Genomic DNA, 144,179 nt, shown 5'->3' with positions numbered 1-144,179 from the left:
ACATTCTTTTACACTAAACCCATGATGATATTCTGTCCTGTTCATACAGCTTATCACAGTTTACAGTTCCATATCAAAAAAGTGTAGCATCATTTGCAGAAGATTTCAACTGAAGTTTGTGTTCACTCCTCTTGTCATAAGCAGTATGGATGACAAACTTCCACTCTAGGTCAACCCTCCTATTCCATCTTTCAAAATGCAACACAGAAAGTCAGGGGAGATTATTGTGTGGTATCCCATTTGAAGTACCTTCCATGAGTTGAACTGGTCCTGTCAATAAAAGGCATCACAGAAGATGAAATCACATATGTGAACACTGTTAAACAGAAAGATCTGAAAGCCTCAATACAACAAGGAAGTACAAGAGGAGGGTGCACAGGGTTGGACAGCAAGAGGGGATGGCTGAAGAGACAATAGAGGAAAAACAGGAAAGGTGAGAAAGACTGAAGTGTTGATAATGAAATAGTGGAGGAGGCGACTTAAGCTGCTGTAGGTTTCATTTCTAGTACAGTATATTCTTCCTCAATTCTTTCATGGCAGGGGTGCATTATTATGCTAGATCTAAAATGCCTCACTACTTCCTAAACCTCTGAAGACACTTTTCCACCATTCGCTCCCCTCCAACCAGAAAATGATTAGACGATCACATCCAGTTAGGGTTGCCAGGGCAGAACTATTTTGACAATTTGGGGGCCAAAACCTGAGACGTAGGGATGTCACAGAGGTAGGGACCTGGTAATGTTACAAGGGTGATCTTATTGGAAATAACTGCACCCAGTCTCTGAGCATGCATCCCTTTGGAAATAAATGGCAATCATAACCTTATTAAAAAGGAAAAAATGATGTTAAATCTGTTTGGCAATGTGAATCTCCATGAACATGTGGAGATCACCTTTTGAAAACCACTAGTCAAGAAAAACATGACCTTGTTAGGAGTCAACCCTTTGAACAAGTGATATTCATAAGCATTCATGTCATGGCACATAGGTAACTCAGCTGTTAAACTGAAGAACCATGTCTTTGAACTGCCAAGGAAAAGTCTTGCCACTACAAAAATATATTTGGTTAGCAGAGGATGGTTGTTTCTTTGGAGTTTAAATTGCAGTTGTAATTGTAATTTCCCAAAAGATATACACTCCCTTGAAACCCATTAGTTTAAAATATGCACTTAGAGATTTTAAAAAAATGAAGTCCTCTTTGAAAAATAATGTATCTTGTTTACTCACAAACATCTTGTATTAATTCACCATACAGGCACATTTCTTATTATTCAGTCATAGATGGGATGTAGTTCTCGGTGTGTTGAGTACACAGGTTATCATTCTTAATCAATAGTCCATAGTCTTTAGGTATAGTTGTACTCACTGAAATCCATAAGTCATACTTTTCTGCTGAAGTCCAAAGAGCAACATGCAGGCCTGTAGCCGGGGTGTGTGTGTGTGTGTGTTAGGGATTCAACCCCCCCCCCCCCCCGAAATTTTTCAGATTAAAAAAAAAATGGTTTACTCATGAATTTTAACTAGTTAACCAAATCCCCATGCTAAGTCTATGAGACGCAAAAAATTAAGAGTCCCTCCAGGCACTATCTCAAGCAGATATTGACAGGCCTGTAGCCGGGGTGGACGGGTGCAGGGGTTCAAACCCCCCCTCCCCCAAAATTTTCAAAACACCTCCCGAAATTTTTCAGATTAAAAAAAAAATGGTTTACTCATGAATTTTAACTAGTTAACCAAATCCCCATGCTAAGTCTATGAGACACAAAAAATTAAGAGTCCCTCCAGGCACTATCTTAAGCAGATATTGACAGGCCTGTAGTTGGGGTGGGCGGGTGCAGGGGTTTAACCCCCCCCCCCCCGAAATTTTCAAAACCCCTCCCAAAAAATTTTTCTGGCTATGGCCCTGGCAACATGCATCCACCTCCACTGATGTGTGATGCAAAACAGGTATCCAACTCAACTGAGGTGTAAAGCACTCATGAATACAAAATGGAGTCCTGAGTCTGAACATGCTCAGTAAATCACATGTCTATAACCCCTCCCACACCAAAGAGGTACAGTCAAACTGGCAAATCAACATACAGGTTAGCAAATATATACATCAACAAAGAAATAGTGAGAGGCTTGGGAGGATGCTATTTCCAACAGATGTGGCACTTTTCAAGGTAGCTTAGTCACCTTGAAGACTAGATATCTGAAGATTTGGAAATCCACATCTAGTTTTCTAAAATACTCTTTAAAAGGTACTCCATGGGAATAGAATTTAAATGGAACAGCCTCTGCAGCCATGATTTCCCATTTTTATTCCGCTGCATTTTTTCAAAACATAAGGAAGTCCAGAAAGACCCTGGGGTTGAACAAAAGGCATTGGTTATGTATGCAGCTCCCATACTTCAAAACTATTATGCCTGTGATGTAAGTGTGGGTCTTTTTAATTTTTGCAAGGTCAAAGGGTTTTTTGTTTTTCTTAGGAAGTGAAGCACAGATATTTCTCAGCACAATCCTGACTGAAACGATTGTGAATCATAAACCAAAACAAAATGCAGATGCAGAGAAGAAGAGTAGAAGGAAGTTCCATAGCAAGGAAAATGCTGACTAACCAGACCCAGACCATAAATAGAATACAACTTTGAGAAGAATCATGTTCATAGGGTTGTGTTCCCAAAACAAAGCAGGCTGAACTGAATTCTGAATACCAGACGGAGGAGTGTTATATTGCAGTGGGGGTGGTATGCAGTACAAGGTGTGACCACCAAAGATGTTGTTGCTTCGTGAATGCTTTTCTTACTCTGACTTTGGGCAAAGTGTGGTTTGTGGGCTGTACAGAGCCTCCTAAGAATAAAATCTTTTTTGCAAAAAAAGTTTCCCCAAGATTTTTGGTCCAGAATCTCACTCTCCGATGCACTAAAATAGAAGGATTGGTTGACATTTGCACCATATTTAGAGTCTTCCTAGGCCCTTTTATCCATGAGGTAAAAATTATTTTTGCAATTTCTTTGGGGGGGGGGGAAATGCCTTGAAATGCTCCAAAATGTCCACCTGATGGAATAGGGTGCATTTTAACCTCATTTTTGTCCAAATTTAGGCTCAGGAGATGACTTTTTTGAAACCCAAAACATGATGAACATGTCCCATGGTGTCTGAAGGTGTTTGGGGCAAAATGTTTTTTTTTTTGTTTTTTTTTTTTTGGAGGAGCAGTTATGGCCCTCTTAGCCTCCCACAATTTCCTATCTTACACATTAGGAAGCTCCTTTTGGTGAAGTTAATTGTTAGATATCCAAGCGTAACTCTCCTGACCAGATTGATCCCAACTCCCATTCCAGACGACAAAAGATTCCAAATTAAGGCTTTGAAGTCATAGATTATGAACTATACAGCTACTCATCCCATCTTCCACATGACATCACTTCAGATATTTTAAAATGATAGTCATATCATTTCTTGATCTTTTCTCCCAGACAAACATACCAAACTCCCTATCCCGCATTAGGCTTGGTTTCCAGAACTTTGATAATTTTTGATATTTTTCTCTGGATGTGTTCCAGCTTGTCAATGTCATTCTTGAGAACTGTGGGATTCCAGGTGAGATCTAAGCAAAACAGAATACAGCTATACCATGACTTCCCTCAGTCTGAACACTATTCTTCTATTGTTGCAGCTGAGAGTTGCATTGGCTATGTTGACCCCCATATCACACTGCTATGCAGAATGACATGGGAGAAGAAAAAGCATAATAGCTGAAGAAGAAATATTAAGTGGAGAAGAGAAGAAATAACATACAAAACCCCCAAGGGGAGAGACAAGAGTATAATTGGGAGTACCACCCCATCACACTTTGCTGACTAAAGCAGAACAGCAAATGGACCCTCTCCCCAGCCACTGAAGTCAACATGTTGTTTTGGTACATGGCTGAAAGAATTCCATAAATACCTCTCTCGCCACATAGGACTTTACAAATAATGTTAGTAATCAATTAAATACATAACAAGTTTCTACTTTTTCATTTCACCCAACACTGACTGGCTAAGGAGGCTACCACTCTCTGCCTTATGGGAGGGCCAGCACTGATCAGTGGGTATGCCACTGTTCTACCAATTGGCAACATAACTGTCCTGGTTCCAGGCACAGAATTGCCAGCTCACTAACTCCTGCTGTGGCCACGTGAATGAAAAATGTTAATCACCAATGTGACAGGTATTAATTCTGACATACAAAAGATATGTGGTTTTCCCAGGATCACAAAGCAGGCTCATCAGAAATAGATTTTCAATGTAATTAAACACAGATTTACTAGTACAGTTTCCCTCCTGTTACACTGGTCGCTTCCAGATGGTAGGCATTTAGTTTCCCTGACTTTTCACTTTGGCCTGCAATGGATATGGGTCTGTCTTCTAAGAAAGGAAGCCTAAAGTGAAAAAAATTCTAAGACAGAAAGGCTGGAGTGAAGAAAACAATTCCAAAGTGTTAAGCTGGGAAGAAATCTTGGAAAAGGAAGGGCATAGAGCAAAAATAGAACAGAATGTCTAAGATAATGTCCCGAACAGCCCTCTAATTCATCACTGGCATGTTCACAATTCAATTTAAAAAAACAGTCACAAAGTCTAAGTGGTACAGCCCAAATTACTGCTGATGAATTGAAGGAAATTTGCTCCAAAGAAAATTCATGGCTTGCAGTGAAAGCCCATAATACTCCACCCGCCAAGAATAACAGCATGGAACAGGAATTCCTTTAATTTTAACAATACCGTAATCTAGAGTTCATTGGAGGCCAAACAGTAGCTCTATCAATGGCAGCATTAACACCTAATTCAAGAGCACTCTGTAAAACAAAACAAAAAAGTTCATTTTTTCAAGAAGTTGTTTATGGTGCAACACTACATTTGCTAAACTTTAGTCTACCTGGTAATTAGTTGATCTGGCCTCCTTTCACTCATCTATCACAGAGGTGTGATATCTGCCACCCCCAGTGCAGCCTCAAATCTTTAAGACCTTTGTGCAAACTTTCCTCTCTGAAAAAAATGCCCCTTTCTCAAACGTCCAGCATCTAGGGGTACAATTGGTTATTTCCAGATGTGCATAAAGGATTGATGTATATTGACATCACAAAGTGTGAAAATGGGGTAGACATGCCCCTGAATCCTTGGCAGAAAGATTGTGTCAGTCTTTGTATAACATAAACATTATGTTCCATAGTTTTCCCTTCCCTTCCCGAACATTCCTGTGACATTCTGGCAGTCCAAAAAAGTAACTTTTCCAAGCTCTGGATGACATTTTTATCAATTGTCAAACCTAAACAAAACAGTATTTGGTGTCTGTAGGCAAGTGCTAAAACTCATGTCTATTGAGTTTTGCATTGCACAAGTGTAGGGGGAAAATATTTGTACTATGTGAAGAAGTTGTCAAATTTCCAGTTTGGTAACACTGGAAAAATTTTGAAAATCATGAAAGAGCTGAGTTTGTCATCACAAAATGAAGAGACAAGGAAACGTGACACAGACTCACTGACTGGGTTGAGAAATGGTTCTTGAATCTGACAATAGAGAAACTGGAGCTCTACTAGGAGGAAACCTTTGTGCAGAAACTTTAATGACTCAATAGATTCTGCTAAATCCTATGGTTAGTTCCAACTAACTAGAACCATTGAATCAAATCAAATTTGTTTTAAAAATTCAAAAAATAAACTTTGATTTTGGCATTTTATATCATGGACAGCATTTGACTAAATATATAATAGGACTTGAGCATCCACAGACTTTGATATCCATGGGGAGGGGGTAGGTACTGGAACCAAACTCTAGTGAATGCCAGATTTATTTTGGAGTCGTCCACATTGTGGGACATAACGTCTGGGTCAACATGCCTAAGATGGTACTTTCAAATAGGAATTTGGTGACCAGAGCTTGAAAAAATTGCCTTCTTTGGATGATAGCTCCTAGAATCCGTTTTTTGTTTTCGTTTTGGTGCATCATATGTTGTTAAGGACTCTTAAGCCAATATATATGAGTGTCATCAGGTCAAGGAAATTTTGATCTAAAATTAGGGTGGTGTTTGAGGTTTTTCTATCTGTTTATGCAAGTCTTATGTTTGTTTAACATGAGAATGCAATACCTTATTTTCCTGTTCTGCTTTTTGAAAATTCACCAGTGTCCCAATGAGCAGGAGAGAGGTTCAAAGGGGCTTTTTAATGTTGTGCAAAATCAACGATAATTATCACCAAGCAAGATAAAAAAAGAGGAAGAACTTATATTTCCTTTGCTTTGTTGCTTGGTAACAGTCATTTTTATACACAGACACGTTTGCTTTTTTAGCTTTTGAGTTTTGCTTAAAGGGAACATGAGGATCATTTGATCCACTTTCTCCTTATAGGCTTTTCACTCAGTCACTTGTGCTCCATAGGTTTCTTTCAATAACAAATCAAATGTCTATGTTCAGGAACCTCCCTGTGTTGTCACCAAATTATGTAATAAGATAACTGGTCTTACGTCCACACAAGTTTAATCAGTCTTCCCACAGACACTATATAAAACGGAAATCCTATGTAAAGCAAGTCATGTTTCAGAGCAGCTCTGTGACAACACAACAAGGCTTGAGTCAATCTAACTCCAGAAACAGATGCATCCTCTTTTTCCTAACATAAATTATAGCTTTACACCACCCCACCCCACACTCCTGAAGTCTACAAGAAGCCCAGAGGAAAAGAATAATTGGTATAGTATTAGTGTTATTATTTCCTGACATGAACTGCCTGCTACTTGTTCACCCTCCTGCTCAGCCCCAGATTGACACTGCCAAGCAATTTGCTAAGAATACCTTGCCTCCGTGCTGGTTTCAACATGCACTGAAATGTCTCAGGGTAGGGTCAAATCTTCCTTCCTACTAGGCTATTCTCTAGGTTATTCATAGAGTTTGGAAGAAAAGAGCTGCAAAAAATAATTTGACTAGTTATTGGGGGAAGGTCATGAGAGTGCAATATTGTAATTTCTGCAAAGTAATACATCATTAAGGAATAACCACTTGAGTAACTGCTTACTCATTACATGTAAAAAGTTGTGATTTGTTGGTGTGAGGATCACTTTGGGAATGTGGGGTTGATTTTTGGCTATTTTTCTAATTTAAAGTATTTGCTGCTATTATGTGCCTATAAGTCAACTCCAATTTACAGCAAATGTCTTCTAGAGTTTTCTTGACAACATTTCTTCACAGGAAGTTTGCCACTGTCCTCTTATGAAGCTGAAAGAGTTTACTTGCCCACAATCATCCAGTAGGTTTTCATGGCCAGGAGGGGATTGAAATATTGATATCCTAGTTTCCTAGTCAACTCACAAATCACTAAAGCATACTAGCTCTCATTTCAAAGTCTATGTTTGTATAAACAATATTTTAAGATATCTCCAAGATAAACATTATTATGAGAGTTATAGCATGACCAACACATATGGTTTACTTGAAAACAGCAATGAGCTAAACCAGTGGTTCTCAACCTGGGTCCCCAGATGTTTTTGTCCTTCAACTTCCAGAAATCCTAACAGCTGATAAACTGGCTGAGATTTCTGGGAGTTGTAGGCCAAAAACATCTGGGAACCCCAGGTTGAGAACCACTGATCTAAACTGTGGTTATCACAGTCATTCTGATTTTGACAAAAATGATATAAATCTATCCAGATTGTGACATTAAATAAGACCCACTTTTCAGCCTCTTCCACTTTGCACTCATCCTCACATTGCAGAACACTTTACAGTGACTGAAGTATTGTGTCAAATGTCCAATAATACAGTCCCTGAGTTACAAACATCCAACTTACAAATGGCTCATAGTTAAGAATGGGAGTGCGACAACAGGAAGTGGGAGAAATCTACCCCCAGGAAGGGAAACTCATTCTTGGAAGATTTATCACGGGGAAAAGGGGTCTCCACTGAAGCTTTCTCACCAATCCCTGTTTCCACAACAAGCCACATTTTTCAAAATCCAAATATCATAGGGACAGAAAGTAAGGTGAAATTTTCTAAACAGGGCACAGGCAGCAAAATAAACACCGCAGGGGCGTGTGTTTGTGTAAATGTACCTATGCTGACTTCCATACAAATTCAGTTTAAAAATAAATCTACAGAACCTATCTTGCTTGTAACCTGAGGACTAGAGAGTACTTTTGTCCCTCCAGATGTTGTTAGACTCCATCTCCTGTAATCCAACAACCTGGAGGACCAGGGACTCTCCACCAGCCCTCTGCAGCAGACCCTCCCTTACAATCCCTTGTAGAGCAGTTTTCCATATAAGGTGCTTACATTACCTGGTCATAGAAGCAGATCTCATTGAAAGTGTCAGGGATTAGCATCCCATTCATCAGTTCACAGCAATGCTTTTAGGGCAGGAATGGCAGGATTAAATCATGTTCTCTGATCTTTTTCAAGTTACTCCCCATTATAGTCTCTGTCTTTTGCAGTGAAGTAATTTACATTAAACAAGAGAAACTTTATCATTGATATCATACCTTCTGCAAAAGCGCCCTTCATCTAAAACAATCCAGATGGTCTTTATACTTGCATAAATATTTGGTACAGTGTTCAATTCCTCTTCTAAAAAAAGACAGAAAAACAAAACAAAGACATCCACTCCCTGATAATTCCAGTTGCACAGTTCTCTCAAGATGAACAAAACTCAAAACAAAGAGAAGTAAAACAGTGCCCTTTTAGACAATTGCAGTGTGATGTTTGTGTTGGGGCCCCCAATGGTGCAGCAGGTTAAACAGCTGAGCTGCTGAACTTGCTGACTGAAAGATCGGCAGTTCAAATCCGGGGAGCAGGATGAGCCCCCGCTTCTGCCAACCTAGCAGTTCAAAAACATGCAAATGTGAGTAGGTCAATAGGTACCGCTCCAGTGGAAAGGTAACGGTGCAGTCATGCCAGCCACATGACCTTGAAGGTGTCTTCAGCTTAGAAATGGAGATGAGCACCAACCCCCAGACTTAATGTCAGGGGAAAATCTTTACCTTTACCTTATTTATGTTGGATCCTGATGATGTTAGCCAAAGTCTTTTGTTACTGCTAGATTTTACACATGAATATTTTATGCCATAGAGGATCAGGAACTGAATCCATTTGTCTTCTTATGATTGAATATTAATGAAAAGAGTACTAGGTCCCTCCATCCAGTATAGTTCCTCCCCACCCACACCCCCTTTTTAAAAAATTCATGGCATACAGATTGCCAAACAGAAATCACAAAATGGTCACCAAGAACTATCTATTGAGCAGAAAACATCCAAATGTATTGATTTTTAATCCCAGACTTATAAATTGCTTTTCCAGCAGCTCAAGACCATCTTCAATAAAATAAAATCAGAAAGATTAGAAAATGTAGCAATACAGCACAAAACATTATTTTAATTTAAAATGAATTACTCTAATTAAAATAATCAGTGTACTGCATTATCATGTACTCTTTCAAAAAGGATTCACAGTTGTACAGGATTTCAAATCCTTCATAAAGTGCTTGAGGAAATCAGTCCTGAGCAAAATCCTTTTTTAATGTAACAGTAGCAAGTTCTGATCCTCTGGCTTTATTTCTGCACTGTATGCGGCCACTGATGCACTGTATTATTTTAATGAATACACCTCTCAGAAGAGATGGGCTTTCTGTACAAAGTATTTGAAGAAATGAAGGCCTGACCCCAGAAAGCTCACTATAAAGGCTGAAATGAAATGTTCCGGCTTAAAGGGATTGTGGGGGAAGGAAAAGATGCCTAGCTGTATTTGTGATGCTTTATACCAGTCAGTCCATTTCCTTTCAGTGGGCGTAAGGTTTAACATTCATTAAAGGCCAAATCTTTCTTTGTTTCCTGCCGCCTCCCCTGTTCTAATCTCCACAGATCCCTTTGCAGTTCAGATCCATCTCTCTGTACCTCTGATAGCCTTTTATGCATGTCTCACAAGAGAAATGCTGAGTACAGTCCCGTCAAACAGAGATTCATTGACTTACTTTTGGCTCGCATGTAGAAGCAGTTAAAAATAGTTTGCAGCTAGAAGCATTCATGGGTTCATCGACAATATCAACCAGTAATTACAGACTCTTAAAGCAGATTGAAACTAAATTGCATGTGGCCATTTTGGTTCCCCCCTCCATGCTTTGTGCCACAAATGCCTTCACTTCCTCTTATAGCCCCATCAAAGCTCCTTGAAGATCAATAAGAAAGGGTATCTTTAACTAAAGCCTATGATTAAAAAACCAGGAACCTCTGGCAGAATGCTATTCCTTTCTATAGAGTGCCCTCCAGAATACAATGCAATGAATTCTTTGGGCAAAAGCACTTGTAGCGATGAGAGGCAAGAACAAGCATTTGGAAGAACAAAAGGATGCCAATTTCCCTTTTTCCAAAGAGAAAGCCATTCTAACCAGTTGCTGCAAAAACAGCTAAGAGATATATGGCACATTAATAACACATTTAGAAGGAACATTTTAAATATATTCAGCTACAAATGCATTAGAACCTCTGTTCACACCTTCACAACATCAAGCAAGGAAAGATAAAAAAAAAATGAATGGGTTGGACCAGGGCCAAAGACAAAATACCCAGCCCTACTCCCTTCCTTGCCATAATTTTTTTAAACTCAAGAAGGCTCAACACCCAACTCGGTTTATACTGGGATCAGATATATGTGTGTGTGTGTGGGGGGGGGGTTGGGGTTTTTTAATTACTCTTGATCATTTTTTTGTGTTAGGAGCAACTTGAGAAACTGCAAGTCACTTTTGGTGTGGGAGAATGGGCCATCTGCAAGGATGTTGCCCGGGGATGCCCAGATGTTTTGATGTTTTACCATCCTTGTGGGTACGATCTCTCATGTCCCCACTATGGGGAGCTGGAGCTAACAGAGGGAACTCATCCATGCTCTCCTCAGATTCGAACCGGCAACCTTCAGGTCAGCAACCCAACCTTTAAGTCAGCAGTCCTGCCAGGACAAGGGTTTAACGCATTGCACCACCGGGGACTCCACTCTTGCTAATAACAGGTGTATAACCATTTTTGACATTAAAAGGATCTACAGTACCATGTGATCAATATATTATGACAACCAGACATTTCTGTTGACAAAATTTTTCTATTGCTGAGCTATATGTTTACATGGAAAAAGATGGCCCAACTAATTTGAATGCTAATGGAGTAGAAAGAGAAATGCGATGGGAGGGAGAAGAACTGCTGAGGTTAAAGGTGAAGAATCCTATTTGGTCCTTTCAGTTCTGCTAGGTTATACTGCCTGTTTAGGGTGATTTTCATGTATATTATGTCATCAAATAAAATCAAATAGTTCTTAAAATCCAAACATTAATAGATTAGTAAAATTAAATAAGTAGCATAATTTTCTGCTTTTGAATACTATTGAATTCTTGAGGACTCTGCATAAAATAAGCCTCAAAATATTAGCTGTTTGATATAAGGATTTTTTTTCTCACTGCTGGAAAGTTACAGCTGCTGTTGTAGACAAAATATAGAACACTGAGACTCCCTTTTAAAAATTTAGACACTCAATATGACTCTTTGTTTGGGATGCTGATGTTAAAAGAAAAAACCTTTTGTTTGTGTGCTACTTTGACCTACTAGCTTTCTCCGTTGTTAATAATAAAAAAGTTCTTTCAGCTTTTTGCACAACCAAAATCCTAGGCAACTTTCAGAAATGAGTGAAAGAAAGATTTTTGTTCTAAAAAAGTCTAATGGTGTGGTAGATGGGGAGGGGAGCAGTTTGGGAAATGTTTTAACTTTATAGGTATATCAAGTTCATGATAGGCAGGGCAACCCCGTTATGTTTGGCAGGGCAAAGTACACAGAATGGAAAGAGAAATGGGAAAGTCCATTGTCAGTGTAGCTTGCTTGGCTTTGATAATTCACAATCTCTTCTAAACTATCGCTGAGTGACAAGAAAGAGATTTTTTTATTTGTAAAAAAACTGGACTATTTTATAGCAGATTAAATAAAGCTGGAAACAAGATTGCCCAATGAGGATGGGAAGGAGAACTGAGGATTGAGGAGGCTAAAAAGTTTAGAGAGATTTTTAAAAACTAATTTTAGAATATGAGCACATGCTGTGAGTCATACTTTCTTGTCAGTGTTTCTTTATTTTGAATTTCAACTGCAGTATATTGAAGATATACCAAGTCAAGGCCCACACAATTTGGTGGAAGCCCCATTTTAATTTGCTACAGTTCCCTCCTTTCCCAAGTTCTGAATCTTGTGCAGGAATAAAATAAGTTACATTAATAACTTATGTTAAGTTACATTAATAAATAAGTCATTGTAATTCACAATGTTAGCAGAAGAAGAAGCACAACATTCTAGGAAGAAAATCACAAAACAAACAATATTAGTTCCTATTAAGGGGAAAGTGGTAGTGAAGTAGAATTAATAGAGTGATTGTCAGGAAAAAAATGACCAAAACTTTTGCCAACTGGAGTCATTTTCCATCACTTGACTAAAAAAAAATTAAAACTGGTGCCAGTCATACCTGTTGGTGAAGTTATTCCATAACTTCAATTTCAGATTAATTTTGGCTTGTTTTGCAAATAATGACTTCCTTCTGAAATTCCTGGACAACTTCCAATCACTTTTTAAATTAATGTCTGAAAGTTTTAAAAGGTAGAGAATGTTGAATACAATTAGTCAAATCCACCAGTGCCACAATGGTGGATGGTGACAGGGACCATTTAAAATATTATGTCTACCCATTATCTTGGCATTGACTTCATATTCAATGATTCTTCCTTCCAAGTCAGTGTAGATAGGAATGTTTAATTATTTATTTATTGCATTTATATACCGTTTTTCTCACCCCTGGGGGGACTCAAAGAAGGTTTACAGCCTAATCAATTCAATGCCTCACATATATAGACATCAAATATCAAATCAACAACATAATAGAATAAAACCATTAAAACTATAAAACTATGACAACAATCACAGACACAACATAAAACATTCAGGCCTTGCAACAACCCTGTGTGTCTTTCCATGTTTCTGTCATTCGCTGAATGCCTTCTTGAATAACCTGGTCTTGAGTTGTTTCCTAAATGCTAGGAGGGAGGTGGCCAATTTGATCTCACTGGGGAGGGAGTTCCACAGCCAAGGGGCCACCACTGAGAAGGCCCTGTCTCTCATCCCCACCAATCGCTCCTGCAAGGGCGGCAGGACCGAAAGCAGGATCTACCAGCTGATCTTAATGTTCTAACTGGCTCATAAAGGGAGATGTGTTTGGATAGGTAAGCTGGACTGGAACCGTTTAGGGCAGTGGTTCTCAAACTGGGGTCCCCAGATGCTTTTGGCCTTCAGCTCCCAGAAATCTTAACAGCTAGTAAATGGGCTGGTATTTCTGGGAATTGTAGGCCAAAAACATCTGAGGACCCCAGGTTGAGAACCACTGGTTTAGGGATTTATAGGCCAAAGCCAGCACTATGAATTGTGCTCGTAATTGAAAATCAGTTTGTAAAAATTGCTATCAGTCACCACTTCTTGGCTCCTTTCATATCATCTATGCTGTTATCATTGGCCACAATTTTAGAGATGCCTATAAGATCATTGAAATCAATATGATTTAAGAGCGTACTTCTGAGTTCATCCTAGGGCTCTGCATCTAAATGTATATTGACATTACATGCATCCTTGGGGGCAAGTAGCCTTTGCAAATCACTGTAGACAGTTACACTCCTCAAGGAGTTTGCAACTTCATTTTAAACACGCAACCTATCACTCTGGTGGTGCTAACTAACTAAACATAAGATAACATATTTCCTTGACGTTTATATAGGGGAAGGAGAACCAACTTGCTAGGCTGGTATCATTCAACAGTGGCAATTTTTCATGTCTACCTACCAACATTCACCAGAAAAACTGCTGGGAACCATCTTTCTTGTCATGAGAGCATGGGAGACATATTCTGATCAGAAAGAAAAAATAGAAACAAAATGAACAGAGAAGAGAGAGAAGGGAAACATGGCAACAAATAAAATTCCAGTCCATAAAGAACAGGATGTAAATTCAATGTATACAATGAATTACAGAACAAATACTCCCATTTGAGAGCCTGCTTGGTGGCGTCGTTGGAGCACTGGTCTATAATGCTGGTGGAGACCAGTGTTCAAATCCTTGAAAAACCATTGGGTAACCTTAAGTAAGTCACATTCTCTCATGTTCAGAGGGTGGCAAAAGCATTCCCCTCTCGCTTGAACAAATCCTGCCTAGCAAAGCCAGTGATACCTTCACCTTTGAATACAGCACACCCATTTGAGAGTCAGTGTGGTGCAGTGATTTGAGTGTTGGACTATGACACTGGAGACCAGGATTCAAATCACCCCATTGACCATGGAAACCCACTGGCTGACCAAATGACACACTCTCAACTTCAAAGGAAAGCAATGGCAAAGCCTTCTGAACAAATTTTTCCAATGAACTCCAATGATAGGTTTGCCATGTTGTAAACAACTTGAAGGCACACAACAATACTCTAATTTATTTTGGCAACCAGATTCTGCCACCAGCTTTAAAGATTTATCTTGGTATGCCCCAGTTCATCCTGTCTTTTGGATCTTTAGCCGCCCTGAGTCTCCCTTCCGGGGTGAGAAGGGCGGGATAGAAATACTGTAATGAATGAATGAATGAATGAATGATCTTTTAGATCAGGGTTTCAAAGCTAGGATTACCTGGAAAACCCAGAGTTCTGTAGTTCAACAAGAGATTGCAACTGAAAAATATTAAACATTTTTGAGCAATAGTTATAATTTGTATACAGGGCTTCCCCAAGACATGAAAATTATTTCAAGGGTTCCTCCCTGCAGGGTAAAAAGGTTGAGGCCACATCTATTAATATGAGCTATGACTACATGACCAAAATGGTGAGCTCTCTGTTCAGCTACTATGGTGAGTACACGATACATGGGCTGGAATTTCAACACTCACTGCATCTAGCCATTACTTTGCAACAGTGGACCATAGGATTTACGGTAATCTGGAATTTTTCTGAAAAATCTGAATGTCAGAGGTGTTGGGCCTACTGACCAGAAATGTGATATCACCAGGAAGCCTCTGAGAGATAGCTGCTTGGGACGCAGCAGGGGAGGCAGTCCCAAAACAACCTCTTGGTCACATGAATGGTTAAAAGCTCCAGGAATGTTCCTGGGACTTCATGAGAGCAGCCATGGAGCCATTAAAATCTGATTTTTTTTTTAGTAAGTGTAAATCTGACCCCTAACTAAAAGCTTGTGGGCAACAACTAAATAGAGGTATACCTCAGTTAATTAAGTAGAGGTTCCTAGGCATTCCTTCTTTTACAGACACTTTGGTATCAGAGGCAGAAACAACATGTTCACCAAACAGAAGATTAGTTTAACATGCTTCAGCAAACTTTTAATTAAAAACTCAACAATGCACACATATGAAACAAAAAGACTGAGTCTTTCAAAGAACCACCAGGACCAGACTTCTAGATTCTTGCTGAATTTTTGGTGGGCGGGCAGATGACACAGGTTTATCTGCTTCTTCTTTTCTCTCTATTTTGCTATTCACTCAGAGATTCTCAAAGCATCTATTGCTTTACCTCATTTATCGGATGCGGGCAAACACAACTACAGATTGGTTAGAGTAAAATCCCATTATTTCTGAGCTCAGGCTTTGTTTACTGGAGATATTGTGCTGCAACTCTGTGTTTCCACAGCCTTCCTTCACCATCTTCATTCAACCCCAAGGAAACTAAAATCATACAGCAAGCTTGGGGTGTGGTGAGGGGTGTCAAAAGATTTTATAAAAAGGAGCTGGTTTTTGTTTATTTGTTTTGTCAATGACTCTATTAACTAAGGTGCGCCTGCACTGGATTTTTTATATGCTTTTCTGGTTGCCTTCGTATTGAAGGGTATTTAAATGCATGCAATGTGTTTAAATGCATAAATAAATAATAAACATTTAACACAGAGACAGTGAACACCTTTGTTTACTCAGAAATAAAACTGAATCCAGGTCAGAGGGTTCACAAATATATTTGCATAAGGGTGTAACCAAAATCACTGACTGAATAACAATCACAGCAGACATAACTGGTCTAGTGAGTTCAAACATATTTGTGTAAACAAACTGCCCGGTGCCTTGAGTTTATTTGAACACAGGAAAAAGGAAGCACTTTTACCTTTAAAGAGATAACAGGCAGCTTATATGTCACATTGAAGAAGACATGGGGAAGAAGATGGTTTTGGTGACATTCCTCTAAGTCTAGTATCAGACTAAAATATTTTGCCACCTGAGGCCAATTGGTAAATGTCTTCCCACGTGCCTCAAACAAACCTTTGGCAACTGAGGCCATATAAACCGCTTTCATCTGGCATGAAAATAAAATTAAAATTAAAAGAATAACTAAAAATGATGCCAAACACCTCAACTCCCCATGTTTTCACCATTTTTCTGTAGGCTAAACCCTATGGCTCAGAACCAAAGAGAAATGAACAGAAGGATATTCATGGTGAAAAAGTTTCCAATGACATTCTACAGTGCCTATATTCCCATCCACTCACCCCCTCCAATCCCTCTGTGGTACGGGGGCTGCTGACTACGTGTAATATACAAGAAAGGCACAGGAGATAGAACAAAGTTGAAGCAGTGTTGCAGAGTCAGTCACTATATAAGTTTAAAATTACATTTTTACAGCTGGCCAAAGTTTGTAGGCCTCATTATTCCTATAACTCAGTGGTTCTCAACCTGTGGGTTCCCAGATGCTTTGGCCTTCAACTCCCAGAAATCCTAACAGGTGGTAAACTAGCTGGGATTTCTGGGTGTTGTAGGCCAAAACACATGGGAACCCACAGGTTGAGAACCACTGTTATAAACAAAGGTCAGCATAAACTGAATGAGGAAGGTATCCAAAATCAGGAAGCATCTCAACAATGTAACCCCAATTTTAGGAGAATCCCACCTCCTTCATCAGCTCCTTGTGGTTCCTCACACATTGTTCAAGATACTCTTCCAAATGTATTTAATTAATTTGCATCTTGCTTTATTGGGGGAACTTTTTTGAGGTCACAATAAGAAAGAAGATATAAAATGTCCTTTTCATTCAGTTCACTCTATTCTCCAATCTATGCATTTAGTGTACTAAACACTGCTAATTGTGAGCAGTTCTGTTTGAAGCTTAGGAGATCAGTCTCAGTAATTATAAATGAGCAAATACAGTCAATCCTTTTAGTAACAAACATCTTTTTATTTGAAACATCATCACTGTTTTTTCTTCTTTGAAAATATTAGCCACTACATTCATCCGACAGTGATAAAGCTCAAAGAACAAGTCATGCATCCTAGGAATTAACGGCTTGTGGCCTTATGACACATCATTGGTTGTATGTGGATACTTCCTCTGGAAATATTCTCAGCATTAGTTTTTTAGGCTTGTGAATATTGTTCTTGTTTGTATTACAGGCTTTTAAACATCAGATATGTGTGATGAGCATATCAGAAAGCCTGAAAACTATGACTGGTTTCATGAATATTGTACAAACATTTTTTAAATGTTTGAAATCTGTCCAAACAAGACAACCTATTCCTATTTCCACTGAAAATTAGTGATACATAATCCCCAAAAGAGGATTTATGTGTACAATTTGAATGCCATCGAATCTAACGCGCACCTTACCTTTGGCTATATAATTTTGCTAAAAACTGTGAGCAGTCAATGTGAGTATATATGGTAATTATCTTTTAGAGTAACTTCTCAAGCTCTTAATCCACAAGAATTTATGACTACAAATTTAATGGTTTGGAGGCGACAAAGCTGTCCCTTTGGCTTCTGAAATCCTCGACAAAGGTTGCCCATAAGTTTCTTTGAAACTTGAAATGAATGTAGTGTATTTCTGAGGGAAAGTGTATAGGATTTCACTGTTAGTCTTAGAAGTAATGACTTCTCGTGATTGTGATGGATATACTGCATAATGGAAACATGTTGACTGGAACCGCAGTTACCCCATGCATGAAGAAAGGACAGATTCCTACCTGTCTGCTCACTTTTCTCATTAGGTGTAGCCACAGGCAGCAAGGGATACCTTTTAACTTTGAACATGTATTGAATATGTTTGAATAGTTTTTATTTATTTATTTACTTCATTTATATCCCTCCTTTTTCACCCCGCAGGGGACTCAAAGTGGCTTACAAACTCTAGCAAAAATTCAATGCCGCATCATAAATCAACAATAAAACAATCCATATCACAGTTAAAACATATAAAAAATTAATTAACATATATAAAAGTAATACAACAAATTAAAAACATATCAGATTAAAACATAACAAAGTGCTATGTCTTGGCTTTCATACTTACTGATTTTCCCATGGTCATTATTTAGGCTGTTGAGGTTAATTCCATATTATCCTGTTCTCTGAAGGCCTGTGTACAGAGCCAAGTCTTTAGCCTTTTTCTGAAGATCAGAAGGGATGGGGCCAGCCTGATGTCACTGAGGAGAGTGTTTCACAACCGAGGGGCCATCACTAAGGAGGCCCTGTCTCTCGTCTCCACTGGTCACACTTGCGAGAGGGGTGGGACCAAAAGCAGGGACTCCCCAGAAGGTCTTAAAGCTCTAGTTGGCTCATAAAAGGAGATATGTTTGGACAGATGGACCAAAACTGTTTAGGGCTTTATAGGCCAAAGTCAGCACAGACTGGCAGCCAGTGGAGCTGACGTAACAGAAGGGTTGTATGCTCCCTGTACATTGCTCCAGTAAGAAATCTGACTGCCATCTGTTGGACTACTTGGACAGGCAGCCCCACATTTTAATTCACCTTTTAACTGTGAATTTTTAAATAATGTTTATATTTAATTCTGTTTTAATGTTTGTATATTTGTATATTTTAAATTGTGTGCTTATGCTTTTATGTTAAGCTGCTTTGAGTCCCCTTCAGGGAGATAAAGCGAGGTATAAGCAATAATAAGAATAGCAACAACAACAACAACAACAACAACAATAACAACAACAACAATACAGCAAAAGAGGTAAGGCAGGGGAGGAGCAGTTTTGCTCCCCTTGCTCTTTGATCTCCTTTTGCTATTAGAAATCAATTTTTCATCCTTACTTTTCATCACCCAATGAGCAGGCATTCAGTCATGAAAACTCTAGCATGCTCCTGACTCAGGAGCAAAGCACACTGAAATGATGCAGTGTTTCCCTGAGAATAAGACAGTGTCTTATATTAATTGTTGCTCTCAAAGATGCGCTAAGTCTTATTTTCAGGGCATGTCTTATTTTTCCATGAAGAAGAATTCACATCTATTGTTGAACAAAAAATGAACATTTATTATATATTGTACAGTAGTTGTCATCACAAACCAGCATAACCAGGCAAACTGTGAATCCTATCAAGAATTTCTTGTTACTTTCCACTGCTGGTGGACATGTAAAAAGGCGAGGTCATACTGGAAAGAAGTTCACCAAATAATTCAAAAGATACTGCAGATTAGAATTGATCTAGACCCGAAACACTTCCTCCTGGGGATGTTAAACATAGAAAAAGATAGAAACAAAGAGATCCTTTTTAACTATCTCACCACTGCAGCGAGAATGAACTTTGCCAAAATGTGGAAAGATAAAGAAACACCTGATGTAAACTGTTGGTTAACAAAGATCTGGGATGTGATGAATATGGATAAATTAACTTACCTGCTGCATAATAACCAAGGGAGACCGAAAAAACAGACAAATTGGGAGTTGGTAATAAACTATTTGAAAGAAACAAAGTATAAGGTAATTATCTAAAAAGGAAGAGAGTCTCATAATGGGAAAACATGTACATAGATGGAAGTACACATAATAAGGCCACCAGAAGGAAAAGGTCGAGGGGAAAATTTGTGTGACTTATGATTGTTTAAGACACTGTGCGAAGATGGAAGTCAATTTTAATCGAAACCTGTATAACTGTCTTTGTATATCTTCATGGTCTTTGTTTTTTCTCCCCTTTCTTTTTTTTTTTTTTTTTTTTTCTCTTATATATACACAGATTTCTCTTTCTTTTTTTTTCTTTTCTTTACTCTCCCTCACTACGCCCGACACCCCCCTGTACCCTCCCCCCCCCGTGCTATCCTTTTAGTTGTGTGGTTTTACTTATATGTTGAAAGCATCAATAAAAATCATTGAAACAAGAATTTCTTGTTACTACCATTATTTCCATGTACAACAATCTATGGCACATACATTTACCAATCCTGCATGCTCTGGTGTTCTGTTTGGTGGGCATGCTTCCAAACAAAAACTTGGCTAGGTCTTACTTTGGGGGAGGCCTTATATTTAGCAATTTAGCAAAATTCCACTAGGTCTTATTTTCAGGAGATGTCTTATTTTTGGGGACACAGGGTAGCTAAATAAGGTCAAGTTTGGTTAGTACTTGCAATGGGAATTGTGACCGAATTCCAAGTGTAAAAGGCTGTATTTCAGACGAAGGAACTGGTAAACCCACCTCTGAGTATTCCTTGCCTTTAAAACCCCTGTAAAATGCATGGGGTTGCCTTAAATTCTTCGGGAACTTGAAGTCACATACAATCATGTGTTTGTGCATAAGTGTGGTCAGTCAAAAAGCAGTGACTCTTTTCCCCCTCAAAGCAACAGTCTTATTCATTCTTATTCAAATTAAAATTGCCTTCAGTAGTATACTTATTGACATATAAGAATGGGTTTCTTGTTCTGGATATCATCCAAAATCTATGAGAGGTGGTCTACTTAAAGGCACCCAACAGCAACAATAATGGAGTCTTATGAGCCAGTTTCACACTGCCGAAACCAGGAAATTGCAATTAACATTGAAATGCCATTCCATGCTAAATGTTTATGGTATGTCGAGCTATGCAAAGATGGCTGTTTTTCCAAAGCAAACACAATAAAAATAATATAAGGAAACTGCTCTCCAGAATTATAGTTATTTCTTTCTGTTTGTGCTTATGTACCATCTGTCTAAATAGCACACGTAACATTTCAGTGATCATAAAACATCACCACAACACCAGCACTTCAAACTTACTTCTGTTTACTTCTTCTTTATTTCTCATTATTCCCAGTCCTTCTAGTTTCGCTCCCACTTCTATAAGAAATATTGGTTATAAACATTACTGAAAACAACAGTGAGGAACACTGCCCTTTAAGTGTGAATGATGGATTTAAATTCAGCATCTAAATAAATTGTTCATGAGACTGCATTAACTGTATTAACTTTTCCCTGCCCCCAATACATTAGTTTAACTTCCTGATTTATTCTCATACAGAATATGCAAAACTTAATACAAAGAATAACCAGAACTAAGTTATAAGGTTAGGGACATTTCTTTCTTTCTTCAACAGTGGTTGAAAAGAACATCAATTTAAAATTACCAGTTTAGCACGAATGGAGGGAAAGTAGTTTTGCATTGTTTTACATAATTTTAAACTAGGAAGTTATAGTGTTGCTGAAAGTTATGAAAATATATAGATATTTGCTACATACATATAAGTATATTAGAAACTAGATTATATTAATTGAAAGCTAACTATTCATTAGATATGAAAAAATTCATTTGAATCATCAAGTTGGTATTAGAAAAAAAAGCCTCCACACATACGTGACTATACACACACACACACACACACACACACAGATACTTAAGTGTAATTAAACTGCATTCAATTTATATGATATTCATTACATGATGTAAAAAAGGACTACATTGACTATTGACTATCCCACTAACTGTAGCACATTTGATTCCATTTTCCATTAACGGTAGCACATTCGGCCACCAAATTTCAGCAGCACTACTACAGTATGCATTGACAATGTGTAAAAAGGACTAGGGGGGCATTTTGCTCACCCCATCTTTTAAGCAAGATTATACAAGTTTATCACTTCTTCAGAAATCCGAATTCTGAAATACAGTACTGACCTACCCATGCCTGGCCCTTGTATATCCTGATCACGCCCATTGTACTACGGCAACTGGTTTCGCCGAGTATTGTTTAAGCGGCTGTTTATATTCTTATGTTTTATTGAATTTGTGTTTTTAACTATTTTTATATTTTTAATTATGTTTTTATTTTAACCTATGTTTTTGCTTTGATGGATTGCTTGCATTTATGTCTATGGGCATTTTGTCCCATATGTAAGCTGCCCAAAGTCCCATTTGGGAGATGGTGGTTGGGTATAAAAATAAAATTATTATTATTATTATTATTACTCAAAAATTGTATACATGGGTAATTGAGACTCTGACCCCTTTGTTTTCTGATGGTTCAGTGCACACAACCTTTTTTTCCCATGCACAAAAGTATTTTAAAATAATGTGCATAAAACTACCTTCAGGTAATTTTAATAATAATGATAATAATTATTTATATATTACTTACCTCTCCTCATGGCTTGAGGCACATATCTATGTATATAAGGTGTATATGAAACATAAATTATGTTCATGTTTAGATCTTGTTCCATCTCGAAGATATCATTATATTTACGCAAATATTCCAAAATATGTATTAAATTTATACCCCACCTTTCTCCCTGTGGAGACTCAAGGTGACTAACAACCACGCAATTTAATCAAAACAAAGTAAATACAATAAAAAAATAAATAGTACCATGTGGATATAAAGTTAAAATACAGTTAAGATGTAATAAATACAATCAATATGACATTTTAAACTCAAAATCCCCTCGAAATGCTACCCATAATCTATCTCCTTAGTAGCATGCCCCTCATTCTCTCCTAAATGCCTGCTGGCACAGAAAGCTCTTTACCTGATTGCAAATAAATACAAGTAAATAAAATCTAAAATCCAAAACAATTCTGGTCTAAAACCTTTTGGAAAAAGGATACACAAAGTAGAGGAATTGTTTCTAAATTTGTTTACTCAAAGCAAGAACTATTGAGCTACATGGGAAATTTGTACAGAATTGCAACCTAAACAATTTATCCTCACAGCCTACTGAAAAGAAAGTCCCAGAGAGTTCAATTTGCCTTCCTCTAAAATTGGCTGAAGACATAGGTTTGCAGCGTATATCACTTACAATTAGGTACATGATGTTGAAATAAGTGGGACCTACTTTACAAACACGGTGGTGATGCAAGACATCTTACTGTCTGCGACATACTAACCAATAGCATTCTTCATCCCTCCATCCCCTCTCAAGTTATTTTTAGAGAAGATGCAGAAAATTTAACATGCAACCACTACTTCCTCTCTCCAGTAGTAAAAAAGATGGGGGAGTGGTAAGAGAGAGCCTCCCCCTGCAGATCTTGAAGGTCCATCTAGCTTATTTCATATTTGCTGCAATCTGCTTCCCATTATATTACCTGAATTTCTTTTCCTGTTGTCAGTATTGTAACATTAGGGTCTGAAACTAATTTGGGAAGTACCAGCTAGATTCATCAAAGAGGGGAAAGCAGATGGAACCATCTTCATTCGTTCCTTACCATATTTCCCTGTCTTCTGGGATGACCAACCATCCCATGTCCTTTCCTCAGCTTTCCCTGCTTCCTTCACATTTTATTGTGCTACCCAACTCCTGAAAATGGAGTCTCCTCTCCGTTTTAACATGCAACACAGATTTTCATGGGCAGACACTGGAAGTAGCCATGTGCTGTAGGATGGTCTCCGTGGGACCTTGTTTTGTTAGCATGTTAAGAGAAGACAGACAGAAGACTATGTGGGAGGAAGTCAAAGATATATTGACTCAGTGAAATTTGCACAAATGTTGCTTTACAAACTTACACTTGATTCAGTGGGTGCCATATTAAAACAGAGCACAAGGTCTATATTATGTTTCACAAACTAAGTACTGGAAATGGAAATGATAAAAGTGGCTCACAACAATAAAATGTGATATAAAATGTAGAAGTATGCAGTCAACCATCCACATTCGCTAGGCTTAAGGACACAAGCTCCCTGTGGATGTGGAAAACTGTGAATATCAAAATTGCTATGCATTGGTTTTTATCTGAGAGAACACTTCTCTAGGTCTTCCAGTATGATTTTATGGCCAACTACCACTGGAACCCAATCAGGCAAAGCAGAACAATAGCAATAGCTGGGTGGAAAGTGCTTTAGGATTTCTCTCTTAACATAAGTCATTGACTCTCTCTGTCCTGTTGAATTCCTCCTTCAACTCCACAGCTGGGATAGATGGAGGTGCTGACAGAATCTCTTAAGTCAGAGCTGGTGGTAGGCATGAGTGTAAAAAGAGGTAGGAATGCTGGATTGTCACTCCTCAATTCAACATGTAGAGTCCAGCCAGTCAAAGCAGGAGAACAGTAGTAGTTTTATCATTGGGCTTCCACTCCTGGTAAAAGGTGACAAATCTACTTGTTAAGGGAAGGGAAGTACCTGCCTTTATGCAGACTCAGAACCAATGGTTGCCATTTCAGTTGATATATATAGTGAGAAAAAGAGTTATTTTGGGGCTTGGCTGGGTGGATGCGATCCACAGGGGCATAAAAGTGGTCACACCCTGTATAATACTCCCCTCCCATCAAAAAGGAAAAAAATAATCTCTGCTTGTTGAGAGGTCTGTCAGCCACATTAGCTACATTCATGAATGCATGCAAATTAGATCGGTTGGGCTCCTTTGTGGCAATGTGGTATCAGAACAGAGTAAATTCTCTTTACAAAGGGGATAAGGAATGGAGCAATTTGCTACAAAGTGTTGTTATGTAAATAGATACTTTAAAATCCTGCTGGTCAAACATTACATCAACAATGCAATCCTGTTTTTGTTGTTTTACTCAAAAATAAATCCCATTGAGTTCAATTAAATGTATTCCTGGGTAAGTGTTCCGTGATATGGTTACTGCAACTCAAAATTACCATACTTAAAGGTACACCACGACAGTGTGCTTAAGCTTACTGTCTAAAACTATGTTTTGTGTTAACAGGGCCAACTCTAAGCCAACTCTAAGTGAGATGGGGCGAAACTAACAAAATGAAGTTCAACAGGGACAAATGCAAGATACTTCACTTCGGCAGAAAAAATGAAATGCAAAGATACAGAATGGGGGACGATGCCTGGCTCGACAGCAGTATGTGTGAAAAAGATCTTGGAGTCCTCGTGGACAACAAGTTAAACATGAGCCAGCAGTGTGATGCGGCTGCTAAAAAAGCCAATGGGATTCTGGCCTGCATAAATAGGGGTATAGCATCTAGATCCAGGGAAGTCATGCTCCCCCTCTATTCTGCCTTGGTCAGACCACACCTGGAATACTGTGTCCAATTCTGGGCACTGCAATTGAAGGGAGATGTTGACAAGCTGGAAAGCGTCCAGAGGAGGGCAACTAAAATGATCAAGGGTCTGGAGAACAAGCCGTATGAGGAGCGGCTTAAAGAACTGGGCATGTTTAGCCTGCAGAAGAGAAGGCTGAGAGGAGACATGATACCTATGTACAAATACATGAAGGGAAGTCATAGGGAGGAGGGAGCAAACTTGTTTTCTGCTGTCCTGCAGACCAGGACGTGGAGCAATGGCTTCAAACTACAGGAAAGGAGATTCCACCTGAACATCAGGAAGAACTTTCTCACTGTGAGAGCTGTTCGGCAGTGGAACTCTCTGCCCCGGGCTGTGGTGGAGGCTCCTTCTTTGAAGGCTTTTAAGCAGAGGCTGGATGGCCATCTGTCAGGGGTGCTTTGAATGCGATTTCCTGCTTCTTGGCAGGGGGTTGGACTGGATGGCCCATGAGGTCTCTTCAAACTCTACGATTCTATGATTCTATAATTCTATGACTGCCTGCTATTGCTTTGAGAGATTGGAAAATAACATTTTTGGAAGGGAGAATCAGTACTGAAAACCGCAGTGGGCAGAATTTGGACAGTTTGGACCACACAGTTCCTCACACAACAAGACATGTAGTACAAAAAAGTAAAATTTTCAGGCAGTAGTTGTTAGCCCTAGCAGGATGCTCAAGCCCTGACAGCTATCCAAGAATGCAAGGTACATGGAAATTCATGCCATAAATGCAGGTTTTAATCAGATTATATGTATTTTATTTACAATGTGGTGGATGAAAAAAGGACACATTAGGCCTACACAAACTGTATATATAAAAGTTATTTTGTAAGAGTGCTGCTCCTCAAATCTTTTGGAAGCTGTAGTTCAAAAAATATTTTTCCAAGCTCTGTTAACAACCTTTGGTATAGTGGGTAAGAGCATGCAACAGTTTGATCTATCCAAGCAAACATTTTGTCCAAAAAAAGAAAGACTACAAGCATCCTTGGAGCAACCACAGACTCCATATTACTTTAAACAGGACATCAAAGCAACACCTCCGTTTCCTCCACTAAAGTGCTGAGACCAGTACTTCTCTTTCCAGTGCTGGAAACTTGCTACCAGATTTAATCATGCCACACCCTGTGTTTCCACAGTGAACTTCAGGAGGACTGAGTGGGATATTTGCATAAATAAGAAATAGCTGTGGGGCTGAAATAGTGTGTGACACACATCAACGCTTTATCGGTCTGACTAGGAAGAGATGTAACATATATACCCTACAATGTTCTGCTGGATCTAAATGTCCAGCCCAGAGGGCCAAAGAAGGAGATGCTGGGTCTAAGGTTGACCAGAAGTAAGGGGGGAAAATGGGAAGTTCCTGTGAAAACTGCAAATGAATTCCAGATGTCATTGCACAAAAGGGTAGTGTGGTGTTCAGTAGAAGATGTGAATCCATCCCCCATCCCTCTCTGCCTTTCTAATAACTGGGTGATACATCTCCATGCTGGCAAAATTGTACCATCTGGATTTCTTCCTGGCATGCTACTATTAAAAACATAGCTTCTGCAAAAATAAAATGAGTATAGCAATCCTGTAGAAGAAAAATCTCGAGAGAGCAGATCAAACAATAAAAATAATGTTTGTTAGTTGCAAACTTTTGTCATGTTGGTTATGGACTTGTAAGACATCTCAGGAGTCCTTTCAAAGAGCCCCAAGCAGTTATAGCAGTGGTTCTCAACCTGTGGGTCCCCAGGTGTTTTGGCCCACAACTCCCAGAAATCCCAGCCAGTTTACCGGATGTTAGGATTTCTGGGAGTTGAAGGCCAAAACATCTGGGGACTCATAGGTTGAAAACCACTGGGTTATAGGAAAAATGGGGCCGGGCTGTGGCGCAGGCTGTTGAGCAGCTGCAATAAATCACTCTGACCATGAGGTCATGAGTTCGAGGCCAGCCCGTGGCGGGGTGAGCACCCGTCAATTAAAAATAAAAAATAGCCCCTGCTCGTTGCTGACCTAGCAACCCGAAAGATAGTTGCATCTATCAAGTAGGAAATAAGGTACCACTTATTAAAAAAAAAGTGGGGAGGCAAGGTTAACTAATTTACGACCTGGAATGAGGAAGTGCCGTCAGAGTGGATGATGAAGCAGCTGCTCCCTCCTGTAGCCAGAATCGAACATCCCCTCAGGAGAAGGTTAACTTGCCTCTGTGTCTGTCTGTCTCTGTTTGATGTGTTTATGGGCATTGAATGTTTGCCCTATGTGTGTATAATGTGATCCACCCTGAGTCCCCTTCGGGGTGAGAAGGGCGGAATATAAATACTGTAAATAAATAAATACAAACTCTGGCCAGCTGTAAAAAATGTAATTTTTAACTTATATGGTGACTGACTCTGCAACACTGCTTCAACTTTGCTCTATCTCCTGTGCCTTTCTTCAACACTAGAAATAAGATGAGGAAAACTATGCCCTGTAGATGTTACCAAGGGAGATGCAATTTCCATTAAGCTTCCCAGTCACCACTGAATGAACTGGATTCCTTTCCCCATGTATTCTGTTGAGTAAAACCAGGAAAAAACAATCACTGAGGAGGAGTGATTCTGGGGCTATTAACATAAGGAGCGGAATCGCAAACTCCAATTGATTAAAGATTAAAGATAAGGGATGAAGGAGAAAGCAAGGTCACGCTGAAAAGACCTTGCCTAGTTATTCTCAAAATAGCCTGTGAAAAGACAATGCTATTCCAAACCTGTATGCAAGATGCACAAATCACTCAAACTGTATTGTGAAATAACAAAAATCTGACCATGGATGATTAATGGGGGATAAATTTTTGAAAACATAAACCTCATCTTTTTATTCCTGCATATTTATAGCAGGAGGAGAATCTTCCAAATCAGGAGACAATCTGGGAGGCTGGATAATGTTTGTATGCACTTGGGAAAATATAACGCAGCATTAAGCAAACAACCTTGTGCAAATGAGCTCTTCAAACTTTCCATCAAGGCAATGCTGAAGAAATGTTAAAGGGGGCAGGGATGGTGATAATTTTTTTTACTTCCCCTTGCAGAATGAAATTATCAAGGAACTGTTAGCTGCTGTACATGACCGAACATCTGCTGTGACATTATAGTTAAGCTATCAAGGCCAGGTCTGCTGGTTTCCTAAAGTGTAGATGCAATCCGAGTAGGAACAATATACTGCACTGGGGCAATCACCGTCTTTGCCGTGGCATGGTAATTATGGAGTGCTCGTCTTCACTGGAGGCCCAAGGGAGGCACTGAATTCATCGCAATGCCAATTTAAAATGTGGCTTTTTATTAAAGCTTTTGAGGTTTAATGGTTTAGTTTAGTCTGTATCTGCACAGGCGTATGATTTTAAACTATTTTAAAATGATGAAGTGATTTAATCTGCTTTTACAACATTTAAAATATTTTATTGTTCTAAAGCCTTTCATTTATTTTACATCCCCTTCCATTTTGTTATAGCAAGTGCCTGCTATCTAACCAAAGAATAATGCATTTGATGTCAACCTAGTTTTTGCCTGAAACTTCTTGTCTTCTCTCACAGTTAGCATGCATGTGCAAAAGAAAGAAATACAATACAGCATTATGTGAGTTTGAATCAACTTTGAAGCATTGTTAATGGCTAAGTAGGACAGTGCATTTATAATAATGTTTCAGCTTCTCTGTGTCACATATGAACATATATAGTCAATGCGTAGTGCATTCTAAGTTCTTAACTTTTTTTGGTAGCATTATCTGCATTTGGGAAAGACCATTTCTATTTCCTGCTGCTCTGCAGTGGGAGAGCAAGGATGTGGTTTTTTCCTTTAGAAGGGCATGGATGCATACCACGACCTGCATTTATTGCAATATTTAAATATTTAAATATAAACGTTGATATTACATAAATCAACAGCAGGGAATGTGTGCTAGATTTGGGGCTTCATACCCCACACAAATGGTGGGATGATGGGAGATGTAGTCCAAAAACACTAGGAAGGCAAAGCACTCCTCATTTCTGTGCTAAACATATACCATATCAATTTTGAGTTTGGAAAAAGGACAACGAGGGCCAGAAACTTAAGCAGATGCATGTGGAGATACTGAAATTAGCTGAATAATTGTTGTATCAGCTATTGAAAGTAGGAAAAGATCTTCACAAAATTAAAACTTGTTGGCTGGTTTATCCACATTCTGTGCTTCTTCTCTGATTGGAATGGACTACAAATAATTCCTTCGCGTTGCACAAATTAATTTGGCTGACGTTTCACAAAGCACTCTTATTAAACATGAAAAATTGCAGGATGATGAAAGTCAGAGAATGTTTATTCCCTTTGTGTGACTGTTGAATCAGGACTGTTGAGTAGACAAAACTGCCATTTCTTCATAAGTTGATTGCCAGGGCCTGTTTCCCTTTATTTCATCCCTGAAAGCAGAAGTGAAATCTAAAGGTGCATGTATGATGGTGGATACACACTCATATTTTTTTTCTAGTGCAATTGTTCCACACCACTATCACTTTGTACCTCTTAGGGTGTATCTGCACTGTGGAATGAATGCAGTCTGGCACCACTTTAATTGCTATGGCTCAGTGTTAGGGAACCATAGGAGGAGTTTGGTGAGGGCATCAGCACTCTTTGGTGGAGAAGGCAAAGCCCTTGCAAAACTATATCTCCCATGATTCCAATGCATGGAGCCATGACAGTTAATGTGTCAAAAATACATTATTTCTACAGTGTACTGTAGATACACCAGTAGTCTGCTTACTTCTCTGTTTTGCAGCCTTACCCTACAAATATTTATTCGACTGAAATCCTAATGACCTCAGCAAGGCATATTTTCAAATACTGTCCGTGTAATGTCAATGCTAAGAGTACACTGGAGGCTGACATCTTATGAACATCTACCTGCAAAAACTGTATGTATGTATGATATATATGCGCTAAACACGAGATTTAGAACAAAGATTAGACCTTAACCTGATCCTGTCTGATCTTGGAAAATAAGCAGGACCAGCTGTGGTTAGTTCTTGAATGGGAGACTGCCAATGAATATACCAGGTACTGAATGCAATGTTTTGGAGGAGGAAACAGGCAAAACCACCTCTGAGTACAGCCAGACCTCTGTACCAATAGATTCAGACAAACACAGATTGTTAATTTTTTATTTTAAAAAACAAGCAAACTTTAATTTTGCAATTTTATACAAGGGACACAATTTCACTATATAATGGTGCCCCTATATATATAATTGTATACAATGGGACTTGAACATACCATGGATGTTAGTACCCACGTGCTTTGTGCATGTACTGGAAGCAGTCTCAGTGAATATATTTCTTGTCCATAAGTCAACAGACAATTTGAAGGCACACTAACCAACCTGCATCATTCATGGAAATGGAATTTTACAGCATTTCAGAACAACTGGGGGAGGGGAATCAATTGAAGGAAAGGCTCAATAGATACACAGACTTGGAGGAGGGTGGGGGTGGAGTACAACTCACAAAATTTCCCAGACCACACATCTGACTCTGGGATTAGGGGAGCTGTAGTTCAAAAAGGAACCTCACCCCAGCATTTCCCAGATGTGAGGGGCACAATGGTATAACTAGACGGTAGATTTTTTTTTCATGTCAGGAGCAACTTGAAAAACTGCAAGTTACTTTTGGTGTGAGAAAATTGGTTGTCTGCAAGGACATTGCCCAGGGGATACCCGGATGTTTTGATGTTTTACCATCCTTGTGGGAGGCTTTTCTCATATACCCGCATAAGAAGCTGAAGCTGACAGAGGAAGCTCATCCATGCTCTCTCCAACCAGTAACCTTCAGGCCAGCAACCCAACCTTGAGGTCAGCAGTCCTGCTGACACAAGGGTTTAACCCACTGCACCACCAGGGGGCTCCTGCTGTAGAATTAATGCAGTTTGATGACACTTTAAGTGCCATGGAATCATGGGAGTTGTGCTTTTTTGAGGGACTGGGCACTCTTGGGTGGAAAAGGATAAAGGCCTTGTCAAACTACAACTACCAGGATCCCATAGCCATGGCAATCGAAGCGGTATCAAAATGTATTAATTCTACAGTGCAGATCAGGCCTAGGCAAACTTGGCCCCCAGGTGTTTTGGACTGCAATTCCCACAATTCCTAACAGCCTAGCAGCTAAAACGCCTGGATGGTTCAAGTTTGCCCATGCCTGAAGCACTCAATGTTACCTTGTGTCCTTTCTTGCCACTCCTTCCTTCTTTAGTGGTTGGGAAATATTCCTGCAAGATGGGTCCTGTAACTCCAGTCATCAAAATGCTGCTACACTTCTGGGCTACAATTCTCATAATCTGTTCCTAGCCTTATCAATCCAGAGGCGATGCTTTCTGCAAGCAGATGACGTTCAACTCTATTACTCCTTTCCACCTGCTGCTAAGGAGGCTATTCAGGTCCTGAACCGGTGTCTGGCTGTTATGATTGTCTGGATGAGGGCAAACAAATTGAAGCTGAATGCAGACAAGACAGAGGTACTCCTGGTTAGTGGCAAGGTTGAATTGGATATAGAATTACAGCCTGTGCTGGATGGGGTTACGCTCCCTCTGAAGGCATGGGTTCACAACTTGGGAGTTCTCCTGGACTCATCGCTGAACCTGGAACCCCAGGTCTCAGCAGTAGCCGGGGGGCTTTAGCACGATTAAAACTTATGGGCCAGTTGTGCCTGTATCTTGGGAAGTCAGACTTGGCCATGGTTACATGTCGTATAGACTTCTGCAATGTGCTCTACATGGGGTTGCCTTTGAAGACTGTTCAGAAGCTTTAACTAGTCCAACATGTGGCAGCCAGGGAGCACACTACCCCCCTGTTGCGCCAGCTCCACTGGCTGCCAGTTTGCTACTAAGCACAATTCTGGCTTTGGCTTATATAGCCCTGAACAGCTCCAGCCCAACTTACCTGTTTGAACGCTTCTCCCTCTATGATCCATCACAGAGATTAAGATGTTATGGGGAGACCCTGCTCTCAGTCCCACCTCCTTTGCAGGCACAGTTGGTGGGGATGAGAGACAGGGCCTTCTCAGCGGTGGCCCCTTGGCTACGGAATTCCCTCCCTAGTGGGATTATTTATTTATTTATTTATTTATTTATTTATTTACAGTATTTATATTCCGCCCTTCTCACCCCGAAGGGGACTCAGGGCGGATCACATTATACACACATAGGGCAAACATTCAATGCCCATAAAAACATCAAACAGAGACAGACAGACGCAGAGGCAATTTAACCTTCTCCTGAGGGGATGATTGAGTCTGACCACAGGGGGGAGCAGCTGCTTCATCATCCACTCTGACGGCACTTCCTCATTCCAAGTCGTAAATTAGTTAAACTTGCCTCCCCACTTTTATAAGTGGTACCCTATTTCCTATTTGATAGATGCAACTATCTTTTGGGTTGCTAGGTCAGCAATGAGCAGGGGCTATTTTTTATTTTTAATTGATTAGATCAGCCCTTTCCCTCCTGTCATTCCAAAAACAAATGAAAACTTGGCTATGGGAGCATTTGGTCCAGCATAATTACCTGTGCAATATACAGTAGAGTCTTGCTTATCCAACATAAATGGGCTGGCAGAACGTTGGATAAGTGAAAATCTTGGATAATAAGGAGAGATTAAGGAAAAGCCTATTAAACATCAAATTAGGTTATGATTTTACAAATTAAGCATCAAAACATCATATTTTAAAACAAATAGAAAAAACTGCTGAATACACACAGTAATGTTATGTAGTAATTACTGTATTTATGAATTTAGCACCAAAGCCCGGGCTATGGCACAGGCTGATAAAGCAGTCAGCTGCAACAGATCACTCTGACCGGGAGGTCATGAGTTCGAGGCCAGCTCAGAGCTGCATTTGTCTCTGTCTTTGTTCTATGTTGAGGCATTGAATGTTTGCCTTGTATGTGTGATGTGATCCGTCCTGAGTCCCCTTTGGGGTGAGAAGGGTGGAATATAAATGCTGTAAATAAATAAATATTGCAATGTATTGAAAACATTAACTACAAAAACATTGACTACTAAAAATGGACTACAAATAAAGATAGAAGTTAAATCTGTAAAAAGTTCAGTCCTGTAAAGATTTTTTAAAAATCTGCCTAGAGAAACAGCTGTGGATCCAGGTGGGAGGCAGACTGAGATGGATAATACAGAACGTTGTATGAGCAAAAGTTGGATAAGTGAGACCCTACTGTAGTTGGAATTGGCTTTGAATTGATGAATATAATTATCTGATTATCTGGCTTTGGATCTATTCACAATAGTTGTGTAATGTTTACATATGTTGTTTAATGTTGTTTAAAATTGTTACTTTATTGCTTTTAATTGTTGTTGTTGTTCGGGCATGAAATAATGCCGCCCATGTAAGCCGCCCTGAGTCCCCTTTGGGGTAAGATGGGCAGGATATAAATGTATTAAATAAAATAAACGAATGAATGAATGCATTTTGAGACCACTTTCATTGTCATGGGCTCAAGGCTATGGGATCCTGGGAGTTGCAGTTTGGTGAGGCTCCAAGCCAGTGTTTCTCAACCTGGGGGTCGGGACCCCTGGGGGGGTTGCGAGGAGGTGTCAGAGGGGTCACCAAAGACCATCAGAAAACACATATTTCTGATAGCCTTAGGAACCCCTTTGGTAGAGAAGGCTGAAGAACTCTCCACCAGTCCTTCTCTTCCTTTGTGAGGTGAATCCTCACAAATTTGTGCCAAATCCATCGTTGTTTGGGTTCACAGTGCTCTCCAGATGTCGGTGAACTACATCTCCCCAAAATCACTGTCAATTCCTCGCAAATTGGGGTGCCGATTCAGAAAATTGCATTGGATAGATCACATCAGCTCTAGTTTCTGATACAGAACATATGCCATCCAGTAGTCGGCATCTGCTTGCCCACAAAAAACCGTATTTAATAATCTAGAGCTGATGTGGTCTATCCACATCAGCTCTGTGGAAAGGATCAGAAATAAAATTAATAAAAGAAAATAAAGAGGAAGGTGGTTTGCGGACTGGGCCGGATTTTCGTTCTCATGGCCCACAGGTTGAGAACCACGGGGGACCCTATATCCCAGAATATCACGGCAGAAAATCCCACATTATCTGAGTGTGGACTCCGATAACCCAGTTCAAAGCAGATATTGTGGGATTTTCCACCTTGATATTCTGAGATATAGGGCTGTGTGGAAGAGCCCCGAGTTAAAAGAAAAGAGGGAGGTGTTAGTTCTGATGCTAAAAAAAACCAAAACCCCAAAAAGGCCCAATGCTCTTCCTTGCCTCGCAACAGGAGGCGAAACAGTGTCGCAATAACTGCAACCAACCGGAAGAGCGGGAGACAGACAGACCCCCTTCTTCTCTTTTTTCCCCTGAGGCATTTCGAGAAGTGGAAGGAAGGCGTGTGAGAGAGAGAGAAAGGGAAGGCAAAAGAGGAGGAGAAAAGGGAGAAAAAAAACCCCGCGGGTGAGGGGTGGGAGGGGAATGCCAGCCTGAACAACTTCCTACGAGGCTCCCCAGCGGCACGACAAGGAAGAAAGAAAGAAAGAAAGAAAGAAGAGGGAGAAAAACAAATAAATAAAACCCGGGCGACCTTTTCAACTCCTGCCAACGTCGGCCGGTCCCTGCCCCTTGGCAGCGTGGAGGAAGCGATGAATGGGCCCCAAAGGGAGGCGGCGGCGGGGAAAGAGAAAGGCTCCTGGCCGGCGTCGTCGTCAGCCCTCGCTGCTCCTCTTGCCGCCGCCCCGCATCCCACCCTCTCCCCTCGCTAGAAGGAAGGGGAAACCGCGGCGAAGTCTAGCGGGTTGCAGTCCTGCCCGAGGCTCTCCCTTTTCTCCATTCCCCCCTCCTCTTTTTTTGTTTTGGCGGGCGGGCTGCAATGCCGCTGCTATGACCCCGGAGTGAAGCCGAATTACAGACGTTGTCGCCAGACGCTGCCTTCCCTCCTCTTCCCTGACTGCAAAGACCATGAGGAGGTCGGCGCAAGGACTGCTCCTGCTTCCCTTTCTCCTCTTGCTGTGCCACGGCGAGGTAAGGCAGAAAAGGGGGCCACTCTCCCCCACAGAGACTGCGTTGGGTGGCCTTTCCTCCACTGTTGACCTACCTGTGCCTCCTTCCTTCCTACCTCCCCTCCCCTCCTCTTTTTCCTTGGCTGTCACACTGTGGAATTGATGCAGTATGACACCGCTTTCACTGCCCTGGCTCAATGCTATGGGATCCTAGGAGTTGTAGTTTGGTGAAGGCACTTCTCTTTGGCAGAGAAGGCTAAAGACCTATTAAAACTACAGCTCCCAGGATTATACTCTACAGCTCCCAGTAGAGTCTCGCTTATCCAACGTAAACGGGCTGGCTGAACGTTGGCTAAGCAAAAATGTTGGATAATAAGGAGAGATTAAGGAAAACACTATTAAACATCTAATTAGGTAATCATTATACAAATTAAGCACCAAAACATCATGTTATACAACAAATTTGACAGAAAAAGTAGTTCAATACACAGTAATGCTATGTAGTAATTACTGTATTTACAAATTTAGCACCAGAATATCACGATGTATTGAAAACATTGACTACAAAAATGTGTTGGATAATCCAGAATGTTGGATAAGCGAGTGTTGGATAAATGAGACTCTACTGTATATAGCAGTCATGGGCAAGCTTTGGCCCTTCAGGTGTTTTGGATTCCAACTCCCACAATTCCTAACAGCCTCAGGCCCCTTCCCTTTCCCCCTCAGCCACTTAAAAGGGTCCTGAGGCTATTAGGAATTGTGGGAGTTGGAGTCCAAAGCACCAGTTGGAGGGCCAAGGTATGCCCATGCCTGCTATATAGCAATTAGGTGCATCTATGCTGGCGCAGGAGCCCCCAGTCCCACAGCGGATTAAACCACTGAGCTGCTGAACTTGCTGACCAAAAGGTGAGCGGTTCAAATCCAGGAAATGGAATGAGCTCCTGCTGTTAGCCCCAGCCTCTGCCAACCTAGCAGTTCGAAAACATTCAAATGTGAGTAGATCAATAGGTACCGCTCCGGCGGGAAGGTAACAGCGTTCCATGCCATCATGCTGGCCACAAGACCTTGGGCGTCTACGGACAACTCCGGCTCTTTGGCTTAGAAATGGAGATGAGCACCAACCCCCAGAGTCGGACATGACTAGACTTAATGTCAGGGGAAAACCTTTACCTTTACTTACACTGCTGGAATTAATAGAGTTGATATCATGGCTCACTTGGAATTTCTTTTCTCATATATCAGTGGTTCTCAACCTGTGGGTTCCCAGGTGTTTTGGTCTACAACTCCCAGAAATCCCAGCCAGTTTACCAGCTGTTAGGATTTCTGGGAGTTGAAGGTCAAAACGTCTGGGGACCCACAGGTTGAGAACCACTGCCATATAGTGTATGGCCAAACTACATCTCCCAGGATTCCATTGCATTGAGCCACAGCTAAAGTTAAAGTCATACCAAACTTCTTTGAATATGTACCCGTGGACTGTTTTCTTTTTTTTTTTTAAAGGCTGCAAAAGCAACAACTAAATGGATTTCTCTGTTGTATTTTGTATTGGACCTATTTCATTGAGCCCTCCTTACAAGCTGATCCTAGGCAGAGCTTTGATGCATCTGGACACTTGTTGGACCCCCTCCCCCCCCCCCCCAGGTAGATCAGGAATAAATTGAACTGAATGAGAGACCATCCACACTGCAGAATTAAAGTAGTTTGACCTCGGTGGGTTGATGTGAATTTTCCGGGCTGTATGGCCATGTTCCAGAAGCATTCTCTCCTGATGTTTTGCCGACATCTGTGGCAGGCATCCTCAGAGGTTGTGAGGTATATTGGAAACTAAGCAAGGGATGTTAATATATCTGTGGAAGGTACAGGGTGGGAGAAAGAACTCTTGTCCATTGGAGGTAAGTGTGAATGCTGCAATTAATCACCTTGATTAGCATTGAAAAGCATTGCAGATTCAAGTCCTGTGTGATTCCTGCCTGGGGGAATCCTTTGTTGGGAAGTATTAGCTGGCCCTAATTGTTTCATGTCTGGAATTTGACCTCACTTTCACTGCCATGGCCCTATTTTATGGAGTCCTGGAAGTTTTCTGACAAAGAAGGATGAATATCTTATAGAACTACAAATTTCAGATTTCCGTAGCATTGAGGCCTGGCAGTGACTGTGGTATCAATCTGTTATAATTCTTCAGTTTGGATACAGCCAGAATAAGGGAGGAAGAACCAGGACTATCTAGGTTCTAGCTGCCCAGCTTGCTTTCTTATATTTGGACTTCAGAATCTGACACGATTGTTCAGCTTTAGGCTGCAGTGTTACTGGGGAGTATGTCATTCTTATTGAATTTAGAAGAAACATCAAACATTTTGTTGGTTGCTAATAGTTATTTGTAGAAGTGAACCCCAGACAGGTCTGTGTATACTAAGCTGCTAGAAGAGCTACCTATTTTCACTTCACTTCAGCTCTGTGCTCCCCACTTTTCCTGCATGTTGAAGCACTTACTCAAAATCTCTTGTCTTGCACTAGGTTCCCTTTAATTTTCTTGCTATACAGTGCTTACAAATTAGCATGGCTAAATGAAGATAAAAAGAAAAGATTCCTCCTTTTCCCTCTTCAGTATATATGTTTCAGTTTAAAAGTACAAGAAAAACAAAAGCCTCAATTCCAGTGTTGCTCACAATTGGCAAAGACCTCATAAATCAACGGTACCCTTAATTAATCAACACTTAATTAATCAACAATAAATTCCATTATTAAAAGGAGGAAGGGAGTGGGAGGAAAATGTGGCAACACCTTTAAGCTTTTTAGTATAGCATGACCTTTTGTTGAATATAAACCCACTTCTTTGGTTACAGAAGAGTGATATTAGCCATGGGTTATAAACATACATTCCATTGATTTGGTGGCTCAATTCAAGTGACTGGATTTAGAATCAAAATGCTTATTTGTGATTACAAACTGAGTAGATGATAAGGTTGTTGTGAGCTTTTCGGGCTGTATGGCTATGTTCCAGTAGACAATTTATTCATAAGTATAATGGTGTGATCGTGGACTATAATGGTGTAATAGGGAAGGATAAGAGAGAAAAGGAGTACCAAGACATCTTTAAGACTAACTGGTATAAATGAAATATTGTGTGATATTGATGTTATAGAATGGTAGTTTTAATGTGTTTGTAACTATGTAAAAAGAAATTCCTGTTTGATTAGGATCCATTAATCAGTCTGGAAAAAGTTTTTTGTTTGTTTTTTTTGTGTCAGGAGCAACTTAAGAAACTGCAAGTCGCTTCTGGTGTGAGAGAATTGGCCATCTACAAGGACATTGCCCAGGGGATGCCCGGATGTTTTACCATCCTGTGGGAGGCTGCTCTTATGTCCCTGGAATAGGATTGACTGATCCATGCTGTAATCTTGAATCTATGGTTCTTTCAATGTTTTTAAAAGTGCTTGTCTTAGAATAATGTTGTCAAAAGCAGCGGAAAACCAGATTGGTCCGTCTTCAGCAATATGTCTATCCGCCCCTATTACATCCGCACTTTGTCAACTTTAGAACACTTGTGTCACTATAGCAATCATGACATGTAGTTCTCTTTGCCTTACTGCGGATATGAGAGAGTCCAAAATAAGGATAAATAAAGTTGTTTGAAGTGCTGCAATGTGAGATTTGTTATGTTTAATGATAGGTATTGCTCTGTGCCTTCAAGTTGTTTCTGACTTACGAAGATCCTGTAGCAAACCCATTGTGAGGATTTATTGGCAAAATTAGTTCAGAGAGGGCTTGCTTTTGCCTTCCTCTGAGGCTGAGAGAGTGATGTGCCCATGCTGATTCATTCTTTAAAATACTTACGTTCAATAAGTGGCTCTATTTTCTGTGACATGGAAGATTGGGTATGTAGATAAGGAACATTGGCACCAGGCCTCAGAAGGACAATTTGGTCTATTGTCATTGCTGCTGCATTGTTCATTATTCTTTCAAAACTTCTCACTAGAAAATATTTTTTTCTCCTGGTAGTGAAAAGAGAATCATTGTATTACCCACTGTTGCATATGCCATTTGCAGCAGAAGAGATTATTGGGTCAGATTTTATTTTAATTTGGATAAAAAGGTAGAATCCTATGACCTAAGTTGCACCCTGGCCTGAACATTGCTATTTCTGGAACACTAATTTCAGGAAAGAGCAAACTATTTAAAATGATATATGTGATGGTTCTTGTTAACATAATAGCAAATAGATATCTAAGGTTGGAAAAATATAAAATACAGAACAATTTTTGTGGTTGTGAATGACCACAGAAATTATAGAAGACCACCATGGCTTGGGACTATAAGTCTTTCAGATCTACTGGAAGGATTATACCTACGGAGGTCTCTCAAGAACTGTTTTGACTTGATGTTCTCCTATGACGTTTATCCCAAATTAGGCAATGATGCAATAAAAAGTAGATTAGAATAATGAATTGCGAATTCTGTGTCAGGAGTAAGGCACCAGATCCTGTGTGACCTTGGAAACTAAGCAGGGTCAGCTCTTATTTTTACTTAGATAAGACATTTCCTATGAATGCCAGGTACTGTAGGCAATTATTTCAGTTGAAGGAATTGGCAAAACCACCTTTAAGTATTCTTTGCCTAAGAAAATCCTATGAAATTCATTGGGGTCACCACATGTTGATGGATGACTTAAGCATATACACACATAGAGAGGCTATTGTCGCCTCCTCTAATTTCACCTTCTAAGATCAAGGGTACATGCATTTGTCCTATACAATACATGTGCACACACACAGAATGTAGTGGGCATTCTCCACATGTCTTTGACCATTTCCTCAGCAATTAAATATGTGGTTTTGTGCTTTCTCAGAAGCAGATGAAGGATGTTTAGCCCCTGGGGCAATGTGTCATTCTGAACTTTGTTTCATACTGTGTTTACAAGTAAGTGGAACTTATAGTGCATAAACCTTAATGTCATTGGAGAATTTGCAGTGAATTTCGAGTTGAATGCTGTGGTTCCTGCTACAACATTGAAACAAAAAACTAAACTACCAGCTCTCGGTAAGTAATCTTCAGCTCTTCTGTGAGTTCCATTTGCTGTCATTACCAGTAGCCCCACAATACCTTTTAAGAGCAATAGCTATTGATCTAGCCTAGCTTATTGTTGTGTGCTTTCAAGTTGTTTCTAACATATGGCAACCCTTAGGTGAACCTGTGTTAGGGTTTACTTGACAACATTTGTTCAGAGAAGGTTTGCATTTGCTTCTCTCTGAGACTGTGACTTGTCCAGTTGGTTTCTATGACTGAGCAGGGATTCAAGAGTAACTTGAATTACAGAGTTATAGACCAAGTGCTCAAACCACTACATAATGCTGGTCTACCTTTTAAAAAATATGCTAAAAGGTGACTAATGTTCATCAAGAAGTGAACTGCGTAAGGAGCAGTCCTAGAGTTCAACTTTTGACAATGTAAAGAGCACCATTTTGGCAGTGTGTGCCATCATCATCAGTATTTATTACTTGCGTCTCTGAATTAATTGAGGTGGTGAACAACATGAAATAACATATACCCTCATTTAAAAAGCACATAAAACCAATACATTTAACATACACATAGTAATAAATACTTTGAAATGTATTATTTAAAAATAATTCTGATAGGTCTACCAGAAGACACTGCTTGACTCCATTGCTTCACTTTTGGTTATAACTGGTTTGGTAATTTTTTTATTTTGTGTCAAAAGCATTCCATAAATAAATTAGTTTAAAAACTGATAAAATAAAGGGATCACAAGCAGCTAAATAGTTTTAGACCAAAAACGAGAAACAGCGACTACATTGTCTGTAGCTTTAAACAGTTCTTCCTCTGTGCATGAGGCACTTTGGTAAAATTGAGAGGAGTTGTTGTTTGTGTCATCCTGTACAGATTTACTGGGGAATACATTTTTGTAGAGCAGAAATGACAGTTCATCAGATTACTATCAGATTACTAATGTGGCCCCAAGTCTATGGCAGCCTAAAGTCCTAAGGCTTTGTTGTGCTGGACTAAGACCTGGGACATTTACATTCAAATTTCTTCTCAGCCTTGGTGCTTTATTGGTGATTTTGAGATAGACACTCTTTCGAGCTTCAGTTAAAATGTTATACACTTCTTCTTTTTAATGAATTTGCATTCCTTTCCAAGAAGCTGTTTACACTTTATTATGACCAAGGATTGAGGAAGACTGTCACAGTTCCCATGCAATGTGCTTAAGCAGTGTTGCTACTGGTTAATTAATAACAAATGCTCTTATTCTAGTCAGCTTTTAAATCCCGTTTACTTCCCTAATCCTACCACAAGCCTATCACAGTACTTTTATCTACTTTTCACAGAATAATGGAGACACAGAGGAGAGGGAAGGAGTGGCAACCAACAGGCATGTGGTGGAGGTTTAAAGGAGAATACCCTCTGGCATGTGAAATATTTCAGTCACAACATTATAAGATAATTTTCAAAAAAGCCACATTTTCTCCTTGAACTGGATCATACAAAGCAAAACTGGAAAACTCTTCAGAGGCTCAGCCAGTCAGAACATCACCTCAGTCGACTTTGCTTTTTCCTCCCCCTTCTCTGACTAAGAAAGTGCAGGTCAAGTAAATGGAGCTGATACGTGAAGAGTAGCTCTTCCAAGTTTTGGTAGATAACTGTTTTTACATGGAACTGTCAGAGGTCTCTAATGAGGCCTGAGAGTCCTTTGGAGCAGCATGCAGCCTGAAGGGAGATAAAGCGGGGTATAAATAAATATAACAACAATAACAATAATACGATTTACACCCCTGACCTACTGCTTGCTGTCACAATCAGAAAGATGAGTGAAGGGCAAAGCCAGCATGAGAACAACTTTGCACAGAGAAAGGCAAAATGAGTCAGATGTTACATGGAGTTCCGGATTTACCATTGTGTTTAGGTGTGCTTAAGCACAGGACCCTGTTGGCCAGAGGGCCCATATTCCTGCCAAAACATTTTAATGATGGATTTTGCTTATGTGGTGCAATTCTAAATTTGAAGGCATCTGTTTCAGCGTGATTCCAGACATATAATGATAGAGCTGATAGTCTATGGAAGTGTCCCACAAAGCTGGCAGTGTAGAACTACCCGGGCTATCTCCTTCAGGGCCCAAAGAAGGGGCGTAACCAGTACAGGGCCTCATTTGTCCTAAATCTGGTACTGGCTACTTGGGAGAGGGTGCTCCCCCAGCCCCAGTATCCCTGGCTCAGTCCTGGGGAGAGTCTGACCATAGGAACCAAGCCTATCCATTATTTTTGTTACATAATTCTATGAATGTATAACCTCTGCATTCATCCAAGAATTAAAATAGTGATTAAAAGGGAGCAACACAGCTATTCGGTAAGGTGAAAATGCCATGGTTGGGGAAAGAAGAAGGATTTAACCTGATACTGAAATAAATAGAATGGACTCTCCATTAACCAGCACCCATGGGGATTGGAAGATGCTAAATAAATGTAGTTTCTGGTTGTTTGAGAGTTACTATTAAAAATAGGCCTAGTTATACCCCATACTATACCATACCACAAATTCTGTATTGACTTGATATCAATGTTGAAATAAAAATATTAAAAGCAAATTAAGACCTAACGATAAACTTAAGGTTTACTATATTATAAAAACAGTTATGTGCATGCAGTATTATTTCTTCAGTATTTGTCGGTTCCTGGGGAGTTCCAGTTGCTTGACTTCCAGTTAACTGAGTCTACTGTACTGTGTCAGAATGAGGTGCAAAAGGGCATGCCAGAGTCAGGTGATCAGTGAAGGAAAGGTCCTGTCTTTTGCAACCGGCTTTTGAAGATGAGTGGCCTTCTGGCGATTTAGGTCATCATCCACCCTCTACCAGAGCCCACTAGTTTGTAGACTTTGAAGGGGGGGGGGGGGTTGGCAAGCCCTCCACTGCTTCTATGCTTTCCCAAAGCTGTGGGGAAGCAGTGAAGGGCTTGCCAATAACCCTACTTACTGACAGGCTTTGGAAGAGAAGCAAACCTATGAATAATAATTACATCTGTAAATGCCTAACTATGAATGTTAAAGGCCAACTGTATACCATTGATTTTTATTTTTAATTTACATATCAATTTCATATGTTATGGCTGTACTTCATGATGTGGGTACTTTAAGACATTTCTGTTTTAAAAGGGGTTGGCAGGAGTGAGGAAATTCCTACATATGAACATCACATTTATGGACCTGACCAGCTCAGTGTAGGACAGGAATATTTTAAATTCCTGGATGACAGCTTGTTTTTCTTAGTATCCAGACAACCATTATAATAATTATGTTTACTGCAGGGTTCCCTTAATTAATGAAGTTTTCAAACAAAGCTTTTATTACCCAGTGACCTTGCCACCTCATGGAGTTTCTAGATGTCATATAGTTTTCGCTGTATCTTTTCATGTTTTCTTATCACTGCTTCCATTTTCTACTTTCCACGAAATCTCTGCTAATAAGGAAAAGATGGAATATCTGGACAGTACTTTTTGATTTATAGTACTAGGAGCTGTCCATTTTGGAAATATCCTTACATCCTATATGGGCTTGATGATTTGAGAGGTAATACAGTTTTAAAGATTTTAATCTACTAACTAAGCAGTTCAAATAATACATGTCACACACAGGAGAGCTTACATCTGCAGAGTGGTGGTAATGATAAGAATGACAATGATCTCTATCCTGTAGAATTATTGGATGGATGATTGGGAAAAAGCATGTGAAGCACTTCAGAGTAAACTGCGTCTCTATTAAAGTGGTAATCTGTTGGTACCATTTCTGGGACCCACTGAAAAAGTCTATCTATTGTATGTTTGCTATGGTCTACTTTACTTGATATTACCTTATTTTCATTTTAATATTGTCTTTGTTGAAATATTAGGGCTTGAATCCTTTTTAGTGCCAGCTGGAATAGATCTGCTGACTTGCTGGAATTTGCTCAATTGTCGTTTTACCAAATTACCATTGATTCAGTGGGTTTACTCTGGTTGGGAATACAATAGGATTTAGGCCCAGTAGTGTGAAAGTGTGTGTCTGTAATGAATTAGTACACAAGCTGTATATTATAATTGACAAGCTAAGTAATGAAAATGAAAAAGCTACAAATGGAAAAGCATAAATGGCTCACAACAATAAAATACATTGTAGAAGTAGATAGTCAATTCGCCATATTCACTGTGATTGCAATTAGGGGCACAAGACCCCCGTGAAACTGAAAAATGGAATAAAGACATTGCTAAAAAAAATTAACTGAGCAAATACCTCTCTAGAAATGTCCAGGTGTTCCAGCGTGACTCTGTGGAAGCTGACTACAAAATCACACTGGAGGACCTAGAGCAGTGATTCTCAACCTGTGGGTCCCCAGGTGTTTTGGCCTACAACTCTCAGAAATCCCAGGCAGTTTACCAGCTGTTAGGATTTCTGGTAGTTGAAGGCCAAAACATCTGGGGACCCACAGGCTGAGAACCACTGCTATAGGGTCACTGTAAGTTCCAGTTGACTTGTAGGCACATAACAGTGAAAACAGACCAAGTCTATATTGTCTTATGTTGTGAAAATGATCTTGCTGAGTATGTGGACTGTAATGAAGAAATGCTTCTTTGAAAACAGTAGTTACCTGGAACTGCATTACTTTAAATGACAGAATATTTACGAATAATGTTCTATAATGCTGTAGTGTTTTGTGCATGCGTGTGCAAGGATACACAAAATTAGATACTGTATAAAATGAGACACATACAATAATTCCCTAAAGGAGTTTTAAAACTTCTATGTAGTGCAAGAGGGGTATTTATTTATTTCGTGTCAAAACACTGCATAATAAATAAGTTTAAAAGTGATGAAATAAAGGAATCACAATTAGCTAAATAGTTTTAGATCAAAAGCGGGCAACAGCGACCGCATTATCCATAGCTTTAAACAAGAGGGGTAGAAAATGTATATGATAGCAGCTTTTTCTGTAATATTTGATGCCATCACTAAGACTCACAGACCTGTGTATGTTTCAACATGTCCCTCAGTGCTACCTAATACGTGGAGCTTACTGTGTAACATTGTCATGCCATATATATTCCTGTTTGTTAAAGAAACAAGGTGTGTTGGGAGTATAATATGATGTGCTAGATACATGGTGAGGAAGACTATTTACCACAAATACCAGGTTTACGGCTGGAGAATGTAGACATTGGCTAGTTTCAAGACCTAGCAGTGAAATGATTCCTTCTTTCAGAAACAGTGTTTCATACATATGCAAAGCTTTTTAGAGTTATTGCCTTTCCAGACAAGAAAAAGATCTGCATATTCTTTCTGCAGATTGTCAAGTCTGGCTAATTGATGCCTCTTCAGTTAGAAGTCAGAGAACATTTATAATTGCCTTCCCCCAAACAGATAAGCAAATGGGTAGCCGAATGCAGGCATATAATAATGGGCTTTGTATTTAGAACAAATATTAGCTCTTCAGTCCACGGATTACAGCAAGCATTTCACCCCCAAGCTACTCAGGTAGTTTCCATTCACAGGAGGAAACAAATCTGTACGCACACACATGCACATTCCTATCATATCTTTAGTCTTTGCAAGTTGATTTTTATTTCTTTCCTTCTACAGGTGGTTCTTGCTAAAAACTTCCAATCTTGGCTTTCATATATATAAAATATGGAAGATTCTTCCATGTTGACCTGTACATATGTTGTGGTCATAATAAAATGTCCTGGTTTATAATTCAACAACCATAGAGACTAGTTGTGGAGCATACAAATCATGACCTTTTTGATAGCACTACTCTTTTCTTGTTGCCTTTTAGATAGGCAGTAAAAAAAAACTGCCTATCTAAGGCACCAGGTCCTACCTGATCTTGGAAGCTAAGCAAGGTCAGCCCTGGTTAGTACTTGTGTGGGAGATAGCTAAGAAATACCAGGGGCTGTAGGCTATGTTTCAGAGGGAAAAAAAGGGAAAACAACCAAGTATTCTTTGCCTAAGCCCTATGGAGTCAGAATGTTGTCTTTCAGGAACTGACAACTCTGCTTTTGTCCAGTGTTGGTATGTGAGCTTTGGCCCAAACACGTAATCTCATGTGGTGCTACGCTGCAGCTTACTCCAAGCCCTAAGGTAGAATGGGATAATCAACATAGTTGCTTCATTGTCTGTTACCTGATACATTTTTCCTACTGCCAAGGACTTTTATATGTAGTATAAAACTTGGTATCTTTACCGATTGGCGAGAGCTTTCCATATTTTCTGTCTTTATTATTAGTAATTTGTGTCTCCTGGTACTGAGTAGGGAAAAAATGGAATGGCCAGATGTCGCTTTAGGAATAACTTATCTTCTCAGATTTTTCTTCAAAATTCATGTCCTGCAATTTGAGGTTCTGTGCATATATGCTGAAATAATCAAACTTTTGTTATAAGTTTGTGAATCTTTTTTTAAGTTGATATATCTAATGTTATCATATAATTTTACTGAAAAAAATGGAAATGTTTGTGAAGACTTTTGAGTCATGATTTGTTATGTATTTGTAAAGAGGTAATAGATGCTATATGTGCCTACTCTTTGATTTAAATATGTACAGTGAATTGTTAGGAGGGATATTTTTAGTTAGCCAGATACAATTACTTCATTGAGGTTATTACATCCTTACGTACAGTGGCTTATCTGCTAAGAAAAAGAAATGTGACATGCATTTTAAAAATATGACATGCCTCTTTTGAAACCAGTGCAGTTACCATTATGTGGATGAATTAAATGTTTAACACTGTGAGAAAAGAATAAAACATCTATTTCCATAAACAGAGAATCAGGAAGTAATATTAAAAAGCTTCAGCAATGCATGAAGGAATACGTGGAACTAATGTTCTTATAGCAACAAGATGAGTCCGCAACCAGAGATGGACTTCAGTAATCATGGAACAATATCAATATCAGCCATAGATGTTTGACTTCTGAAGTTCTGTTCATTTATGAACAGGCGATTTCCCTATAATTTTCATATACTATATGGGTTATTTGTTTATCCTGTGACATACAAGAATAACATACATACATATATATATATATATATATATATACACACACACACACACACACACACACACACACACACACATATACATACACACACACACACACACACACACACAGTAGAGTCTCACTTATCCAACACTCGCTTATCCAATGTTCTGGATTATCCAACACATTTTTGTAGTCAATGTTTTTAATATATCGTGATATTTTGGTGCTAACTTCGTAAATACAGTAATTACTACATAGCATTACTGCTTATTGAACTACTTTTTCTGTCAAATTTGTTGTATAACATGATGTTTTGGTGCTTAATTTGTAAAATCATAACCTAATTTGATATTTAATAAGCTTTTCTTTAATCTCTCCTTATTATCCAACATATTCACTTATCCAACGTTCTGCCAGCCCGTTTACTTTGGATAAACGAGACTCTACTGTAAGACAGGTGCCCACCAGTTTATGACGGATAAGCGGGGCTCTACTGTATAAAGTCTGTCACTGACTCCACGTTTTCTCCTATTTGCCAGTTATCAACCAGTCTGGTTGCCATAATCTTGGTTTTCTTGATGTTTAATTGCAGCCCAGCTTTTGCACTTCCTTCTTTCACCTTGGTGATAAGGCTCCTCAGCTGCCCTTACTAAATATGCTTTTTTGTATTTACTGCCTTTCTTTTAAGGCCTTAACATAGGGAGGCTTTATCCTAAAGAAGGGCAAATCAGCTACTTGGTGGCTGCATAACAGATACAGCTGATTTGAGTTAACATTGGCAAAGGATGGTTAATGCTACCTTGAAGCATATTAACAAAAGTTGTGAGATACTCTTGAACTTCCCTAAAATACTTGCTTGTCTGCATTTTGGGCAAGTGAACAGTTGTACCACTTTCTATTCAAAAAGTGTCTGCAGTTGTTCACACTGCCATCCTGCTTTTCCCACGCTTGGGGACAGTACCTACTGTATCCTATGTTGCGTTTGTTTCTTGGTGCCTGGAGTGATGCTACTCAGAGCGATGAGGCAATCTGAGAAGAAAGAGGAGAAAGGAGGCAGCATTTCCACATTCCTTGCCTCCCCATCTTGCAGTGCTTTATTGCTTTGGCCATCATCATTAGAGGTGCTGAGTGGTGACCAGTGCTATTTTCATGCTGGTTCCATTGTAGACGTCACCAAACCACTGAATCAGTGGACCATGGCGAAGCTGATCTGGAGTATCTGTTTCTGGCTCATGTAGATGCACTCATAGCTGCAGCCAGTGAAAACCTATGTACATAGTGAGCTGTAAAGCACCAGTGATCTGATATAATGGGAATTCCTTGGTTAAAATTCTACCTTGTTCATGAACTCACACGGTTGTAGACGAGCCATTAATTCCCATAACACCTAGATCCTGCAACATGAGGGCAATAGTAGTGATTGATCCTTGCAAAGTTGTTGCAAGAATGATTGAGGCAATGGTTTGAGGCTCTTTGAACACACACACAAGCGCTAAAGATTGTATGTGGATCCTTCTTTAATACCATAATTGTCTCCCAAATTAGTTTACTACAAATAAAATCTTCATATAAAGTCATTCTTAAAATCTAAAGGATAAAAATGGCTCTGTGTGATGTTCATGTGTATATGCATGTAAATTCAGGAAGACAAGCAGGGGAAATATAAGAAGTACCTGAAAGGATCTTGACTATTTATCTACACAGAGAGCCCCCGGTGGCGCAGTGGATTGAACCCTTCAGCCAACAGGACTGCTGACCGACAGGTTGCTGGTTCGAATCCGGGGAGAGTGGGTGAGCACCCTCTTTCAGCTTCAGCTATCATGCAGGAGCATGAGAAAAGCCTCCCACAAGGATGGTAAAACATCAAACATCCTGGCGTCCCCTGGGCAAGGGCAACGTTCTTGCAGACAACCAATTCTCTCACACCAGAAATAACTTGCAGTTTCTCAAGTCACTGCTTACACACAAAAAATAATCTACACAGTATAAATATTTTGATGATCGGTCATGTCACATATTTTCATATTAGTGTAATCTACTTTCTGTAACATCCCTTACGGACTGCTATTTTCTCAGTCATTTCTAATGCACCGCAGTATGTTGTTCAACTGGTTGATGTTTGCTTTCATTCACATTCTTTACACTCATTTGAGGAACAGTTTCCTGGTTTAACATGAAATAAAGAGCAAAGTCTTCGGGTCATTGCAGATAAGCAATACTATTCTTGGATGTGGACTGTATAGAGAATGTCCTGGATTTCAACATTTCATACTAGCCCCTGCTCTTTGTTTTCTATGGGGACTGGGGGAGATCCATCCTTCAGTAGCATATGGAAAGATATGTTCACACCCTAAGCAAAACAATGAAACTAAATTGTATTGATTTCAGTATAATTTGCTTGTAAACCACCAAGCGTATTTAGTAATGTAGTCCTGAAGTCCCATCTTACTATTTGCCATGCTGTTGAAACTCATGGTAGTTGTGCCCTAAAACATCTGTCAGAAGTCCTGTTGAGAAAGATAGAGAGTGCAGTGTTGTTCATAGAAAGGCTATAACAGTTGCAACTTCTGTATAAAAACAGGACAGCAATTTTATATACTTAATACTACTACATGAAGATGATCTGATTGAAAAATCAAATTCAACTAACCTTTCTGGGATTATGGCCTTCAAAATATAGATGAAAGGAGCTACAATTTCGATGTTTTTCTGTGGCAAACATTTCTGAATCAATTAAGAATATGGAAGCAGCCACTCTGTGTGGTGGGCTAGAACATTCATCTGTGTGAAGAAGACACTATTATCTTAGAGGTTGGATTTTCTTTCCCAAGGCAATACAGGCAGTCCACAACTTACAAACAAGATAAGTTTTGTAGGTTTGTTTGGTTTCCAAGAGTTTTGTTATGCTTAACTGCCATCCAATTGACTTACCAGGATCATATGGATGAGAGACCTCAAAGTCAATCTGTTGCCAACAGCCTTGCTCAGATCTGGCAGATGCAGGCCTATGGCCTGCCTGGAATGAGGTCTTACTCTTTTCCTACTGTTTTCTACTTTACCAAATGTTATTGTCTATAAGTGAGCCCTGTCTTCTCATAGTATATTCAAAGTTGGACAGTATCAGTTTAGTCATCTTAGCTTCTACCTATGATGAAGTTAAAGCCTGATTTGTTCTAGAACCTTGTCTTTTCAGCAGTTCATGGTATCCATAGTATTCTTCTCCACATCTCAAATGAGTTGATTTTCTTCCTATCCACTTTCATGGTCTTGCTTTCACAACCATACAGTAAAACGGGGAATACAATGGCCTAGGTATTTCAGTCTAAATCAAGACACAGTTTGTCTTGGAGGATGATAGCGTTAATACAGATGCAGAAATATATTTCCAGACTGTTCTAGATGAAGGCTTGAATTATTGCAGTGCAAAGGTAGAGGTCAAGGTATTATATTAACAGCACAGATCCTTAAACTGGACAAGAATTTAGATTTGTTTTAGAGCTAATATTGTGCTGTCCAGTAATACTTGATGGAGATTTTTAGATGTGTTTAAGGAAGTAAAAAATTAGTAATGACACATTTTCTAGGTAAATATTTGTTCATCAGCATTGCCCTACAGAATGGTAGGGAGAAAAAATAATGTGAAAATAGCACCAGTTTTCGTAGAATTAATCTGGGATTTCTGAGGATAATTACCTATACATAAGATAGATTTATCTTTATACAGTTAATTATAAAATATGACATCTAATTCTCATCTTTTGTGGTCCTATATCTGCTGGTGACAAAATGAATAACCTTCCTGTGACGTCCCTGATACCCCTTTTAAAGGAAAGTGGACCAAGAGCTGTAGGTTGTGTGTAGGTGAGAGTAAAAGGAGAAGTAAGTCAACCATGATGCCAGAAAAGCTGAAAGCTGGAATGGGTTGAGGTGTGTGAGGGACTTGAGATAATAAAAAAGCCTTTCCTGGCTATATTTTGAAGCAAGAGGTCAGGTGAACAAAGGTGAAATTATTCCATTTTGTTATTATTTTGCTTCAGGCTTATTTACTAAAAGGAGGGCTTTTTTACTTGGAAAAAAGATCAAACAGTATGAGGGATATGCAGGGCAAGATCAGGAAGGAGATAGTTAAAAAGAGCTCCTAGATCAGGCATGGGCAAACTTCAACTGGTAGGCTGTTAGGAATTGTGGGAGTTGAAGTCCAAAACACCTGGAAGGCCAAAGTTTGCCCATGTCTGTCTTAGATGCTTTCAGTGAGTTAATCTCCAGGGTTGAAGGAGCCTGCAGGTTTATATGATCTCCTGTCTGTACTCTCCTTGAAACATTTTGGATGTGTGTGATCTGCTTGAAAAATGAAAATAGGCAAATTTTCCATCGAAAAGACGGAAACAGGTCAGTCCAGATGTCTGTGCCAAATAGAACAGATGTCACGGCCAGGCAGAATTCTCATATAGGGGCAGTTTCTAATATTTGATTAATTCAAACAAGGTAGTTATTTCTTACATATAATAGCCTTAAACGTTGTTGGAAATATATGAAGTATGTACTTCCAGACACTTTCTAAAATGTATTATGTTTTGAGTATATCTGGAATGCTCGAACATTTTGGATTTTGGATTTTATTTTCAATTTTTTGTATATTTGCAGCATAATGAGATACCTTGGAGATGGGACCCAAGTCTAAACATGAAATTAATTAATGTTTTATAGATACTTTATATACATAGCTGGAAGGTAATTTTATTAAGAATATTTTAATAATAGTATGCATGATACAAAACTTGTGTGCACCAAGCCACAACTATCTAACCCACCAATGTGGACAATTTTGGAGCATTTTGGATTTTTTTGGGATTTGCAAATGAGGGATATTCAGTCTGTACTAGTATAATGCCACTAGATTGTACAGGTAAAAGATTTCATTTTCAGCAGCTTTGTTTTATTGTTTTATTTTAGAAATTTGTGTTTTCTCCAACACCCACATTTGAAGATATGGTGAAACCTGCATCAGCATTTGAAAGGAAACTAAAAGGTATAACCAAAGCTTTAAAAAAGCAGCAAATGAAGACAGTAATTTAAAAATACAAGCAACACGAGGAAAGAATCGGTAAAAGAAGTCAGCAGTGCAATGATAGCTATTCTTTCACGTAATATAAAAGAATATAACCACTAAAATTCAAACTTATACTTTAAATAAAAGCAGCTGAAAACAAATATTTTCAGATCTGTGTAAAAGTATGGAAAGGCTAGATATATTTCTGGGGGTAGGGAAGTTTCAAACTTAGGGACTACCGTTCAACTAATTTTGAGGAAATGCACTTTTTTGTTACAATACCTACTGTGAAATTTGCAGGCATACCAAATAACATCTCATGATGTGCTTCAGCAAAGACTGGCTTGTTTGTCTCTTTGGCTGTTTGAAAAGTGGTGATGAGTTGCGATACAGTTTAACAGTTTGATAGGGCTCATGATTTATACACTTAGTTGGAAATATAGCTGTGATTTTATATGTCTGGGCCTAAATATTACCTTCATAATATTGTTTATAGTAACTTAATTGTTTTTTCTGCTGTGTTGAGTATGTATTGTGAACACTTCCCCAGCTATTGACTTCAAAACATTATCTACAAATGGCATTGCAACATCATTGTTGACATCTAACTTGATTGTCACTCCCTGTCACATGTTCAGTGTTTTGTCTTGGAGATACTGCGAGTGTCTTTCTTACCTTTTTCCTACACAACGTAGTTTGTTGAAACCTAAAATTATTTTGACTCCTAGAATTTTGGAAAAGAACTGCATCCAGTCTCTGGGCACAAATCTTTTTGGAAATAAATATCAATTATAACCTTGTTGAAAAGGAAAAAAGCTGTCATATCTCTTTGGCAAATGTGAATCTCCATGAACATGTGGAGACCACCTTTTGAAATCCACTAGCCAAGAAAAGATTGACCTTGTTAAAAGTCAACTCTTTGAACCTGTGATATTCACAAATATTTATGTAATTGCACACAGGTAATTCAGGTGTTAAACTGAAGAACCATGTCTTTGAACTCCCAAGGACAGAGACATGCCACTACAAAAATACATTTGGTTAGCAGGGGATGGTTTCTTTAAAGATGAAATTGTAGTTGCATTTGCCCAAAACATATACACTCCCTTTGAAAACATTTTAGTTTAAAATATGCACTCAGAGATAAAAAAAAACAAAGTCTTACTTGAAAAATAACATCTTGTTTACTCATAAACATATTGTATTAATTCACCATACAGACACATTTCTTATTGTAGTTCAGTTACAGATAAGATATTGCTTCTTTGTGTTGAGTACACACAGGGTATCATTCTTAATCAATAGTCCATAGCGTATAGTATAGTTGTACTCACTGAAGTTCATAAACATACATGCATCCACCTCTACTGAGGTCCAAAGCAAGCTTATTCCATTGAAGTCCAAACAGCAACATGCATCCACCTCCACTTAGGTCTGGAGACATACAGAATACAAAATGGAGTCCTGACTCTGAACATGCTCAGTATAATCACATGTCTATAACCCTTCCCACACCAAAGAGGTGCAGTCAAACTGTCAAATCCATGTACACATAGAATACAGGTTAGCAAAATATATACATCAACAAAGAAGTAGTGAGAGGCTTGGGAGGATGCTATTTCCAACATAAAAAGATCTATCAATTTCAGAATAGTATGTCATGGGTCAGGTGAGATTCTCCAAGCCCTTGTTCATGAAGACATCTCAGTATATTTTCGGTGGGAAGGTCTGACAAGAATCCTCTCCCAGCTGATCTATCGTGCAAACAAGATCATGCCTGGATGCTGCCTTTCAGCTAACTGGTTGCTACAAAATATAGCTTTGTCTCTAATATAAATTGCAAGTCAAGATTCCAATTTCCTGTTTGTTCACCTGTACAGCATTTTTGTAAGATGGCAACCATTTCCATGTATATCAGCCAGAGGCAAGCCGTACAATTATTATTCATAGATTCCTTTACAGTTCCCATTATTTGCTGGCATTTCAACAGTGAATTTGTAGAGGAAAGTTCCTCTGTGATTATTTCACCTGTCCTAAACCAGCTTCAGTGAAGTAGTCACGTTTAGCTGTTTTGGTTGATTGTTTGCAGAAAGCCTTGGCTATGATTTTATTCAAGAAACTGGCTACAAAAATGTTGGTGTACACAAGTCAGAGAATAACAGCTTCTTCTTCTTCACTAGCTGCACAACTTCTATAACCTAAAGCCAGTATATTTTACATATTTATTTGTCTATTTAGCATTCCCCCTTTCTCCCACATGAAACTCAAATCAACTTACAATGTAAGTTGAAAACAAAACCGCTAAAACAATGTGAATTATTAAAGTTTTTTTTTTAAAAAAACAGTCAAATTGAAACTGTACTTTTTAAAACAGTAACTTTAAAATATTTTTAAATGAAGTACATATAAAAAACCAGCACACTGTCCATGTTTTTCTACCCTGGTCAGTTACTGCTGAAAGCATGTTTAAATAGGAAAGTCTTAGGCCCCTTCCACACATCTGTATAAAATCCACATTGAACTGGATTATATGGCAGTGTGGACTCAGATAACCCAGTTCAAAGCAGATATTATGGATTATCTGCAATGTATTCTGAGTTATATGCCATTGTGGAAGGTCCCAAAAACTACAGTTGAAGAATCTTTTTATTCTGGGATAAAAAAGCCCAACAACATAGTATAGCAGCTTGATATTGCTATACAGTCAGGGGAATCATAGAATCATAGAATAGTAGAGTTGGAAGAGACCTCATGGGTCATCCAGTCCAACCCCCTGCCAAGAAGCAGGAAATCGCATTCAAAGCACCCCCGACAGATGGCCATCCAGTCTCTGCTTAAAAGCCTCCAAAGAAGGAGCCTCTACCACTGTCCGGGGCAGAGAGTTCCATCAGAAGTAGATGCAGTGACTATCCAGGTGCTGTTGGACTGCAATTCTCATCATCCCTAAGTACTGGCCATGTTGGTTGCAGCAGGATCTGGAAGGGAACACATTCTCTGCCCCTTCTCTAATTAGTTCTAAATGTATTAGGGAAGAAACCATATGTAACTAAAAAGGAAGTTGAGATGTTATTTTTACAGGGCATGGAAGTTTCTTAAAGAGACAGTTATAAATGCAAACACAGACTAAAGCTCTGAATATGAGCTCATTGATATAGATTGAGGCAGGAATAAGAATACTAGAAGCTAACACAACATGTAAAATTATGAACAAAATTTATTTATTTTGTGTCAAAAGCATTGCATAATAAATAAATTTAAAAAGTGATGAAATAAAGGAAATCACAAGCAGCTAAATAGTTTTAGACCAAATGAACAAGATGCCTGCAGGCTTAGTGAACACTGCATTGCATCGAGGTAGCTGAAGTATAGCTAAACTTTATGGCTTCTCTGCTAAGAGTTAAAGTTTACATAAGCTTCTGTAAACTTACTTCTGTAAAAATAGGTTTTATTTATCTATTTAAAGCATTTTAATTTGTTTTACTTTCTTCCTTCCAAGACTTCCAGAATGGCTTCCAAATACCAGTAAATGTCCTCAAGGTTTTTTTTAGTGCAGAAGACATAGCACAGAAGAAGAAAAAAGATTGGGTGGGAGAAGAAAGAAGAAAAAAAAGCATAGATGCTCTTAGTCACAAAATTCATTAAATAAATCAATTCATATTTAAACTAAATTTATGTAAATCTTTGACATATTTTACTTATAGGCACCTGTTGAAGAGTTTTGTAGGGCTTCCTTTCTTATCCATGGAGCTGGGTAGCCCCTTTCTCTCACAAACTGTGTTCCCTTCAAAGCTTCACACTCTGCTTGCCTTTTCCATTGTTTGCAGGTACTGATAATATAGTGGTTTAGCATCTGGAAATATTGGTCAATATGAATTAAAAGCATGAGTTAATCATTAGACTCAAGGGGAAATTATTTTATCTCTAGCAGCTCCTTAAATATATGGTGTTATGCTGGTTCTCATTACAGAAAATAGTAACAGGAACATTATTCTTACCCTACACATACACACACACTGTAGAGACACACTACTATAGGGTATAATTAATTAGCATCTGTGTAGGTGCCTGAATTTTGCATGAGAGTGTGTTACCTTTTTAAATTGGATCATTACTACAGTGGATTTTATGTGCTTATCTCTTAGCAAGGAAAATACTTTAACATTGCAGTCAAGTACCTTGATGGTAAAGATACTTTCTTCTTATATAAGCTGTCTTGAAATCCTCTAGTCTGTTTTGAGGACTACTTGGATAAGAAAATAATGCCTTGATAAGCACAATGGTATTGTAGACTTGTTAAAATCCAATTTAATTTCCTCTGTGAGAGAAATTCCCACAATCTGTCTTTGATGAGTCTCTTCTTTTCCTTTTTGGCCCAGGGTCCTTCTGCTTGTTAAAACTCAACATAAGAAAAGATTAATTCTGTTTAGCAACAGTTTTTTGACAATGCTGTCTCCTGAAGAGGACAAGCTTCCCCCTCCAACCCAAAACCGGAACTAGCTTGGAATGACATTGTGGTGAAGCATCAATCTGCTGACACATGGTCAGAGATGGAAACATTTCCTTAGTGACTCATTGTGATAGGGATGCAAGGATGTAGACTTTTTGAAGAAAAGGCTAAGTCTGTATGCCTAAGCACACTAGAGAATACACATTGTTCTATGTATAAGACAGACCCAGTGTCCAAATTTTATGTTCCCCAAGTACCAAAGCCATTGAAAAATCCACAAGTTGTAATTGAGGATTATTTTGAATCAAATTCAGTGTAGTGATAAATACAAAGCATCCAGGCAAACATACAGGGGTGGGCAGACTATGATCCAGAGATTGATCACCAGCTTCTTGATTTAAAAAGGACAAAATTATTCAGCTTCTATATTTTCACAAACCCACCAGCTGCCTAAAAATAAAGTAAATATCTGAGCAGTTTCTATTTCATTTTTCCAGTTTTGGGGGTAAGGGGATTGGGTGGGGTTTGGTTCAGTTTGCAAAAAAGTAGCCACCTGTATTTGTCTGTCAGCCAGAATCATGTAGTGGCTTGGACACTGGACCAGGATACTGAGAGACCAGGGTGTGAATCCCTGCCCTGTTCTAGAAACTCACTGGGTGATGTTGGGCAAGTCATACGCTCTCACCTTTAGATGAAGGTAAGGGTGTCCGAACAAATTCTGCCAAGAAAACACTGTGATAGATTTGCCCTAGAGTTACCATAATTAAAATATTATTTGAAGGCATACCAACAACAAGCTTGTCTATTCTTCCTGAAAAGTGTGTTAAGCTACAACCTGAATCAAGACAAACACAAAGAGAAACTACTCTCCCATTTGGTTTTTAGCTTAGCGATTCAACCGTGTTGCATGTGTGCATGCGCCTTCAAGTCATCTTCTGATATCATAGTGTTATCTGAGATTTTGGTAGTTCTCTTATCTGAAATGTAGCCTGCAGCGCCTTATATTTGTTGGTGGCTTCCCATCCAAATGCGAATAAAGCTAACCCTGCTTCTCTTCCAACAACAGGTGGGAGGAAAGCCCTCAACCTCTGGATATTGTGTGTGAATTTCTGGATTATGAAACAGATGGGAAGAAGTTTAAATTCCTTTTATTTGTTCATGCTGGTCCTGATCTGCATCAGGATGACACACATCCTGATCTTAAAACAGAAATATCATAGCTTGTCATAGCTATATGCTTATCATAGCTTGTATTTTGACTGTCGGTAGATAATTTTGGTGATCTGAGCATATTTTTTGCCTTCCTCAGAGATATATGTTTTAGGCTTGTTACAACATCCCAAAGTGCAAATATTTGAGGGGAAAACTAAACTTTAAAGGATTTTAATTTTGGGATTTTAACATTGAAATTAAAGTCACAAGAAAATGATTTGTAAAATGAAGGATGTACATGCTCTTCTCATTCTTGAATTCAGTTTGTGTAATTCTCTCTTATACAGTGGGGAGGAGGGAGTATTTAGTCAGATACCAATTGTACTAGTTCTCCCACTTAAAAAGATGAGAGAGGCCTGTAATTGACATCATAGGTAGACCTCAACTATGAGAGACAACATGAGAAAATTCATCCAGAAAATCACATTGTCTGATTTTTCATGAATTTATTTGCAAATTATGGTGGAAAATAAGTATTTGGTCACCAACAAACAAGCAAGATTTCTGGGTCTCACAGACCTGTAACTTCTACTTGAAGAGGCTCCTCTGTCCTCCACTCATTACGTGTAGTAATGGCACCTATTTGAACTTGTTATCAGTCTAAAAGACACCTGTCCACAACCTCAAGCAGTCACACTCCAAACTCCACTATGGTGAAGACCAAAGAGCTGTCCAAGGACACCAGAAACAAAATTGTAGCCCTGCACCAGACTGGGAAGACTGAATCTGCAATAGGCAAGCAGCTTGGTGTGAAGAAATCAATGGTGGGAGCAATAATTAGAAAATGGAAGAGATGCAAGACCACTGATAATCTCCCTTGATCTGGGCCTCCACGCAAGATCTCACCCCGTGGGGTCAAAATGATCATAAGAACGGTGAGCAAAAATCCCATAACCACACGGGGGAACCTAGTGAATGACTTGCAGAAAGCTGGGACCAATGTAACAAAGGCTACCATCAGTAACACACTACGCCGCCAGGGACTCAGATCCTGCAGTGCCAGACGTGTTCCCCTGCTTAAGCCAGTACATGTCCGGGGTCACTGAAGTTTGCTAGAGAGCATTAGGATGATCTAGAAGAGCATTGGGAGAATGTCATATGGTCAGATGAAACCAAAGTAGAACTGTTTGGCAGAAACACAACTCGTTGTGTTTGGAGGAGAAAGAATGCAGAGTTGCATCCAAAGAACACCATACCTACTGTGAAGCATGGGGGTGGCAACAACATGCTTTGGGGCTGTTTCTCTGCAAAGGGACCAGGGTGACTGATCTGTATGCATGAAATAATGAATGGGGCCATGTATCGTGAGATTTGGAGTGCAAACCTCCTTCCATCAGCAAGTGCACTGAAGATGAAACGTGGCTGGGTCTTTCAGCATGACAATGATCCCAAGCACACCACCAGGGCAACGAACAAATGGCTTCACAAGAAGCATTTCAAGATCCTGGAGTGGCCTAGCCAGTCTCCAGATCTCAACCCTATACAAAACCTTTGGAGGGAGTTGAAAGTCCATGTTGTCCAGCGACAGCCCCAAAACATCACTGCTCTCAAGGTCATCTGCATGGGAGAATGGGACAACATACCAGCAACAATGTGTGCCAACCTTGTGAGGACTTACAGAAAACGTTTGACTTCTGTCATTGCCAATAAAGGATATATAACAAAGTATTGAGATGAACACTTGTTATTGACCAAATACTTATTTTCCACCATAATTTGCAAATAAATTCATGAAAAATCAGAAAATGTGATTTTCTGGATGTGTTTTCTCATGTTGTCTTTCATAGTTGAGGTCTACCTATGATGTCAATTACAGGCGTCTCTCATTTTTTTAAGTGGGAGAACTTGTACAATTGGTATCTGACTAAATATTTTTTCCCCACTGTAATACAAGAACTTGATTAAAAACAAAAGGACCCCAAAAAGACACTCTTAAAAGATGTAAAAACACTTAAAAGAAGTGTATTTGTCACTTGCATATGATGTTATGTGGCATGAATATTTGCATACTTCATCATTTTGAAGGTTGTGTGTTCCCTAACATATGCAAAGGTGGAAGGGGAAATTATTTGAATGTGCTAGTCTAGCATAGCAAGGAACAGTTGCTTGAGGTTTTGTCATAGGTAACAGTTTATATCTGAATTATAAATCACTTCTCACCTTGTATATAAGCTCACCTGGTGCCTATTTCAAGTTAAATAATTGTTCTGAGTAGAGTTTTACTATCATTTAAAAATAAATGACTTTCTGCACATGCTGTTTTGGTTCTGGTGTGCAAAATCAAAATATCTCTGTTGTAGATTAGTTTGAGTAGATTGGATTGCACCACTGAAGCAGTTTCTGTAAATAAATGTTGTTTCTAAGCAGCATATAAACTGTTAGAGCTACACAAGGCCACCCATCCTGTGCACCTGTAGTGTTAAGTCAATCTGATTGATAGATAACTTTTCTGGTTCTGAAGGTTAGTCGTTCTGAAATAATTGTTACTAGGCAGCTGGCTAAACTGCAAAGCTACTTTAAGGTGTCCAAGTCTCAGAAATAAGGCTTCCCTTTCGAACAGAGTAGCTGCTATACCAATTAATGTTCCCATCTTTAGCCTTTTCGTTTTCTCATTTTCTTTGCTCTTGCAACTTCTTATTGTGGAACTTCTTGGCCTAGTTGATGTATGTCATTCTTGAATGCTTAAAACTTACAAGCCTAGGGCTGCTTTCAGAAGATGTGCAACCAATTTTATGTACATTTCTTTACAAATTTCACAGGGAAAAACTAAAATATTAAAACTAGAAATGCCTTTACAGAGCATGATATTTCTCTCTTTAATGATGCTTCGCTTAGCATTTCCTTGTTGTGGTAAAATGCTTTGGCCTAGATATTATGCTGGGGTTGGGCACTGTGCAAACTGGGGACCTCAATGTGTCCTGTGATATGAACAGCAAATATATTTGAATACACACAAATCATAAGCCCTAAATTTATAGTTGAATGCTAGATTATTCTGTCTGAGAACATTCATTAGGCTATATCTAATGTGACATTTGCAGTGGCGTTGACACTTTCTTCCCCCTATCTCACCTACAGAACTTAGTGGTGCTGAAAATCTGGAAGGGTTTTCTATCCCTCTAGAGCAAGTTCATAGGCTGCATGGTAGCCCTATGGGAGGAAAAAATATTTCCCCTATCCTATTTCATTGATATAAGACCTCCTACCAACAATAGTGCCTCATTGGATACTGACCTATATTTGTTGGAAGACAAATGGGTACAAAACTTTGGCACTGCTCTGGAAGCTTTAACTTCTGCTGGGACTTCAAACAATACAAACCTTGGCTAAGCCAAGTTCTTTCTTGTATATGGTGTAGTTTCAGTAATATCATTGTTTGCCTTTTGATGCCTTAAAACATGTGTTAGGATAAAAAAAATCTGGGGAACAAAAAACACCTACCTTAAAACTAAGGGAGAAAAGGAAGCAGATGCCCCAACAGACACAACAATAATTCGTAGTCAAATACTAGCATGGGGTGCAATAGAATAGCATAAGCTTCATGTCGGAGAGCACAAGAAAGGAGAGGTCAATGTAGACAATTATCTTTTTACCTTAAATGATAAGCATGAGTCAGCTACTTTGTAGATGTCTATAAAAGAACTAGGGCACATCTACATTGACTACTTAGTTCAATGTAGAGCCAGATAAGCTCCAAAGTGGCCAAACAACACAGAGAGATTATCCAAGGTAGCATGACGCAAGGCCACTTTTCCCTGTGCTAGCTAGAGTCAAGAGATGGCCCAAATTCTGGCCTAGAATATAGACTATTTTCTAGCTTTGGGCCTTTTGGGACAGTTGGGCCTGTTCTGAAATGGAACTAGCCACCTGCCTTCCTTGTTGCAGAAGTCCCTGGAAGTTACATTGCCCAGTGACGGGAAAGGAGGAGAGATTCCTGCTCTCCTCTTCTCCCCTTCTCACCCTGTGTCACCCAGCTGATGTTTTACTGCAGGTGGAGGCAGACAGGTAGGGCCCGTGCAGCAGCTGAATACTGCCATGACACAGAGGGCGGGAGGGGACAGTTAGGGTGGCCACCAAGCTGAGTTCTGTGCTGCTGGGCAGTCACAACTCCCTCCTACCACAGGGAGAGGTGGATAATAAATTTGTTGTTGTTGTTGTTGTTGTTGTTGTTGTTACAATCAATATTAACTCCACAGCAATTAACGGAGTCCCTGTGTGACCCCTCAGTTGACATTCTGGGTGACCCCAACATGCTGGATTGGCCCTTTATTAGTCTTTGTAGATTTGCACCAGTCTTCTAGTATTAGAAGTACAGATAGAATCAAAATTTCTATATTTAGCAGTAAAGAAATATGTAGCGCTAATGTTTGTGCTATCATCACAATCTCTTCTGTCTTTTACCATTCTGCAGCACATTCCCCAAAGCATGCAAGTATGTGAAATGCTACTGTTATCCGCTTGAAAAACCAGATTGTAGCCTCAAGTACATGTAATTTCTGACCAACAAAGTTGTTCAGAACTGGCAGACACAAAACAGACTGCAATGTAGACATCTTATTAAGAAAAATCTTCTCTTTCCTTAATAAAAATGTTCCTTAAAATCATTAGTTTAATGTACTGTAGCTTGAGTCTAGAAAGCCTTGGTATGCAAAGAGAGAACTATTCTATTTATAAACTGAAGGGAGGAGTGGGATGCAGATGAGCCTAAAGCCACTGAATCTTTGACATAAAATCACAGAGTAAACATAGTTAACGAAGCAGCTGAGTGAGACACGGGCATGTGCATGTATTTTCATGACAAAGGCTGGAGCCACATACTTAACGTCATGATAAATGTATCAAAAGATTCAGATTCTGTTGTTTCATTCCTTCTTCCTGATTCTTTTACAGTTTTAGGAATAATGGTTAGTACAATCTTAAATGGTTAAACGTCCCACTTTCTGGATGAACATTTGTCGAGGAACAACCAGCTTATTTACTTTGTGTTTAGAAGACATTGACTACCTTTGGGCAGAAGCCTTTGTCCTCAACTGGGTGAATTTCTGATAGCAGTCTCATAGCTTGAAAGAATGCTTTTCCGGCTAGACTGACCACTGGCCACATTGGTTGGAGGGATATGGGAATTGAAGTCAAAATAAGTAACTTCTAAGCTTTTCCTAATCTCTTTGAAAGAAGTCAGCATGTCCCAATGTGATGCTCTGGAAAACACAAAATGAATCTTGACAGTGGGTACTTTAAACAATTACATTAACCCATTCATTTACAATTCCCAAAGAGTTGATAAGTGATTTAGGGTTGTTACAGTAGTATCTTTTTAAAAATAATAATAATTAAAAGCCTTTTGTTATGTTTTTTATACTGTTGTTGCTGCCAAAGATGTCATGGTTCTTACAACAAATTAAAAACGACATGACAGATTGGAAAGCGGTGGAAAATATAATGTAGCTCATTACTCATAGTAGAGGTGGAAATCTTGTGGCTCAGAGATATTGCTGGACTTCAGCTCCCATTAACTCTAGCTAGCATTTCTTGTGGGAGGAATGTTGGGAATTTTGTTCAGTAACATCTGGAGGGCGATTCTTTGCTCACTCTGTCCTGAACAGAGGAAAAATACTGACTAAAAATCATGATCTTTAACATCAAAACATGGTGTCTGCACGTTGGCCATTGCCAGGTTCCTTTTCTCACTACTTTGTTTTCCTTTGTCATTGTCTAAAATTAAAAAAAAATAATTAAAGAGGAAGGCTGGTAAAGTTTCAGTACCCTGCTATTCATGTAAAGCATCACTTTAATTCATGGATAGATGAATTAATAAAGGAAACTTCCCTGTCTAGATAAGCTGTTTCTGAATTATAGTGGGAACTGTAGTCTGAATTGTAGCCAGCCATATTACCCAATATGCTTTAGTTTGAGGACAATGCTTTTATTTTTTAAAAAATGAAAATAAGGAAGAAACCCCAGACTTCAAAATATGTATGGTAGTACTCACAGTAATTTCCCCTTATGATTGTTGTTTTTGAGTACAGTAGCTTTGGTCACTTAGGAGGAAGTAACCAGTGAAATAGTGGACATACAGGAATAATGCATACCTTTATCGTAAGTGACTATGATTTCAGCCTGGGTACTGGCATCCATTTCTGGGCAAAGGAGATGGCTGGAAAGAGACCTGAAAGGTCAGGACAGATGAAGCGATGCACTCTGGATCCCAAATAAAAACAATCAAGTTAGGTTTGCTACCATAGCAGTCAGGTACTCTGTTTCTGGCTTCATTGGCATCTCAGTTTTAGTCCCATTACTTGTCAGGACCCAACATGCCACGGGGGGGGGGGGGGGGGGCAGAAAATGCCTAGGTATTGGCATATCCTTTCATCAATGGTTATTGTTCTTTTATGTCGTAATCTTTGTATTCCACTTTGAGTAGCCTGATCTCATATGACTGATTGTTCTCAGTACAGATTGATCTCGCGTTAAGGTGTTATTTTCCCTGTGTTATCTCACCATCTTCCATGAGTAATCATATAGCTTATTCCTTCTGCAGATTTTTCTTTAAAAACACATCTCTTTAAAATACATTCTTTATTTCACTTTATTACACACTGGGGCAATTTACAAAATCATACTCGTGTATTCTTTCCATTCTGCCTGAAACTGCAGATTTTCATATCCATATTTTCAAATGTACCATTTGTATACTTTTTTCAATTAACATTCTATGCAAAGTCTAGAAAGTGAACATGGCTTGGTGTATATTTCATTTTTCTGAAATGTACTGCAAATATTGCAAATATGTGCATTTATGAAAAAACGTGCACTTGGTGTCAAAATAAATCTTGAGAAATAAAAAGATGTTTCTGTCTGTGAAAAATACACACGATGTATAACAATAAATTGGTGAACAAATCAGTAAAATTAGGGAATATATATTTCACATTTGTTTTAAAGTCTCTTTTCTCAGCATTCTTCCCTCACCAGCAATAGGAATTGTACCATGAGCCATCATGGGTGCAAGTATTTCCAATGTAAAACTTTGGAGGTATTGATGCATTTGGGATTTTATAATAGTTTATTTGATGGATAAAATTATACCATTCAGATCTCCTTGCACAATTTGATACGGTTGAGCTGCACACAAACAATATTCCAAATAGTTTCATTGAATGGGACCATATTTCTTTTGCATGTGTGAACTGTCCCTTTCATTGAAGTGAATGGGGAGATTCCTGTAATGAAATGCTCTGTTGGAGTATTAAAGCTCATGCACTCACAACAATCCACTAGGTTCAGAGGATGAATGTGGGGCAGTGGTAATACTGGAGTATTGAGCTTTGCAAGACATGAAACATATTGGGGTTTTTTGTTTTTATTTTTTGCATTACTGAGGAAAATACTATTTATAAAATGGGGAAAATAAATTATAGTAATCTGATGAGGAATGGCTTTTTGTAATCTGAGATTTACACTTGAGACCTGAGATATTTATAATTTCAAAACAAACCAAAACAATAAGAAACAAAGAAAATCATTTTGCTCATTTTATTAGCAAAGCAAGTGAACATAATATAGCCTGGTTCCTGGCAAAATAAAACATTATCCTTTAAAAATATAATTTTTGAATATTCATGTCTAAAGTTGTTATCATATGACATCTTCTTAGTGTTCTAGATTTTGGTTTTGGGTTTTTTTGTGGGGGACAGTATTTTAAAATATGTTTAGCTTTTGTATTTATATTCTGGCCTCCTTCTGGGGAGTTTGGGAAGAAAGCATGGGATTACCTTCAATAGTAGAAGCCAGATCTGCTTTTGCATATATTCATCCATCGCCATGCTATTTATTTATTTATTTATTTACTTACTTACTTACTTACTTACTTACTTACAACATTTCTACCCCACCTTTCTCAACCCTGGAGGGGACTCAAGGTGGCTTTACACATAGCCATTATTCTATAGCCATAATTGATGTTATTTATTTTACAGTAGCCAAAATAATAATCTAGCAAGAGTCAAAATGAATGAGCAGCTTCATTAGCTATGCCCATTTGGAACTTAGGAGCCCATGCTAATTAGAAGACCTGGTGGGGCAAGCAGTGAAGTACTGTACATCTCAGAAGAACTTAATTTGAAGTTTTGGATCAACAGATAGTAAGCTATCACTTCTGCCTTTTGCTTGTGTGGGAACACTTTCCCCCATGTTCATTTGTGAGTGACATGCAGCCTTGCTAGTCATGAAGAAAGTTTCACTAACAATTTTATCGTATTCCTGTTACCAGGCCTCCTTGATGGTGGACTATCAGTACTTTTCTATTGAGCTTTTTATTCTATTTTTTTTCTAACAGAATCAAAATGGTGTATGAATTGAGTCTTTGTGAGGTTACATTTGAATGATAGAAAAAAGTTCTATGTAAATGACTATCTGTCCTGATGAAAATCCTTGATAGAGAACTCATTGTGTGTGTATTTTTTTATATGGCTATTATTGGAGATGGGTAGATACTAAATGATTTTGACCAACATGCTGAAAAATGTCAGTGTTAGGCACATTTTCTTTTTTGCCTGGGATAATGACACTACTTTGAATTCAGACATGGAATTTAGTTAAGGGGAGTACAAGATCCGCTGCTCTGTCCATTGTGTCTATCTTTGGCACAGTGGATCACTTTAGGGTCTGTAACAGTAACCCTGTTGTCTATATAGTTCAGTTAATCTTTTATTGCTGGTTTCAATGAAGTACCATTGTAGAGTAAACCTACTATGGCACCTACTATAGTTCTAATAGCAGTTGGAGAAAGCACAGCTCAAGAAGAAGCTAAACAGAGGATTCTCTTGTTTTGGTTCCTCTAGCCTGACTACTGGGTCCTACTGATTTGCACTTATTGTAGACTGGTTTCCACTAGTTAATCTTTTATTGCTGGTTTCAGTAAAGTATCATTGGTTAATTAATCTTGGGTTATATGGTGAGTATTGGTCAGGAGAGATTATTGGAACTGTATCCACTGGCCCCTTCTGTGTACGTTAGGTTACCTAGTGAACAGACCCTATGCTTGTACAAAACTAAGTATGACTTAAGATTCTGTTAACATTTGATCATATTAAATGAAAATGTGTTCATGAGGGCTGAAGATGCAATGCTAATAGTTCTGCAGCTGACAAATACACATTACATGCTGTTATTTCCTTATGACGAGATCTGTTTCCTTAAAGATTTCTGTCCCTGTCCTTAGGAGAAATTAATGTAATGTTGAGATCTCTTTAATTTAGAATAGAAGTTGTTCATTAGATCCTTCTCAGCACAGATTCCTTTTTTATGGTAAAGGAGGAAGACACTTGTATTTTTCTATTTAATCTGTCCCTCTGTCAACACATTATGACTTAGTTTTAGTAATGCTAATTTACTTGGGTGGGAGACTGCCAACAGTTATGGGTGCGGTCAGCTATATTTCAGAGGAAGGCACTGGCAAAACCACCTTTGAGTATCTCTTGCCTGACAAAACCCTATGAAATTGATGTGGTCGCTATAAACTGATAGACAACTTGAAGGCACAAGCACACCCATTCAATCTCACACAATGGAAGTTTTTCAGTTACTACATCCTACTCCTACTGTGATAATTCTGTGGCTTGTAAACTTGCAGTATTGTTTTGTCTGCTGGATAGTCCCTTCCACATGTATTGTGGAAGTGTACATTGAAGAGATTTCAACATGTTTCATGATAAACATTTATTGTTTGGGAACATTGGCCAGCGTATAGTTCCTTTTTGATATGAAATTAGAATACACCTGACTGTGGCTCTGCAATGTGGAATAAAACGGGCAGTGCCTTGTAATCTGTGTTTCAGGAAAGCTTGTCCGCCATTGTTGATCTGCTTCAGAAAATTCTGACAATTTTTCTGCTTAAGAGATCCTTAGGTGGCCCCCAAAACACAACTTGAAAACCTGAGTGATTCTGAAAGAATCAGTAGTGATTTTGCTTCTTTCCAGTGATACTGCTGGCCTTGCATTATTGGTATTGGGAAGTGGGAGAGAGACAGACTCCTATGTAGACAGGAACCATGACCTGGATATAGGTATTGCTGTGGACATATGAAGAGCCCTGCTGAATGCAGCTAGAATACATACCCAGCCTGTCATTCTGTTTGCATAATGGCCCACCAATTGCGTTGTTTCATCTAAAGCAGGCCTCTTCAGTCTGTGACCCTCCAGGTGTTTTGGACTTTAGCTTCCAGAATTCCTGACCATTGAACAAGCTGGCTTGGGCTTCTGGGGACTGAAGGCACAAACAGTTGGAGGACTGCAGGTTGAAGAGGCCTGAAAGGGCTACCAGAACACAGTAGCAGTATTAGAAGGAATCTGTCATGAGAACACATATGTGGGTAAGGTAAAGGTAAAGGTTTCCCCTGATGTTAAGTCCAGTCATGTCTGACTCTGGGGGTTGGTGCTCATCTTCATTTCTAAACCGAAGAGCCGGCGCTGTCCGTAGACACCTCCAAGGTCATGTGACCGGCATGACTGCATGGAGCGCCGTTACCTTCCCGCTGGAGCGGTACCTATTGATCTACTCACATTTGCATGTTTTCAAACTGCTAGGTTGGCAGAAGCTGGAGCTAACAGCAGGCATTCACTCTGCTCCCAGGATTTGAACCTGGGACCTTTCGGTCTGCAAGTTCAGCAGCTCAGTGCTTTGACACACTTCGCCACCGGAGCTAGAATATTTATTTATTTATTATTAGAATATTATTATTTAGGCAATTTTTATGTCACCTTTACCCACTCAATACTTTCTATTTTAGGTGAAGGGTGGAGAAATAAATAAATCTATTTGTGATTGTAATATCTAGTTACACCTTGTGTTGAAAACTATTATTCACGGCATGGACAATTACACATATGCACTTAGATCTCAGGCAGTAGGTTTTGTCCTTTGAAGACCAAATGTTATGGTATAAAATTTTTGCCTACTTTTTAAAAACTTGGTTTCATTTGTTTCATTAATTCCCACATTTTCTTCAGAAAGTAATTGAAGTAAAATTGGCATGATCTCAAAGTCAGAGTTATGGGGAGATGTTTCTTTGTCCTTATATTGTTGCTACAGTTCTACTCTTTGCTCATTCAATGTATAGGTATAGAATTTGTTGATGCTGTATGCTTTCATGTTGTTTCCAGCCTAGGACAACCCTAAAAAAAAGATTAGGATGGTTTTCTTGGCTCTATTTGTTCAGAAGAGGTTTGCCATTGCCTTCCTCTGTGACCTGGCTAAAGGTACCCAGTGGGTTTAATCACTGACTGGGGATTAGAACTCTGATCTTCAGAGTTGTAGTCCAGTGCACACACTATTTTGTCATGCTGGCTTCTTACTTAAAGATTACATGCTTAGATCTTCAATACAGGCAGTCCCTGAGTTACAAACATCCAATTTACAAATTACTCACAGTTAATTGGGGGGGGGGGGGGGGAAGGCAACAGGAAGTGAGAGAAATCTACCCCTCAGAAGGGAAATTCCCTCTTGGAAGAGTTATCATAGAGAAAACGAGTCTCCACTGAAGTTCCACCAATCCATGTTTCCACAAGCCAAGTTTTTCAAAATCCTAGTTTATGTAGTATCTACTCTAGTTTATATCTGCTGAGGATTGTAATATCTGAGTGTAATATCTAATACATGAATGGTGGACGACCTATGCTGGGGACAGAGGTTGTACATCTCTATTGGTTCTGCTGAACCTCAGAGATATTTGATATTATTGACTGTAGTGTCCTGGGAAATTTGGTGGATGTGGAACTTGGGTGTCTTCTTCTGCGGAGGTTCTAATCCTTCTAGGCTTCCATTTCTCAGAAGTTGGTGCCTGAGACTTTTGTTCAGCCTCTTAAATTCAGATGAAAACTGGAAGTCATTGCAGTAGCCAGTGATTATTATTATTATTATATTTATTTGTACTCCACTTTATCTCCCCCGAAGAGGACTATATATGGTCTCTAAAGCCCCACCTAAGAGCCTCTCTCTCTCTCTCTCTCTCTCTCTCTCTCTCTCTCTGTCTCTCCCTCCCTCCCTCCCTCCCTCCCTCCCTCCCTCCCTCCCTCCCTCTCCTGCATGGCAGGTAATAATAATAACAAATTATCTTAGAAATTGCCAGGAAACAAATATACTTTTTTCATGGCAAAGGTATAACACATTCAGCAGATACAAGGAAGCAAACATAATTACCAGAGCATGAAACAGAACCAATACTTCAAGATTTGTTCTGTGCTATGCTAGATGAATAAAAAGAGCATAACTAATATGATTTCACAGACAATGCGTGCCTAGCTTTGTGTGCTGTGAGAATGATGAGTGCTTTAATTTCAGTGAGGAACAATCCTTGGATATCTACAGAGATTTGAGAACTTTCAAGAGTTTTTTTCCAGGTAGATGCTAGTCTACATTCCTTCAACATGTTTAGTAAATATTCACCAAAACTATATTGTTAATAAATAACTATGTTGTTCTTGGCTGCTCTTTTACTTGCTTTCGCTTTTGCTATTTGGAATCAATGTTAAAACATAGAAAGATGTGCTCCTTTCCTCAGTGCAGAGAACACAGTGTTACTGTGGGTTTTTCATTTGACTCATGTGATATGCAGGCGCAGGTTGGAAAGATTTATTTATCCCTTACTTTTATAAATGGTTGAAGTCCGGTGGTGAAATAAGTAATTATTAACTTTGAATGCAATCCTGTCATGTGGGCAGAAAAAAAACATCTCGATATAAATTAGGGCTATAAGAGATTACACAATATAGTTTATCATTAGGTTAGGTGCTTTTCCTTATAAATGCATTCAGTACAGGGCATTAGTAGGAGACAAAAGGGTAATTCCTTTTATTACTTATGTGCTCCTCTGTCTAAGAAAAAAGCTTTATTTTTTATACATATTAAAGCTTAATTTTATATGCTTTGACTACTATATATACTCATGTATAGCAAGTCAACAGAAAGTTGTGAGGTCAAATTTCTAGATTTTGCTTTAATTCATGGATAAGTCGAGGAAAAAATTAGAGAGATGTCACAAATAATTTTTTTTCTTTTAAAAATGCACAGAAGTGGTATAGCGGGGTAAATTGTATTGTTGATCGTACATCTACATCTATACAAATAGATGTAGACATACAAATACAGATGGGGAAAGAAATATAAATAAGGAAAAAGAATGAGAATGCAGCTTGAAAAAGGTAGGGAGAGACAAGCAAAGAAAATTGTGCTTGTATTAAGCGGAGTCGAGATGTGCTCCCAAACTATTACCCCTTCCCTTGCCCATACCAGAGAAAGAAAGGAAGCTCTTACTCCTTCCTCACCATTTTTTTCTGGCCTGAGCAGCATTAATCAACAAACTGGGGGAGCCGTTTTGGGCACCCTGGAGTGGAGTATCAATAGCTATTTTTAATAATGGTTTTCTGCATAAGCTTCTCTGTAGAGAGGCTGCAAGGACCATTTTAATAGGGGCACACAGACTTTTTCAGTAAGCTGTTATTAAAAATGGCTACCTGCCATCTCCCCACCTTCTCCTGCTGCCCACTCATATCCCACTCAGGAGGGGCTGGTGGATATAACCAGAACCCCTGTTCGATCTCTTGCTTCCTCACCAGCAGCAACAATAACAATATAACAGCACTCTGAGTGCTCATCTCCAGAGGACAATGCACTGGCTCTTCAGCAGCTTCCATTGTGGTACAGCTGCTCCATTTCCCCAGACTAACAATTGCTGTTTGGCTTCTGCTACTGCATTATGTTCCCAGAACATAGGAGTAATGAACTACAAGTAATGCTCTATGTGCTACTAATTATATTGGAGTGGGGGCACGGAATCAAGTTTCAAAAATAACAACACACGTATGAACAAACATATTTCACTGGTGTAAAAAGAAACAGATTTGAATTATTTTCAAAAGTTATCTTTAAAAGATATTTTTCAAATTTCCTCTCATTTTCTTATGAGTTTCAAAATGTCTTGACAAGTGACAAGACTCCCCATACCTTTGACTTCTTCCATCCAGATAGGTAAAGATGGGGAAAAGGATGTTAGGAAACTTCCTATTGTGGGCAGCTGGGTGGGTGGATGAGGAATGGCATGTTCTCAATTTTCATCCACCTATACGTAAACTCATATATATAAGGAGATGCTATGTGTTGGGCATAGAGTTTCAATGCAAAAGGTAGAAGTATTGCATGCAAAAGTCAATTCCCAGGCAGCCTGGGTTGGGAGTGTCTAGAGACATTCCTGATATTTTCACTTTCACAGCGGTCCTGTGCCCCTAACTCCCCTCCCCAGTGATTGTGAAGGACTGACTATATGCATTAATTTAAATATTTATTTCCTTTATATCATGAGATCCCAGGGAGTGAATAAATAAAATTCATTTAAACAATTTTAGATGAAAATTGAAATTGAAATTGAAAACAGTAGATAATAAATTAAAGAGATCAAATGCATATTAAACAATTTGACACCATATTTTAAAACCATGCATGTGTAGACATTTGGACAAAATCAAGCCATTTTTCAATTCCCTCCTCCCCACTTACTTATGAGTCCCAAAATGTTTGACTTGAAAAGTGACATAAAGTAATGGAAAGATAAGAGGTCCTATAAAAAGTAAGACAATAGGTTACTCTTACTATTGTAATATGTAATGGCAATAAACTACCTTTTAAACACTATTCAACATACTCTTAGTTAACTGGCACCCATGGGATAGATGCCAGATAGATGTAGTTTCTGGTTGCTTGCGAGTTACTATTAAAAATAAGTCTAAGTAATACCATACTGTAAACTCTGTGTTGACTTATTCTTACCCTGTTTCCCCAAAAATAAAACAGTGTCTTATATTAATTTTTGCTCCCAAAGATGTGCTAGATCTTATTTTCAGGGGATGTCTTATGTTTTCAGAAACTGTTAAGATTTTTGCCCCAAGAGTCTTCCATGATTCCTTTCTTGTACTCTACGGAATAGCTCTTTCTTTTTGTTCTCATGTCAAGGAGTAAAGAGGTGGGAAAGGCGCACGTGGGGCAAGTGGGGAGGTGGGAAAGGTACGCCCCTTTCCCTCCTTCTCCTTCGCACCGCACGCATCTTCCTCAGTGGTGGCGCCTCCCTCCTCCTAGGTCTTACTTTCGGGTGATGTCTTATATTTGGCAATTCAGCAAAACCTCTACTAGGTCTTATTTTCAGGGGATGTCATATTTTCGGGGAAACACCATAATATTGAAATGTAATTAAAGTAAATAAAGACAAACTTAATGTAACATTTCTGCTGTAAATTGATTTAATTTCAATTTTTATTTAAAGTATTATTTCTTCTATTTTTTGGTGGTTGCTTGAAAGTTCTGGTTGCTTGAGTTGTAGTGAACTAAGAGTATACTGTAATGACTTATAAGGAATTACTTTTTTAAAAGTGATATTCTGAGTTTTTAGATGTGGTGTCGGCAATACAGGCAATTGACATTTTTTGTTAATGGACTTAATTCTTCAAGGATTTTTTAGTTTTTATTTTTGTTTTCCATCAGTTAACTGCAATGATTTTTTCAGTTAACTGAAAATTTTTTGCCAGTACTTACAGTTGATAAGACCTCAGTCATTGGATAATGACTATGGTATATGACATTTTTGATGTTCATTGGTTGTACTATTAAATTCATTTCATTGCTGTTAGTCCCCTGGCTAATCCTGTAATCTTCAAGTGGAAGTGTGTAGTTCCTCCCAAATTGAAATCAATATTTGAATTTCCAGTGTCACCAATGCACCTTTATTTTCCTTCCGAAGAAGAGTGAAACGGAACTCTTAACTTAAAAGCTGCTATAACAAATCTGCATATATTGTTTTCCCCACATAACAAGCAATGGGATTATATTTAACATGAGAAATCACACCCTGTAGAAAAAACCTCTGTGTTAACCTCAGATACAATTAAATCCAGATATAGCCTAAACACATGTTTTTTCCTACTTCCTGGGAGTTCTTGCCAGCAGGGTAAAGGAAATGAAAATTGGCAAAGCAGCTGTTCTGTAGTTCTACATTCAAAGTTCCCTCTTCCTCTATGTTTTTTTTTGTTTTTGTTTTTTGCTTAGTAACTTTTCAGATACACAATTCATTTACCACGTACTTTCATCATTTTTAGCATATTTCACTTTCATGACTGTTCAGATATTGTACTATTACCAACAAAGTTGTTACTGCATATTGCCATCAGGTTGACTTTGACTTCTGGCAACCTTATGAATGAGAGACGTAAGTTGCCCAAGCACAGTGGTTCTCAACCTGTGGGTCCCCAGGTGTTTTGGCCAACTCCCAGAAATTCCAGCCAGTTTATCAGCTGTTAGGATTTCTGGGAGTTGAAGGCCAAAACATCTTGGGGACCCACAGATTGAGAACCACTGTCCTAGCGCAAGTGGCTTTGTTTAGGTCTTGCAGACTCAGAGCTGTGGCTTCCTTGATAGGGGCAATTTGTAATATAGTTGTCTTGCCATCCTACTATCTTCTACCTTACCACTGAGTATTTTTGTCTTCCCTCGGAAGCCATGTCTTCTCATGATATGGCCAAAGTTAGATCATCTCAGGCATCCTGGCTGCTAGGTAAAGTCTAGGTTTGATTTGCTCTCATACCAATCTATTTGCCTTTTTAGCATAGAATCATAGAATAGTAGAGTTGGAAGAGACCTCATGGGCCATCCAGTCCAACCCCCTGCTAAGAAGCAGGAAATCGCAGTCCATAATATATGTAGAACTTGTCTCCAGCACTACATTTCAAATGAACCATACATAGAAATGGTATACAAGTCACAGAACAGTTGCATTCGTAGTTTTGACCCTATTTCTGTCACCTTTTACTTTTTCATCTCACCTTAACTTTTTGAAGGGTTTATTCCTGACAGTGTCCCTGGGTTCATTCAGAGTTCATCTGGCTCCTGGTCATATAGACTTTTCAGTGCAGCCTATTTTTCTGTTATCTTTAAATTCTATAGGGATGTTTTTCAGGTGGTATTTTGGCACAATGTTTGGCTCTTTAGTTTTACTCTATTTTTTTATATCAGTAGGACATGGTCTGTGTGACAATCTGCTCCTTATCTTGTTTTTTACAGTGATAATGGAGTGTGTCCATTTTCTGCTTTTAATGATGTAATAAAATTGGTTTCTATATTAGCCATCAGGTGATATTTATGCATACGGTGGCCTCTTTGGTTGCTTGAAGAATGTGTTTGTGATGAACAAACTATTAGCCTCTCACATGAATGCTTCATTTCTTGATCCAAGTTCAAATTTTCTTGTAATTTGTGGTGCTATTCTGACTTTTGCATTCCAATTGCCTGTGATCAAGAGAGATCTTGGTTTGGTTTGTAGTGTTCCTGGACTCCAGCATATGCATTTCCAGTTTCTTCTTCTGCCTCTGTAGTTGGAGCATAAACATGGACTGTGGTTATACTGATAAGTTTTCCCTAAAGATTACAGTGCTACAAATATTGGAGCATCTATGTCTGAAAATCTGTTTGGCATGTACCATTATGAAATAAATACTGTTGTCTTTGTTGTTGTGTGCCTTCAAGTCATTTCCCAATTATAGTGATCTTAAGGTGAAGCTATCAAGTGGTTTACTTGGCAAGATTTGTTTGGTGCGGGAGGGGGTGATGCCTTTGCCATCCTCTGAGGCTAAGAGAATGTGGCATGCCCATGGTCATTCAGTGGGTTTCCATGACTGAGTGAGGATTTGAACCCTTGTCTCCCAGAGTCCTAATTCCACACTCAAACCACTACACCAGCTCTCAGATATTCTTAGTTACAACAGCTGCCCCCTCCCCCATGTTTAAGGGTTTAACTTTTGCATACTTGATTATTCATGGATTTGATTAATATAGTTTCTCTAGGAATCTCTTAAGAACCTCAGTGGTCAACTTCTTATTGACTGGAAGACTTGGACATTCCTGGAAAGATATTTTTCACTTGCATTTTTCCACTTTTGTATGAGGGTCTTGCACCCCTAACCCCAGCAAATATGGAGAACTGTATGGTTTACTAATCCATGTGACATTCATTACTTTAAGCTGCCAAAAAAGTCCAATAAAATTTAACACCTTGCCAAGAGGTGCTTGTGTTAATGATGGTTCAGTAGAAATTGTAATTGGAAACTTCATACTAAAATGTATTCAGTAGCTATTTATTTACAACAGAAGTGGTGAATGTTGTCCTCTAGAAGCTGCTGGATTACAACTCCTGTTCCGTCCCCCAGGACGATGATTTGCCTTACATTTTGTTTCAGCCTCTGGCTGCAAAAGCCCAGGAAAAGTGGCTTGGAGTCTGCAAGAGCTGGCTGCAGTTTTCTTTGCAATGATTGGTCAAAGAGTACAACATCTTAGGACCGCCCTTTTTTACCAGGGTCTAGTCTCCATTTTGGAGCCTCATTTTGGCTATAGTCTTCCAACGTGCTGCAGCTGTGCAAGCTAACTGGGACAAATCATCCTCAAAACCAGGCCAATCTAAGCCTATCCAAATTAGATAAGTATTGAATTATACTGATCTGGAATAGGAAATCTAGTTAGAGGAGCAGGGTTATTCCGTCGCTTCTAGAACTAATCTTTGCTGTAAAGATAGGGAAGGAAAGAGTTTCTCCTTCTAATATAGACAGCGTGATTAGGGTATAGTGGTTTTATAATCACCTTTGCCTTCTGGAACCAGGGATAATTCTGTAACTAAAACCTATAGAAATTTGTTTCATTTTCTGTAACTTTAAGATCTGTGCCAGGTTTACAACCTTGTATGAATAAACATCCTTTTTTTTGAAGTTTTCCAGACTCAGTCGTTCAATATTTTTAGGACAGCTTATAGGGATTTGCAGTTCGCCCGGATAAAGGACGGCACGTTTCAGCTTTATAGTTTTTTTTATTGTCTGGCGGACGGCACAACTCCTTTTGACCCTAAACTGCATAGGCAGTTGAGAAATGATGGAGTTAATTGAACAACATTGGAGAGATGAGCACACAGACACATACTCGTGGTCTTCATTTCATGTTATTTTTCAGTGTGCTCCTCAGTATCTTGCCCTCTCTTGCATCACAATAATATTTCTGTTCTGGCTTTTATTTTTCTCTTCTGCTCACATTCTTTTCTGCTTCTCATGAGCTAGGTTTCCTCTCCCCCCCCCCCCTTTAAAGTCCCATTTCTTTTTGTGACGTGTGTGAGAGAGAATGTATGTGAGGAGTGCATTTGCTTAATTATGTGTCACTGAGAACATTGAGACTTAATAGATCTTAAGAGAATTTAAACCAAGATACAAACCCATCTACTGTGTTTAAAGGTTGTCGGAACATGATTAATATTTGTTTCGCCAATGCTGGTTCTTAACTAACTTGTGTAGCCTAGTATATTGCAGAAATTAGAGAACTATTTTGCACATGCTTACTTGGTGTGTATGTATTTACACATATATACACATATATACACACACAGATATGCACTTGCTGATCTTTTTAAGTCTTTTATTGAGCACCTATTATGAAGATAGGTTTTATGATGAGGGGCTTTTACTTTCCTCTGATCAGATTCTGAGCTCTTTCTGGGGAAAAAGAGATTATACTTGTCAGTTATATTTATATATTGTATCTAGAATTTGCTGAAGTTTCTAGATTACTTGTCTCTCCAAAGTTTTCCTTCTCTCTTGTCCTCCAGCATCATTTTGTTTGGGCTTTTACCTGCTTGACATTATTGCAGTGCATTTTCCTTTTCTTCACTGACTGGTCCTGGCTTTATTGACATTTGTATTGCTGGCATAACACAGTATAATAAACTATATAAAATACATATACACTGTGTAATCTTCTATATTTGCAAGCGGTAAATCATAGTGTTATATTGTTTCGTATTGTATACAAGTTGCTCAGCTGACAGAAAACACATTGTTAAACATAAGCTTGCTTTAACTGATATTTGGCTAGATAACAAAAGTATTCAGAGGCTTGGATTCTCCAGCATCATACAACATGCTTTCCATTCCAAAAGCTTTGTGAAATTATGAGCTGGTTATTTAGAGTTCGTGGAAAGGTCAGAACATAGAAATCTGCCGGAAGAGAGATCCCCACCCCCTTTCGTTCAGTTTTCATTTGGGATTTTCTTTTTTTGTTTAATTTGTTTGTTTCTTTTTCCATGTTCCGTATGCTCTCCAAAGGCCCTTGTAATGGTAGCCTACTATTAAAGGAACACATTGGTCTTGAGTAATTATTGGTAGATTGTTTAAACCAAACATTAAAACAAAAAGCAAATATTGTATTTTGCCTCCTTTGGAACTTATATGATAGAAACCTGATGGGATTTATTGGTGTCTAACAGTAGCCTCTTTCAGTGTTCAAGGAATCCATAAAGAAGAAGCCCTGTACACAACCATTTGATTGTCTTCATAGAGCTGACACATATATGTAAGGAAGCCTGTAGTAGGGTTTCCCATGTGGTCAGATGTTATGCTTTTTAGTTACTCTTTTGTTCCATGTTTCCCTTTGGTGTAGCAAACCTATTGAGCAATTGTGGATGTTAGTCTTCATATGGACCGTAATGGGTTCTTTCACTTTTTTAAACATTTGATTTTTCATGTTTCGTTTATTGTATGGATTGAACTCTGTTCACATGCAGTCTTCTACAGATGCATATATGGAGGGTGATATTTTGAGAAGGACTGATGTAGCAGACAGAATCCTGAACAGTGAGCCCTTTCAAATGAGTGCTCCTGAGTTACTCAGCCTAGTTATCCTCACATGATTTTTGAGGATAAACGGCACAATAACTTTGCAGCTACACTGGGCTCTTTTATAAAAGGACAAGATATAAATGCAAATGAGTTATTTTTTCTTCCTGTGTTTCATTTCCCCCACTTTTTTTAAAAAAAAAAATCACCACAAATTACAAATCAACAGTTTGAAGTACCTACATTTATTAAGTAGCCCCCACTGGCTCAGTGGGTTAAACCGCTGGGCTGCTGAACTTTCTGACCAAAAGGTCAGCGGTTTGAATCTGGAGAGTGGGATGAGTTCCCGCTGTCAGCCCCAGCCTCTGCCAACCTAGCAGTTTGAAAACATGCAAATGTGAGTAGATCAATAGGTACTGCTCCAGCAGGAAAGTAACGGTGCTCCATGCAGTCATGTTGGCCACATGATCTTGGCGATGTCTATGGAAAACACCTGCTCTGTGGCTTAAAAATGGAGATGAGCACCAACTCCCAGAGTCAGACATGATTAGACTTAATGTCAAGGGAAAACCTTTACCTTTACCTTACATTTATTAAAGCAAAAACATCCTGAAACTATGAAATAACTGTCTGTGCTCACGCTTCAGCATGGGCAACAAAGAGCACAGATGCCTAATTAGAGTAGATTCATCGAATCAGTGGGACTTACCTATTTGTTGACTCACTAGCCAACGAGTGGTTGAAAAGTTTTGGGACTAATTAATAGGATTCCAGCCACTATAGTAGAGGTACTAATCTGAGTGAAATAATACCAGAGGCAGCCCTCGGTAAGGAATGATGAGCAGTTCTAGCACAGGGCAGGATTGGGAAGATTGAAAGAGACTGGTTATAGACAATAAAAGAGACTATTCAATCCTAACAAGTAGGTCAGGATTCTGATGATGCCCAGACCAAAACTGAAATCATTTGCAGTCGGGCTAATTTCAGGAACAGTTGAGAGAATAATACAGCCATTTTCAGTAGTCCTCTGAATACAGGAATAGCAGAACACAGATTTAACCACTATTGTCCCTGTTCCCTAGTCCTCACATCCCTCCTGACAATGGCCTAGTTCAGTTATAGCATCAAAGCCAAATTTTCATTAAATATACAGAAAAAATTATGCAAATAAATGAAGGCCTAAAGTCCCAAGGACTAAGAGGCTTGCATATTCTTCTAAAGTCCAGATTTCAAATTTTGAAATATAGTGGAAATGCTTTTGACATTCACTAGCTGCTTTGAATGTCTAAACACAAAAGTTGCGTGTCAGAATCACTTCCACCATAATTTAGACTGAATGTTTGTCTTCAGACATAATATTGCTTATAAAAGTTAGGCGGTGTTTATTGGAGTAAATGTTCAGTTATTCATCTGTAAAGTAGGGCTGTGCTTTGGAAAGGACCTTTCAGCAAATAAAACCACTTTTTATTAAAAAAAAAACAATATCAATCTGTTTTGTAAATAAACATTTTAACAGAAACATATAGAATTCTCTTAGTAGAACTGTTGAAGAAAAAGAAGATTATGTATGTGTTCATATCCGAAATCCAGAAAGGCAGAGCAAATAAAATGATTTGAATGGGACAGAAGTGAAACTATCACAACCACCACAAATCAAAATTGCCAGTCTCACCATATTGGCTGGAGAATGATGGGTTCTGTGGACCCAGAGATTACAAGGCTCCAAGTTGAAGATGGATTGGTGTTTCTGTTTGTTATATACAAGAATTTAACTGAAAGATCCTACAAGCATATAGACAGTATGGGAACTTGTTTGATGCGGTTCTAGTGTTGGGCTGAGGAGACATACATTTTCTTCTCATCTGCTATTAACACCATTAGTTAACTTAACCTTCTCTACTTTTAAAATGGAAGAAGCTAGTTCAAACTGTACGATCGGTGAATTCCTTATCTCAAAGATGGTGAACCTACTCAGCTTGGGCTGTGCTCCTGGTAGGGTTCACTAGTTGTCAAAGATGTTTACTGATTTCCCTGTAACTGTTTCCTCCTTTTGATTTTGATTTTGTTGCAGAGTAAGTGTTAAAGGGAAAGATGTATATGTGTTACACTTTCACATTTTCTTTTCCATGCTGGAGCATACAGTGTCATTAAATGCAAAACAGAGATATTTTAAGAATATGTAGGTGGGAGAGAAAGCATATCTACATGATCACATACTTATAATCTTAAAATAGCATCACTGTTGTGCTCTAATGGGTTCTGTTTAGTAACGGTAGCTGAAAAGATGGAGCTCCATTCCATTTATGGAATAGGTGGTGCTGGTAGGATGCAGTTGAAGTTGAATGCTGAAATCGCAGCAAGAATGGATCCTTCCCTGTTTTTTTGGTTGATTGGCTGGTATGGTATTTCTTCATTTTTTAAATGTACCACCTATGTAAATATCAATAAGAAGTTAAGTGCCTCAATATATTAATTTCATCGAATCATTCTAAAAATCTTGTCATCAAGAGATATTTCAGCCAGTCTGACTTGTTTGGGAGCGACTTCCCAATCTTGACGGAAGGGAAATAATGAGTCGTTCTGTATATAATTGTGCCTGGAGTGCTTTGGACTGAGTAATCAGCAGAACAGAATAGCTTGCCTAGAGGAACTTAGCAAGTTATATTTTTATAGTCCCCTCATACCATTCTGAAGGGTTTTTAAACACTTCTGTGACTGGTGCCCCAGTCACAGAACCTAGAGATGTTTTGGGTGGGGCAAATCTCTCAAATGTTTATGCAGAGAGAAAAGAGGTTTCTGTGAGAGATGGAGGAAATGAAGAGAAATATTCCAACCTTTGAAACAAGGTAAAATACTTAGTAGCCTACAGAAAGGTTTTCATCACTTCAGTGACTACACATACGTGTGAAAGCCATGTATTGCCTAGCTTTGATAAAGCTTTGTTGCCCTGTAGCTTGGAGGATTTTCTTGTTACTTGAGTTGGTTGAGCATACACATACTTACAAGCCAACACTCTTTGGGAACATGGAGTCAGCAACAATTCCATATTTATTGTTCATGTATATGAAGGCTCAGCTTCTTTTACCCCATATTTTTTTTATGAAGGACAGGGATGAGAACCATGTTGCCTTCCAGGTGATGTTGAATCTCAAGGAGATCAAGTCAGCCATTCAGGAAGCTCAGCCTCAATAGCTCATGTAAAAAAGCACCACAAACCAGAACATAAACTTCTACAGGCAAAACTGAACTAAGGAGGATCTCTAAACAGTGCAAGCTACCCAGACCCAGCCTCCTAAACCCATTCTGATAGCTATAATCTTGTTTTCTTTTCAGTTGCCCAATCCTTTACCAAATCCTAACAGGAGAGCTTGCATTTTCAATTAGGATTCATAGCAGTAATCTATTTAATACTTGCATAGTGGGACTTCAAAAAAGTCTTGTAACACATATCTCCCTGTCGGTGCATAACATACGACATTTGGTGCAAGGCACTCAGAGGTAATTTTGCCAATTCCTTCCTCTGAAATATGGCCTACAGTATGTACTATTCATTGGTGGTCTCCCTTCCAATATGATAGTATTACTTGTAGGCCTTGTAACCAAAGGCTACTAATGTTCGTTCTCTAGAGATACCTTGAATCCAATTTTATGGATTTATGGTCAATATTATACCCTCCAGGAATTATATTTTGTGGTTAATTTGGATGGGATTATATACATACTGAAGCATTACACATTTGTAAGTGGCATCTCTTGCATACTAGGGAGTTGAGGATTATACTCTTCAAAATGAGATTTGACTGCTTTTTTAAAAGTGCCATCAGGAAGAAGGATAGTTTAGAGAACCTGGCTTGCTAGTTTTATGTATGCAGGCAGGTTTGTTGTATTACAGGATTATTTTACCAGTCCTCGCTATAGTCCGAAATGGTTTGGGGACAGATGTGCAGTCTCAGTAAAGAAAACAGCAGAAAGCACATTCTTTTATTTCTCCTGCCAATGGAAAAACAAAAAACACAGCACTATTTTCTACTCAAATTCTTCAAAAATCTCCCTTATCCTGGCTCTTGCATTTCTGGGCTTGGTCCATCAAAAGTTTCACCATGTGATTTCCCTGATTATGACTCTTCTCTTGACCATTGACTGTGAAGCTTGTCTTTTTTCAAGATACTCCCCCTTTCCTGTTGAAATTGGTCATCTAAAATTGTATTGCCTTTTCTCTGTCCATTCTCATAATTTCCCAGTCATTGTTAAATTTAAAAGGATATCCAGAAGCTCAGGAATCAAATACTCATTCCTAGAATATTCATTCCAAAGGTTCCAGCACATCCACAAGTCATACTTTGTCTGTAATACAACTTTTCCCCACAATATTATCTGCCAGCTGTTTCATTTTTTTCTACTGAAATGAATTTAAAGACATGTGGTTCTACTTATTGGTCCTTTTCTACTAAGTAATGTTTCTAGTTCAGGGGTGGTGGTCCACCCTGAAGTGATACACAGCCTCCATTTCTCAATTAGAGAGGGCATGATTGAATACAGAACAATAAATTCCCTACTGTTGTTACTTCCAGCTCTGCTTAGCTCTGCTTAGTGTTGGCTGTGCTGAATGGCCCCAGTTATTAAATGCTTTGGCTGAATTCCAACCTAGCTGAAAGCAGTGAAAAATCTGGTCACTGCCCCCTCAGTGAGGTCTCACCTTTGACATGTAACCTCACTCATTCAGTGTAGGACCAAATCCTGATTTACAACATATGCAGAGCAGCTACTTGTCTGCAATAACTAGGTTTATGTTGCTGAAGAAACTGAAGCAATGATGGCAACTGCTACAGTTTTAATTCTGAGGCTTGGTTATCTAGGAAGGTAATGAAATTTCATCAGTCCAAATGGTAGAGATGATGGGAATCATAATCTAGTTACAGTATTACTAAAAACATTGCTAAGAGATATCCTCGTTATCATACCAGGGCTTTAAAGCAAGCAGCCCCACATTTCTGCCACCTGCAGAATTCTGGAAAAATGTTGTTTAGAATCATAGAGTTGGGGAACAGACCTCATGGGCCAGCCAGTCCAAACCCAAGAAGCCAAGAAGCAGAAAAAAGCACCCCTGACAGATGGACATCCAGCCTCTACTTAAAAACCTTTAAAGAAGGAGCCTCCACTACACTCTGGGGCAGAGAGTTCCACTGCTGAACAGCTCTCACAGTGCGGAAGTTCTTCCTAATGCTCAGGTGGAATCTCCTTTCCTGTAGTTTGAAGCCATTGTTCCATGTCCTAGTCTCCAGGGCAGCAGAAAACAAGCTTGCTCCCTCCTTCCTATGACTTCCTTTCACATATTTATGCATGACCCTCATCATGTCTCCTCTCAGCCTTCTCTGCTGCAGGCTAAACATACCCAGCTCTTTAAGTCGCTCCTCGTAGGACTTTTCTCCAGACCCTTGATCATTTTAGTTGCCCTCCTCGGACACCTTCCAGCTTGTAAACATCTCTCTTAAATTGTGGTGCCCAGAATTGGACACAGTATTCCAGGTGTGGTTTGACCAAGGCAAAATAGAGGGGTAGCCTATTGAATTCTCAGCTACAGAGGTCCTCACCTTCCCAAACTACATTTCCCAGAATTCTGCAGGCGGCAAAAACATGGGGCTGCTTTCTTTCAAGCCCTGGTGTGATAACGTTGATAGAGTTGTCACCAGAGCATAGCAACTGTGGTGTCCTTGGTTGTGGACAGTTACATAGCATTCATTTTTTGCTCTGTTTGGGTTATCCTGTGTTGTCTTTTAATCTATCGCTTAATATGAGATGTGTTTTTGTGCTAAGAATTGAATGAGTATTATGATAGATTTAAGAACTTCAATTTAAAAAACTGGATCCAGGCCATACTCAGTTCCTTGCTCATATATCACCAGCCATAGAGATCATGTCAACCACAAAATAATAATAATAATAATAATAATCATCATCATCATCATCTTTATTTATATCCCATCCTATCTCCCCGAAAGGACTCAGGGCGGCTCACAACATAAATAAATACAATGCAAAATTAATGACAAGTCAATAACAAATAGCAATAATAAAAAAATAACAAAAAATAACAAAAGACATCATGGGGTTTAAGAACAACTGGAAAGTTGCTTAAAGAACAGATTCTTGCAAGGATCACCTCAGGTTTATTACATTAATTATCTGACAGCCTGTTTTTATATATATATACACACACACACACACACACACACACACAGAGAGAGAGAGAGAGAGAGAGAGAGAGAGAGAGATTATGCAGGACAAGTGCTTATTTAGTTTGTGGTAGATATATGGTCATAACCATGATGACATAGAAGCAGAACTCCCAATGAAAACGTGGCAGTCTGTTTCTAAATTAAAAAGTAGGGAAACCAAACGCCATCAAAAGGTTCTTTACTTTTGTTTATATTCCTCAGTAGAAGTCCTGCACTTCTTTAGAATTTGTTTGAAGATTTATCAGTTGTGTTGGTATGAAACAGAATGTTAAGGGAATCGTTGGCCCATATTTCCAGAGGTGACTCAGTTTCAAGTCTATATGAGCATTTAAACTATCATACATGTGGGAGGGAAGAGGAAAAATCCAGCCATAAACAAATGTGGTTAACTGTTCTGGACGTCACAGTAATGATTTACCGTAGATATTTGTTCAGAGACAGTGACATAATATAACTGGTGCTTTTAGTCTTTACTTCCTCATTTCTGTAAAACTGAGTAGGTTCCTCCTGGAAAAAAATTGAAGTCCTAATTTGAGGAGAGCAAGCAGGATGTTACTATTTAATTAAAATACTCCAGTGCAAAAATTAATAGTGATAACTTGGAAGACTTTCTCTCTGTTAGGACAGGCTCTCCTTAGAAAGTGAACAGATAGTTGTCTTTTATCTGTAACCATCATCACATTAAATGGCATTAAATATCTCCCCAATGTAGTCCATCATGTTCTCGTGGGGGGGGGGGGGGGATAATGACTGTGTGGCTGTGAAGGCACTGACATCAGAATCTTTGCAGATCATGTTCCAGATGCCACCTACACATACCATTGCAGAAATTCAGTCCAACTGGTACTTGTGTTGGCACTGAAGTACACGTGGGAAAAGACAAGAGGTCACTTGGGCCAACTTCTGTCCTGAATAGAACTCATAGCAATTATATATAGCTTAGAACTGCTTGACCCAGGCCTGATATTCTTCATGGATGTTTCTGATGCCATCTTCTGAGTTGTCTGAATATAAGGAAAAATCATAAAGATGTGTGTGTGTGTGTGTATGTGTGTGTGTGTACATGTTTGTTGGAAATACTGCTTGACCAAAACAATATACAATAATATGCATCCAGATGCAATAGAGATTTTGTTTCAGTTTTTCATTGATTTTTTTTGCAGTAGAGAATATGGACATTGGTAACATAGCCATGCCTTTCTGGAAACAATTGGATTTCACAGCAGACATACCAAAACTAAAATTTCCACTTATGACACCTTTCAATTAACACAAGTTTTCATGCACAATGTTTGAAGGAGAAGTCTCTCCAGGGTGGGATGGGAGTCTTGCAGTGACCTGCTTCCTGCTAAACATGTATGGCTTGAATATCCATATTTCTAAATGCTTGTCAAATTTTCCTTGTTCTCACTCACTTATCTGCACTATATGTAGAATTCTTTGGGTGAATTTCGATGTTTTCAGGGACAGATTTATGAGGAGATGAGAGCTGTTCAGCAATGGGAGAGCTTTTCAGCAGTGGAACTCTCTGCCTCAGAGTGTGGTAGAGGCTCCTTCTTAGGAGGCTTTTAAGCAGAGGCTAGATGGCCATCTGTCGAGGGTGCTTTGACTGCATTTTTCCTACTTCTTAGCAGGGGGTTGGACTGGATGGCCGATTAGGTCTCTTCCAACTCTATGATTCTATAAGGTTAGTTTACCTCATTTTGAGACTAAGATAAGGCTACTGACAAAATCTGGAGACTGCTTGAACATTAAGATTCTTATATTTCAGGGTTTCTGATTTCTGAAATCTAGGGTTCGGAATAGTCCTGGTCTATAGATTTGTGTGGTTTGAGTCGTTTCCAGCTTATGGCAACCTGAGGGCAACCCTACCATAGAGTTTTCATGACAAGATTTGTTCAGAAAGGGTTGTCTTCCTCCGTGGCTGAGAAGAAGACAACCTTCTTGTCCAAGATCGCTCAATAAATTTTCATGGTTGAGCAGAAATTCATACCCCAGCCTCCCACAGTCCTATTCCGATACTCAAACCACTACACAATACTAATAAACTATGATCTGTTGGAGTGCAAGTTAAAGTGATGTTCCAAGGAGAACAGGTCTGTGAGTTGTCAGCTGCCACTCTACCAGAAAAGAAATCAATAATTGTAGCCAATAGGTATGAATACAAGACAGTTTTCTGGGACGGTAGGGAGGGAAATGTCAGTCCATAACTTCAGATACCCTGAAAACATCCAGGCGTCTCTTGGGCAACGTCCTTTCAGGCAGCCAATTCTCTCACACCAGAAACGACTTGCAGTTTCTCAAATCACTCCTGACACACACAAAAAAATCTGATGAGATAAATTTAGGACTGTGACAGCTTATGCTACCAACTTCTTTCTCTCAATTGGTTTTTAAAGTGCTACAGATCCCTTTCCATACTAATCCAGGCCAATGTAAACACTTTAAGCTGGGCTGAGAAAATAGCAGATAGGAATTTATTTATTTATTTATTTACAGTATTTATATTTTGTTCTTCTCACCCTGAAGGGGATTCAGGGCGAACCACAGAATGCATATATGTCGAAGAGCCCTTGTTCACAGACTTCCTCCTTTTAAAAAAATCACTGGCATTTTCTGGTATTTCCTTATGGTGCCATTAAAATACTTCCCAGCTTAAGTGGTACCCACAGCTGTTTTCGGTCTGCTAGGTGGGCAGTAAGCTGAGCTCGACGTCAGACACTCATCACCGACCCGGGCTTCAAACTGCTAACCTTTCGATTAGTAAGATTTATTGCAGCTGGTGGTTTACCTGCTGTGCTAAAGCTTGGTCCTCAATTGCAGAATCCGACTGCTTGGCACCAACTAGTATTTGGGCAGATGCATGTTGTACAAGTTGAAGTTTCCAATAAAGTATTTACAAAACAGCCATTTCATTGTATGTTGGGATGTGCTTCCTTCTCAGTGGTGTAGGGCTTCCCCCCACCACCTCTTTATTTTTGTTATGTTTTTGCTGTTTATTTGTGTTAGCTGCCTTGAGATCTTTGAAACAGAAGGGCAGAGTGTAAATGCAAAATTAAATACATTTGTAATAACCTGGTACTCTACACTATCAGTCCCAGCAAATACATGCACATGTGGGATTTACAAGTAAGTCTGAAACCTGTGACATTTGGAAGAAATCTTACTACAATACTGGACTTTTACTGCTTCCAGATCCTGAGGGCAGCCCAACAACATGTAGCCAATAGTTGATAAAAGAAAACTCTGTTGTCAATATTAGATATTTCAATTTATAGTACAGTAGAGTCTCACTAATCCAAGCCTCGCTTATCCAAGCCTCTGGATAATCCAAGCCATTTTTGTAGTCAGTGTTTCCAATATATCGTGATATTTTGGTGCTAAATTCATAAATACAGTAATTACAACATAACATTACTGCGTATTGAACTACTTTTTCTGTCAAATTTGTTGTATAACATGAAGTTTTGGTGCTTAATTTGTAAAATCATAATCTAATTTGATGTTTAATAGGCTTTTCCTTGATCAGTCCTTATAATCCAAGATATTCGCTTATCCAAGCTTCTGCCGGCCCGTTTAGCTTGGATTAGTGAGACTCTACTGTACTTCATAACTTTTGTAATTTCATTGTGGCCTCTAGTGGTTTACTGTTAGTATTACAAATCATTCTGGGTCAGCTGTATGTTTATTTTCTGGTCTACAGAAATCCATACCTGTACTTTGGAAGTATAAACAATATAACTTTAATCTGTTTGCAATATAATATGTAAACTGCCTTTACAAAAGTGGTCTGATTACATCTTTAGTATTTGTTGTCGTTTGCCAACATATGTCAACTCAATGAATAAGAAACCTGTAAGAGTCCTGGTCATCAAAAACCCAGTCGAGCCCCTGATGGCGCAATGGGTTAAACCAGGGGTCCCCAAACTTTTTTAACAGGGGGCCAGTTCACGGTCCCTCAGACCATTGGAGTTTTTTTTAAAAAAAGCTATGAACAAATTCCTATGCGTACTGCACATATCTTATTTTGAAGTAAAAACAAAAACAAAAAAGGAACAAATACAGTCTCAATGTTAATAATAATAATAATCATCATCATCATCATCATCATCAAAATAATAAAGAGGGTTGGAAGAGACCCCTTGGGACATCTACTCCCTCCCCCTTTTGCTTTTGTGCATCACATCATAATCAAAGCACCCCTGACAGATAGCCACCCAATAACAACAACAACAACAACACCATAATAAACATGGTTGGAAGAGACCCCTTGGGCCATAGAGTCCAACCCCTTTCTCCCTTTGTGAACCAAAACATAAAGCACCCCTGACCAACAACAACAACAACAACAACAATAATAATACACTAAAAATCAGGGTTGGAAGAAATTGCTAGCCTTCAAGAAAAATGAATCCACGACAGGGCTGCAAAGGAGGGAGTCTGTGTGGCAAGATAAAACGGGAGCCCTCTACCTTTTACCACAGGCATGCCTCTATTGTTGTTTCGCCTCCTCCATTGCAGGAAGGCGCATACCAGGTGAGGGAGGAGGAGGAAAAGGAGTGTGCGAGGTGAGCGAGGAGGCAGGAAAGGCACGCATCTTTCCCTCCTCTCTCGTTCTGTGCAGGCCTTCCTCAGCGGTAGCGAGGAGGAAAGGAGGAAAGGCCCACGCCTTTTCCTCGCCCCGTGAGGCCCTTCCTCGACAGCGGGAAAGTTGCGTGCGTGACGAGCAAATGGCGTGCGCCTTTCTCACTTCTCTCACCTCACGCGCACCTTTCCCACTGCCTTCCTCGACGGCGGCAGCGGGAAAGCTGCCCGCGAGGTGAGGGAGGAAAGTCACATGCCTTTTCCTCGCCTCGTGCAGCTCTTCCTCGGCGGCAGCAGCAGGAAAGGTGAGTGCAGGGCGAGGAAAAGCCATGCACCTTTCCTCCCTCACCCTGCGCTCACCTTTCCCGCTGCCTCCCTCATCAGCGGCAGCGGGAAAGCGCCCCACGCAGCGGGGGAGGAATGCCTTTTCCTCCCCCCGTGCAGCCCTTCCTCGATGGTGGGAAAGCTGCCCCTGGGGTGAGGGAGGAAAGCCGCACACCTTTTCCTCGCCCCGTGCGGCCCTTCCTCAGCAGCGGCAGTGGGAAAAGTGCCTGTGGGGCGATGGAGATAAGAAAGGCATGTGCCTTTTCCTCCTTCTCCACACTACATGCACCTTTCTTGGCGGAGGAGGAAGGAGCCACCACCGCGGGGGCCGGATAAATGGCTCCGATGGGCCGGATGTGGCCCGCGGGCCGTACTTTGGGGACCCCTGGGTTAAACCCTTGTGCCAGCAGGACTGATAGGTCGGCAGTTCGAATCTAGGGAGAGTGGGTGAGCTCCCTCTGTCAGCTCTATGCAGGGACATGAGAGAAGCCTCCCACAGGAGGGTAAAGCATCAAATATCTGGGCATCCCCTGGGTACCGTCCTTGCAGAAGGACAATTTTATCACACCAGAAACGACTTGCAGTTTCTCAAGTTGCTCCTGACACAGAGGAAAAAAGCTAGCTCTAGGTTCTTGGATTGAGTCAATCAATCTGTAATGTGATCTTTCTCCTTTTTTCTCCTGTCAGTCATTCTTCTCTGCATAATAATCTTTTCCAGTGAATCATTCCATCCATGATGTGTCCAAAGTATGATAGCAAGGACGATAGCCTCAGTTATTTGATTTGTTCTCAGACTGTGTTCTATTTCAGTAGTCTTATTCTAGAACAAGCCTTTGAAACTTATTTTGAAATAGGGTTTTCAAGGATAAATTAAGACTTGTAAAGTGCAGTTTTATCATTAAATCTTTGATGATAATGGCTTTGCTAAGTACCACTTTTAAAATTATCCTGATGATATAGTTGTTGCTGGGATAATAAAACAGCAATTAGTACAATCCTGTAGAGACATTCTAAGGGTTGAATCACTGTTTTCTTCAATATTCTTCTTGTCACAAGCAACAGAGTTGCTTCAAACATTCTGCTGACCTGGCAGCATGGAGAAGAGATGGTCAATATTGAATACAACTATGCAGAGATTTTCAGAAATACAGATTTTTCAGCTATAGGCTAGGAAATTTTGTCATTAAACAGAAAACATAAGTAGCACATACAAAAACTTAAACAAATTGAATCAACCACATATGATAGCAGTTTGTTATAATCAAATATGTTAAAATAGAGATGGCTTGAGTATCTGACTCTTAAGTTATTTTGTGTTAAAATGGCTTTGTAACATGATATACATTAACAACATGTAACTATGAGGATAAAGCATTGTGGGCGTTTTAATAATACTACATATGTTTTTCTTTCTTTTTGCAGATAAGAGTGGCTTCTCTGTGTAAGTACCATTCTACTATATTTCCCATTCTACTGATAGTTAATTACAAATGAATGAAGATAAGTGTTTAAACCTATATACCTATGTAGGTTTTTTAATGTAAACTCTCAATTTTAATGTAATTTTTAATTTAAATGGATTTTGAAATGTAATATAAATTGTTTTGATGTATATGTTATTGTTGTAAGCCGCCCTGAGTCCCCTGAGGGGTGCAAAGGGCGGGGTAGAAATGATGTAATAAATAAATAAATAAATAAATAAATCCTCTTAAAATCCCAATCCCCTGTACCCCATGCCCAATCCCCCATACCCAGTCTCCAAACCAATCCCAACAACACCAATAGTGCAGTTAATCTTTTACCTGAGATTAAGTAGCGTTAAGTGGTTTCCCAGTATGAGAAGGCATGTTTCCTTTAATATTAAATGTGTTGCTTCTGTGAATGGCAAAGATGTAATAGGCATTTTTGGCCCTGCACCATAAACTATAATCTGTTCATAATGTAATCGCTACATGTGCTCAGTACTTTTAGAAAATAGAAGGCCAGTGAAAGTGTGGCTTACCCCCTGCTAAGCCAGCTCCACTGGCTGCCGATATGCTGCCAAGCCCAATTCAAAGTGCTGGTCTTGATCTATAAAGCCCTAAACGGTTCTGGCCCTATTTACTTGTCCAAACGTATCTCTTCCTATGAACCATCAAGACCCCTACGATCATCTGGAGAGGCCCTGCTCTCGGTATCACCTGCTTCACAAGCACGGCTGGTGGGAACGAGGGACAGGGCCTTCTCGGCGGTGGCTCCCCGGCTGTGGAACACCCTCCCTAGCAACATCCGGCAAGCTCCGATGCTTCTGGGCTTTAGAAAAGCTGTAAAGACATGGTTATGTGCCCAAGCTTTTAATGAGCAATCGTTTAAATCGACATGGTCGGAAGTAAGGTTTAAGCATGAGGTTCTGGATAAATGGATCAAATTATATACATGTTATTAAGTTTTATAATGTATTTTAATAGTTTTATCAATTGATTTGTATGTATTGTTTTGATGTATAATTGTGTTGGGCATTGAATTTTGCCAGTGTTGTGAGCTGCCCTGAGTCCCCTTGGGTGAGAAGGGCGGGGGTACAAATGTTGTAAATAAATAAATAAATATCCTGCGCTTCTTTTAGTCTGCTACTGCCATGATAATGCTCTGCTGCAGTATTTGTGCAATGCCCCCTTTGTGGCGCAGGCTGTTGAGCAGCCAGCTGCAGCCAGCTGCAACAAATCACTCTGATCAAGAGGTCATGAGTTCGAGGCCAGCTCGGAGCCTGCATTTGTCTTCTGTCTTTGTTCTATGTTAAGGCATTGAATGTTTGCCTATATGTGTAATGTAGTCCCCTTCGGGGTGAGAAGGGCAGAATATAAATACTGTAAATTAATTAATTAATTAATTAATTAATTAATTAATTAAGTCTAGTCCCTTGTCAACTCTGAGTCCCAGAGCTGGACAGGACAGACACCAGCACTGACACTCATGTGCTATTCAGAAACATTTCTTCTTGTCCTGTTGTTGTTGTTGTCAATGATGACGATGATGATAAATTATGCACATGTTGAGTATCCTTATCTGAAAGGCTTGAGACCAGGAGTGTCTTGGGCTGGGATTTTTATTTTTAAATTGATTTTTAACTATTTATATTTTCATATACATACATACAGATATTAAAGATGAGACCCAAATCAAAAACTGAAATTCATTAATGTTTGATATATAGTTTTTACACATGTCTTGAAGATATTTTAAAAGGTTTCAATGTTTCAGCCATCTATTTTTTGGTTTGGAGTATTTTGGATTTCAGAATTCTGGAGAAGGAATGTTACATAAAATATATGTAGTAATTTTCTTCTTTTTTCCTACATAGGTTCCAACGAATGCAGTCCCATTGATATTATATCTATATCAACAGCAGAAATTCATATCAAGTTGCCTTTTGACTTTAATATAACTAATGTAACTTTTGCAAATGGAACAGAAGTAAATCATTCAATATCCAATGGTTCAATATCTGCACTTGATCCTGGCACAGAATATATTATTTATTTTATGAATTCTAATGAAACATGCTGCAAATCCATTACAACAAGTAAGCAATATGCTAGTTGTTTCAAGAGATATATGTGAATCCTGTACGATTCATACAATGATTCTCATAGGATTCAGTGTCAAAGTCATTATCTCCCAAATAGTTCCTTAATAAGAATTTTTTTTATTATTTCTGCTTCTAATATTGTAATTGTAGAGGTAATAAATTCTTCTCATGATTGCCCTTTATTTTAATTTGACAGTTTAAAAAACTGGTCTCTAAATTTTTAGAATTATTCATTCATAGAATAAAGAAGGAAATATATTGTTGAATTGAATAATAACGGAACAATCTACTATTTCATTCATACATTACAATATTATCTGGTTATTAGCCGGAACATGTAGAACAAAACTGCTTTTTCTTCGTGTACTCTGTGAATGCACACTAATGGAGAACGCTGCGCCTGCGCAGGCTCCAACGGATACTCTTCCAAGCTAAAGTTTGAAATTTGGCGGTAACCCCGCCCCTCTCCCCAGAGGGTATAAAGGGCGCCCTCCGCGCCCGCTCTCCAGTTCCTTTTTTTCCGCCGCAAAGCTCACTTCGGACTCTTCGTTCTTATGTCAACCACGCGTTTTAAGCGGTGCACTCAGTGTGCCGCTAAGATTCCAGATTCCGACGGACACGCTAAATGCCTTTTCTGTCTCGGCGAAAGCCACGTCGTCGGTACCTGCCGTTTTTGCCTGGCCTTTACAGCTCAGGCCCGAAGAAATAGAGCTGCAAGACTCCGCGCAGCTCTTTACGAAAAAACTCTTGCTCCTGAGGCTTCTACTTCCACCTCGGCCTCGATGGCGTCCAGGCCTGCTCCGTCGGTATCATCTAAAACCTCGAAAACTTCGAGACCGCGACCGACCAAACCGCCCTGCACGGTGACCACCGCTACGGTATCCACCCGGTCGGGCAAAATGGGCCCTTCATCAACTTCGAGTTTGGTGGCTTCGGCCATTTCCACTCGATCCCGCCTGGCTTCGCCGCCATCTTCTTCCGCCATGAAGATTGCCTTCAAGAGGGCTCAGGAGGAATCCAGACGGGCTCAATCTGACTCGGCAGCTGTGTGCCCGATCCCCCCGACGCCAGGAAAATCGCTGAGGGTCGCGTCGAAGCAACCCCCAGCAAAGAAACGAATGATCCAGAGGTCGTCCTCCTCAGCGTCTTCGAAGAAGGACGTCCCCTCCTCTGGGCCTTCCTCTAGGAGATCCTCTCCTATCCAACCAGCACAACGCCTCCGCTCCTCTTCCTCTCCTCATGGTCAGTCCTCGGATGCGGACGCTCAAGCCTCCCCCGACCGGTCGGTCAGGACAGTTATTAAGGCTCCCCAGCCGGCACCATCTCGTCTTCCGGCTCGACAAGAACTCTTTCCCCCGGCTCAAACACCTGAGAGGGGTAGACAGATGACGCGTTTAGCCCGTGCCGCCCAGGCCTCCGCGTCCAAGGGCGTTCCTCCACAGCCGGCTCCCGCTGCTCCTGAGGTGATACCTCATCAGGACTCTGTGCTTGTTTCTCCTCCCCGGTCCCCTCAAGGGCCCGAGGAGGATGACCCCGATATCGAACGCCCCGAGTCGATACTCTCCGCCTCCGTTGTCTCTCTCGGTCTCGACCTCTCCCCGCCTCACGACGCCTACGAGGTCGACCCACCTTCCCCGACGGATAATATTCGGGCTTTCTCCGACCAGATGGTCAGAATGGCAGACGCTCTGGGGATGGAAATTAAACAAACCTCAAAGGCTGTTACCGACCCCATTTTCAAGAGGGTTCAAGCCCAAGCCCCGCCAGCCACCTTGCTGCCTTTTCTTCCATACCTCCTGGATGTAATCCAGGCATCTTGGAAGACTCCATCTTCGATACCTCCAACCTCTAAGAAAATAGAGGCCTGGTACCGAACCGATGATGAAGCCTTGGAATGGCTCAAGCATCACCCTGACCCAAACTCCATGGTGGTAAAGGCCTCCCAATCGTCGGGTCGACACTCCAACTCCCCTGCCGACAGGGAGGGTAAACGATTCGATGCGGTAGGCTGCAAGCTGTACTCCGGCGCTCTCCTCCTTTGCCGTATGGCGAACTACGGGGCCTGCATGGGCGCTTATCAACAGATCCTCTGGGAGAAAGCCCAACCTTTCTTCGCCAAACTTTCTGACGAAGACCGGTCAGTCCTTTCGACCCTCCAACAGGAGGCGGACTCTCTCACACACCACCAAATTCAAATGGCTAAGCATACCGGTGATACCGCCGGAAAAATGATCGCCCACGCAGTCGCGATCAGACGACATGCATGGCTTCGGTCCTCAGGACTCTCTTCTTCCTCTCGACAGGTGATCGAAGACCTTCCTTTCGACACCCAGGGCCTTTTCAATTCTGGTACTGATGACAAACTGAAGTCCAATCATGACTTCAAGATTCTCGCAACAAAGTGCGGGATCGATCAGCCTCAGACTCAGCGGACCCGATGGTTCCCGCAACGGTACCGTCGCTACCCTCAGCCTTTTCGTCACCAGCCGTTTCGACGCTCGTCCAGCTCGAGTCACCACAGTCATCAGCAACAACCTCGCCGCCAGCACCAGGTCCCGAAAGGTCGGGGTAAGGGTGCTGCAGCTATACCACAACCCCAGCGACGGGCCTGACGCCCACTTTCTCGGGGACTTTTCTACCTTCACTACTACTGCCACTGCCATGCCGTTCCTAGGTCCCGACCAGATCCTTCCTCTCTGCTCTTTCCTCGATCGCCTAGCTCCTTTCTACCGCGAATGGGAGTCTATAACCTCAGATGCCTGGGTTCTTCGCATTGTCAGAGACGGCTATGCCTTGGAATTCGAAACTTTGCCCCCCACGGGTCGCATTCTCCACACCGACCCTTCACCGGAAATATGCTCCGAGGTCGACTCCCTTCTGGCGAAGGGCGCAATCCAGCCTTCTCCTTCTGAGCAGGACACTCGAGGTTTCTTCTCGAGATACTTTACGGTTCCCAAATGGGGCGGAGGTCTTCGGCCTATCCTCGACCTGCGGGCCCTAAACCTCTTCATTCTGCCTTCAAAATTTCGAATGGTTTCGGTGGCCTCCATTCTCCCGATGCTCCGACACGGAGACTACTTTGCCTCTATAGACTTACGCGACGCGTATTTCCACGTCTCGGTGCGTCGATCCCACAGACGCTTCCTTTCCTTCAAGCTCCTGGGACAGTCTTACCAGTTCACAGTTCTCCCTTTCGGCCTCGTCACGGCCCCAAGGGTCTTTACGAAGGTGGTCGCCGTGGTGGCAGCGCACCTCAGAAAACGGGGCATAATGGTCTTTCCTTATCTGGACGATTGGATGATTGTCGCGTCCGACCCCTCATCCCTTCAAAACCATGTCTCTCAAGCTCTTTCTCTTCTGCAACGGCTGGGCCTTCAGTTGAATGTCTCAAAGTCTCAACTCCTCCCAACCACAGAGATCCGCTTCATCGGAGCTCTCTTCAACTCCATCACGGAAACCGCCTCCCTACTGAAGGACAGGTTCCTAGCCCTTCAACAACACCTTTCTCTCCTCCTCCGCAACCGCAGGATCCGAGCCCACTCTGTCCAAGTTCTTCTGGGTCACATGGCCTCCACGGTCATGGTTACTCCTTTCGCCAGACTACGTCTCAGACCTCTCCAAAGATGGTTTATAGACTCTTTCAAACCCCATCGGCATCCGAGCTCAATGTTTCTCACGGTACCGAACCACGTTCGCCTCTCCCTTCGTTGGTGGCAGGACCCACCGAACATTTGTGTGGGACTTCCCTTCCATCCCTCCCTCCCGTCAGTCACCATCACGACCGACGCCTCCAATTTTGCGTGGGGAGCCCACATGTCAAACCTCACCGTCAGGGAACTTTGGTCCATCCAAGAAAAGTCTCACCACATAAACTTCCTAGAACTGTTATCAATCTTCAAAGCCCTCCGGGCGTTTGCTCGCTTTCTTCCCCACAAGACTGTTCTGATTCAAACAGACAACGTAGTAGCTATGTACTACATCAACAAACAAGGGGGTACGGGCTCGAGAAAACTGATGACTCTCTCGATGGACATTTGGCTGTGGTGCATAGCGAGACACATAACCCTGTCAGCGGTTCACCTTCCGGGGGCTCAAAACACCCTAGCAGACTCTTTAAGCAGAATGACAACCTCCGCCCACGAGTGGCGTCTCGATCCCAAAATCCTGAAATCCGTCTTCGACGACTGGGGCTGGCCAGCTCTGGACCTTTTTGCCTCCCCCTCGAACGCTCAACTTCCTCGCTTCGGAGCGAGACTACCTCCAAACTCGACTCTGGGCTGTCTCGGAGATGCGTTTCTCCTCGACTGGACCCTCGAGCCCGTCTATCTTTTTCCTCCCTTCCCTCTCATCTCGAGGGTAATAGAGAGACTCTATCTAACGCCGACATCAGCCATCCTGATCGCCCCTGCATGGCCACGCCAGCCGTGGTACCCAACTCTACTCCGGATGTGTGCGGATCCTCCCCGCACTCTCCCAACTCTCCCTCATCTACTATCTTCACAGAAGGGACAGGTCCTCCACCCCGACGTCCCGTCCCTACACCTGACTGCCTGGAGGATACTTCCTTAAATTCTCTCCACCCAGACCTACAGGCGATCCTTCGTGCCGCCCATAAGCCGGCCACGTCAAGAGCCTATGCTTACAAGCTTGCAAAATTCCAAACTTTCCTTCGGGACCGACACGTCGATCCCGCCTCTACTTCGATCCCGCTGGTCCTGGACTTCCTACTTTCTCTTACGGATCGTCAACTCTCTCTGGCCTCGATAAAATTCTATCTCGCTGCTCTCTCCTGGCATTTCCAGCGTCAGGGACAACCCTCTCTTTTTTCTAACAATCTCATTAAGACCTTTCTTCGAGGTTACAACAACCTGCACCCTCCAGTTCAACCTCCAACTCCCGGATGGAGCCTCGAACTCGTCCTTTCTCAACTAGCTTCAGCTCCCTTTGAACCTATGGCCTCGGCAGACCTTCACCTTCTCTCTTGGAAGACTGCCTTCCTAATCGCTATCACCTCTGCGCGTAGGCCTTCGGAACTGGCTGCTCTTCGGGTGGACGAACCCTACCTCCGTTTCCACCACGACAGGGCTGTTCTTCGCCCGGACATCACCTTCCTACCTAAGGTGGTCTCTGCTTTTCACCTGAACCAGGACATAATACTTCCTGCTTTCTTCCCTAATCCTTCCTCTTCTTTGGAACGGAAACTTCATCTCCTGGATGTCAGGAGAGCCCTCCTTTTCTACAAGGACAGGACTAAGGACATACGTAAGTCACCTAGATTGTTTGTGGCTTACGCTACCCATAAGCTGGGCGAACCGCTTTCTTCTCAAAGACTCTCACACTGGATTGTTCAGACTATCGAACTCGCTTACCAGCTGGCTAAACGCCAACCCCCCTCTTCGATCCGCCCTAGATCAACGAGGGGCCTTTCCACCTCTACGGCCTTCCTGAGGGGCGTCCCTCTCGACTCCATCTGTCGAGCGGCTATCTGGTCCACTCCATCCACCTTTGTTTCACACTACAGGATGGACTCAAAGAACCTCAAGGACTCGGCTTTTGCCAGGTCTGTCCTTTCCTCCTGCCTTGCCTAATGTTGTTGCCTTACTCAAAACCAGTTTTTGTGGTTTATCCTTCTTACAAGCTGACCGCTGTCATCCACCCTTTATGTACTCGATGTGTTCAGGGGTTCATTAACGTAGTGCTTGTGTACTATACTTACCCACTGCACTGAAATGTATTTCATGAATACCTCTACCTCTGTTTTCAGGAAATGGGTCTATACTTACCTCTGTATTTTCTTACAGACTATCGCTCACATACAATGTTGTGATTGTGTTCTGGGTCCTAATAACAAGGATCGTTTTTTTTGCACTATATGCTGTTGCATCGTCTTCTTTGACTGTTGCACTTGCTTGTTTTTGCACCTTCTGCTCAATAAATGTGTTGTTTGGACACTAGACTGGTTATCGGGTTTGCTATCCCACCTACCTACACCTCAGCTTGCTAGTCTCCATTAGTGTGCATTCACAGAGTACACGAAGAAAAAGGACAGGTTGCTTATCTGTAACCGTGTTTCTTCGAGTGTACTCTGTGAATTCACACAATCCCGCCCTTCCTTCCCCACATGCAAACCTCTCCCTTTCTCGCTGCCTTTGCGGCGTAGGAACTGGAGAGCGGGCGCGGAGGGCGCCCTTTATACCCTCTGGGGAGAGGGGCGGGGTTACTGCCAAATTTCAAATTTTAGCTTGGAAGAGTATCTGTTGGAGCCTGCGCAGGCGCAGCGTTCTCCATTAGTGTGAATTCACAGAGTACACTCGAAGAAACACGGTTACAGGTAAGCAACCTGTCCGTCTCCAGAGTAATTCAGATTCCTTTACATGTTTGTGTTAACTATAAAAATGTACAGAACTATATGAGAGCCATGCGTGAGTTAGGGCCTTTTACCCTAGCACTCAAGACCTGGCTTCTTACTAGAGATTTTAATCTATGTTAGTTTTATCAATATTTGTATGTATGTATTTTTATCCTTTACAATTTTATCTTGTAAATCGCCTAGAGCATCTTGGATGGAGGGCGATTAATAAGTAATTAAATGATGATGATGATGATGAGAACTGGAACACAACTGAAATACTCTTTATTTCATCATAATTCATTTCTGATAGCACCATCTAAAATGGTAATTTTTCCTTCAGTAATATGGATAAAACCCTTTTTCCCCATTTCTTAAACAGAACCCAGTCCAGTTTCTGCCTTCCATGTTGAAAACGTTACTGCTACAAGTGTGAGTTTAACCTGGGAAAATGATGACCAAAATGCATACACATATTCAGTACAAATAGAGGGAAACGGGACACATTGGAATAAATCCTTTAATATCACCAGTGCCACGATTGGGGACCTGGAACCTGCCACATTGTACATATTCAGCATCTTTCCAATAGCAGCTGATGATCATACTAAAGGAGAGCCAAGAAATAATACTGCTTTTACAAGTAAGTACATTACATTATGACATATGATGGGTTCCAATAACCAAGTTCATCAAAAAGGCGTATTCTTCACTTTCACAAATGGAAGAAAAACCAAAAAAAAATTATGAAATGAAGTCTGTATAGTCGGTCCTCGGTATCCACCAGGGTTTTAGTTCCAGGACTCCTGATGGATACCAGAATCTGTGGATGCTCAAATTCTATTATATACTATGGCATAGTAAAACAATGTCCCTTATGTGAAACAGCTTTTGTATGTAGTTTTTTTTTTTTTTGGGGGGGGGGGGTTGCATTTTCAAAATGGTGGAATCAATGAATGGAAATCCATGGATAAAGAAATTTGACTGCAGTGTACCAGAGCACCATAGCTTTTCTGCATGTAATTGTATATTAAATCATTTTATGATTCATTGTATTTTCTTATGATCCAGTGAACAGAAATGGCATTGTTGTTGTTCATAATATTCCTCATGTCTAGGGGCCATGTCCCATTACCCCATGCAGATGTTTAGGCCCAGGATAAGCATTTTGCTATTCAGGGAGTAAACCCAAAAGATGTCTGGAAAAGATATTTCTGGCTAGAAAACAAATTCTCATGAGCTAAAAATAGTCAGATGGGACCAAAATATAGTGAAATCTGCCCCCACCACCTGTGTAACAAATTTCAAATGAAGTTAAAATAGGGGAAACTCAAGAAAGGGAGTGACAGGGGAAGAGCCTTCTAACACCTCATAGCGGAGGAGTCAGCACAGCTCCCCATTCCCTGTCAGTCCTTACTCCCAGGCCATAATGGCAATGGCATAGGACTGACAGAACTGGATTCAAACCCTGATGTGAACCTGATTTCTTTATACCCAGCCAAAAATGAAAGTGTATTGTCTCAACAAACTTCATCAGCCAACTCTGTTCTAGTTTATTCTTGCATATGAATGCTAACTTGATGGTGGTGCATGTAAGGAGAAGATTATTTTTAAGTATTAGCATCACCTGTTTTTTGTTGTCATTATGAAAATGTTTTTATTGGGGGAAAAATTCTGCTAATAAAATGGCAGTATACCCATAACTGTTTCAAGAGAATTCGTAGAATTATAGATTTGGAAGAGACCACAATGGCCACCCAGTCCAACCCCCTGCCATGCAGGAACACCCAGTCAAAGCATTCCTGATAGATGGTCATCCAGCCTCTGATTTAAAAACTCCAGAGAAAGACACTCAACTACCCTCTGAGACAGCATTTTTCACTGCCAAACAGCTGTTACAGGAAGTTTTTCTAATGTTTAGGTGGAATATCTTTTCCTGCAATTTGAATCTATTGCTACCTGCTTTAGGCCCCTTATACACTGCCATATAATCTAGATGATCAAAGCAGATAATCCACATTATCTGCTTTGAACTAGATTATATGAATCTAAAATGCCATATAATCCAGTTCAGATCAGATAATCTGGGTTTTATACAGCTATGTAGAAGAGGCCCTAGTGTTCAGAGCAGCAGAAAACAAGCTTCCCCTTTCTCAATGTGACATCCATTCAAGTATTTAAACATAGCTATCATGTCCCCTTTCAGCTTTCTCATCTCCAAGCTAAACATACCTATTGCAGCACTAAGCGAATATTGTGACAATTTTATCATTCACTCGTAGTGATAACCCCTTTCTCTTTCCAAAACAGAGCCCAGTCCTGTATCTGATCTCCATGAGGGAAATATCACAAATTCCACAATAGCTTTGAAATGGAAAAATAATGATATAAATGCCCTTAGTTACACATACAGAATACAAATTGAAGGAGACACTCCTCCCAGGAATGAATCTTCTAATACCACCAGTAAAGTAATAGAGAACCTGAATCCTGGAACATCGTACACATTCAGAGTCTACTCAGTAGCAATGTATAATCAAACTGAAGGGGATGCAACGGACATAACCGTTTTTACAAGTGAGTATATTCATTTGTGTGGAGATAAATTTTCACTGTGGTGTTTTTTTTAAATACTGTGTAAATACAGGCAGTCCCCGGGTTACAAACATCCGACTTACAAATGATTCATAGTTAAGAATGGGGGTGAGACAATAGGAAGAGAGAGAACTGTACCCTTTCAAAGGGAAATTCCCTCCTGGAACTGCTGTCATGGGAAAAAGATGTTGCTGCTGAAGCTTTATCACCAATCCTTGTTTCCACAACAAGCCAAATGTTTCAAAATCACACACACATCCACACATATGTGTTTTTATTTGGCAGAAGTTATATTTAAAAATGTACTTGTTCCAACTTACATAAATTCAACTTAAGAACAAACTTACAGAAAATATCTTGTTTGTAACTTGACAGCAGTGTATAAAGATTTCCCATTTACTGATTTTCTGTCTCAAATACTGAAGATAGTATGCCTCTCATGACTAGCACTCACTTTACTATGGATCACTCGCTCTACTGTCCATTTATTTTTTAAAATCACCTATTAAATTTAAGTTTGCAACCATCTTTGCATCTTGTGATAACAAATCCCATAGTTTAATTATCTTCTGTGAGAAGTGTTTAATTTGTGTACCCTAAATTTCAAACCTCTCAGCTTTTTAAATATTATCAGGAATGAGGTTGGTGGCTCCAAAGGCAGTTTATGTGGTGGTCCTCGTTCAGTCAATACTTCCCTTGCATTTGGGATAATCTTATGACCAGTAGCCTTCCCTGCTGCAAGTGAAATTCTGTGGAAGGGAACTTTTCAGCTGCCAAGTGCGTCAGCTGAAGCATCCATAAGAAGCTGAGCTTAATGTATATCTTTTTGGTTGTAATGGGAATGTTTAGACCTTGTGTTATAGGAAAACCAAAATATATCATTTAAAGCAATTTTCTGGAAATGTGTCGGTAAAAATAAGTTTGCAAAATAAACTTTCATAGAGACCAGGAAAAATATGTTAAGATATTAAACACTTTTCTACATTGCTGTGAGGGAATTTGTTTTTCATATTGGTTGGAAAAAAAAAATAGGTTTAAAAAACCATCTAGGTTAATTTTTTATAAAAGCAGATCTGACCTCCACAGTTAAAAGCAGTGGTTTAACTATGTGAAATCTCTTTCTTAATATCGTAATTATTTCCTCCAAATTATGATTCTGCCATTCTAAGAATTATACCCAGTGGATTGAAAACAGTATTGCCATGTGTATTTAAACTGAATAACTAAGTACTATTTACAAAGTACAGTAGAGTCTCACTTATCCAACATAAACTGGCCGGCAGAACGTTGGATAAGCGAATATGTTGGATAATAAGGAGAAATTAAGGAAAAGCCTATTAAACATCAAATTAGGTCATGATTTTACAAATTAAGCACCAAAACATCATGTTATACAACAAATTTGACAGAAAAAGCAGTTCAATACGCAGTAATGCTATGTAGTAATTACTGTATTTACAAATTTAGCACCAAAATATCACGATATATTGAAAACATTGACTACAAAAATGTGTTGGATAATCCAGAACGTTGGATAAGCGAGTGTTGGATAAGTGAGACTCTACTGTACATCCTTCTTGGATATAACTTGTTCCTATTTCAATATAAATGAAAGCTTTCCCTTGATTATTATAAAAGTATAATAAAGAACTATAGAAATGAAGTGAGTTGTTGAGTTTTCATACCCCGAAAGGTGTGTGTTAGGCAACAAAGACTGGATGTACACTGCCAAATAATGCAGTTTGAATTGCATTATATGGTCAGTGTAGAGCTATGAAGTGCCTGATGGTATCTGTAGCTTATGTACCAAATAGTCAGGTTGGTCACCATGTGGTCAAGCCAACCACGAAAAAGACAGCTGTCTATGAAATTGGTTGCAGCAGAGTCTTTATAAATAAGTGCTTTTGTGTGATAGTAAATGCCACTATAAATTTGTTAAAGCTTAAGGAACTACAAGGTTCTTTGTTGGCTTGCGCCAATGGTAAAACAGGCGCCATCATGGAATTTGATCCAACTCTCTGTGGTGAGTGAACCATCTGTTATGAGCACCAACCATCTGTCCCTAGCAAAATCACTTTTTTCTTCAATCTCACTACTTTTCATGTCCAGATAATGCCTTTCTTCCTGGAAACCTTTCACTAAACACAAAACCATTTTTTAAATTTTCCCTGTACCAAGATATAGAGACTTTGACTTTTTCAGTATCTTCATCATCCACTTTAAAACTATGTAACTCATCTGTGGCCATTATTTTTGCTTTCTTAATGTTTTAAATATGTTTATCTTTGCACTTTCTTCCTTGACTTTCTTAAATAGTCGTTACAAGTCTTTGCTATTTTTTGCTAGTACTATAGTGTCATCTGCATATTGTAAACCTCAAAAGACCATCACAAAACCATAAACAAAGAATACTTAAGAATCTCAGAATAAATGAAAATAATGTTTACAGTATGGATAACAAATGATACACACACACACACAGAGAACAACATAAAATGTCATAACTTACAACCACTAAATAAATATACCAAATTTGGCATTATTCAACATATAACAAATATAAAAAAGGAAAATTAAAGTACTAGAAGCTACCTCAGAAAAGAATTGGAAGGATGATATTCATGTAGTTATAACAATATGCAGGCATGCAAAGTCAAATAAAGACTCCTAAGGACAAATAGACTTTGATTCTATATATGTTCTGATTCTATATAATGGTCTGATTGCTCAAGTAGGAGGGACAATAAGATTATAAACGCAAATTGTTTCTGTCCTCACAAGTTAAGCAAAAATAGGATGTACTCCAACAAGATACTTGTGCCATAAATTAAACTCCACTTAAGATGTTCAGTTAGATACAGTGCAATAATAATTGCATGGCTTCTAGTCACAATTATAGAATATTAATTATAAACTAATTGATATATTTTCTGAGAGATTAAACATTGCATGACACTAGTACAATTACTTGTGGTACTCAATTGTTACAATTAAAAGTGTACATTCAGCAAAATGTAAATATGTTTCAATCAGCTGTTACAATTAAAAGTGTATGTTCATCAAAATGTAAATATTTTTCAATCATTTTTATTTTAATGATATTTACCACTCTGAATAAAAGGGGATTTTTTGTAATTGAAGTTGCAGTGTCTTTTAATACCATTTAAAATTGAGAAATGTACTTCCATTGAAATAAAAAAATATTCATTTCCCTTCCTTTCCTAAATAGAACCCAGTCCAGTTTCTAACCTCCATGCTGAAAATATCAGCAATACTACAGTAACTTTAAAGTGGGACAGGAATGATCCAGATGCTTCTAACTATACGTACCAAATACAAATTGAAGGAAATGATACATCCAGATCTGAATCTTCCAACAATACCAATATAGAAGTTAGGAATCTGGAACCTGGAACGCAGTACACATTCAAAGTTTATCCAGTAGCAGCGGATAATACCACTGAGGGAGATTCAAAGGACTTAATCGTTTATACACGTGAGTATATTCAGATATGTGATTTTCATGAGATTGAACATTTTTCTCCATGTCTGAGGTTAAGCAAGCACCTGAGAGACATGGAACCAATTTAGTATCAAAACAGCCCAGAATTACCGGGTTTTGAGAAGTTCCAATCCAAAAGTGAACATCGCTTGAATTGCTAGATTGTACCAAGCTGCAAATGAACTCCTGAGAGGCCCCTTACTTAGGAAAGAGGTGACTTATAAATCCCACTATGGAAAAAATAATGAACACACAAAGAACATAATAGCCAATCAAATTGTTGGTTAATATTTTGTATTAATTATTATTAATATATTATCATTAATAGAGGGAGGGAATACTTTAATTCAAAGTCTCTTTCTTAATCAGGGCCTAATCCAGTTTCTGACATCCGCACTGGAAACATCAGCACCACATCAGTGAGCCTAACATGGAAAAATGATGACCTACGTGTTTCTAGCTACACTTACCAAATAAATATAAGCGGAGATAGTGCTTCTTGGAGTGAATTTTCTAATAACACCAGTGCAGTAATTCAGAGCTTGGAACCTGGAATACAGTACACATTCAACATCTGTCCAGTAGCAGCTGATAATATTACTGTAGGAGAACCTGAGAATATAACTGCTTATACAAGTAAGTACATCAAATTAAAGGAGGTGCTGGGTTCAGATTTTCATGTTAACTAGAAAGGTATTTTGTATATGCATAGTATATAGTGTGACCCTTGATATTGGTTGGGTTTGGTTCCAGAACCCCAAATGAATATCAAAATCTATGGCTGCACGAATACTATTATATACAGTCACGTAGAGAAATAGTATCCCCAATATAAAATGGTAAAATCAAGGTTTGCCTTTTAGATATAAATAAATATATATTTTTGGAGTATTTCAAGCCATGGGAAGTTGAATTTGTGGATACAGAATTTGTGGATGCGTAGAGCCAACCATAGCTCTTTTGCACAAAAACTTTGTAATTTCCTAGAGACCTGGACAATGTTGTGTACTTTGTTGTTCTTAAATAACACTATGTAACACAATTTTTGCTCTGGGGTTATAAATGTCATCTCCTAACTGGTTCTATCATAAAAACATGGGGAAAGTTTATTAAACTGTAAAAACTTTGTTTCTACGGGACACTCTGCGGCACATTTTGCTATAATTTTCACTGAATATCTATAGAGTCTCAATCATAGTTTGTGGCAGCCACAAAAGTGGAGTTTCTAGAGTATAACAACTACTTTCAAATTAAACAGTAAATGACACTTTCAAACCAGTGTCTAAGAGCCCATGCTAATCTGACTGCATCCTAAGAATCCAAGTGAAATGGTGAAAATTAGATTTCAGTTTTTTTCCTTCATATTTTCTTGGATTTTGTTTCTCTTTTACTCTATTCATATATTCCAAATCTGAGCGTGTTATAACCTTCTCAACTTTAGAAGAAGGCAATGGAAACCCACCTAGAAGAAATTTTGCATTCACCTTAATATTAGAAATGCCCTGAAGGCACTCAACAAGAACAATTCAAAAAAATCCCAATTTGTTGTTGTTATTGTTGTTGTTGTTAAAATCTATTAGAAGAAATGTTAGGTAATTAAAAGACAATAATGCTGTATTCATTTTAAAAGACTTGGTGCTGTACACATTTTATACTGTGATAACTTTTTCATATTTTAAACAAAACCCGTTTCACCATCTTTCCTTAAAAGAACCCACTCCAGTGTATGACATCTCTGCTGAAAATCTCACAACTGACACAATAATATTACAGTGGAATAACAGTGATCCAAATGCTTCTAGTTACACTTACTGGATAACAATAGAAGGAAATGGCACTTCCAAGAATGAAACTTCTTCTATCAAAAGTTTTGTCATTAGCAGCCTAGAACCTGGAACATTGTATAAATTCATCATCTATTCAGTAGCAGCTGATAATAGCACTCATGGAGATCCAAATGATACAGCTATTTATACGAGTAAGTAAATAAAGATGGTGGAAATTTTGCACTCTAAGGGTAAATCCCATAGAATCAGATTAAGGAGAATATACCAATTCAGATTGATTTATGGGACTATGAATAATTTCTGAACTGTTCGTGTTAAAAATAACATAAATACTTATTTTCATATCTTGAATACTAGTATGGTATTTCGGATGTTTATAGAACAGTGAGTTTGGAGCTCCTTAGAGTCTAGACCGGTGGTTCGGCATGACAGAAATTTCTTTATCAATGTAACAGTATATACTGTATTCATAAACAAATTTCTTCAGACAAAGAAGTGCCACTCTCTTGAGAGCCCAGATGACACAGATGCACATCCTCCAAAGTGGAATCCATAACCATCTAAAAGCAGATAGGGCATGTTCTTTAGAAACAGTAACTCTGAAAACATTATATTTATCCAATAGTTGTCAAACCTGAATAATATGGGGAATGGATTTCTTAGAGGCAACAAATCCCCAACATGTATCATAGAGAACCCAATAAAGATTGTCTTGAATATTCCTCAATTTATCTCTGAATGAGAGATCAATTAGTTCGCCCCTGAGATTACATAAGACATTCCCCACAAGCTCCCTGCGGAACAGAGCAAGGAGTACTTGCTCCAGTGATTGTCCATACAGTGTTAGACTGGAGCTTATCAATCCCATGCAATAAAATAGAACAGATCAGTGAAAGGGTATGACAACCATAATCGAACAAGGTTGAGTATAAGCATGATGAAGCACCACTACAATTTGTTTATGTGATCATCATGTGTCCCTGGACATTGCTTTACAATCTCATCTGACATTTCTAAATCAAAGAAAGAAAGAGCTTTTTCCAAGTTAGGTTAAGGTGCATCTACACTGTAAAATTAATGCAAAGTGAAGCCACTTTGACTGCCATGGCTCAATGCACTGGAATAATAGAAGTTGCAGTTTTACAATATCTTTAGCTTTCTCTGCCAAATAGTGCAAATGGATTCACTAAACTGCAGATCCCAGGATTCCATAGCACTTAGCCATGACACTTAAAACGATGTCATACTGCATTAATTTAACACCATAGTGTCGAAATGCATCCCCAGAAACTTAAAGTTAGGTACTATTTAAATTCTTTCCCCATACAGAGTCAAGGCAAACATGTTGAAAAACTGTCATCTAGTAAAGATCATACCCACTGTTTTACTTTAAAAACTTGAAAACCCCAGATATTCACTATTCTTCCGATTTATGTAGAATTTCATTAAGTTGAGCTTCAGCTAACCCAAGGAGCTTTGTGCAGACCTACAGAGCACGGTCCTCTGTATATAAACTGATTGTTACAATTAATGGAAGATAATTGATCAGAGTATTGCAAAAATTGGACTAACCACACTCTCCTGAGAGATTTTGATACTATCATTGCTTCATGTTCCTTTTGCGATATTTGATCATGTTTGGATTCTTCAAGTTGGATTATTTGTGTGTTTTAATGTAAATAAACTCAGCTGAAATGATTCTGTCCTGAGTCAATGAATAGAGCAGGCGTGGTGTGTATGTTTTCTTTTTAAGTGAGAGATTTCCAATAAAGATGTTTCATGGTTTGATGCATATGAGAGTATCTGGTGAAGCAACTCATAACTGGATGCTTAAATTGACAGAAAATTTCTTTGTTTTGTAGAACCTGATCCAGTTTCTTACATCTTTATTGAAAGCTTCAGCAATACGACAGTGAATTTAACCTGGAAAAACAATGATCTGCAAGCTCCTAGCTATACATACCGAATACAAATAGAGGGAAATGATACTTCTAGGGATGTATCGTCTAATACCACCAGTGAAGAAATTAGCGATCTAGAACCTGGAACATTATATACATTCAATATCTTTACGGTAGCAGCTGATCACAAAACTGAAGGGGACTTAAACTGGACAACTTCTTATACAAGTAATTAAAGTAAATTACCTTAGTGTTGCTTAGTATTGCTAACCTTCCAATTTTTTAGGCAAGGGGCCAAAATTATGCATTTTGACGTGACCTGTAGATAAGTTGGGGGTCATTCTGCAGAGAAGGGAAAATGCTTGTGTTACATCAAGGGACCATCCCCATCAGTAAGTCCTGCTTTTCTCATAGTACAGCCTCCTCTCTCTCTTTAGCCTGAGGGAACTTATCTCTACAGACTTTCTCTCACTCTCTGTTGCACACATAGATGTATATGTATGTAGTGGAGGCAAAACACTCAGGGCTACTTCTAAATTACAGAAGTTGTGTTTAGAGAAGAGAAGGGAGGGAGTGAAGAGAGGGGCAAGAAAAGGGAATGAGGTGTAAATATAGCTACTTTACTTTGCCTGATTGCAGCTGCTCCCTCCATTATTCAGTTTCCTGTTATGTTGGGTTTTAAAAATCTCCTCTGCCTCACTCACAGATCCTCTTCTGTCTCTTGGAGATGATGATGATGATATCATCATTTATTTCTTACTTGCCTCTCCCCAGTTCTCAGGGTGGGGTAAAACAGAGAGTTCAATTACAATAGATATACTCATAAAATCATTTTAAACCATAGATTAAAAACACATAAACACAAGATTAAAACACACCTTAAAATCATTCAAATGTTGATTTAAAATTAATATTTTAAAATTGATTATTTTATTTAATTAATTTATTTATTTATTTATTATATTCCGCCCTTCTCAAGGGGACTCAGAGTGGATTACAATGCACATATACATGACAAACACTCAATGCTATTAGACCTATGACATATAGATACGCACAGAGGCAATTTAACCTTTTCCAGCTTCTGGCTTTCATGAAGGTATGCTCGATTCTGGCCACAGGGGGAGCTGCCACTTCGCCGTCACTTGTGACACCGAGTCCTTGGTGGTATTACTTCCTCATTCCATCCATGCACTACTGGCAATTTTATGGTGTTGTAAATTAGTTAAATTAGCCTCCTGCATAAAGCGTACCTAAAATTCCTACTAGACAGATGCAACTGTCTTTCGGGCTGCTTAGGTAAACAGCAAGCTAGACTATTAAATGGTCGGGGGCTTAACCTGACCTGGGTTTCGATCTCATGACCTCTCGGTCAGTAGTGATTTATTGCAGCTGGCTACTAACCAGCTGCGCCACAGCCAGGCCTACCAAAAAAGCTAGGTTTAATTTTAAGAAAATTATAATATTTGATGGCACATTTTGCTGCTGAATCTCTTTCTGAAAGGGGGAGCAGCTGCAATCAGGCAAAACCAAGCAAAGCAACCAGTAGCAGTGGCAACAGTGAGCAAGAGAGTGAGGACAGTCTTCCTTTTCAATCTCAGCCCAGTGATGTTGTCTCCCACCCCCATACCTCATATTTTTATTTAGATACTTCTACTCCATTTGCTTACTTACGGGTAACTCCCTTCCCCCTGCCCCCCCCCCCCTCCGAAAGGAAGGTACAACACAGGACAACAAGGATTCTGGTAAGGTAAGAGGTCTTTGGGGATGTTACCATCTGTCCCACATGGATTTGTGGGTTCTGGGAGTTGCACCAATAGCAGTCATTTTAGTAGTAGTACTTACCCTCCTCTCCTCAAGCTAGGGCACAACATGGTTAATATACATTGGGGAAAACATAAGACTATTAAAACACATATACATAAGACATAAGATTAAAGCACATAAAATAATTCATACTAGCAAAATGTAAATTTAGATATAGAGTTGAAACTTGACTGACTAGGACTACTGGAAAAGAGAGGTCTTTATTTTCTCATAAATTTTAACAGCTGATTTAGCAGTCAAAGCTCTTCCGGCAGGTCATTCCACAGTCTTGAGACAGCCAATTAAAAAGCTATCAGAGTGACAGTTACCAGTTGACTTCTGACTGGTTGACATAAAGGTCCCCAGAGGACCAGAGTGTACGAGGTGAATTGTACATAGTATTTGACATTAACTTGTGTATATGTTAATCCAAGTTTTTGTGTCAATTTTAATCAGTCTTTTAAAATTATTTATCCATGAGTATATTCAGTAGATCTGGTGCAAACTGTTCATAGTTCTTGTAACTTGCTTCCCTGTAGAATGATGTGTATTAAACATACTACCTTGCTACATGTTGGAAGGAATATCTAGTGTGAAATATGCTTAAGATAGTAAAACATCTGAATGTTTGCTATGCTACTTTCCCAGTAAGTTTACTTATTTTAAATTGGCTCTCTAATACATTATTTGCCCTTAGACTAGTAGAAAAGATAGAGATGCCACAGAATAAGGACTCCTAACTGATATCTATCGCTACTATATAGATGCTTGAAAACGTTTTAATTTCACTCGTTCTCTCTTGAACAGGGCCCAGTCCAGTTTCTAACATTCACACTGAAAACATCAACACCACAACAGTGAAATTAACATGGGAAAATGGTGACCTGCATGCCTCCAGCTACATTTACCAGATACAAATACAAGATAATTTTTCTGTTGAGAATACATATTTTTATACAACCAGTTCAGTAATTAATAACTTAGAGCCTGGAACATTATACATATTTAGCGTCTATCCACTAGCAGCTGATAATAAAACTGCAGGAAGTGCAGATGTTGCAACTGTCTATACAAGTAAGTAAATTAAATTGAGAAGTATGGTTTGGTGGTTTCTGATAGTAACATGGATCATGCACATGCATTCTGTACCTTTACACTGTGGATCTAAACAGATGACTTATAGCTTTTTCCCCAGTAATGTGCTGCATATTTTGATACATGCATTGGAAGTAATGCCCATATCATTTTAATATAGCATATTTATCATCATTGAACATTTTGTTTTACTTATTTTTTTCTCACCTATTCCCCCCTCTAAAGTAGAGGTTTCTGTTTACTTTTGCTTTTGTTTTGTTTTTGTTGTTTTTAGGTTTTCATTTTCATGGGGGACCTATGCCCCTAACCCCAACAAATATGGAGTTAACTCTATAGTTCTTTGGCAAATATTTCAGACTTCAAGCATTATTCAGCATTATATATATTTTAATCTAATGGTGTTCATTGCTCATGGTACAGAAAAGGGCCCTAATTGTGGTGAAATTATTTCCCCAATAAATTAGATATACACTTCACTTGCATTTTCCTGATCTTAGTTACTCTTAGTTATTTTAATGTTTTCTTGCAATTTTCCTTTTTTTAAACTTGATTTTATTGTAGTTTGTGGTTTTTCACATTTCTTGTATTTTAAACTGCTTTTGGATTTTCAGATGAAACAAAGGACAAAACTGTCTTTATAACTAAACATACCTTTTGTTTTCTTTACAGAACCAAGTTCAGTGAACAACATCGGTGTTACAGATATCAGTACAACAGTGGTCAACTTAACATGGAAAAATCCTGACAGAGCCTCTCCTCAGTATTCCTATAGGATACACACCAGTGGGGGAGAAGTTGAGAACATGACTTCCCCAACCACTCACGTAGAGATTTCAAAGCTGAATCCTGGTACTTCTTACACATTCAGCATATATTCAGTAGCAGGAAATGAGACGGAAGGAAGTCCAAGCAGCACAAATCACTGTACAAGTAAGTCTGTTAAACAGCAATAAAGTATTCACAGAAATGTGACCGCTCAATGTTGTTATTGTTGTTATTTTCTCATCATGCATGATGGATACAAAAGTGGCCCAGGGAATAATACATACTCAAAATTAGAAAGACTCCAATATTTATTTTTGGGGACGTAGGAGAATATTTATTTGTCTTTAATATTTGAAACCATATTTCTATTATTTTTCTGTGCCTCGCCTATGTATGTGGTGACTAAAACTAAAGCAAGATGGTTTTCATAGTAATTTGGTAATACTGTACTTAGATTCACATAATAGATGTATGTTCTGTGTGTGTGTGTGTGTGTGTGTTACATTTCAGTTCCAGGTAAGTTGTAACTGAAATGTAACACACACACACACACACACACACACACACACACACACACACACACAGAACATACATCTATTTGGAAAACAGATTAGAAGAAACCATTCACAGACATAGATTTTTCATTTACTAACTAAATAAACTTGATTTTTGGATATTGTTGCTCTATGGGCAGAATTGCAATTAATGAATGCAAATTGTAAGGAAGATTTATTGTTCTGAATCGTCATTCTCCATGGGAGGACAGCATCAGAAACAGAGGTACAGGATGGAATTCTATTGGTTAGTCTCAACTATAGCATGCTAATTGATTAATGATAAGTGAACACATAGATAAATTGAATTGTTTAAATGGATCAAATGTAGTCAGGACTAAAACAGAATTTAAGCCATAGAGTAGAAGGCTAGGTATCTCCATCATCATCATCATCATCATCATCATCATCATCATCATCATCATTTTCATCCCTCTTAAAGAACTGCCATCTTATATGTTCCATTATGTTTTTGCACAACTTTTTGTGAACAACTTTTTGATATTGGTGTTGATATTGGTGTATTTTCTGCTGATAATAGAGGTAACCTGGACAGTAATAATGAACATGGATATTTATTGTGATTACTCATATAAAGGTTATGCTTTAAGTGATGTTTTCACTTGTTTGCAAATTTTTTAAACTTCAAGCTCACTTCCTGGTTTAAAAAAATACATTTTGTGGGCTTACAAATAACCCATATGGTTGAAAAATGTGTTGAAATTGCACCTCACATCCTATAGAAGGCAAGGATCACATTTGAACTATTTTTTCAAAGTTTAAAAGAAAAGGAAATGAATGTATATTGGCACATGGCACAAGCTGAGGGGTTGGTGGAGCAATGCTGCCACACCTCAGCCACTAGCAGTTGCTCACTCCTGCTGTGGATAATACCAGTGATATTGCTACTTTTAAATCCTTTTTAATGTAATTTTTTGACTAAGAGCATTGATTTTTCAGCCTACCCCTGTACATGTCTGCCAAGAAGCAAATCTATAGTAGTGTCTCACTTATCCAACATAAACGGGCCAGCAGAAGGTTGGATAAGCAAAAATGTTGGATAATAAGGAGGGATTAAGGAAAAGCCTATTAAACGTCAAATCTATATATATAAAAGGGTAAAGAAATTTTGGCCTAGGACAAAACAACAAAACTACACATCCCAGATACACTAAACATGGCAGCACAACCCCTCATCCATGCCTCTACGTTCATACAACAAAAAGGAAAGAAAAATAAAGTCCTAATTAGAGGGAGAGGAATAATTGTTTTTATCCAATTGCTGCCAGTTAGAAGGCTAAGCTCCGCCCACTTGGTCTCCTAGCAACCCACTCAGCCCAGGGGACAGGCAGAGTTAGGTCTCACTTAGGCCTCTTCCACACTGCCTATAAAATAAGATTATCTGATTTGAACTGGATTATATGGCAGTGTAGACTCAAAGCCCTTCCACACAACTATATAACCCATTTCTAATGGACTTAATGTCAGGGGAAAACCTTTACCCTTTACCTTAACTACTACCAATTCCTCAATACTTTATTTCCCATACCACCATACTTCGCCACAGCAACGCGTGGCCGGGCACAGCTAGTTACATTATAATTTTACAAATTAAGCACCAAAATATCATGTTTTATAACAAGTCTGCCACTTGTTTGGGAGTATGGCTGCACTTGTGTTGTTGTTGGGCGTGTTGGCCTGCTGCGTGTTGCTGCCTAGAGAAACAGTTGTGGGTCCAGGCGGGAGGCAGACTGTGTTGGATAATACAGAACGTTGGATAAGCAAAGGTTGGAAAAGTGAGACTCTACTGTACTTAATTAGGGTTTCCTCTGAAGTAAATATATGATTGCTGCCTAAATTAAGTTATCTGCAAGATGAATATCGTTGAGAACCAGTATTTATCTCCATTATTATTATTATTAGTAGTAGTAGTAGTAGTAGTAGTAGTAGTATGATTAGGTATTCATGTTTGAATACAAGATGGATTTTTTTCCTTGAAAAATATAAACATGCTTTTTACTGTGTTGTAATATTTCTTCATTTGGAATACTGATATGAATAGAATTTTGTAATATATGATGAGTCATGTGGTGCGGTGGCTAGAGAGCTGGACTGAAATTTGAGGGATCCAAACAGTTCAGTACTGAACTAGTCCCTATTAGTGAAAAGGAGGGGAGTCATGTATATCACCTTGAGTTCCTTAGAAGAAAAACTGAATATAAAAACAAACAAAAAAATCCTCCAATGCATGAATAAAACTGCAAATGTATCAATAAAAGGTGATAAAGTAGGAAAGGGATATAGTGGGGTAATTTTCATTTTCTCCCATTTTGCTGCATTTTTCATTCCATCGTTGTACGTTAATTAAACAGTCAATGTGGTCACTTCATGTCTTCCTATTTGCTTGTAGATCCAGCCCCAGTGGATGAACTGTTGTGCAACCCCGTGGCCAAGCAGCCAGAATTGATTTTAAGGTGGAGTTTTCCAAATGGGAATTATGAAGGTTTCACTATTAAAGTCTTAAATAATAAACCGCCTGAAATGCTTGGCAAAGAAAACAAAACTTCAATAAAAGATTTGGATTACTTTACCAACTATAATATTACAGTTATAACCCGTTCATGTGAAAAGGAGAGCTCACCTAAAGAGATTAGATGCATTACAAGTATTACTGGTAAGCAAAAATCAGCCTTCTCGGAGTGGATAGGGGACTTTGATTTGTGAATAATATTGCTGTTGGCATTACATCTGTGTATCCATATTACACCATAAAAATATGTGCACTAACAGAAATAAGTTTGGATGTGTGATACTTTTGATGAGTAAAAAAATGATTGAAATGTTAGGAAAAAATATTGGCCCATTGGTTCTATCTTTAGAAATTTATTTCCTCAGCCCCAGCCTTTTCTAAGCCTGAGGTAACAGCAATTTTAGAAAAATGCAATAAAAACTTATTCTTGTGGCACATTAAAGACTAATTACTTTATTATAGCAATGTCATAGTTTTTCAGGTATGTGTTCATGATGCAGCAGACTAACATAGCTAGCTAGGCCTTATGCAATTGTTATAATAAAAGTTGGGTTACTATAGTTAAAACTCTACATTTGTGTGTCTAAAGATTTGATTATTCATAGATTTGATTCATATGTTCTTTTAAAGAATGACTAGGTCCTCCAGCATGACTCGATAGTCAATGTTTGTTGGAGGTTGACCATAAAGTCACCCGGTAGAATCAGGAGAATAGTGGGGGGATTTTTAAGTGCAGTTTTTCCATTTTTCTAGGGGTCTTGTATCTCTAACTTCTGTCAAAGTAAAGGGCTTGCTATAGTTATAACTACTTACTGCATAAAAAACAAAATGGCCTTGTGTAGGTAGTTATCAATCCACATTGGAAAATCTAACAACTCTTCCAGAAAATACTAAACTTGGTCTAAATCTGTGAACATTATTTGAAAAGGAGTTGCACAGATGTAGAGCAATCACTAAGAAAACCTGTCAGCATGTCCACACAGCTTGGCTTTAAACATGGAGACTTAAAATTGTTGCAAGATACTGCCTACTGATGATGCTGTATTTGCAAATGATTGCTGTTGTGTGTTGTATGTGTAGCTTTGGTTAGTGAGTAACATATAGACACAGTACAACAACAAAAAACAAAATGTTTGAAGTACAGCCAGAAACCATTTTCTTTCCTGCATCTACAATGTGAAGTTCCAGTTACTATGAGATTCCTCCATATCATTTCATTGCCACAGATTCTAGGTAACAGCATGATATGGGTGATGTTAGGTTATGTCCTGCATGATTTGGTAAGACGCAAAAATGATGAAATACTGACATGTTCTGTGTCTGTTCAAGTAATGAGGATACAAATAGATAGTGTTTCTTCGTAGTATAGTCAAAGAAAGATCTGAGTATTTTCTGTCAAATAGTGTTTCTTTAAGCTCATGACTGCTTCTTTCTTTTCCAGATCCCCCACCTCCATCTCGGCCCCCTAACGTTGTAGCAACAAGCCACTCCTCTTTGAAAGTTCAGTTTGATAATTTTAATTCAAGTAATGGACCTGTAACTGCTTATGCGATCATTGTCACAACTGCAGGTAAAACTATTGCATACCTAGGTTGACTTTCCTGTCTTGAAATTCAAGGAACTGAAATTTATCTATCTTTTTTTTAAAATTAAGAGAATGAAAAGTCAAACAATCAGCTTGTTTAATATGTGTATGTTGCAGGGAACATTCCTACTTGCTTTTGATCATCATTACAGCATTACTCTTTATCACCTGCCTGCCAAAACCACATAATTGTCTCATTGCATTGATAGAACCATAATACAGAAATGATATTTGAAAAAATATGACATTATACTTGTTTCCCAATCACGTTTCTGTGGGTGCTTTGTCATGATGAAACTGATTATTCATTCTGTATAGAAAAGAGGACATTTCTACCCCTTTTGGACTGTTTGAAAATTCCTCTGCTCCTACCCTGAAGAACTTTCCAATATAATAAGTTTTGAATGGTTCTCATGTGTCTACTACCATTATAATGTTTCTTAAAGTGCTACAATGCTCTTTATGCCACCTGTGGTTATGATAGATTATTGTCTTACTGGATCAAAGCTAGGTATACTTTCTGCTCCCCCCCCCCCCAAGTTATTTCTTGGAAGCACATTAACTTTCATTTTAGAAAAAAGACCCTTGGTATTAAGAGAGCTTTGCCTTAAAAATTGGAGTGGGACATCATGGTAGGGATGGGAGACACTGGATTTTAAGGTACATCAACCTAATTTGCCAAACAAATATATAAAATAAATGTGCGAATGAATTGTTATCTGCACTTTTTTGAATTTCTTAATGCTGTTTTCCAATTAAGAGTGCATATGAAAATGTGTATTGTAGGACAAGTAGAGACAGAATGGTTCAGAGATATTCATGTTGTGCTGTGGCTCTGGAAACCATGATTGTCCATGGAAACCTACTGGGTGGCCTTGGGGCAAGTCATACGCTCTCAGCCTCAGAGGAAGGCAATGGCAAAACTGCTTCTGAAAAAATCTTGCCAAGAAAACCCCATCAGAAGGGTTGCCGTGGGTCAGCAATGACTTAAAGGCTCACATCAACAACAAATAAATGTAGAGAAGTACATATGTCAGTGAAAACTAAATACACTTAATATGAGAGAATGTGTACATTGGGCATATTGCATACATTAATCCATGTATTAAAAGAGACATACGTCAAATTGTACATGAATTTGCAAAAAAATTCAGACAGAGACAGAAATGAAACAAAGTTAATGTAAAGAGGAATAGCAAGCTAAGAGAAATGGTCATTTGATAATGATCCTAAAAGAGTCCAGATGTCTGTGTGGGGTACCAATGAATGTTTATTTCATTTTCACCCTGTTTGCACTGTTGAGTTAACAACTGAAAACAGTTCTGAATTATGAAGAATGGTACTAAAAGGTTTTTCCCGGACATTAAGTCTACTGTGTACGATTCTGGGGGTTGGTGTTAATCTTCATTTCTAGGCCGAAGAACCAGCATTGTCCATAGACACCTCCAAGGTCATGTGGCTGGCATGACTGCATGGAGCTCTGTTACCTTCCTCCTGGGAGGTACCTATTGATCTACTCACATTTGCATGCTTTTGAGCTGCTAGGTTGGCAGAAGCTGGGACTAACAGTGGGAGCTCACCCTGCTCCCCAGATTCGAACCAGTGATCTTTTAGTCAGCAAATTCAGCAACTCAGCAGTTTAACCCACTGTGCCACCGGGGACTCCATAAAGAATGGGATTTTTGAGGTTAATTCACTTTTGTGAATATTTTTTATGTATCTGAAATGTGATGAGCAGTTCTATCGGCCTAAATGTCAAAACATATTATGGAAACTGAGGTGTGTAGTGAGATGATGCTTGCAATCATCCACAGAAAAAAGAAAGTATTAAAATAATAAATACTGAATGTTTTACCAAGTGTTTTGATTTTGCATGGTTTCCTTTTGATGAAAGGTTAGGTGCATTTCACCTCACCACCAGTATATTCAGAGGTCATAGCTACTGTGTTTCATTTTTTGTTTAATAAATTATAATACCTGATTTTATTTTTCATATAGATGTAGCCTCTTTTGAATCATTACAATATACCTATGATGATTTCATCCAGAAGAAAACAAACTCTTACGTTGCATCTGTCATCACAACCAAGCAAAAGCGTTCATCTTCCCCTCCCAAAAGTCCACATTTTGATATTAATATTGGAGATGGATCTAAAGTATATGGTTATGTCAATGGGAAGCTAGATCCTCTTGGTTCATACAGGTACTTTTCTTACATTTCTCACTCTATTTTCATAAATCTTGTGTATAAGCAAAAAATTATAAATGAATCATATACATTTCCCTTTTATCCATATGTAATGTAGCTACTATTTTCTCTCTTCCCTACCTTTCATCAGAGCATGTGTTGCCGGTTTCACTCAAATAGCTTTTTTGAATAAGACTGCTGAACTCATCGACAAAGAGGGGAGTTATGCCTCATTTTCACCAGTTTCAGGCTCTGTCACATTACCTCAGAATCCAGGTACAATTATGAAGTTATTGTTACTTATACTCTTGTGGAATCAGTTCTGTTCTCTTTTTGATATCTAACCAAAGTACCCATTAACTGACTAGATTGGATCAAAACAAATTAAACACTATATACTATAAAAGGGAAGCCAGAAAAAGAAAAAGAAAGGAAATTGCTGGAGTTTAGAAAGCTTGGGAAAGTAAAATGTTTTCATGTGGTGCTGAAACATCAGCATGGTAGACATGAGGAAAGTCTTCTTTGATATGAAACCAGATCCAACTTCCACTTGACTAAAATTAATTGTTTTCTTCCTTTTGTATTCAATAATTCCTTAATGCAAGGTTAAACAAAATTACTGGATGCTTATTCCAAGGGTGCGAAGCCTTTGCACAAACCTTTTGGACTCCAGGTCCCACAAACCTTTAACAATTGCCATGCTGGCTGACACTCTCCCAGGCACTGAAGATCAAAACATCTGGAAGGCAAAAAAAATCCCCCATCACATTTGGATTCCCTATTTAACACAGGCACCTAAATAAAACCTCAGTTCTAAATTCACTGTGAAACTCTTGATAACCATAGAAGTAAGACTAAGTGTAGTTGACATTCCTTGAAGGGTACGTTTGACACCTACATTTTTAGAAGTATTATGAATCACCACAGAAAAGTTACTGTTGTTCCTTTGTCTTTTCAAGATGTCATCATAGGAGCTGTTGTTGGATGTCTTCTGGCTGCCATAGTTATTGCTGCAGCAGTGGGGTTCATCTTCTGGCAAAAGAGAAGGTATATTTATTATTTCGTGATGTTTTACTAAGAGGAATCTGGGTTTAATATTTCATGATGAAAATATCTATGGATTCTATTTTGCATGTTTGGCAAAGTCTGGATGTACTCTCTACTACGGTAGATATTCTAGACTAGGAACACTGGGAATTGTTTCTCTGTTTTTTGGGGTGAGCAAAGTGTGGGTCATGGGCAAATGTAAGCCTTAGGGAGTAAAAGAGTTCAGTGTTTGTTTGCAAACTTTTTTGCTGCAGAATGCTCCCTTCTAGGGGATATGGAGTGCATTTCCATCTTATTGGCAAAGTCCCTGGGACCCCAAGGCTCAAACAAAAGTATTACAAACATTTTCAATAAATTTAATTTTGTCCAAAAATGCCAGGAAGTGGATTTCTACCACGTTTTGGGTCCATTATGGGCCAATTTAGGCCTTCTTTGGAAAAGGAAGCAACTTCTTCTCCTTGTTGTTAAAAAAAGGTCTCCGTTCAGCCTAAAATAGCTTTCAAATAGTGAAAATGATCCTGCGCCTCCTAGTGGGCATTTGGGAGGAAATAAATTGTGTTGTATAGTGGGTGGCAGCCTTGCAAGGTCCCCTATGCTTACACAGTTGCTCACTCCTTTTCTGCATAATATCTCAGGATATCTAAGACAGTTTATCAACTCTACAAAACTGGAACATCCACGTTTTTAAAGACAAGACAGCTAAACCATCTTTCACTATGCCTCTAAATATATTTCAAAAAGTGCACTGAAATTTTCCACTATCACTATCATGATAGTGATAAGGCCATCTAAGGAATGGCTGGTTTTTGAAAGTCTCAACACCTTAGTTTTTATCATCAGTGTGTAATATTTGGAGTTAGAGAATGGATACAATTTAAATTGACCAAATATACACAATTGGCCTAGTAGGAGTTGAGGCAGTTGTCCAGTATGACAGCTACTATCATACTGTCAGTTTTGTCAGATTTTAATTTCTAGAATTAACTACAGTACTATGTTATTAACTGTAGGTGGAATCCAAATTTATGCTGTAAGTCTTGTTCTTCTCTTTCAGAAGATGAAGAAGTGAGAGCCACAGTTTAAATATTTGATTGATACTTAGTTATTTCTATCAATTTATCATATATACACATGTATAAGTTGAAAAAGTTTTGACAAATGATTACCCCCAAGGCCCTGGGTCTACATAAATGATTCAATGGTGTAATAGAGACCCAATGCAAAGGCAGTAACAATAGACAAGAAACTCTTACCGCATTACCCTATCCTTGCCCAAACCAGAGAAAGAAAGGCATCCTTCCCCCCTTCCTCACCTTTTTTAGACCCCAGCAGAGTTCAAAAACAACATGCGGGAGCCATTTTGGATGCTTGAGGTGGAGCAGACCGATAGGAGCCATGTATAAGAAGGGCTTTTTTTGCAAAAATTTCTCTGTAGAGAGAGAGAGAGATTATAGTGACCATTTTGCTAGTTAGACAGTTCTGTATCATAACGAAGAGTTGAAATACATAGAGATAGATACTTTCTGCTCCTTTATGGTTGTTAATTGCATACCTGCTTCCTTTTTGGGGAATCCCACTTCGTGCTTGCATTTTGGATTTGATTTGGCATAAATGTTTTAAAGAATGGGAAAACAACCAATAATTTTTTTGAATTTTCAAATTTTGCAGGCATGGTGGAAAAAATAACGAAGTACCATTCTCTCCAATTGAGTAAGTTGACTATTACTGTTTTTCTTTTGCAAGTTATAATGAATCAGTAGTAAATAATTGCTTTCTGTGTTGGCCTAGTTAGAAAAATCATGTAAATTCCGTAACACTTCCAGTACTTTAAAAACATGTTAACTATTGTGTGCGCGCCACATGTGCATGACTTCAAGTTGCCTGCCGATTTATGGCAACCTCATAAATTTCATAGTGTTGTTCTAGACAAGAAATATTCAAGAGCCGTTTGCTGTTGGCTTTCTCTGAAATGTAGCCTACTACACTTGATATTACATGGTGGTTTCCCATTCAAGTTCTAATCAGGCCAAACCCTACCTGTCTTCCAAGAACTGGTGCTGTCCAGGTATTTAGACCTAAAGTTAGACTATTAAAGCTCTAATATGGCTCCCTAAAAATTCCCCATACACAATTGCTAATTGAGAGAATAGCATCCCATCTATTTTGGATTTTATGGAAAAGTTTTTTTTATCTTCCTGGGTGAAGAATGTTTCTGAAGAATAGGGAGAAAAGAACACAAGTAAATAATTGGGAATGGTAACAATAGAACATAACTATGATCTAATCATTTTCTAAATCTGCATTTTGCTGTAAAACTTATTTGAGCAGACTCACATCAGGGAGAAAATTTCTGCTTCTCTAAACCCTGAATATTATGTGCAAATGTTGTGTTCCACCAATAAAGGCTTATGACTAATGTGTTCACTGTTTTCCTTTTCCCTTTCTTCTTTCTTTCCAGACCTAAAAAGTAAGTAAATAATTCACCAAATCTTCAATACATAATGAACTCAGCCATGTGTTATCATTCTCTATAGAATTTTTCAGAAAATACTTGATTTCCGATCAAATGTTTCATATTATCTACTTCACATGTTTACTCTAAGGGTATATTCGGGGTGTTTTTTGTTTTTTTTAGAAATCTGAGTTGTAATCTTTAATATTATAATTTATTACTATATAGTTCAATGTAGGTACACTCCAGTTCTAGGATTATTAAACTACAAAGTATGTCAGTATTCATGCCTTGCTGTTGTATGTGAAATTTCAATGCATAATTAAACAGTCTTCAAAATGCTGCAGGACTTTTTGGTCAAGATCCAAGTAGAGATTTCTATTGACATATGTGTTTCCGCCAGCTGAATTTGAAGGGGAGTGACTCCTGAGTTGCAGGGCTAGATTTTGCGTGGAAGTCAGTTAAGGAGTGCAGAGAGCTACAGCAAGGAGAAGGAAAAGTTGTGCTGACAGTTAGTTGAGCCCTAGCATGTTGTTGGCTGTAGGCCTTTGAGTTTCAGGCAAAAGTAGTATATGATAGACCACAACTGAATACTACAAGTCTTTGTTTCTTCGTTGCAGATCAAAATTAATTAAAGTTGAACACTTTGAGTCTTATTTTAAGAAACAAAAGGCTGACTCAAACTGTGGCTTTGCAGAAGAGTATGAGGTATGCATTTGATCTTCTCCTCTGTTACAGTGGGGGTTTTTTATATAGATTAGAGATATACTTAATATTTCAAGAGTCTTCCACATTCTCAAATGTAGAATATACGTTTAGTGCTATGTTTTATTACCTTTTTTCTTATCAGACAGGCCTATTGGGGGTGGAGACTACTCAGCCCAACTGATCAGAGGCTGAATGGTTATCTGTCGGGAGTGCTTTGATTATGCTTTTCCTGAATGGCAGGAGGTTGGACTGGATGGCCCTTGGGGTCTCTTCCAACTCTATGATTCTATGATTCCTATACATCTGGAAGATAATATGTAGAACCATTTTTGCCAAATGGATACAGTTGGGTTAAAGAGAGCTAGGGGCTGACACTTTTGTGCTTGTATGGTTGGCCTAATAAAAATGTTAGCATAGGCACTTGGGGATGGATATGGATACAAAAGTTTAGTTTGTATTTCTTTGACAACATCATTATGTCCAGATTATCTTAAGATATTGCTATTTCCATATAAAGAAGAATGTTCCCCAAACAAATAACATTCCAAGACTCTTCAAATATCACAGTGTAGACAAAATGTCTGTGTGAATTGTTCAGGAACTGTTATATGCCTTGAGATAATTTAATACTAAATATTTCTTTTCACTGTAGGATCTCAGGCCAGTTGGTGTCAATCAGCCCAAATTTGCAGCTGAATTGCCTGATAACAAAGGAAAAAACAGATATAATAATGTTTTACCATGTGAGTTCTTCAATGTTTTGGTATAGTCAACTTACTATTTAAATTAATGTAGCACTAACACTGTACTAGGCCTTCTACAGTAGAGTCTCACTTATCCAACATAAACAGGCCGGCAGAACATTGGATAAGCGAAAATGTTGGATAATAAGGAGGGATTAAGAAAAAGGCCTATTAAACATCAAATTACATTATGATTTTACAAATTAAGCACCAAAACATCATGTTTTACAACAAATTGACAGAAAAAGCAGTTCAATACACAGTAATGTTATGTAGTAATTACTGTATTTACGACTTTAGCACCAAAACATTGCAACATTTACTACAAAAACCCTGACTACTAAAAGGCAGACTGTGTTGGATAATACAGAACACTGCATAAGTGAAGCTTGGATAAGTGAGACTCTACTGTATTTGCAAATTTAGCATATTTAGATAAATCACAAATCTGACAGTTGTATATTCCAAGAAACTTTTTTATTGATCAGAATTTTGGAAGGAGGTAGTCTTATCTTTCTGCTCTACTTATTGTTTTTAATCTCTCAAACATGAGGTGATCTCCCACTGCAGCTGAACTAGTTTCCCGGCCAGTTCTGATGAGGAGCACTGGGATGTGATATGGCAAGGCTCTTGGTATGAGCCAAAGGAACCAGAATCACCTTTGAATCCACACCTTGTTTTGCACATGGAATTGTTTCATATGCCATCTTAAAAGCACTTATTGAAATAACGGGTTTACATGGCTTTAAATGATGTGAATTCCTATGCATATTTCCACATTGTACATTTATATCTTGGCTTTCCTTTACAAAACAGTACTTAAATTGGATGGTGAATGCAGTACTGGTTTAATTTCTCACTGCTTTAAATGAAGTACACGTGAAAGGGATCTAGGAGTCTTAGTAGAGCACAAGCTGAACGTGAGTCAACGATGTGATGCAGCAGCTTTAAAAGCCAATGCAATTCTAGGCTGCATCAATAGGAGTATAGTGTCTAGAGACCGAGGAAAGTCATAGTCCCATTCTATTCTGCTTTGGGTCAGACTGCGCTTGGAATAACACTGTGTCCAGTTCTGGGCACCACAATTCAAGAGGGATATTGACAAACCAGAACATGTCAGAGGAGAGCGACCAAACTGAGAATAGGTCTGGAATCCAAACCCTTTGTGGAGTGACCTAAGGAGTGGATACATTTAGCTTGGAGAAAAGAAGGTTAAGAGGGAATATTATAGCTACATTTAAATATTTGAATGTTTGAATGTCATATTGAGGAGAGAGCAGACTTAGCTGCTCTAGAGACTAGGACACAACAGAGCAGAGAATTCAAATAGTAAAAAAAAAGATTCCACATAAATATTAGGAAGAATTTCCTGATGGTAAGAGATGTCTAGCAGCAGAATACGCTGCTGTCTCATAGTGGTGCAGACTCCATCTCTAGGGGGTTTTAAGCAGAGGCTGGATGGCCATCTGTCATGAGTGCTTTGATTGCATGTCCCTGCATGGCCAAATGGTGTAGGACTGGATGCTTCTTGTGGTCTCTTCCAACTCTTATAAAGTGAAATCTGTGAAATTAAAAAAGTGAAAAATTAAAACCAGTAAAAGACAGTAGAAGAGTTAACACATTATTGTTGCTGTTGTTGTTTAAGAAACAGAACAAAATTAGAATAAATAAGCAGAGGAATGGGCCACTCATTAAAAACAGTGGAGAACAAAAAGGGTTGCGGGTTGCTGTGAGTTTTTCGGGCTGTATGGCCATGTTCCAGTAGCACTGGAACATGGCCATACAGCCTGAAAACTCACAGCAACCCAGTGATTCTGGTCATGAAAGCCTTCAACAAACACAAAAAGGGTTGTGTTACCCTCCTGCCTAATAGATAGTCGGGCTGGTGATTCTTGAAACTACTTGAGGAGGATGTTCCATAGACAAGCCATTGCTATTGAAATAGAGACAACTGAACTGTATGTATAGCAATTGCTACATACACATAATTGCTTCCAAAAGCAAATCCTTTGCAAACCTTGTTCCAAGACTCCTGTATCACCATTCTGTAGTAAGATTAGTGAGACATGAACTAATTTCAACAGAATTTAAGTATGACTAATTTTCTCTGGATTGTGGGCAATTTATTGGGAAGGGAAAATGTACTGCTGTTCAGCTTCAATAATCAAGATTAATTTTATTCTTAATTACAGTACTTATCCAAATTCCTTTATCTTATAGTTGGTCTTTCTAATAAGTACATTTATTTTCCGGTGGATTTTCTTACTTTTTATGTTCTATGCTGTTTAAGAAACAAAAGGAAAAGATTGTGATACTAAATTCTTTTGCATTTGCAGATGATATTTCTCGAGTTAAACTTTCCATTCAGAGTCATCCAGGCAGTGATTACATCAATGCAAACTATATGCCAGTAAGTTGTTCTGATCTGCCACTATAATAATTATGATAATGATGATGTTAATGCTTATAAGATAAATATTTATAAAATACAAAGGAGGTCTAAAGATGGTATTTTTTAAATTGTAGGGTTACAATTCGAAAAAGGAGTTCATAGCTGCACAAGGTCCTCTGCCCACCACTGTGCAAGATTTCTGGCGCATGATCTGGGAAAAGAATATTTATACAGTTGTTATGTTGACTAAATGCGTTGAACAAGGCAGGGTAAGGTTTTACCTATTAATATTTATTTATTTATTTATTTATTTGCTCGTTCATTAAAGCCTTTAATCACAAAAAGTCCTAAATCACAAAAACTCAGACCAGCATACAAATAAAATTAATTTTAAAATGTTTTATGAAAATGTCGATTTAAAACAAGGAGGAAAGCTTTTAAACAGTGTGTAAAGGCATGTTAAACATTTTAAACAAAGTGAAAACCTTTTAAATCTTGTTTGGGTTGGTATCAAATAATTAGGCCTCAAAAGCTATTATTTAAAATCTTTGAGGGTTTTTGAGCATGGTGCTAGAATAATACTACAGAATATTATGATGCCGGTGCATAGCTCTGGTACTTACTGTGCACGCTAGTGTCATTAAAATATATGTTTCTAATGTATATTTTTATCTCATCACTTCAACTTACAAAGGTTCCAAGTTTCAGAACAATTGAAATTTAATAAGTAATGATTCTGGTGGTAAATGAATAAGCAGTGCTTAAATTAAAATCAAGGTATAGGCCCTGCCCTTAAACTATCACATTAGAAAGAAGACAAGTTGGTGCTTTAGATTTCAAGATGGAACGAAAAGATAGAGGAAGAAAACTATCTGGACTGTTATCTGGTTCTTGGACCGCTTTCTGGCCCATTTCTACTTGGCTTGGTCCTCCCTGGTTCCAGGTTTTATAAAATGTGTGCTGAATTTGCCTGGAGATATCTTGTGAATACTGTTTCCTTTTGGTCCCTTTCCAAAGCTTTTCTTAGATTATCTCATTGTGTCCAACTGCTTCCACATGCATCTATGCACTCTCACATATGGATGTAGAGCCAACATCCTCTCAATGTAGCATGGATATTTGCATACAAATCTCTGCTACCTATATGCTGAACCGTATACCACCACCATCCTGATTTCCTGTAAAGCCTACCACCACCTTGTGTAACCTTTACATGTTTCATAGCAAGCAGCAAGCCAGTCACACATTAATGACTGCTCTCAAAATGGCCATGTAAAGAGATTTTGGGTCCTTACAGTAAGTCAGTAGACATTGCCTTTGGGCATTATAGGGGGAGACATATGCATAAGTCCCAAATTGAATTCTTTCTTTCACACACACTCTCTGTGTAAATTTGACCTTGCTCGGTGTTTTGAGGAATATTGCACTGATTATCTTGAAACAATTACTTATTTTTCTTGATTATTATTGTAAGATATAACACACTTCTTAATCTATATTTCTAGACAAAATGTGAGGAGTACTGGCCAAACAAGCAATCCAAGAGCTATGGAGACATAACTGTAGCCATGACCTCAGAAATTGTCCTTCCGGAATGGACAATAAGAGATTTTTCCATGGAAAAAGTGAGTTGTGTAGAGTGAATAATGGACACAGGTATCTTGATATCTATATAGAATGGAATTCTTGTCATTGCTCTTTAAAAAAAAGGAGAATAAGATACAGAAAACCGCAACCAAAATTATTAAGGGACTGGAATATTCAATGTTTGTAGTGTTACTTTTACTCTTATTTTATTTATTTACCGGTATTTATTTATTTATTTTAGGTCAGTTTATGCTTTGATTTCTCTCAGAAAGCTGGGGGAGAAACAATAGAAATGCATTAAAACTCTGAAAACTGGACGTAGTCAAAGTCATGTTTCCTGAACTCAATTTGAAAGTATACATCACAATGGATTAGCTAAGAAGAATATTTTCTAGCACTCCCAGAATCGTCTAGCTAGCATAGCCACTGCAAGCAGCATCAAGGTGGACATGATGGGATCAAGCCCCGTGAGTGCTAAGAGAAGCCTATAGATCTTTGGGACCCTCTTCTCCCACCCTCAGTCTATGAGCCCTAAATGGGCAAACCAGACATGCACCAGGAGGGCAAGAAAGGCGTTTGTCCAACAAGTGAATAACTCACAGAAGGCATTTTTCCAAAATTTTAATCATTTGTTTCCTCCCCCGCTAGATGTATTCACTGTTGGCCAACTAGTGCTGTCCCACTTGCAGAGTTGCCCTGGGGTCCCAACTCCATTTATACTACAGGTTAAAGATCCGTTATCTGAAATGCTTGGCGCCAGAAGTGTTTTAGATTTCACATTTTCCCCCAGATTTTGGAATATTTGCATATACATAATGAAATAACTTGGAGAAAGGATCCAAGGCTAAACACAAAATGTGTTTATGTTTCATATACACCTTATATATTATTAATAGTAGTAGCAGTAGTATTTGTACTCTGCTTTTTCCCCAGGACATATAGCCTGAAGGTAATTTTATACACAATATTTTACATTTTTAATCATTGTTCATGACACAAAGTTTGTATATCAATATATACAAACTTTCTATGTCAAAATACACAAATTTTGTGTCATGTACAATGATTAAAAAGCAATAAACACCAAAAAGCAACATTGTCATTATCTGAATGAAGTATTTGAAGTATTCCGGATTTTGGAATTCAGGATAAGAGATGCTCAGTCTGTATTCCTATTTCCTATTACACACTGAATCACTTTTAGCTTCCATGTGCCTGCCTTTTCCATTCTCACAAGACATCCTTCTAATTCACATTGCCAGTGCCTAGTACCATGGGACTGACTGGTAGACATTAGAGACAATCTGCCACAAGGGAACTGTGCAGTCGCAATTCCCTTGTGGTGGATTGCCTGTAATTTCTGAGCCCTTGATAGAAATATTGCCTACACACCGAGAATTGCTGGGAAACAATTGCAGGAACTAGTTAACTATAAATGCTTGTTAGTACCATTGTTCTGAATCTTAATCCGTCCTCCTTATTTTCATTTGTAAGAGCGATTCACCAGAAAGTCACCCTGTGAGGCAGTTTCACTTCACCGCCTGGCCAGATCATGGCGTTCCGGAAACGACTGATCTCCTCATTAGCTTCAGGCACTTAGTTCAAGAATACATGAAGCAGAACCCACCGACGTCTCCAACTCTAGTGCACTGCAGGTACAAAAAATATTTTCCCTTCTTTTTTCAAAAAAGCTATTTTGAAATGCAGTTTTTTGCCACTATGTTTGGAGAGTTAGGAAGATTTTTAGAAGCCATTGCTTTCACCATTAAAAACCAAGGTAATTATCTAGTAACATCATTGTGATATTCAAGGAGGGAGTTCACATGAATGAAAAACTAGGACTGGGAATATCCAGATCCAAGTCCTCGAGCAGACATGAAACTCACTGAGGCCACTCACTCTCAGGGTGCATCTGCATGGTAGAATTAATGCAGCTTGACACCACTTTAGCTGCCATGGCTTCATGGTATGAAATCCTAGGAACTGTCATTTTACATGGTCTATGCCAAACTATTATTTTTATTATTATATTTATAATAATCTCCCCCGAAGGGGACTCAAAGCGGCTTAACATAAAAGCATCATCATAACCATTTAAAACAGTCATTCCCAAAGTGGGCGCTTCCGCCCCCTGATGGGCACTGCAGCGATCCAGGGGGCGGTGATGACATGGGGGCAGGGCCAGAGGAAGGGCGTGGCTTCTTCCCGAGAGCCTGAGACAGGGCTGAGAATCTACAGCAGGGGTCCCCAAACTTTTTAAACAGGGGGCCAGTTCACGATCCTTCAGACCGTTGGAGGGCTGGACTATAGTTGGCCACCAAGCAATAATAATAATTAATAACAACAACAACAATAATAAAGAGGGTTGGAAGAGACCCCTTGGGCCATTGAGTCCAATCCCCTTCTGCCTTTATGCACTGAAAGCACAAGCACAGCACCCCTGACAGATGGCCACCCAGCCTCAATGTTAATAATAATAATAATAATAATAATAATAATAATAATAATAATAATACAGGGTTTTGGAACACAATACTCCTGACCTCACAATTGTGTTAAAAAACAAAGTATGGATTGTCGATGTTGCAATCCCAGGTGACAGAAGGATTGAGGAGAAACAACTGGAAAAGCTGACACGATATGAAGATTTAAAGATTGAATTACAAAGACTCTGGCACAAGCCAGTCAAGGTGGTCCCAGTGATGATCGGCACACTGGGTGCAGTGCCTAAAGACCTTGGCCTGCACTTAAACACAATCGGCGCTAACAAAATTACCATCTGCCAGCTACAGAAGGCCACCTTACTGGGATCTGCATGCGTTATTCGCCGATACATCACACAGTCCTAGACACTTGGGAAGTGTCCGATGTATGATCCAATACAACAACCAGCAGAGTGTCTGCTGTGGACTCACCTTGTTGTGTTTCTAATAATAATAATAATAATAATAATAATAATAATAATAATAATAATAACAACAACAATAGCTTTAAGAGAAGAAGAGACCCTTGGGTCATTTAGCCCAACCCCCTTCTGCCCTTGTGCTGTGGGGGCCGGATAAATGGCTTCGATGGGCCACATCCGGCCCCCGGGCCTTAGTTTGGGGACCCCTGATCTACAGTGTTCCCTCACTTACTGCTGGGGTTAGGTTCCAGGACCACCCGCAATAAGTGAAAATCCGCGAAGTAGAGACACTATATTTATTTTAATATTTATACATTATTTTAGTAGTTATACACTATTTTAAGTCTTTATCAGCCAATTGTGTGTTGATAAATCGCCTTCTTCTCCTCCCATTGCCACGTGGGTGCCTTTTCTCCCTCTTTGGCTTCTCCTTCTTCCCTTCCTTAGACTGTAAATTCTAATTTTTTATGATTCATATTAGTCTTTTAGAGTTTATTGAAAAACCGCAAAACAGCGAATCCGCGAAAAGTGAACCGCAAAGTAGTGAGGGAAGACTGTATACCTCTCCTGAGGTGCTTGTTGGAACACAGAGGGCGGAGCTAGGGAAGGGGGCGGGGCCTCCTTCCACGAGCCTGAGACAGGGCTGAGCCTCTGTATACCTCCCCTGAGGTGCTTGTTAGAACACGGGGGCGAGGTATAGAGGTTCAGCCTCATCAGGCACTTGGGAAGAAGCCCTCCCCCTCCTATAGCCCCACCCCCTGTGTCCTGACAGGCGCCGCAGGACAAGGATAGAAGCTCAGCCCTGCCTCAGAGCTCGTAACTCCGCCCATCCCAGTCCTGGCTGCCCATTTGTGGCCCCGGCCACCTCCCCCTCCCAGCCCTGCATCTTGGACTAAGGGAGAGGCTCAGCCCCACCCTCTTGAGCAGGAGCCCGCCTACCCTTCTAAGCCACGCTGAGTGGCGCTGAGTAGTATTTTTTCTGGAAAGGGGGCGGTAGGCCAAATAGGTTTGGGAACCACTGATTTAAAATATACAAATATACGAACATTAAAACAGAATTACATATAAATAGTATTAAAATATTCCCAATTAAAAGCCATTAAACCAAATTCCAACTTAAAAACCACAGCACCCCCTGAATTGATATTAAACACCTTCATCTTTAAAAGCCTGCCTGAATAAAAAGGCTTTAGCCTGCCACTGGAAGACTAGCAGGGAGGAAGCCATTTTGGCTTCCCTGGGTAGGGAGTTCGAGAGTTGAGGGGCAGCCACTGAGAAGGCCTGCTCTCTCGTTCCCACCAACCAAGCTTGACTTGGAGGTGGGACCGAGAGAAGGGCCTCTCCTGAAGATCTCAAGGCTCGGGAACATTTGTACAAGTTGGCCAAATAGCCTGGACCTGAGCTATCTGGGGCTTTAAAGGTTATAACCAGTACTTTGAATTGTGCCCAGAAACAAATTGGAAGCCAGTGGAGCTGCTGCAACGAAGCGGGGGGGGGGGGGGGAGTTTGTCTGCTCTCTGTACCCAGTCCCAGTTAGCAACATGGCTGATCTTTGGATCAGTTGAAGTTTCTGAGCACTCTTCAGAGGTAGCCCCAACGTAAAGCACATTACAGTAATCCAGACGGGATGTAACTAAGGCATGTACCACCATGGCCAGATCTGCATATCTAGGGATTTCATAGCATTAAGCCACTGCCATTAAAATGGTGTCAACTTGTCGTAATTATACAGTGTAGATGCATGCTTAGTCTAAACTACCTTACAGGTTGTTTGTAAAAAATAAACGTGAAGAGAAGACCAAATACATTCTCTTGAACTCCTTGGAAGAAAGGCACACTAATACATCAGACAAACAAAAATATGATATAAAACTGGTATTATTTTCTCCTTGTTCTGCTTCATCCTCTGCCTCTCAGCCCAGTCCACAGAATTAAGGAAAGGAAGGAAATTGTTTTATGCTAGCTGTACTCAGTAGCAAGATAGATTATGTGCATTTTCCTGCACCAAGGAAATCAAATTACACGATGTTGTAATTTTGAAATTAGGGCTATATGTAAGGATTTAATGTAGGATATTTTAAAAAGATAGCTGAAGACAAATATGAAACCAATCTGTGCCTAATCTTTTTCTCATAGTGCCGGTGTTGGGAGGACAGGAACTTTTATTGCAATTGACCGTTTGATCCATCAAATGGAGATGGAGAATACAGTTGATGTGTATGGTGTCGTATACGATCTTCGCATGCATCGGTCCTTAATGGTGCAAACAGAGGTAAAGCAGACTGCTCTCTTTGCAATGCCAAAGAATGACTGACACGTTTGAGAGTGAATAACTGTTTTCCATTTTTCAATTGAATTAAACTCTGAAGCCTTTCCTTAAAAGCCATTGTTCTATAAAAAAAAGTGTCAGAATTACCTTTTCCCCCTGTTTAGTTAACAACTGCAGGCTTCAGATCTAAACTTCTGGACATTCAACTTTGAATTATTCTTTCAGCTTGTGTTATAATTCTTTTTAGCTTCCCAAGAGTTTAAAATGACATATTTTGTTCATCTCTTTTAGCATCAAAAACTATGTTGGCCAATTTCTAAACTTGGGTTTTGATAGCAACATTTTGAGCTCATTTGTTTTTCAATATTTTGCATCTCTCTGTTTTGAAATGCTTTCCCCACTTCCAAGTTCTTCAGAGCTACAAAGTTATAGAACATGTGCATGTAAGAAGAGCTCACTGAAGGTGGTAGTAGTTTTCCTCTCTCATATTCATACTCAGGGGACTAAGGAGGGCAGGGCCACCTATGTAATGTCTTGGGGAAACCAGCACGTTTGAGACTAAGATGGAATGCATCTGTGTGTGTGGTGAGGGGGATTCTCCCTTCTGCTTGCACAAGCAGTCCTTTGTATTAACCTTCTGTTTCAACAGTAGAAATCTAGCAAGGGAGAGGGCGAATTAAATTTATTTGCCTTGAGTTTATTTATGGCACATGTCCTTGGGACATCTTGCAGTCCTGAAAACCTAAAACACGGTAAAGAAAATACCAATCAAAACAACTAGGACATATTTGAACATTAATATATGAAAATTGGCTGTGATATGGAAATATTTGGATATTTGAAATGCCAGCAATACATTTTAAAGTTAAAGTTTAAATGCCTGTCAGAAAAGGCGGGTCTTTTTTGAAATGTTTTTAATTAAACTGAATGGATCTCCCCTGGCAAGGTCTTCCCAAAGGTGGGAGTCTACCCAATAATAATAATAATAATAATAATAATAATAATAATTATTATTATTATTATTTGTTGTTGTTGTTGTTGTTGTTGTTGTTGTTGTTGTTGTTATGATTCAGAGCCTGTTGCACCATTGCAGGTGACAGTTCCAAAGGAAAATACTTCACGGGTGATTTTAATGTCTAATAAGGAAAATAGGGGAGATATTGCTGTTTCAGTCACACTAGGCCTAGCCTATTTTAGGATTTAAAAATTTCCATTCAGCTTTTACTGGAGTCCTTGCCTGTGTATGCCGGAAGAGAACGGTCCTGTTAAATCAGTGGTTCTCAACCTGTGGCTCCCCAGGTATTTTGGCCTACAACTCCCAGAAACCCCAGCCAGCTTACCAGCTGTTAGGAATTCTGGGAATTGAAGGCCAAAACATCTGGAGACCCACAGGTTGAGAACCACAGTGTTAAATTGAAAATGATTTATTTCACACAATGAAATCATGTTGGAGAAAACTAAAAGAACACTTGTGTATAATTAGTAAACTGTCTTCAAGCCTGATTATGGGACTGAGACAGCTTTGGTCACCTTAGTAAATTAACATATGAGACCTGGGGTGCTGTTCTACAGTGATTCCAAGCATTATTAGGGTGCATCTGCATTGCAGAACTGGTGCAATTTGACACCACTTTAACTGCCTTGGAGGAGCCCCGGTGGCGAAGTGCGTTAAAGCACTGAGCTGGAGACCGAAAGGTTCAAACCCCGGGAGCGGCAGGAGCGACCGCTGTTAACTCCAGCTCCTGCCAACCTAGCAGTTCGAAAACATGCAAATGTGAGTAGATCAATAGGTACCACTCCAGCGGGAAGGTAACAGCTTTCCATGCAGTCATGCCGGCCAGATGACCTTGGAGATGTCTACGGACAACGCCGGCTCTTTGGCTTAGAAATTGAGATGAGCACCAACCCCCAGAGTCAGACATGACTGGACTTAACGTCAGGGGAAACCTTTACCTTTACCTTAACTGCCTTGGCTTAATGCTATGGAAGCATGGAATTTGTAGTTTGGTGAGGCACCAGCACTCTTTAGCAGAGAAGTCTAAAGACTCCCACCCTTCAATTGCATCAAGCCATGACAATTAAAATTGATTTTGCAGTGTAGATTCATCCTTGGATGCTGGACTCGAAAGATGGAGCTGTGGGATGCCTGTTCCACATCTTATCCATTGGCTTGTAGGGTTCCTCAAGGCTTGGTGCTTGCCTGCATGCTGTTTCATATCTACATGAAACTGCTGGGATATGTAATATGGAGCTTTGGGTTCAGTGCCACCAATATGCAGACAACACCTGATTATCTGCCACAGAAGCTGTCTGTATCAAAACCAGTTTCTGTTAGCAATGGACTAGATGGAGGGTAATCAAATTTTAACTTAATCTGGACAAGATAGAGGTGCCCCTGGTTAGTCGTAAATCCTATCAGGGAATAGGGATTGATGCCTTGATCACTTCCCATTTCAATTACCGTAATGCACTCTATATGGAGCTGCCTTAGCAAACCCCTTGGAACTTCAGCAGGTCCAGAATTGGCCAGAGACCTGTTTGTTTCTGGTGAAAAATTCAAAGCTGAGGTTATGACCTCTAAAGCCCTATATATGATTTTGGTTCAGGCTGTCTAAAAGACTGTATGTCCCTGCACAAGCCAGGTAAAGTTTTGGTATCTGCATGGGAAAGCTTTTCCTGATTTTCACCATCACACAGAACCTTTTCAGTAGCTGTTCCCAGTCTGTGAAACTCACTTTCCTGGGAGGTTGGGTTAGAATCCTCCCTGCTTTCTTTCCACCAGCAAGTTAAAACATTTTTATTTAGAAGACCTTTGATTTTTCATTGCATGGCAGAATGCTATTTGGAAGTGGTGTGTTTTATCTTATGCGTTTTAAACTGTTTTAACAATGTGCTTTTAATTAAACTATTATTGTAAGCTATCTTGAATACCCATGGGGGAAAAGGCAGAATAGAATAAAGTTCATAAATAATAATAAAAATGGTGTTTAAATGGTTTTTAACTTTTGTAATATTTTTTCTCCTCTTTGCTTGTAGGACCAGTATGTCTTCCTAAACCAGTGCGTTCTGGACATTATTAAGTCTAAGAAAGAGAAGAAAACAGATCTTATATATCAAAATACAAATGCCATGGCAATCTATGAGAACTTTACACCGTCACCGCAAATTGGGAAGGCAAATGGATACCACGTATAATTGCCAAGGAATGACTTGCCTCCTGCCTATGACGTGGGAGAGGGAATATGCACTGGTTTTATTTCCTCTTTAAATAGAAATACTTCTTTTCCATTTTTAAAATAATGGATTTGAATATGCACATCCTAAAAATCCCAATAGGAACTGTGGTTTCTATATAGTGTTAAAGGGAAAATATACTGTATTTTACAAAGGAGTTCTGCTTTGAAGAAGTTAAAGAAGACTCGTGTTATTGGTGAACTGAACTCATACCAATGAAATCATGAGACATGTTAAAAAAGAAATACTTGGGTAATTTTTTGAATTACTTTAAACAAATCCATGCTCAGATTTGTTGGATACTGGTTCTTTTCTAAGTGTCCCAGAGATGCTAGTTTGCATGTATTGGTTACTTCAACCAGTGACTATCTGCATAAGAGGGACTGTTTCTCTTTAAAAACAGAATACAGAAACCTTTTACAAATAGGATATTTTATTATGAAATTGTGCCTTTTTTTCTAGCTGTTTTGCTAAAGAAAACATGATCAGAGTGCTATATTTTTGTATCAAATTTTTCAACTGAAATGGAACATTTAAATAAGACTAATATCAGTTTTGTATGTGGAATAGCTTTTCCTGGTTCTTCCGTAGTAAAGGTGCACCATTCTTTGTATTTCCCCTTTCATCTACTGAGTAAATTCACTGGATGGTGTGAGGCCAATAAGAGCTGGGTAATAACTTGGTTGTATCAAGAACAGTGGTTTTTTTTTTTACATTGTTGAAGTTAAACATTACCAAGTTTCATTTTCATTTTAAATTGTTTCCTTTTTTTCTCTTTTTTTTCTTGTCAATTTTTGGTCCAAGCATGTTCACGTCCTTTCGGTGCCATTTTTATCTCTAACTGATTTTCATTCTCAGCTCCATTTTCATCCTCAGCCTCATTTCCTCTTTCTGCCACTTAATCTTACGGACTGTAGTGACCTGTGAATTTTTAGTCGACTTTTATAACTATATTTCCAAGGTGCCTGTAAACACAACCACAATAGTCATTGCTGCAGCTGATCAGGTTAAACAGCAGTGAGAAAGAGGCCACTCTGAATCAGTGAGGGCAAAAGTGAAGGAAAATGATGGTGAAGTGAAATGGCAGGGTGTCAAACTCATTTAAAATGTGAATGCAAGTATTATTTTGCCTTTTAGAATAATCTTATTTCAAAGCAATGATTGAAATTAGAGAATGTTTGTTCTAGATAGACCATATCAGGTAAATGACTTCTCAATACTTGTGAAAGCAGGACCACTAAATGTGCACTGGTTATCTATTACTCGTTGTGGCGGCTCAAACGATGTGGAGAGGCAGTCTTGTGCAGCTTCTAGTAAGTTCGGCATTACTACACACGACCTCTGCATCCTCAGGTTTCAAAGCAGTTGGTTACAGGAGAATAATTCTGTGAAGATAAGTAACAGGCCATTGCCTCTCCAAATGATCACAGCTATCCCACTGGCAACTTTGAATGCCCACTTTGTCATTAGCAGTTTTCTAAACTTGATAAAATTGATAGCTGTCACCTCCACTGACCTTGGCAATTGCCATTATAAGGAAGAGGAGGTCCATTTACCAACCTGAGCTTTAACTGTGTGTGTTAAGAGTACGCGAATGACTTCACTGTTCTGGTTCATATTTTCTATGTTCTTGTATGTGATAAGGACATATTTAAAAGTGCAATATTTGATTTACTGAATGAATTGTTGCCTCTATTTCCATAGAGTTTTACTCAGGTTCGTTGTCTCTTCTTACTTGTTCTGTGGTTTATGTTGTTAAATGAAGTACTCCTATGGCAGAGCGCTCCCAGGAAGGTTCATTGACTTTATTCTAATTCTTATGAGAAGTAAATGTACAAAGAACTACTGGTTCTGTCAACTGCAGAACATTTTAGCCAGTTAAAACTGAGGTGTATATTTTTAATGTTCTTGTGTATCAAAGAAATGTAATTGCTCTATAATTTGTGTTTGTTTGTTTGCATTGTGCTGCTGTAGTTCTGATGGATACGATTAATGAAAATTGAAGGGTTTTCCATTAAATTAATATTGTTGGTACACTGATGTTAAAATTATGAAGTGTTGCTAATGAAGGAATTGTGGTGTGGGAAATAAAAAGGGGTTTGAGGTTGGGATTAAGTTTTGTTTTGTTTTAGTCAATGCGCTGGCAGCATTAGAAACTGATATGATCTTTGAGTGTATTGTAGAGCTTATCTATAAAGTTTTGGTATTGTGGACTTTACTCTTCAGCTTCCTTTAATGCCAAACCCCTTTGAATTACAATGAGTTTGTATAGCCAAAATGTTAATGCTGACAGGTATAGTAAATGCATCACAGTTTTGAGGTACCTCCATACCGGTTTCTGTGGCAAAATTTTTACTGTCTTTGGGAAATAGATTACTCTAAAGTGCAAAAACGGTTTTCCAGCCTGTTATGCTGCTATAGAGATACCATCATTTGTTACTTTGTATATTTCTGGTATTAGGTGGAATGGCATTTGATTTTGCTATGTGGATCCAACTTTTTATACAAAAAGAAGTAGTCTTATCAGTTTCAAGCATGCCACATTCTAATGTAAGATGTTCTCTCTATCATTAAGTAAGACTTCAAAAAACTTCAATTAGAAATTATTTTGAAGTTACAAATTATGTTCCCAGGTGGAAATGTAGTTAGGCTAGGGCAAGAGGAACACAAAATACACAGGGGTTGCATAGAAACCAAGACACACCTTATATGAGGTTCCCTCTGCATCATTTTGGAGTCATAAGTAATTGCTTTGTCAGGTTGGATTCATGTCTTCAAATACATCATGCATGAAGAAGCTTTTGCACAAGGATGTATGTAACTTAAATAAGAGGTAATGATTTGTCACAATCAAATCCTAACACAACTGGCACAGGTAACCATCACACGTTCTGAAATTGACATGCAAACTGGTTAATTTAAGTCCTTCCCTTGTGAAAGAAGTATTTAGGTTTTAAAAAAACTGCTTTTTTTTTTTTACAAAGTGCCTGCTTACTTCTGTATAGATGGCTGCCTATACTGTCAAATCTATCAGAACTGGTGCCTGTTTCCAATTAAAACAGATGGCATATTTTCTAGACAAAACAAATACTCTTTTAAACAATATGCCTGTTGTTTGTGACAATGGGAATACTGATGAAATTGTTTCTTGAAAAGCTGTGATGCACAGAAATCAGAGGTAAGGAATGAAATTTCACATAGGTTCAAATCATCATGTGGTGAAGCAATTGGCAAACAATAAGGAACAGATAGGAAAACAGGGACTGTATACCCTTTGCTAGACTCTTCCCTTCCTCTGTGCCTCCCTATTTATCCTTTGGACCCAGTTTCAAACGATTTCATGACGTCAATGAGTTCTCTTAGATTGCAACCCTTCAAAGTAGGAGGCAATTGTGCTGAGATTGAAGTAGATGTGATTGGGTCATGGCTGAAAAGGGGTCGATAAGGATGAAGCTGTCTAGCAAATACCACTAATTTTCACCACCTGTAATAACTTATATGGTCAACCTGACCATCGGGGAATCTATGCTTTGATTCAGTGCTTCCTGGGCTCTTTTCTCCAGATATTTTAGACTTCTGCTTCCAAAAAGCTCAGCCACCTTGGCTAATAGGTAAGAATTCTGGTAACTGAAGTCTACAACATCTGGAACATCAGACTTTGGGAACCACTTCTTTAACTGATGCTGTAGCTGCCCCATCCTAAATGTAATGAGAAGATAGCATAACTGTCTGGAACATTTCACTTGACTGCATCATAAGCCACCAGTTCTGGCAGTTCTGGCCTAACAGTTAGGGTGGAATGCTTTCTTTAGACAGATTTGTGGCAGCAATAAAAGGCAGCTAACTATCAACTACTTGGTTTATTATTTTGACCGCTATGGAAGCACTGCTTTTTTTTTTTCTTCTGGCACTAAAATGCCTTGGTCTGTCCCAGTTTGTGGGTGCAGCAGCAACCAAGTTGGATAGCTAAGTGGCTTGAATAGAAATAATTTGTCACTGGTCTGATCTGTTATATAATTTCCTTTTAATGCAGGCTTAGAAGTTATCAAAAACACCTCTGAATGCATCATTAACGTTGCTAGGAGTATTCATCCATTCCAAGTCTTAAAACTAAGAGGAGCAGAGGATTAGGATTCAAAGAATTATACATGCAAGAAGAGTCTTGCTTTCTGTTTTTGCCACAGCACTTCTCACTACCAATAAAAGAAGATCTTAGCTTTAAAAAGCAGCAAGTTTATTAAACTTCAGTTCTATAAATTCTTACAGAAATATGTCTTACTAATGGGACATACCTTTGAATGGAGATGCCTAAAATTTACTTTTAAATAGTGGAAATTACTGTAGGAGCAGTATCAAGCAAAAGCTTTGTGCCATGGTGCTTGCCAATATCTGCAGCTGGATTTTTTTTTTATTTCACAAGGTTAAGTTTAAAAAGGGATACTTCTCTGTGCATCAGATGTTGATGTTTTGATTGTTTTCAAATTATGTACAATTTCCAGTGTTTCATCTGTTGTATAAATGTTCACTTTATACCATTCTTAATTTTAATGGGTTGATCAACTTTCAGTGACAGAAAAGTGACTAAAATAAAGTATTGACATCATAGTTTTCAATGTGTGTTCTTTTGAGAGTCAAGTAATTAAGTCAACATCTGTCACCATTTATCTCATTATAAAACAATTTCAGATTCTTAAATGCAGAGAGGGCTGAGGGGAGCATCCACATAGCTGATTCTGCTCACTCTGGTTTTTAAAAATTCCAGATTATGTGGAAAGCTTCCATGGGTAGAATACGAAGAAAAGAGGAAGAGAAAAAACTGAAATATAGCAGCATCTTTAAGATTAACTGGTTTTTGCTTTCACGCGAGCTTTCATGTGATACATTCCATTTTGAATGTATTACTAAGTGTAGTACTGATTTACACAGTTATGGGATAGAATATAATAGGATCCAAAAAGATAAAAATCATAAGGTGATACAGGTTTTTCATATGGTCAGTTAGGCCCCTTCTGCACTGCCATATAATCCAGATTATCAAAGCAGATAATCCACATTATCTATTTTGAACTGGATTATATGAGTCTACACTACCATGCAATCCAGTTCAAAGCAGATAATCTGGGTTTCATATGACAGTGTAGAAGGGGCCTTAGTGTTGATGTGAAAGCAATAAATCTGCCTTGGGTGCAGGATAGCTACTGCCAGTGACCAGCATTGGACCAGATGCACCAAAATGCTCATCCAGTATAGAGCAGCTTTCTGGAATAATAAGAATTCAGAGGTAGGTATGCTCATGGCAATGGGATGATGACGACGACGACGATGATGATGATGATGATGATGATGATGAAAGGGGAAACAGAGGCCACTTCATTCCAGAACAGGCATGAATTGGCTACAATTCTCTCTGGGCTGGGCTATCCCTCATGCATAACTATTCCTTGGTGGAAGATAGAAAGCACCTTTAATAATATACTGTATTTATAAATAGCACTCCTCACCAGCTTCCTCTTTAACTGGCCTGGCTTCCTCCATTATACTCAAGTCGAGCCCAACTTAAAATGCCATGCTATGATCCCATGCACAGGAGGAAAATATAATTCTGTTAGACAGATCTGAAACTAATATTTCAGAACTCACAGGAAAAGAATTTTAAAAAGGACACCTTTTTTGGGTGATAATTGCTTCCTTTTGAGCTCTTCACAAGCGTATTTATCTTTTTCTAATGTTGGGAAAATATGCTTTACTAATGAAGATAGCAAAACAAGGGTACTGGCAATATAATCAAAACTGGATATTAATTGAAGGATGGAAAAGGAGGACTACTGTATTAAATGCGCAATCCTTTACAGAAGTCAAAGCTGTCCTTTAAAAAAGGATCAGCTCCCAAACCACAGCTGTGTAATGAAAAATATTGGAAGTTTCTCAAATTCAGTGGATGAAGAGAAAACAAAGGTCAAAGATGTATAACACTATTTTTGTTTTTCCTTAAATTGCCTTGCATAATACTGAAACGTGCATAGATAGCCACCCCACCTGTGTGTCCTAGAATTGATTTCTCCCCATTTTATAAAGGAAGCTGTGTGTATGTGTTGTTCTTTTGTTAATGGCAGAAGCAGATGGGTGGAGGAATTACTTTCACCAAATACATGCTTGTTATCCTCAAATTCAGCATTTAATGCACGACATTACACTTATCTTGCCAGCAGAGAATAAGCTGTTGAAAATATACTTGGAATATTATACACCAGTTTTATAAGGAAGGGAGAGCTCATTTGTGGAGCTTGTTTCCAGAAGGTACCAAAACCATCTGAATTTTTTTTTTTACAGGAATGGAATAAAATGTGCTGAGGATATGCATTCTTTTGCTACAAAACGCAATTTTCCAAGCACTGTACCAAAGTGATTTGATACATTTTGATACATAGTTTTGATCTGTGCATAATAGCCAACATTTTGCTAAAACCTAAAACTCATTTTTCATGTATTTATTTTGGATTTGGAACCTTTTGAAAGGAGACTTCACATTTGTATTTTGTTTTGTTTCAGGAATCAAATATCACTATAGCTTTATTCCATTATTCAAGTATATGGTGGCCTAAAGTTGTAGCCATGGGAAGGCAAAATAAGGACATTCACCTCCCATTAAGAATCCTCTGAATGAATGTGCACTTCAGTCCTCAAAATCACTGAAGTTCATTTACATTCAGAACTCATGTTTGTTGTGTTTGTATTCTCCTGACTTTGCTTTTTCTTGTGATGCCCAGATTCTTTTTCCAATTGGTCAGCTGAATGTTTACATTTCTGCAATGTGAGAGATTGGG

General features: G+C 39.1%; 1 protein-coding gene across 1 annotated transcript; it reads left to right on the top strand.

The window, feature by feature from the left end:
- The first annotated feature begins 34,913 nt into the window (after window positions 1-34,913).
- On the top strand, window positions 34,914-141,960 carry ptprj (protein tyrosine phosphatase receptor type J). The gene is made up of 25 exons (XM_062967653.1): window positions 34,914-35,261; window positions 91,219-91,237; window positions 93,134-93,355; window positions 100,093-100,353; window positions 102,021-102,287; window positions 105,535-105,801; window positions 106,177-106,443; window positions 107,519-107,785; window positions 109,457-109,723; window positions 112,109-112,375; window positions 113,066-113,326; window positions 116,126-116,389; window positions 117,687-117,815; window positions 119,829-120,033; window positions 120,170-120,294; window positions 120,978-121,065; window positions 122,734-122,775; window positions 124,138-124,225; window positions 124,878-124,968; window positions 127,305-127,378; window positions 127,495-127,629; window positions 128,866-128,985; window positions 130,442-130,602; window positions 133,989-134,124; window positions 137,158-141,960. Exons 1-25 carry the CDS (start codon window positions 35,199-35,201, stop codon window positions 137,314-137,316), a joined length of 4,245 nt encoding a protein of 1,414 aa, XP_062823723.1. The 5' UTR covers window positions 34,914-35,198; the 3' UTR covers window positions 137,317-141,960.
- The last annotated feature ends 2,219 nt before the right edge of the window (window positions 141,961-144,179 follow it).

Source organism: Anolis carolinensis, chromosome 1, assembly GCF_035594765.1.
Source record: "Anolis carolinensis isolate JA03-04 chromosome 1, rAnoCar3.1.pri, whole genome shotgun sequence".
NCBI classification, from domain to species: domain Eukaryota; kingdom Metazoa; phylum Chordata; class Lepidosauria; order Squamata; family Dactyloidae; genus Anolis; species Anolis carolinensis.
Note: the sequence above shows the minus strand (reverse complement) of the source record. Positions and strands in the feature narration are given on the sequence as shown.

What these genes read in the sequence shown, in the direction of transcription:
- ptprj (XM_062967653.1), top strand. Translation starts at nt 35,199, where the DNA reads ATGAGGAGGTCGGCGCAAGGACTGCTCCTGCTTCCCTTTCTCCTCTTG. An exon ending in CACATTACCTCAGAATCCAG is followed by an intron (nt 120,295 to 120,977) that starts GTACAATTATGA and finishes TGTCTTTTCAAG; the next exon opens with ATGTCATCATAGGAGCTGTT. An exon ending in ATCTTCTGGCAAAAGAGAAG is followed by an intron (nt 121,066 to 122,733) that starts GTATATTTATTA and finishes CAAATTTTGCAG; the next exon opens with GCATGGTGGAAAAAATAACG.